Source organism: Candoia aspera, chromosome 3, assembly GCF_035149785.1.
Source record: "Candoia aspera isolate rCanAsp1 chromosome 3, rCanAsp1.hap2, whole genome shotgun sequence".
NCBI classification, from domain to species: domain Eukaryota; kingdom Metazoa; phylum Chordata; class Lepidosauria; order Squamata; family Boidae; genus Candoia; species Candoia aspera.
In genome coordinates, this window is record NC_086155.1 from 131,057,282 (window position 1) to 131,201,460 (window position 144,179).

Consider the following 144,179-nt stretch of genomic DNA (forward strand, 5'->3'; position numbering starts at 1 on the left):
TGCCTCAATTTGAAAAATATATTTTTAAATAAATCATGATCTCCCATGGAACCCCTGGTGAACTCTTGCAGAACCCTAGGGTTCCACAGAACCCTGGTTGAGAAACCCTGGTCTAGAGCAAGGTAATATGATACAAAGAAGCAACTTGTTGTAATTAAATTTGAGGCCACTTTGTCCAGTAGCATCTTAAAGACTAACACAATGATTATAGCCCAATCTTTTGCAGAGGATAATGGAGGATTATATGAACATAGGTCTTGCTGGGAGGTGGGGGAGATATGATAAATGGTGAAGTCAGAAACCATGAACCTCAGTAACCATCAGCAAAGTAGTAGTTGGGTGGGACCTATATAAACTCTTTCTTTACCTCCAGTGCGGTGACACTTCCTTGGTTTACCTTTGATCACATAACACTGATCTTATCTTGTTCTCAGCCCAGAGATTAAAGAGATTAGTACTGTTCCTGTGAGTTCTGGAAAATAACCAGCAATTCCTTCTTAATCTTCATAGAACCAAAGTGTACTAAAAACTTTATTTTGCTTCTCTCATCTTTTGGGAAAAAGTATGTTTATATGAATATATAAAGTATATTTATATGAATAACCTCAAATCTCCCATTTTAGATTCCCTGAATGGGATACATGTATTTTAAAAATAGGGCAGCAAATATGATAGGTAGAACCATATAGCAAGTGCTGAGTTACACTAGAGATATCTACTGAGGAAAGTCTCATATTCTTGCACTGAATAGCTAAGTAATCTATGCAGTGTGATAAGAAACTCTTGCCTTTGTTTAATCCCTAGGTGTGATGTTACATCTTTGTAAGAGTCTTAATTCTGCTGTTGTATGCCAACATTGGCCTTTATAATTCATTTTGTTATTTTACCTTGACATCAGTGATAGAAAGTCCTCAGCAACTGAACTGTGTCCCAATGTTTTGTTCTGATTTTTAGGATCACTGTTTCTGACGCCAGGTTTTCACTGATGTATTTATTTATTTATTGGGCAATGTAAAGTGTAGTGGGTTACTACTGACAGGTAATAGCATATTCCACATTTGAAGGATGAGCAAGCGTACAGACTCCTGACATAGTGAGTGGCATTATTAGATCCTGTAACAGTGTGGCCACAGATATGTGGAGAAAGCCAACACTGAACTTTTCCTCAACTTTTGGTTCCTATGTCTGTGCCATTGTATCATCATCTGTTGCTCATTATTACTACCTGTTCTATGTTGAGTGGCTGTTTTAAGCAACTACAGGCCTGCTGTTCAGTGGAAGTGTAATTGTCCAAGATAATGTTCAGATTCTTTTTTTTTGTATATAGAACTTTATTATTTTCTTTTCAAAGTGTAATTAAGATACAAAAAGAAAGTATAGAATAGATAGAAAACAGAACTAAAGAAAAAAAGAAAAAAGAACTATAAAAGTGTCAATAGAGAGAAAACAGAAATGAAAAGTGACTTCCAACTTTCTCCAATACAGATATAGATAAATTTACAAATCTAGTCTCTTACCATTAATTAAACTAGCATAACGTTATTTCTATTAAAACAAACCATTTAATCACTAAAACCCAAAGTCAAAACTTCATTTTTTTTCTATTATAAGCAAGTACTCTAAAAGTGGTTGCCAAGTAGATATAAATCCAGAAACAGTGTTCTCTTATTAGTACTGATAATTTAGCCATTTGAGCCAAGTCCATTAATTTAGCAATCCAATCTTCAACCATAGGTACTGTATTTGTGGATCTTTCCATCATTGTGCATATAAAAGTCTTGCAGCTGTACTCATGTATAACAGCAAAAGTCCATGTTGTTTCTCTAACTCCTTTTCCATCCTTTTCCAACCCCAGAACCCAGTTTTGAATAGTAATACATATTTGGTACTAGAACGCTTAGCCTTCTCACAAGTCCACCACAGATGATAAAAGGTTCTTTCACCCTGTAAACTTCAGTATCAGTATTTGAAACATGAGCTTTTCAGTATCAGTATTTTGAAACAGTGTCCAATCACTGCTTAAAAAACTAGCCACCACAAAACTTTCTTACACAGTCTAAAAATAATTCCAATCTCAAATGCAACAAAATCTCTTGCTTAACTAAAAAGTCTTTTCTGCTAAAACAAAAAAAAGAGAGTAAGAAACAGAGAACAATTTTATTCCATTAAAGAAAAAAAAAATTCAATAAAGCAGTATATTTTTTTTAGATTTCTTGCTTGACTTATAATCCATTAAAGTAAACAAAGCACATTTAAAAAATAAATCCCAAAAAATAATGAAAAATCCACCAAAATAAAATATTTCTGTATCGGAGATAGCCTCTTAAAATCCAACAGTTAAAGCGGGAAAAAAAAAAGTGAATTAAGTAATGGGGTGGCTGGAATTAATGTCCCTTTAAGGGCTTCAGATGTGGTTTGGACAAGATGGTTCTCCCACTTCTCAGCTGTTCCACTCACCATTCGACTGTCGATTTCACGACCCTCTGGCAAGCTGCAGCTGTCCAGAAGACCCAAGGAGTGATTCCTGAATTCTCTCCTTCCTGGAGAGTATTCCGGGGCTCAGAATCTCACCTGAGTTGCCAATTAAATGCTGCACTGTCATTCTAACCTTGGAACTGGCTAAGATTGTGGTTCCACCATGAAATCCCCACTGGAAATCGATAATGTTCAAATTCTTGATTATGTTTTTGACCCTTTGATAGTCTGTTAGGTACCACCAATTTCTCCATTATTTTTGCTGCAAAGAAATACTGAAATGTGGTGCCACTTTGGAAACAGTTTTATGGTTTGATATTTAGAGTCCTTTCTCATATACGACTGTGTACTTGTATCCTTAAGAGCAAGAGCCTAGCATTATTTCATATCTCCATCAACCTAAACTTAATGCATTGACTTAATTGATGTAGAGGCTTCATGGACAGGTAATTGGGCTGATGCTGCCTTGGCTTCATAGACTGCATTCTCTGACCCAGGCCGAGCCTTGAAAATATTGGAAAGATGGTGATATTTGGTCTGATCTCTCTTCCATTGCACCACAGGTTTTTCAAGCTTGCTTTCTTGTCTAGGCCACCGCAGACTCCAGTTTTACGCATCTGGCCAACAGGACAATAGTTTCCATATAATCCTTTACTTTGTTTCGTTTAGCTTAGACCCCCAACTAGAGTAGTTCTGTCCGCCATACAATAAAATAAACTGGAACAGTTTCAAGGATGTTTAGGGACTAAAAACCCAGGCCTATTTTTTTTTCCTTTTCTTTTTAAAGGAAAACATTCACCTGACAATGCCTATGTTAAGGATAGTTTCCTTCTTCTGTGGCTCCATTTGGAGTGAGATAGAGTGTGATGGTTCTTATTTGCTTGCTTTGGTATTTATGGCTTTAGAGGCTTTTATGAATGTGGTACTTTCTGGTCAGTGTTATAAGCATTTTGAGGGTTCTTGGGCAAAGACAAAGTGGAATATAAATGGTTTATATAATTAAATATAACACCAAGACCACAATTTATCTTAGAGGGAAAAAAAGTCCCATGATATGCTGCAGTAATCTTTTTGGTTGTCCCAGCAGAAGAAAACATCAGATAATTGTAAACCAATTTGATATGGCTATATATCAGGATTCTTTAAGAGGTAATAAACAGTTTTTATGCTCCTGGATAATGTGCAGTCCCATATTTTATCTTCTGTTCAAACCTAATGCATAACCAAGTCCACAATTTCTCTTTGTTACAATTTTTATTGGATCTCTTAGTATGAATCTTAAAAGAGAAAAAAACTACTGAAGAACAGGTTCATCTTTCAGCATACAGTATTTACTCCTTTGCTAATAAATCAGCCTTTAATTATCCTGTTGTCAGAGGCTGCTTTATGATCTGTTCCTCTCATAGACAGATGTTCTTCATTATGCTTGCTAATTCATTTCATAACAGAATGTCAATTTCCAATCAGGGTATTTGCCATCCTTTCTGTATAGATACTATACAAATCATCTGCACAACAGTAAAACATTAACCACCAGAAAATGTTATTGAATGAAGCTTTTTGTGTGTATGTTTATTAAGGATTAATGACCTCCGCATCTCAAAGGCATCAACCAAAGACGTAATCCCTTGGAATTCTGTGAGCTCTATGAATAGATTCAAAGTACTATCCCAGCAATTAGATAATATGCTAAATTCTCCTCTCACCAACAAAGTTAATGGATTCTTATGGAGTGAAGAGTTCCTGGAAATTATTAGTAAGTGCACTGAGGATAGCATTTGTATCTATGCTTCTAATGATGTTCCTGTTGATGAGTTAAATAACATCCACATTGCAAAACCTTCTTCAGACATTTTGGCCAACAATTTCCTTTTAAGACATTAATAGCCTTATCTGATCAGCTAACAACCCATTCTGTAAAAATTGATGACCTGAAGAAAATATTTAACACCCATATAGGATCTGCCCCAAAGGTACAGAACATAGTATCCTTAGTAAGCTACTATGCTGAATACTTTACTAATTGACAGACAATCTAAATATAGTAAAGCTTACACTCCTTCAAGCCCAGTTAACAAAACAGGAGTCTGATCTCCAGAAAAAACTGAAATAATTAGTTTTGTCTATCTTTAATAACAGCATTAATTCAGGAAGACAGGCTCCATTCATGTTTTCCTTAAGCCACCTATTTCACTGCAAGTCTCATGCTGTTGACTTTATTCATGTCATCTAAGTTGTCACAAAAAAATGGCAGAAAAAGAATGTGATTTTTTTAGCAACTCAATAAGACCATCAGTGCTCCTAAAAGTGACGACTTTCATAAAACCTTTTGGAATCATGCATATTCAGGTGTTTATTGATTAAAATGTGGGAACTCTCCTAAACAATATTACATTAGCTCATACATTTCCCCAAACTGGGTTTTAGCTGTCAAGTTTCTCCTATATTATCTCCATTCCTGCCAGCAGAGAATGTAGCTAAATATCCCACCAGCACAAGAAAACAAAACAAAACACTCTAAAATGTAGTCCTGTCAAAAGTGAATTGAATAACTCTTACAGTATGATGGTGAAAGATGAACAGAGATATTGCCCAAAACTGAAGTGCTTACACTAGCAATGAAACTAATTCAAGCCATAGCAAAGTCCCTTTCTGCTTTGGTGCACCTAAACAAAGACTTCAGTCTTAGCCTTAAAATGACAATTAAGGTCACAAGGAAAATGCCTTCAACCCAAAGCACTGTCTCTCCATCAACTGAAAATCATTTTTATCTTTTGACAGACACTAAGTATACCAGGGAAGAAACTCAAATGGATATGTAACAATGTTCATAAGCTGCCTGCCTTTCCTCAACTGCTCTTCTTGAAATACAAGATGTATTACCCACTATGCCAAGAACTGGCACAAGTGAGCTTTCCTGTGAGCATATTTCATCACTTGTTGCAGCCAGGAAAGGCAGCTAGGGTACCAGATGTGGTATCATAAATGACCCACCACTCTGGCCTGACAGATACTTCTCCTCTGTCTCATGCACTCAGACATATTTCATCAATCAGCTCAAATCTTAGACATTCAAAGACAGGCATTTCCTTCTCATGCATTCCCTTTGACCATGAATTCTAGCTCCAGACAAACTGACAGTGGTCACAGAAGTCAAGGTGATTCACTGAGGATGCCACAGGAAACATTCACCATCTGTCTTAGTCCAATAATTTCATTTCATCAGGCTTTGACTTCCATGGATATATTGCAGGCTTCTCACTTCCACTCCACTCTAAACAGTTCCAAAAAAGACCCCAACCTCTTGTTCTATTAAAAAGAATCACTAGTCCTCAAATTCCATCTACAGTAGACCACACTGTCCATTTGACAGATTTATCCCAAGCAGAATCATCTTCAACAGAAGTGCAGGGCCAGTTTTGCAGCCAATCTTCAGACTGACTCAGTAAGAGACAATGGGGAACATCTCTCATTTCTTAAAATATTGCTTTTTGGAAGGCCTAAAAAGGATGATCCCTACTTCCGGGACTTAATTCAGAAATATGATTTTCTTTTTTTTAAAGGAAACCTGGCCTCCACCACGCTCAATATTAAAAAGTTGCACTGTGTGCTCCCTTAATGCTGTTTCCAGTATTACAAGGGGTTGTGCCCAAGAAGGTGCTTGTACACTGATATCAAATTACCTGTTGTTCCCAATTATACAATCTGAGTCACATTAGCACATGGCCAGCTCTTAGGGCCAATTTAACTAGATGTAGATGTAACTTTTTAATTATAAATGTTTACCTTCCTCCTTGCAGGTTGATTTTTTAAAAACTGAATGCTAGATGGGATAAATTGGAGAACTATCTGTCTCAACTTAACTGGGAACATCCAAATGCTGGTTTATATTGGCAGGAGACTTTAACACCTGACTTAATGCTATCAAAAAGGTTATTTCCTCTTATTTTAGTAGCCATATTTATCACACCACCAGGCCATTCTGGAGGTCAATTGTGCTACTCTAAGGATCAGCACACTGGGATCTCTTGCACATTGCCAGAAGATATAGACTTTTTATACTAAATGGGGTTACAAATGGTGACCTTAAGGATGAAATCATTTGCTGGAGGTGATGGTGGAGAGTCTAGTACAAAAGATCATATTTTAACATAATACAACCTTTTTAATCTGATAGTTTCATATAAAGTTTGTACTATGGCCAGATAGTGGCCAATTACTGCTATTGCATTATCTGGGTCTCAGCCAGGACAACTTCACCTGGGTCAGAGATTATGACAGACAATACTATAATTAGAAGTTCTGAAAAAAAAAATCTGTAAGAATGATATATTGCTTTAGAGCAGCCCCTTGAGCTATTTGAGTTCTTGATTGAAAGTTCAAATTCTGCAGAGGCTTTAGCTACACATAATGCTTTCAGAAATCTCTATCAACTTATCAGCATCCCATGAGCAAATCCCCCTGTCTTAGGTAGAACCCTGGTTTGACCAGGACTACACATAAGCCAGCATAGATGTAATGACAGTTTTGAAATGTTACAAATCCAGCAATTGTCCCACTATTAGGACTCAACTATTAGATTTCAAAAGAAGCTACAAAAATCTAATAGAAAGACACAAAGATTTACACAATATTCAAAGTCAACTGAGATTCTTCCAAACTGTAAGGGATAGAAATGCATTATCATTATTGTTGGTCACCCAGATGTTTAGACTGGATTTGGCATTTGCCTTCCCAAGGACCTGGGATAGGCTGATGTTCTTGTTTAGTAATATTAAAGGTATCATTGCAGGATGTAAGCTGTTCCAAGTAAAGCTGCCTTTTGCAATTGACTGATGGTGATTTTGTCAATGCTGATGGTGTTCAAGTGGTGCTGCAGATGTTTTGGACTTGCATCCAGGGTGTCTATTACTAGGACTATCTTTGCTTTCTTTTGCCACAGTTGTTCTACTTCTATTTGCAAGTCTTTATATTTTGTCACTGTTTCCAGTTCTTTCTCTTTTATTCTGCTGTCTCCAGATATTGCAATATCCACTAGCCAGACTTTTTTTTATCTTTCTTATCAACAATTGTTAAGTCTGGGGTGTTGTGTGGCAGATGCTTATCTGTTTGAATTTCAAATTCAAAATGAAGAGCACTTTAGCTGCTTTATTTTCTATTACTTTGTCTATTTGGTGGTCTCTTTTCTTGCTTGCTGGCAAGTGGTATTTCTTGCAGATATTCCAATGCACCATTGTTGCTACTTTGTCATGTCGTTGTTTGTAATCAGTCTGTGTGATCTTCTTGCAACAGCTAACTAGGTGTTTCACCACTTCTTCAGCTTCTTTGCAGAGGTCGGCATTTGCTGTCTGTTACTGTCTTCTCAATTCTGGCTTTATATGCATTTCTTCTTAAGGCTTGGTCTTGTGCAGCCAGAATTAGCCCTTTTGTCTCTTTCTTCAACTTTTCTGCTCTTAGCCATTGCCAGGTCTTGTTATCTGTTTTGCCTGCTAGTTTTTTTTTTTTTTTATGTGACTGGCCATGTAATACTTTGCCTTCTCATGTCTCTTTTCTGTTCTTCATTTAGTCTTTCTTATAGGCCAGTTTGGTCTCTTTGGTATTCAGTAAGCCTTCATGGTGTACCAGCTTCAGTGCATCTTCTTCACTGTCCTTCAGATATTCTTCCAATGCCTTGTGTTCTTCTTCAACTGTCTGGTGTACTTGCAATATTCCACACCCACCTATGCTCCTTGGTAAATAGAGTCTGATAACATCGCTATGTTGATGATGATGATGATGATGATGATGATCATGATGATGATCATGATGATCATGATGGAGGAGGAGGAGGAGGAGGAGAAGCAGCAGCAGCAGCAGCAGAAGAAGAAGAAGCAGAAGAAGCAGAAGCAGAGGAAGAGGAAGAGGAAGAGGAAGAGGAAGAAGCAGAAGCAGAAGAAGCAGAAGAAGCAGAAGAAGCAGAAGAAGCAGAAGCAGAAGCAGAAGCAGAAGCAGAAGCAGAAGCAGAAGCAGAAGCAGAAGCAGAAGCAGAAGCAGAAGCAGAAGAAGAAGAAGAAGAAGAAGAAGAAGAAGAAGAAGAAGAAGAAGAAGAAAAAGAAGAAGAAGAAGAAGATTATTTTGCAGGCTCCTCACCTGATAGATAATCTGGTCAGATTCCTTCCATCAAAGAGGGGGAGGAGTTTTAAAGCAAGCTATACAAGTCCTTCCCTACTAGCCTTTTGCCATAACCTACACAATTAAAGAGAATTCCCCCTGGCCATCAGTTCCAATCTGGGCATTGTTAAATTAATCAATCAGTTAAACAACTGGAAGCTTCTAATAGTGATGTGCCAAACTGCTAAAAAGTAATACTGATTAATAGGTTCCCCCTTAGCCTTCCTATTCCCATATATTTATAATACATTTCAAGTGCCTAAAGACTTGAATTGTTCTAATACTATTCCACTTTTTAGGAAAGGCAAGAGCATGGAATCTTCCAATTATCATCTATAAATCTCCTTCACATACTCAGCAAATTATATGCATGCTTTCTATTTTATAAGTTTCAGGATTTGCTAGACCAGGAGAAATCTCTAGCCAATGAACAAATAGACTTTAGAGAGGGTAGGTCAACTATAGATCAGTGGCCATTTTTAAAATATTCCACTGTGTAATTTATAGTGTTTACCCATCTGAATCATTTTATTTACCTCTACTGACCTTTTATATCATGTTTATATATTTTAATTTGAGCTTTGTAACTTATAAAAATTATATAAAATTCTGGTCAGTGATTGCAATAAGGAAAAATACTACAGAAAAATGGATTTAAGTTGTAGAAAGGCTGATTCTGATTTGAAGAAGAAGAAAAAATTCCATCAGTAAGATAAGAGAACAAATTAACAAGGTATAATTAGTGGACTTGTTAGCTGACTTGTCTTTTGTAATAACTCATGGTTCTTCCACAAATATTCCCATAATCTATCAGCCTTTATTTGGCCCAGATCTGATTAATTAGGGACTCACTTCCACTGGATGTGTTCAGCTGGAGGCTAGACAGATATACTGTATGTTGGAGATGGTTTCATCTGGATTCCTGCATGGAACAGAGAGTTGGAGTAGATGATTCAATTCTAACAGCAGTATGAAATTTAGTCTCTGCAAAGATACAGGGATCTGGGCTTCTGCTTGGACAATACTACTGCTCAGCCATTAACCTCACTAAAGAGCACTGAGCCAATTATTTAAAAAACAACAACAGGGGAGGAGGCTTTAAGTCATCTGGAATTGGATTCCATAAATTGAATATTTAAACAGCAATCCTATGAGTTCTAAGTAATAATCTCCAGGACCTTAAAATATTCCAACCTCTTTCCTTTCTGAGAGGAAGATTTGTGTGCAGAAGAAAAAGGTCTTCTCCCAGAGAAAGAGGTCCTCTCCTTGTTTTAGCAGTGAAACTTGTCATGGCTCCTCCACTTTTAGTACCTGATGATGATAGGAGACAAACAGGAGATTTTAATCAAGAAGCTTCTCATTGCTCCCATGTGCATTTATTGATATTTGGGTTAATTTCCCCTGATTAAGATACATAGAAATAGAAATAGAAATAGAAATAGAAATAGAAATAGAAATAGAAATAGAAAGATAGAAAGATAGAAAGACAGAAAGTAAGTTGAAAACGTATTTTTAACAAATTCAGGAACTTGCTTGGATTTTTTTTCCTTACTGAATATCTACAACTGTTTGAAACACTCAAACACTTGAAATATATGATTACTAGTTACTTTGATGGCAGTAATATGATGTTCCTTGTTTAGGCAATGAGACAGTGTGTTTTGCTTCAATGAGCCAGTTTATAAATACTGTACTAGCTTTGTACTCATCAAATCTTCTGCCCATACCTGCATCTTAAGGCAATTGGAGTAGGCAAAGAAAAGCAATGGAGCTTCTTTGTTTTCAGAAGCAAAGAGGCAGCTTGAAGGTCTGTGTAGCCCTATTAACTAGTTTTATGAAGGAACGTATTTTTAGAAATAGAAAATCTCCCAGCTTCCATCCCACATCACTGCTTAATTGACAGGATTAATTAATCCCCACCCACCCTTTTATGAGCTTTCTGACAAGTTTTGGAAATTCGATGTGTATGGGAAACATATACATATATAAACAGATTTCATAAATACAGTATATGTTTCTGTCCCCCACTCCCATTTTGAAATAACTGTTCAAATGTGATTATCATTGGCTAATTATATTTGAATTATAAAGCCCTCTTTTCTTTTCTGAGGGTGTGCAGCATAGACCACGCCCCATAGAATTCACCCAGCTGCTTCTCAAGGTAATGCACAGCACATTTAGCACAACCATTTTTTTTTGGGAGAGTAACATGGTGACACTAATTTGTCTTATATTACTTCTGTTTAATTATCTGCAACCAGGCCTTGTGGGGACCTATGTGTTCAAGTTAGCAGGCATAGACATTTTATAGACAAATACATTTCATGGAGGGCTGAATATATTTTTAGATGGAAAATCCCAGCCATCCATGAAATTAATGGAAAAGAGCTGCTTATAAAGAAAAGGTTTGTATTTCCAGTTCCTGTCCATTTTCTTCTGTATGAGATTTCTATAGGTGTTTTGTTCTCTTAAAAGGCTGCATTTTCTTGTGTTGTTTTTGTTGTGACCTCTCTTGTTCTGAATGTGAAAAAAAGATATTTGTATTAGTAGTGTCTGATTCAGAAGCTATTAGGTGCATTGTAATCCAAATAAAACCATGTGAAAGCATGCAGCAATCCATACTAGTGTTTTCAGTATCTATTTTACCAGGGCCTTAATGCACTGCATGTGAGACTTAGACTTGAAAAGATGACAAGGGACTCTTCATTTGTCATCCATACCTTAGGAGCATTCCTCAGCAACACTTATTTTCAACCTTATCACAATGTCCTGAAGTTCACATTACTTGTTATATTGAACACTTTGATTTACTTCACACGTCACTTTAAAGCAGTATCATTGCATATCTTTGGTTTTGATTTAAGTATATTGTGTGAATAATTACTGTAAACATGAGGACACAGGAAATATACTGTATAGGGTTAGTTATAAAGAATGTCATCATATAGGGATCAAGGAATGGATGAAAAGAGGTAGAGAAAACAGAACAATTTTGATGGAATTAAAAAAAAAAGCTGTTTAGGAAGTGGGTAAAAAAGATTAAACAAGGATCCTCCAGAAAAGTGAATATAATTTTTGCAAAGAAAAGTGATTAAATGAAACTGAGGGAAAGAATGCTGGAAGGAAGTTTTTAAAGATTTATATGGGAATGATAGTAATATGTTGAAGACTGCAGTTAAAACTATGTCTGTAGATGTTAGTGTCCAAGGGAAAAAAAAACATGAAAAGGAAATCAAAAATGCTGTGTGAAATGCTGTGTTGAAAACCGGTAAGACCGCAGATGTAGATGGTGTAACTGGAAAAAAAAAGTATGAGTGTGGTTTGCTTATGGAGTGGTTGTACAACTTACTTAATCTGTGCTTGAAGACTACATCTGTCCCTGGTGATTAGACAAATATGGTTATTGTTTCCTTATACAAAGGCACAGATAGCAAGAACAAATGCAAAAATGATAGGGGGAGTGGTTTGTTAAGCTTGCCTTGGAACATATTTAGCAGAATTTTGATCATAATGGTATAAGAAGTGACGATGAGCAAAATTTGGGAAGTTCAGTATGGCTTTATGCTGGGCAGGAGATGTGCAGACCAGATTTCTGCTCTTCAGAGGGTCGTTCATGAATGTATGATTATGAGAAGAAAGTTTATCAAGTGTTTGATTTAGAGAAAAAAATATGGAACAATTTGCTTGACTATAGAGTTGAAGGTTCTAACTAAAAGTAGTAAGAGCTGGATATGATAAAAGTAGAACATGCATGAGAATAAACTGAATACTTAGAGAATAGTTCAGCATCAAGCAGGGAGTAAGACAAAGATGTATGATATCCCCTTGTCTTGCTTGATTTCTCAGCACCGTTCACTTCCATTGATCATGGCATCCTTTTGAGCCATCTACAATAGTTGGGAGCACTGTAATACACTGATCCTCCTCCTTCCTGAAGAGATAGTTTCAGTCAGCAGTGGTGGTGGGAAAAAGTTGAGCCCTAAATCACTTAAGTGGAGAGGTGGATGCTCCAGGTTTCACTGTTCTCCCCACTCCTATTAAACATCTATATGAAGCCGCTGGGCAAGATCATCTGGTGGCACAGGACCATTTTTCATCACTATGCTGATGATTCTCAACTATACATATTGACTGTTGACACCTGCTGTTGAAATGCTATCCGCCTACCTGGAGGCTGTCTGGATCCAGATGGGGACTCAATCTGTTAAAGAGTCAACCCCAACAAAACAGAGTAGCTTTGGATCCAAAGGCCTATCAATTCTAGGAACATTCCATCATTAACTCTAACAAAACATACATTTCAAATGGGCAAAGCCCAGATTTCAGTCCTTAATATTGCCTCAGTTAAGATCAGTGGTGGGCTAGATATCAGAGTTACATACTGCATGGAATATACTCCATTACCCTTTATCTAGTTCTATACACTTAATCTTTAATTACGTGCAGGGCTGGCCATGGGTGGGGTCACAAACGTCAAGATGGAACCAAGTGTATGTGTGACAAACATAAAAAAGGGGCAGGGCTGCAATCATGCATTCACAGTGGCCATCTAGACTCTTTTTTCATCCCATTTCTTACCTTTGATTACATGCAGCAGATAAACACACAAGGGTAATGTGTGGCTTTCATATATAAAGCCCAATATCTTGAATTGGTGGTCGGCAAGCTAGGGCTTATGAGCTTTATGAGGCCCCTAGCCATAATATGATACTGAGGAGATGGCCAAAAATGCTCGCTATACAAGTTGGAGGCAAAACGAAAAACAGGTTAAAGTTGAAAAAAAGGAGACAGCCCCCCCACCACCACAACCTACACCGGAGCTTTCCCAGGCCTCCTCTAAACCATCATATAAAATGTACTCTGCCTTTTAAAATGACAGCTGCTAGTCAGAAGTAGAATCTTTGATTAGTTTCCCTAAAAGCCTCACAAGCCTGTTCTATGCTACATTTAAAGAAGCAGGAAACGATTGTACTGTTTAGATTAGCTGCTGAAGTTTTGTTTGTTTGCCTCTTTAAAAAATGGAATTGTGGACCTTGTTTTGCATTTAATTTATTTGTAAAGCATTGTTGGCCATCATGCAGTATACAGGTAATAATAAATAACAATAACAACAACAACAACCATAATTATAACTACTAACCACCCACCCTCATATGAAAGCCTAGCCAGGAAACTCAACATTCAAAGAAGGTTGTGCATCATATAACAGCTTTACTACAATTATGATTAATTAAATAGTGGCAGCTGTCTCTGACAAGTGATTTTGGTTAACATGAATGTGCAGTAAACAGTTATAATTAAATTAAACTAAATTAAATTAAGAGTCATATTTTATTTACTTACTTATTTAAGCTTTGATAGAGGAGGATCTGAGTGAGATTTCTTTTTCCCCTGCTTCAGGTATAATCCTGGATACTATAATTTTTGAGAATGTGCAGATACTATTCTAAATGTACACATACTACTCTAAAAGAGATTCAACGTAAGACTCCACTGGAGAAAATGCAATTTCCTCCAGTGGAGTCTTAGGTTAAATCTCTTTTAGAGTAGTACCTAAAGTATCCAGAGTAGTATTTTAAGTGTACTGGAGTTCTCCTTCCTTTTCTTTTCTTTGTCACTGGAGATTTTCATTTTGCTTCATATTTATAGGGTTTACATTTGTATATCAGTAGAGAATTGTTTTCTCAGTAATTCCTACATGAAACACAGCTTCAGCAGAAAATTAGAAATACTATTTAGAACAAGTGCCACTATGAGAAGGAAGGGCTAAGGACAAATTCCCATTGGAGGTGTTTTGCAAATACCCCCTGAAGGAGTGAAGGAGTTTTGTTTATACCTTCGGGGCAATAAGCAAAAAACAAATACACACACACAGACATACACACCATTTAAATAATGTCATCTGGTGGAAGAAAGGGACATTAATTGGGTACTGGATGTTTAGAGGACATAAAGTGACAATGAAATGGCCATGTTGAAAGCCAGTAATGAACTGATTCCAACATTTTGCTGCCAGCAATAATTTGGAAGGGAAATACAATATTAGAAATAAGCAGTAGCTGAAAAGAAAGTTCACCAGGAGATTTGGAGCCAGTTACTAGAGGACTGCCAAGGAAGGAAAAACAGCCTGAAAGAAAATAACTGTCCTCAGGATGTCAGTGGAAAACACTATGTCTTGAACAGCATGGCTGAAGTCACAAAAAAGCAAATCAGGCTATCTTCTAAGAAGGCAATGTAGAAAATCCTTTGCTGAGGAGTAGTAGAAAAGAAGGCAGATATTGTAGGCCAGTACTATTTTCCGGGGTTATGGGGTGGATTTTCTCTACCCAGAAATTATATCTTCTCTCAGTTAGTGAGTATAGTTAAGGAAAAGACTAGGTCTGACATGAGGACACAAATAAGAAAGAAGTAATAACAGTAGACATTCCCAAGATATTTCATTATATATTTCAAAGTACCTACTCCGGAACAAAGAAATTTCACCAGCGTAATCAAGTGACACATTGTGGAGCTCACATATATTGAAAGGTTTTCAGGCTGCCTCAGAAAGTCTTAATAAACAGAATGGGGTTTTAACCCATTACATCTGTTAATTGATAAAGTACTTGTAATATGTCCCATGTATCACCTGCACCTGCAGAACCACCCTATCTTCCCCTTTGTCTTTCTCTCATTCCAATTTAAATCTTACATAGGTTTAGCTACCCTATGCATCTGATGAAATGAGCTGTAATTCACAAAAGCTTATACCTTTTAATAAAATATGTTACACGCAGCCTTTCTCAACTTTTTGACCCTGGAGAAACCCTTGAAATATTTCTCAGGCCTCGGGGAACCCTGCACATTCAGGCTCAAATATAGGCCAGAAGTTACAAAATCATTATATTTGTTTCATGTATAGTCCTGTATATACGCATTAATGGTGTCATGAGTAAGGATGGCAAGCAGGGGGCTCTCATCCAGGCTGTAAAGCACATGCGTAGTACTGAGGAATTAAGCAGCCATTCAAAGAGACACAGATCAGACTCGCCTTAACTTTGGGGTTTATATGTCTGGGTTTTTCCCACGCTTATTCAGTTTGTTAGGATTCTGTTTATGTGGCAGTAATAAACATTAGAGAACTACTCCTCGTCTCAGCGTGTGTCTCACTGTTAGGAAATCAATCCTGACAAACTCCTACTCCCATCGAAAGAGGGAGGAACAAGGAATTTAAAGGAGAGACATTTGGAAAATGTCTTCAGAAAACCAAGAAATTCGGCTCGCCATCCAACAAATGGCAGCAGCCCTGCAACAACAAGTAGATCTCCAAATCAACACATTACAAGCTGCCATGCTACAGCAGTTACAACAACCAGCTTCAATTAACCCACAACCGGTGCCTGCAGCAGCAGCAGCAGCTCCGCCAGTAGTCTTGAGATCCCAGGGCAGTCTACCAGAGAAGTTTGGAGGAGAAGCAGGACAGTTGAGAACCTTTCTCACACAGTGCACAATGTTTTTTGACAGCAGACCGGCAGAGTTCCCCACAGACAGAACCAGAGTCACTTTCATCCTAAGTCTGCTAAAGGGACCAGCAGCCAAATGGGCTATTCCCATGGTGGAGAACAACGACCCAATTCTCAACGACTACCAGAACTTTTTGGCAGGGTTCCGAGCACACTTTGACGACCCGATCAGAGAGGTCACTGCCAGCTGGGAAATTTGGAAGCTCAAGCAAGGTAACAAGAGGGTGGGAATCTACATTGCTGATTTCAAGTTGTTAGCAGGAGATCTGGACTGGAATGAGAGTGCATTAAAAGACCAATTCAAACAGGGGCTGGATGAAGAAATTAAGAATGAATTAGTGCACCAGGGAACACCAGCTAACCTAGAAGCCTTATATCAGTTGTCTGTGGTCATAGATGCCAGGCTAGAAGAGCTCAGACAGATGCAGCCAGGGAGAGGCAGGGGCCTCAGGACGCTTCCAGGATTTCCAGCTCTCTCCGTAGCATCTCCTCACTCAGGATCAGAGGAGCCAATGCAGATCAGGGTGAGCAGGAGGCTTATTTCCGAGGCTGAGAGGCAGAGAAGGAGAGAGAGAGCCCTCTGTTTCTACTGTGGAGCCCAGGGGCACATGGTGAGAGCTTGCCCAGTGAGAATCCAAGCAACTTCTGTAAGAGCCCCAGGGCAAGCAGCTGAGCCATCTCCACCTCTGCTTCCAACCAGGGAAACTCTGTCGGTCTCCCTCCACAGAGCTCAGCAGGGAGACCATCAATCAATTAAGGAGGGCTCATTCTGAGGATTCCAGGCAATCCTTTTACTACTTACCAGTCATAATGCATGTAAACCCAGAGCACCAGATCAAGCTGGAGGTCCTCGTGGATTCCGGAGCTTCCACCAATTTTATTGATGTACAGACTGTACAAGACCTCAACATCCCGACCATAGAATTGCCATGTCCCATAGAAGTGGAGACCATTGATGGCCAGCCCCTCAAGGCAGGGCCAATTAGAAGGTTCACAGAACCGGTGCAACTGACAACGGGAGACCACACTGAGTGGATCCAGCTTTATGTTACTGCATCGCTTAATGTGCCTGTAATCCTAGGCATGCCTTGGCTGAGGATCCACAACCCATTGCTGAACTGGACTATGGGAGCAATCTCCTTCCCAGCTAAGGAATGCCAGCACCATAAGATTCAAGCCACTCTCCGCTCTCCAGCAACCAACGCAGTCACAGAAGCAGGGGCGGTCCAGTTGCCAGCCAAGTATACAGATTTCGTAGACGTTTTCAGCGAACAAGAGGCCACAGCACTACCCCCCAATAGGGACTGTGATTGCACCATTGAGTTGATACCAGGAGCCAGGGTTCCAGCAAGGAAACAATATCCCATATCTCCCAAGGAACTAGCCACCTTAAAGGATTACTTGGATTCTAATCTCCAAAAGGGTTTCATCTGACCATCTACTTCCCCAGCGTCTGCTCCTACCTTCTTCATACCAAAGAAGCCTGACCCATTGGCACCAGCAAACCAGGAGACACCCATGAGAGTGGTCCACGATTTCAGTTTTTTAAATAAACTCACAAAAAAAGAAACTTATCCACTGCCCCTAATATCTGATCTGCTGGATCACTTACAGAAAGCACACATTTTTACCAGGTTGGATCTCAGGAATGTGTACAATCTGATCCAGATGAAAGAGGGGCACGAATATCTAACTCCCTTCGACACCAGGTTTGGTAAATTTGAGTACCTTGTTTTGCCCTTTGGCTTGTCTAATGCAGGAGCCATATTTTCCTGATTTATGAATCAAATTTTCTCTGATTTACTAGATAAGTATCTGGTCATTTATCTAGATGACATATTAATTTTCTCTGAGGATGCTACAACTCATGTAACCCATGTATGTAATGTCTTACAAAGACTGAGAGAGAACAAGCTATTCGCCAAGCTAGAGAAGTGTGCCTTTGATTTGTCTGAATTACATTTCCTGGGCTATAAAGTATCAACAAAAGGCATATCCATGGTTCCTTCTAAGGTCCAGGCAATTCTCTCTTGGCAACCTCCCCAAAATGTGAAAGATGTACAAAGATTTCTAGGATTCTCCAATTTCTATAGGCGGTTCATAAAGAATTTTAGTGACAGGGCTAGACCCCTCACACAGCATTTGAAGAAAGGATCAAAATTCATTTGGGGGGAGAGAGAGCAAGCAGCCTTCCAAGAATTTAAGCAACTCTTTGCATCCCAGCCGCTGTTAAGACACCCTGATCCCACGAAGCAATTCATAATGCATTCAGATGCTTCCGATATTGCCATTGGGGCGGTGTTATTGCAATATACAAACAAAACCGAGAATACATTGCTTCCGTGTGCCTTTTTTTCACGCATGCTCTCACCAGCAGAGAGAAACTATGATGTTTTTAACAAGGAGTTGCTGGCAATTAAAGCAGCATTTCAAGAGTGGAGGCACTGGCTAGAAGGTGCAACCTTTCCTGTGAAAGTTTGCACCAATCACAAGAATTTACAGCTTCTACAAAACACCAGATCCATCACCCCACGCCAAATCAGATGGAGCCAGTTTTTCTCCCATTTCAAATTTGTTTTTTCTTATGTTCCCGGGGCACAGAACGGTTTGGCAGATGCCTTGTCTTGATCCATTCAGGCAACCCCCACTACTCACCAGGAGGTCCAGGCTACTATATTACAACTTCACAACTTTGAGCAGTCTATGAGGGGGAACCAGACAGAAACTTTAGCAGCAGGCAGACAAGCAGAGGAACTATTTACAAGAGTCAGAACTCAGCAGCAACAGGACCCATATGCCAGGGCCAGGATGGATGACCTCCAGAGGGGCCCGCAAAACACTGCCCCCCCCATTCAATGTGGAGGCAGGAATCCTCTGGCATAGCGGGCGATTATATATTCCCCCTTCATTGAGGGAAGAAGTACTGAGACTTTGCCATGACCATCAAACGGCAGGCCACGGAGGTATTTTCAAAACTCTCCATAGAGCTCTGAGAGACTACTGGTGGCCTAAGATGACTGCAGACATAAAGGGCTACGTTGCTTCTTGTCACACCTGCAGATGACAAGACGCCTCTCCCAGGGAAGCCCACAGGACTCTTGCAACCCCTACCCACCCCCAGTAGGCCTTGGGATACAATCTCCATGGATTTCATCACTGATTTACCCCCGGTCCAGGGGCTGACTTCCATACTAGTGGTGGTGGACCTTTTCACAAAAATGGCACATTTTATTCCTTGCAAGGGCCTCCCATCTGCACAAGCCACAGCGCAGTTGTTCATTGACCATGTTTTTAGGTATAGAGGCATGGTGAATCACTTGGTGAGTGACAGAGGCCCACAGTTCACTTCCAGGTTCTGGAGGGCCCTTTTCCAGTCATTAGGGGTCCAGATCCACCTGTCATCATCGCATCATCCTGCTAGTAATGGGCAAGCCGAGAAAATTAAGCAATGGTTACAGCAGTATCTCAGGTGTTACACCACTTATCAGCAAGACAATTGGCCAGCCTTGCTCCCCATGGCAGAATTTACTTATAACAACTCTGTGCAATCCTCTACCAAGATGTCCCCCTTCCAGGCACTCTACAGGGTTAACCCTCGGGTGTTGCCCACCTCCTCCCAGCAGGGAGCTGTTCCAGCTGCGGCTGATTTTCTTAAAGAGCAACAAGCCACACAGAAGTTGTTAAAGGAGCAGCTGAACAGGGCAAAGAGTGCTTACAAGAGGGCGGCAGATGCTCACAGACAAGAGGGACCAGCGATTGCAGTAGGAGACAGAGTGTGGCTCTCTACCAAGTTTTTGAACTCTACCAGACCCTCCAAGAAGTTGGACTCTAGGTTTGTGGGCCCTTTCACTGTGGTACAGCAGATAAATCCAGTGGCTTATTGCTTAAAGCTGCCAGCATCCATGAAAATCCATCCAGTCTTTCACAGAGCCTTGCTAGCCAAAGACCCTCCCCCAAGTGCCTTACGATCACAACTGCCCCCCCACCTCCAGTAATTGTGGAGGGGGAGGAGGAATACGAAGTCAAGGAAATTCTGGACTCTAGGAGGAGGGGAAGGGACATCCAATATTTCATACACTGGAAAGGGTACCCTGAGGAAGAGCGCACGTGGGAGAATGCCAGAGATGTACATGCTCCAGCGCTGGTTCATCGATTCCATCAGCTTTTCCCTCACAAACCCAAGCCTCGCACTCTACCAGAGATTCTTCACTTGGATGAGCAGGCAGAGGAATTCGTAAGTTTGCACCTTCCACCCCCTCCTGAAGCCTTGGCTCCAGTTACAGAAGGGGGCGGGCACAGCCCTCCACCTCAGGCATGCATTTCCCAGGGGGGAGGGGGGATGACTCTTCTAATTATCTAGCTATGTTCCAGCAGCGGCCACCTGGGCCAGAAGTGTTATCAGACCTGGAGAGCAGCACTGATTCGTCCTTGGAGGAGTTTTCCTTTGAAGACTTTCCATCGTTGCCCAGTTCCCATGGGACCTTAGAAGGAGACATAGACTCTTATCAAGCCTCCAGAAGGGAGGGGGCTGAAATGGAATGTGAATCTGGAGGGGAGGGTGATGTCATGAGTAAGGATGGCGAGCAGGGGGCTCCCATCCAGGCTGTAAAGCTCATGCGTAGTACTGAGGAATTAAGCAGCCATTCAAAGAGACACAGATCAGGCCCACCTTAGCCTTTGGGGTTTATATGTCTGGGTTTTTCCCACACTTATTCAGTTTGTTAGGATTCTGTTTATGTAGCGGTAATAAACATTAGAGAACTACTCCTCGTCTCAGCGTGTGTCTCACTGTTAGGACAAATGGTGTTCTTAAACTAAAAATAAAGAATGAAACTTACCTCTTTAATGTGAAGTTGCCTGAATTTGATTTTAAAAAAATAAATAAATTGTGATCTTCCAAGGAACTCCTAGTGACCTCTCATGGAACCCTAGGGTTCCACAGAACCCTGGTTGAGAAACCCTGCTAAGGGGAGTGAGTGTAAGTTCTGGTTCTTCTTTCCTGAGGGTAAAGTTGGTGATAGTGATTTTTTTAATTTTAAACCAAAAAATGCTTAGGACAAAAAAGGAGGAAAAGTTTTGGAGGCTAGAGGGGTATCACTTGAGTCTCCACAAGGCTTTCTTGCTTCTTTCTTAAAAAGAAATCCCTTTATGGGGCTGTTTTTCTCTTATGCCTCAGGCAGTACAATGTTTGGGGCCGGGATTAATCAAACTGAAGTGTGCAGTGTGTAAAAACAGACATAATTTTAGATAGAAAGTCTCATGCAATCACCTTGTCAAGTTAATCTCTAAAGGTTTTCAGCCACTTCTATAGCCTTGAGGGTTTTATAAAATTTGAGTTCTGGGTTGGTAATCAGCATCCCATAGCTCAGCCTGCCTACCTCATGCTTACAGAAATTGCTTTATGCTATTAATGCCCCTATTTACAGTTTGCTCAAAACAATGCTACCTGTAGCTTCTAACAATTCACGTTAACTCCTGTTAATCAACAGTCAGCATGCTTATATCCCTGTGGCCAAGCGCAAAGATTGAGGTATGTTTTACTATACTTTTAAAATCATTTCTAAACTAATTTAAAGGGAAAAATCTGTGTCAGCTAAAGAGCTGGTATAGATTAGGAACTGGTTTGAGTTCCTGTTGTGCAGCCAGGAAGGCTTTGGACCAAGCAAATTTATGAATTTTCCTGACACACCAGCTGGTCTGGGTCTACCTCCAGCCTGCCTCTTTCTAGCATATGAATTCCAGTGATGAAAGAAATGACTCTTCAGGCTTCTCTGAGGAACTAGGAGATGGTTTCTGTGATCCAATTTCCCTGTCATACATTAGAGTTCTCTCTCTGCTTCCAGAGGAGAAAAAATAATGAATCACACCAAAGATGGCACTCTAATTATTATGAGAACTGAACATTTAATAATCTTAAATCAGAGGACAGACCATCTTAAAACTCTTCAAACATTCTTCCAAGTGAATACACATGATTGCAAGGGTAAAATAAGACAGCATGTTAACCTACAATTGTGCATTCTTTCCCTTTCAAAACAATTGGGTACTATGAACATCCTGGTTTCCTGATCATGTAGAAGGCCTATGTACATAAAGATATGAATGAGTATAAGTGTTTCTTTGCAGACAGCCAATGCTTTAATCTATTAAAGAGAATTAAAGGCAATCTGTCCTCTGTTTATGTAAATTCTTTTGATCTGGGCTGCACAAGTTTAATTTCAAATAATGTGATGGTTTAATATATTTAACAAGATATATATTTAAGAAGAAACTTCAAGTCTTTTGTACTTGCAACAATTGTATGAACCTGCGTGCTGTTACAAACTTGTGAAATGTTGATGCATAAATTATGGATTAACTAAAATAACAAAAAATCTAACCAGTTTCAGGCATATAAAAGTCCAGATTATTCCAATGGGAGACTTATGCACATACAATTCACTTCTTTTGAAAGAGACTTAAAAGAATTTTAAGTGGACTGTGCAGAATAATATTTCAATGTTACTGTAAATGTCTAGTGTTGGTCATTGTATTGTATACTCTGTCATTCTCATTTGTCTTTTTTTGCACATACTACCACTTGTTTTGATCAACTATTCACTTTGAAGACATATCAACCTGAAATGGTACCCAGCATGCAATACAATCTGTGCAACCTTGCATTATGAATTAAAATATATATTTTAAACATCATCATATGGACTCAAGAAGTTGATTGATTTCATCAACAACCTTATCTCTTGAGGACTCCATTGGAGAGAATTTTTCATTTTGGAAGTTCCTTTCGCAGTGTATTCCAGAAAGTTTAAACTACAGATAAAGCTTCAGAGTGAACTTCCATATCTTAAAAGACAAAGTAACTGCAGCATCTAGAATTAAATCAGGGACTCTTAAACGAGTACAGAGTGGCCAAAAAGATTTGAAATATAAGTTGGCATCTTGTACAGCAATCTCAATGTTGTATGATTTGGTATTAAATATACTAACAGGTAAAGAACATGAAGAACAGTGGTGTTTTTTGCCTCCAAATATTTTTATTTTATATCAGAATATCAACCTTTTTAAGACTGAGCTATAATTTGAATAAAGAGTTTTTTGTCAAAAACAATAGATTCAAAATAGAAAGGTTGAAGTATCATTTTTCTTCAAGGATAAACATTAATTTCATTTGCTGATTAAAAATGCATATTTTCAGATAGTGGATTAGATCAAGGCTGTTTACGGTTCATTTTGTTTACAATTCGTGGGGCTTAAGTTAGCTAAATTATTTACATATTATCATCACTGGAATCTAAGCATGACTTACAGTCTACTCCTATGCCTGCAATGTTATTTCACTTGAGTAGTTTAGGGGCTGAACTGCATATTATACTTACCATAGAGATGCTACCAAAAATGACATATCCATGTGGAGTCCTCAGGGCTCTCTGAGATGACTCCATATGGAGAGCACCAAGGACTCCACAGTTCAACCCTGAGCTACAAATATCCTCTTCGATTGGTGACATCTCCATGATGATCATGATCCTTCGGAGAAGCCCTGATCCAAAGATGATGCACAATACAATTCTGTGAAAACATTGACTGAATCTGTACATGAAACAATTTTGTGAAATGAAGAGTGAACATGCTTTCAAGCAATATATCAAACTGGGTGATTTCAAAATACTTTGGAGCTTTGGAAGCACTTTGAAGATTTGATGGATATTCTGCTGCTTCTGGAGTTTTATAAACAAAATACAGTGGTACAATTTCAATTCCATTTATGCAGAATGCTGGGGAGAAGGTGAATGGTGTGAATGGCTCTCTGATGGACATGTCTGAGTAGTTGGCTGATGGGATTTAACTTCGTTGAATTCTTTACCTATAAGAACTCTTAGGTTGGCAAGGTTAACCTCGTTTGGGCCTTCATTTACTTTCCTTACTCTCAGCTTCTCTAATGAGGCCATCTATAAGCCCCAACTTTGCAATTCTTTGTAGCAATACAGTATTATACTTCTATGCTGATCCTGCCAATCCAGCAGAGAGCTTAATTGTGTTCTCAGTCTCTATATATGAATTTTAGGCTGCCCTTATTTTTAAATTCTCCATGAGTGGAACAGTGAATATATGGTTGGCTGGCTAACACTTACTGTCACTGGACCAAACTTTTACTTTATTCTGGAAGATGTGGGAGAGGAGGGGTATGAATGCCATTTGTTTTGTGCTAGCTTCTTTCTCTGTGGTTTGCCTATCTCTGTAGCATTGTATTTCACTGTCATTCCGCTTCTCTTACTTCTGCTAACCAATACAGAATATTCCTGGCAAGCCATAATCCTGATACAACCAGTGTCAGACAAGCTCCTTTTCAGAAGAGGTTAAGAGATCAATTGCCACCCAGCTATACCAATTCCAAAGGCCCTCAGAAAACCCAGTCTTTAGAGTCGGCAAAGTTGAACCACCCTACAAGGCCAAATTTGAAGGTTCCTCCTTATAGCCTATAAAGAAATCTTTTTTTTTTTTTCTCAAATCAAATCTGAACTGTGAAAGTAACTCAATCAAGTCAGGACTGATCTGATGGCATGGGAGGAATGACACAGGCACAAAGTGTTGCTTACATCCACCCATCTGGGCAAATAATGACACACTAGGTTCAGATTTGCATCAGAGCTGAAAGTAATAATTTTGTTTGCCAGCACTGCATACAGTTTCAGTGTGTTTTTCTTTTCTTCTTCCCCATTTTTTTTAAAGCAGGTAAAGAGGAGTGGAAAATCTCTATTATATAACTGATGGATCAATCCTCAGCGGGCCAGCATTAAATCTGTTTTGGTGGAATGAGGCGGTGAGCCTTTTTATTTCTTATATTGATCTGACAGCTCTAATGGGACATTGGCATTGCACTCTGCTGTTTCACAGGTTTTATTTTGATTTGTTTCTGAGGATAACTTCAGGCTGCTTAGTCAATGACTATATTTTGTCCCCAACATTGCCGTCTATTCTGCAGTTGCAGGGGTCATACAGTTAATAGCTTTATTGTATGTTTGTCACAGATAGTTATCTTTATTTTTTGTTAATAATGCAGCACACAGAAAATGTCACTGTATGAGCCTGAGCAGTAGAACAAGATAGCTAGTTTTCAGTTCTGTATCTGGCACAACTAGTGCAAACTATGTGAAGTTTGGACTAGATGCCATTCAGTCAATATATGAAAAGACAAGCAAGAACATATTTCTTTTTTCCTTTTGGAAGTAGCAAAAGGATATTTTACAAGAGCAGACAGGAACTGCTGCTGAGGTTGTTGCCTTAATATCAACTCCATGATAGGAAGAGCCTTTCAATTTCCTTAGACTGATTTGGATGTATTTTTATTATACTTCGATATTTCTGAGTTGTCTTTCAGCCCAGAAAGGGTTCCTGTTTTTCAAACAGCAGAATATATATATATATATATATATATATATATATATAAGATTCTATCCTTTAATCAATATTTTTTTTTTCAGTTAACCAGCATTGTCCAGCTGTGGTTTTGTTCGCAACTTGACAGCTCCAGAGGTATTAGAACTATGGAAAGTCTTAAGCATTGAAAATATGGCTCTTGTGCCCCTTTTGCCCACCACTAGGGATAAAATCTTATGTCCAAAAGGTTTTTGCCCAATGCCAGATAAATTTGCACAGGCAGGTTCTGCAAACTCAGTTACATGAATATTGCACAAGCATATCATGTAGAATGCATTTAAAGATATCCACATAAATTTGTTGTTGTTTATTCATTTAGTCGCTTCCGACTCTTCGTGATTTCATGGACCAGCCCATGCCAGAGCTTCCTGTCAGTCGTCAACACCCCCAGCACCCCGAGGGATGAATTCCTCACCTCTAGAATATCATCCATCCATCTTGCCCTTGGTCGGCCCCTCTTCCTTTTACCTTCCACTCTCCCTAGCATCAGCATCTTCTCAAGGGTGTCCTGTCTTCACATTATGTGGCCAAAGTACTTCAGTTTTGCCTTTACTATCATTCCCTCAAGTGAGCAGTCTGGCTTTATTTCCTGGAGGATGGACTGGTTGGATCTTCTTGCAGTCCAAGGCACTCTCAGAATTTTCCTCCAACACCACAGTTCAAAAGCATCGATCTTCCTTCGCTCAGCCTTCCTTATGGTCCAGCTCTCGCAGCCATATGTTACTACAGAGAACACCATTGCTTTAACTATGCGGACCTTTGTTGTCAGTGTGATGTCTCTGCTCTTAACTATTTTATCGAGATTGGTCATTGCTCTTCTCCCAAGGATTAAGCGTCTTCTGATTTCCTGACTGCAGTCAGCATCTGCAGTAATCTTCGCACCTAGAAATACAAAGTCTTTCACTGCTTCTACATTTTCTCCCTCTATTTGCCAGTTATCAATCAAGCTGGTTGCCATAATCTTGGTTTTTTTGAGGTTTAGCTGCAAACCAGTTTTTGCACTTTCTTCTTTCACCTTCATCATAAGGCTCCTCAGTTCCTCTTTGCTTTCAGCCATCAAAGTGGTATCATCTGCAAATCTGAGGTTGTTGATGTTTCTTCCAGTGATTTTAACTCCAGCCTTGGATTCCTCAAGCACAGCACATCACATGATGTGTTCTGCGTACAAGTTGAATAGGTAGGGTGAGAGTATACAGCCCTGCCGTACTCCTTTCCCAATCTTAAACCAGTCCATTGTTCCGTGGTCTGTTCTTACTGTTGCTACTTGGTCGTTATACAGATTCTTCAGGAGGAATACAAGATGACTTGGTATCCCCAATACCACTAAGAACTTGCCACAATTTGTTATGGTCCACACAGTCAAAGGCTTTAGAATAGTCATTAAAACATAAATAGATGTTTTTCTGAAACTCCCTGGCTTTTTCCATTATCCAGCGGATATTGGCAACTTGGTCCCTCGTTCCTCTGCCTTTTCTAAACCCAGCTTGTACATCCGGCAATTCTCGCTCCATGAATAGCTGAAGTCTACCATGCAGGATCTTGAGCATTACCTTACTGGCATGTGAAATGAGTGCCACTGTTCGATAGTTTGAACATTCTTTAGTGTTTCCCTTTTTTGGTATGGGGATATAAGTTGATTTTTCCCAATCTGATGGCCATTCTTGTGTTTTCCAAATTTGCTGGCATAACGCACGCATTACCTTGACAGCATCATCTTGCAAGATTTTGAACAGTTCAGCTGGGATGCTGTCATCTCCTGTTGCCTTGTTATTAGCAATGCTTCTTAAGGCCCATTCAACATCACTCTTCAGGATGTCTGGCTCTACCTAACTGACCACACCGTCAAAGCTATCCCTGATATTGTTATCCTTCCTATACAGGTCTTCTGTATATTCTTGCCACCTTTTCTTGATCTCTTCTTCTTCTGTTAGGTCCTTGCCATCTTTGTTTTTGACCATAACCATTTTGGCCTGGAATTTACCTCTGATGTTTCTAATTTTCTGGAAGAGGTCTCTTGTCCTTCCTATTCTATTGTCTTCTTCCACTTCCATGCATTGCTTGTTTAAAAACAATTCCTTTTCTCTTCTGGCTAACCTCTGGAATTTTGCATTTAATGGGGCATATCTCCCCCTATCACTGTTGCCTTTTGCTTTCCTTCTTTCTTGGGCTACTTCTAGTGTCTCAGCAGACAGCCATTTTGCCTTCTTGGTTTTCTCTTTCTTTGGGATGTATTTTGTTGCTGCCTCCTGAACAATGTTGCGAACTTCTGTCCATAGTTCTTCCAGGACCCTATCTACTAAGTCCAGTCCCTTAAATCTATTCTTCAGCTCCACTGCATATTCCTTAGGAATATTAGTGAGCTCATATCTTGCTGATCTGTGGGTCTTCCCTAATCTCTTTAGTCTGATCCTAAATTGTGCAAGAAGAAGTTCGTGATCTGAACTACAGTCAGCTCCAGGTCTTGTTTTTACCAACTGTATAGATGTCCGCCACCTTTGGCTGCAAAGGATGTAGTCAATCTGATTTCGGTGTTGTCCATCTGGTGAAGTCCATGTATAAAGCCATCTCTTAGGTTGTTGGAAGAGAGTGTTTTTTATGCAGAGTGAATTGTCTTGGCAAAACTCTATCAGCCTATGTCCTGCTTCATTTTGTTCTCCCAGGCCATGCTTATCTATAATTCCAGGTGTCATTTGACTGCCCACCTTGGCATTCCAGTCTCCTGTGATGGAAATAACATCTCTTTTAGGCATGTTGTCCAGTAGGTGCTGCAGATCCTCATAGAACTGCTCTACTTCAGCTTCTTCAGCATCTGTGGTTGGGGTGTATATTTGGATCACTGTGATGTTAGATGGCTTGCCCTGAATTCAAATTGAGATCATTCTATTGTTTTTTGGATTGTATCCATGCACTGATTTAGCCACTTTACTATTAATTATGAAGGCTACTCCATTTCTTCTGTGGTCCTCTTGTCCACAGTAGTAGATCTGGTGGTCATTTGGTGTGAAGTGGCCCATTCCAGTCCATTTCAGTTCACTGATGCCCAGAATGTCTATATTTAATCTTGACATCTCACCAATAACTACATCAAATTTGCCCTGGCTCATGGATCTTATATTCCAGGTTCCAATGGTGTGTTGATCCTTAGAACATCAGATTCGCCATTCACCACCAGCACCGTCAGCTGCTAGCCGTCTTTTCGGCTTTGAGCTAGCTGCGTCATCACGTCTGGGGCTAGTTGAGCTCATCTTCTGTTCCTCCCCAGTAGCATTTTGACCATCTTCCGACCTGGGGGTCTCATCTTCCGATGGTATACCGACATATCTCTGGTTGTACTGATCCATTTAGTTTTCACAGCAAGAATACTGGGTTGGGTTGCCATTACCTTCCCCAGGGATCGCATTTAGTCTGACCTCTCTGTCATGACCTTCCCATCTTGGGTGGCCCTTCACGGTTTAGCTCATGGCATCATTGATGTGCTCAAGCTCCAGCACCATGGCAAGGTAATGGTCCTTTGCTGAAGCACATAATTTTACTGGCAGGCAAAATCTTTTGGTGGGCAAAAGGGGAACAAGAGGTGAAAATACTGAGAGCAAACCTAGACAAACTTACCTGGATATAGGTCACCGGGGGATTTACTTCTGAGTAGACATGCATTGGACTATTGCCCAAAGGAGTGGGAATATTAACCTCTACTTCAAGTGTTGCCAAAATCCAGTCAGCTGAGAAATCTGTTGCCTTTTGTCTTCTCTCAGAATGGTTTGTTAGGCAGGGACCTCCAAATTCACCCTGAATTTTTGCCTTAGGCAAAACCTCAATAGCAGGGCATAGATAATGTCCTGCTCAGGAGGTTCTTCTGACCAAAAGTTTCTGACTGTGGCACTGAATGATAAAAACCTGCCCATCCACAGGCAGAAGTCCAAGAAGGTCACTACAGTGCATTTTAAGCTGCCATTGTAGAAGATTCTCCTTAAGTTAAGAATAATGCATCACTCAGTGGAAAAGCACATTGTATGACTGCAAAATGTCTTAGCTTCAATCTTGGGCAATGCAGGCACCACAATCTATGCCAGTTTCGCATACTAGCTCACTAACTAGCTCACCAGCTGAGCCATGGGGAAAGCCTGCAATATACATAAGGCACAAAACTATGAGTGTTATTAGATAAATGGTCAGTCTGTTTTGCCACAAGATGGATCCCCTAGTAATAAAATGATGTTATGACCATGCACAACACATAGTCCTGCTGTTTTCATGGATGGAGAACTTCCATTTCATAGGAACTGCTCTCCCCAGAATTGGCAACCATCTCCCAAAGCCAAACAGCGTGTGCTTTGTTAATAGCTCATCTATTTCTAATTAACACTGAGCAGGTTCACATTTGCTCACTTTGCCAGCTACTATACACAGGGGAAGAACAGCAAGAAAGTGAAGGCAGGGAATCGATTCTCAAACCACCAAAACAGCTCAGATCAGTTTCAGGTGTCTTTTATACTAGAAAGCTGAACTTTTGGAAACATCTCTGTTCCATAGTCATCATATTAGTCTATTCCATCACGTATCATTATGTCTAGGTTTTTTTTTTTTTTTTTTCTTTTTGTCCCGATGGGCAATACTACATTTAATATGATGACCACTATGATTTCCAGCAAAACTTCAGTGGATTGATGGATTAAAAAAAAAAAAAAAAAACTGAGAAGGAAAAAAGTAGTTGCAGAATTACAGTACCCTGAATCCTCTTGCAGATATCTTACTGGCTATTTTCTGATCATCCATCCATATCTAATTTTAATAACTTCACATTATTTCTTAGGAAAAGGTTCCTCATAATCTTAGAGAACGCTCTATGGACAGTGGAGTGGTATCTATAATAGATACTTTGAAGTGGCAAGGAAGGAATATAATAAGGGTCTAGAATTCTAATGAAACCTAAACTATTCATGAGCAGACAGAAAATGTATGCAACTTTTGCGTTATGTTCATTTTGAACTATGGAAATATTCACTTAGAATTGCACATTTTTTTCTGGAATTGGCATTTGCCTTAGTTGCACAAGGAAACAAACCAAAATAACAAGCAGCCCTGGACTCCTCACTGGCAATAATTCAATATGACATAATTAGGTAATATGATTATGTGTATAGAAAACTACATAGTTTTCATCCACCAGACATATCCTGTGGCCTGTTAGGTGTTGGAGACAGACAAATAGATGGCTTTGCTTTTCTGCTGTCTCTAGGGGAAGCAATATTGTTGGTTCCCTGACAATTAGTTATAATGTCTGATTTGTAAGATGTACTTAGGTTAATGGAATATAAACTGTGCAGGCTTAATCTACATTCAGGCTTTATCAAGCATATTGTCCAACACCTTCCTTGTGCGTCTTCTATTTTTGTGGCTTATGCCTCCAACAATAGCAAGAAAGGAATGCTAATCTTCCTCAGTGCCAGTTTTATTAATACATCTGGAATCTTGACTAATTAGCAAATAATCATTATAACAGAAAAAGAAGATTCATTTTAACCCAGTAATTGAGAGCACTTCTTTGTGTTCTGAAAATAAAATGATTTCCAAATTTATAGAAAAGCCAATTACAGAATTTGATAAACATGCCTTTCCTTTATTTCAATTTTTTCACTAGGCCCCTCTTCTTTAAGAATACTGGGGATGAATATGTTATACTTGACAGCTGTGTTGGGGTTGTTTGCTCAGCTAATTATTTCTTCTATAGTTATCATCTGCAAATAATGCAATGATACAAAATAAATAAATCTGCTTTCTTTCTTTTTCATTCAAACATCTAAAAAATGCATTTTTCATTACACTTCTAAACTCTTTGAGTCTTTATGGTTATAAAAGGGATAAACACTTTACAGTAGGATGGATTCTGTACTCTTAGTACTTCTGAAGTTCAAAGGATATCATTGGTGGCAGCTTTTCAAACTAGTAATGTGCTGAGCAACACCTGCTCTGGTCCAATGCTGTATAGTGATTCAAAAGTCTGGAGGGCATTTGGGGGCTGCTTCCGAGAGCACAGCTAAATGTGACACCATGCATGCAATTAGTAATTCCATGTTTTGAAAAGGAAACAGAAGGTGTCTCAGTTCCTGGTCCAGTATAGAAGCTGGGAGGTGAGTAGATAACTTCAACCAGCATAGAAAAAAATAACATATTTCTTCCCTGTGCAAATAGCAGAAGCACATAATTCCCATTGCTATTAAATTTTATGAGAGGAAATTTTATTAAAGCATCCTTTCTCACCAGGGTTCACCTCTTCCACATGGCTGATACGTATTATAAAATATGTATTCAGCTAGTTGCTAGCTGAATGAATGGGGTGTCAGTTGTAGAGGGTTCCCTCTGCCAAATTTGGAGGGTTCCATATAATCTAACCCAGGCATTATGATGCCCTTTTCATCCACCAAAATTGGGAAATAGACACATTTTTGTTCTTTTATATGCAGATGATGCCGTGTTGCTTTCTCACACACAAATCGGCCTGAAATGGGCTCTTTATATACTTGCTCAGCACTGCCGAGAAGAACGACTAGAAATTAATTACTCCAAAACCAAGGTTATGGTTTTTGCCAAATGCTCTAAGACACATATCTGGTGGCTAAATAATCACTCAATAGAGCAAGTTAAGACCTTTAAATATCTGGGCATTGTTTTTCATGCAATCATAAGTCCCACGCCAATTATGTCACATTACATGCACAAAAAACAGCATTGGCCTTACAATCTTTCTATCTCTCCAAAGGAGCTCAGTATATATCTGCAGCGATTACAGTTTTCTCAGCAAAAACCCAAGACCAGCTCCTTTTTGGAGTTCACTTGGGCCCCTGTAGGTCATTTCTTTCTCTTGAAAGAGTTCAATCCAAGTTTCTGAGATCTATTTTTCAAGTACCTCACTGCTTTCTGAATGTGGTGCTTCATTGAGAAGCCAGTCTACTTAAAATAGAAACCTCTCCTTGGATCTACATCTTCTCCTATTGGATTAAGTTCTCTCTCTTTCCAATCAGATTGGCTCTTTTAATTATGACTGATAGCTTTCAGTCTCCCTGGTGCCAGGCAATACATGCCAAATTGCAATCTTATGGCTTTACATGGGCAGCCATTACCATGATAAGCTATGAATGTGCACTAGCTGACTTCAAACAACAGGCCATCAATTTACAGCTGCAATCAGATTTATCCGTTCTACCTAGAAACATCTTTTTGAGCCATTCTGAATATTTTCTTCAACCAGCCAGATACCTAAACTACATAACAGTTCCAAAATTTAGAAGGGCTTTATCTATCCCTGACTGAATTTAATGCCCTCCCAACTGCTGCTGTTACAGAAGGAAGATACCAAAATATCCCTTTTGAACAGAGACTGTGTCCATGTGGTAGAGGAATAATTGAAATGATGGAACATGTTATATCATATTGCTCCCTCTACACAGGTACTTGCCAGGAATTACTATCCCCATTCTTCACTAAACATCCTGGTTGTTCTGACTCATTTTATCTTAAGTTGTTACTATCTGATCAATCCGATTTTATTTTGTTGACCACAGCCAAGTACTGTTCCATAGTTTGCGCAATATGCCATAGCATCTCCTCTAATTTTTCTTAGATATTTTAGAATTGTATGTGTTTCTTTTTTTATCCTAATTATTTATGATTTTATTTGCTGGTCTATGACCAAATAAGATTGATTGATTGATATGATCCCTTTTAATGGGGATCATATGATCTCTGAGGCCTAAAATTGCTAATGCTCATCCTTTTCTACCATAACTCTAAGTTAGTGAGAAAGGGCTTTTCTCTCAAAGGTTTCTATCACTGAGAATATCTATGCTGTGAGGCATCCCATTGCCACTGTTCAGCAGTTCACTTGAGTTCCAAAGATCACATCAGGCTGCCTGGACATAAAAATGTTTAGCCTTAAACAAAATGGTATATACTGAATTTAATATATATCTAGATGCAATAGGACCAGTATTCCTAATATAATTATGATGTACATGCAAATTGTCACTAAGCTCAAACATATAAACGGCACATGGGACTTCCCATCTTTTACTGTTTTAGATTGTGGAAAACTATGTTCCTGATATGCTACCTTCTAGCATAATTTGATACCAGTGCCCTACACTACTTTGTCTAATCTTTCTCTACTTTGAAGCTTTCTAGGGAAATGAGAGGAATGACTTTGAGGATCAGTGCAATATTACAGAAAGATCTGCTTTGCTAGAGGCCTCAGAAAAAGTACATTCTCTTTCTGAACTTGTGCTAAATTTGGATGCACTCAAAGAGCAGAAGGACAAATTGAGGGGTTTTCAAATCATATTCACCAGATTAAATAATGGAGTCACCAGCGACTAGCTGGATAACACATATTTGAATTGAATGCAGGTGTGTGTGCAAACATATAAATACCGACCACTCTCCTTGCTTTTTGTGAATATTTAACATGATGCATAAAGCAAAATCCAAGTGTCTAATTGCATTCTTGTCATCTAGATAATATGGATTGAACCAAGGTTTTTAAATATAAATCCATCAAGCATCTGTATGCCCCATTTTCTAGTATGCAACAAGATAATATGTGGCTTTGATCAGTATATAAATTCAACTATCTTCTCTTATAATCAGTCCTGAGAGCTAGTTGAGTAGTAGAGGATTAATTTGCTGAGAATTATCATGGAGCTTGTTTTCTTCATCCTCCTCGTCCTCCCCTCCCCCCACAGAAATACTGGAAACTGTTGTTGGGAAAAGCATAGGACTCCCAACAGCCTCTGATGAAAGTTTGAAATTACAGGAAGCTGATAGAAATCCAAGGATTTTGGAACAGGATCATTTTGCTTCAGGAACACTTATTTCTCTCTAGAAATAAGTAAAACATTTAGCCAGGAAATTGTGCCAGTTCTTGATTTACATTTCTCTGTTGTGCTAAATTCTATTGTTCTCATTTCTCTGTGCACATTATGCAAATGAGTGTGTAACCTCAGCCTTTTATCCATCTATCAAGCTATGTATGAGGACATCACATTTTCACAATCAATTTGTGATTGGTAATATTAATTTGGCACATTTGACCAGCCCCTCACCCCCTTTTTTTACAAGACTTTGGGCAAAGAATAAAGTATTTGGAGCGGACTATCACCATCTTTTGAATCTGCCTAGAACACTATGTTTTCTTTTATAATTTATTCTAAACATTTTTTTTCATGATCTGGAGAGCTCATGAATTATCCTCATCAGCTTTCAGTGTTTGCTTTGGTACCTAAAGAAAGGGGGTTATATTTTATCTTTATTTAAAGAAGTCTGATTTGGTTATCTCTGGTGACATTGGTCTGTCTCCCAAGAGAGTAAGAAAAGGCTGAATCACCTAGTCACATACCTCTGCACTATATAACCAAGAAGTTGGACTATTGAAATGATTTCATTTTTTTCTGTTTTTATCTTTTAATCATCAGAAAGGCAGCACAGGTTGTGAAAACCCTATGTCTCTCTAACCCTATGGAGTTAGGGAGTGAATACCAGATTAGGTGTGCCTGGAAGATAGGTGGTGGCAGTGGGAATGACCAAATCACAGCCTTAAAGTAAAAGGCAGGGTCAGGGTGTGAAGACCCAGAGAGATTCTAGAACAGGAATTTTGAAACCTTCAGCCTCTCACCCTATTGGTCCAATGGTCCACTGTAATGCATCATCATCATCATCACCACCACCACCACCTACCTCATTGCCATTCTTTTAGACTTGAGAACAGTCTCTGGTAGCAGCGTTGATGCACCTGGCAGCATTACTTTGAGATTCTGATAATTCTAACATCACCAATAACTTGACAGAAAGGCAATAATATAGCATCCACTTCCTCCATACATAAATTGAGGATTTTTGGCCCATATAACATGAAACTGTTGTAGAACATTCCAGACACTTGAGCAGTACATATGTCTGAGTACCAGTCAAGGGGAAGTGATATACAGCACAATTCAGTGTAGGGCTATTCAGATGGAAACCCTTTCATGAGAAATCCAATTATCTTTTGATAGAGGACAAGTAATTCAAAATTAGGGTTATTGTGTTACTTCAACTTTGATGTTATTTACACTCAGCTGTTTATATGCCAAGGATCCAAATGAACCTTCATCAAGACATGATAGCAAAAAAATCACCACACAGAGAGCAGATTTGAATCCTAACATGTATGGAGTTGGTAAGTATTTAGCAGAGCTCCACATACCAAATCAGGTTCAAAGGTCTTTGGATTTATTTTCTCCATTTGCACAGCACTAACCCTTGTTTACTGCTGGATCATACACAGCCACATATGCCCTCCTGACCACAAATACTGATAATTATAATTTTCTCTGAGTAGAGACACCAACAAGCTCTGTCATTTGCAATTGTTCCTGAATGCATAATTACACTTGCTTTGTATCACTGACATTGTCTCTGTGCAATGGACTGAGTTTCAGCAAGAACAGTTTGGCTTTCCCAGAAGAGCAAGGTTTCTGTGGGTGAAAGGCACTATTTACTCTTTGGGTCATACAGATCACATATCAGTCCCATGACCTACTTAAAAAGTAAAAAAGAAGAATGTGGTAATCCTTGTGGTATTTTTCTTTCTTTTTTTTTTAATGTTGAAATTTTGAGCATAAGGCAGCAAATATGGGAGCATATGAGATTGGCAAGACCAAAACGTTTCTTTTTTGGGACATATTTGGATACATTAAGTTTTTAAAAATGTTCTTTAAATCATGTTTCAGGCAGAAAATTCACGGGACAGGTGGGGTTTGGTGTTTTGTTCTGCATTTTTGTTTGTTTAGATTTCTTTCAGTATGTATGGAGAAAAAATAATGTGAGGTTAAGATGAAGCACATCTCCTAATATTCTGACTTAAACCTGGTAACCCTTCTGAGTGCAGAGAAAGGAAGGAAATGTTGAGGAAGCATGTTCAGAATTGCAGCTAGAAATATGTTTAGGTTCGTGCCTCCCAGGAAAAAGAAAACTAGCTTGCAGGATGTTTTATGAATACTCTCTGACTTCTTTTATGTGGGAAATCATCTGCTTTTTCAACAGCTTTTGAACAGCCACAATTTTCCCAATCTTGGCTAGTGGGTCTCTTTGCACTGCAATTCCAAAGAATGATAGCACTGTTGAGAAAGCTAATGGGAATAGCCAACCCCATTTTCAGGAGTTTTGTCTCCTTTGTGAAATTTAGGAGCAGTATAGGATAGCCTTCCCCAGGCTGAGTGCACTCCAGATGTGTAATTCTCAGCTTCTTGAATTCTCAGAAATAGGGTGAGGTTTATCTATGAAAATATTACTATTTTGGAGCAGAGGCAACCCTTTTAACGAGATGACACAAGTTGCTCATAACAGGATAGTTATATATTTAAGCTTGTAATTCTTGTAGGCATGGTCTGTGCAAACCTGTAGTAGGCCTTTTCAAATGACTATCTGTGATTTCTCTGGCAACTGAGAGGAAGGGTGCTTTTTGTCTAAGTACATCTGGTGTACCAAAGAATCTTTCTCTATGCCTTAAGAGAGACTAAAATGGTGGAATTTGCTTCAGCAATTTTGTAATATTTACACTATATTATGCACTTAACCCACTTTCATGCATCTGAGATATACACCTTCATTTTATACCTTTTATGGAGTGCTATGAAAATAAACCTAGGCCACTTTATTTTCACAGCAGCACTATCTTCTCACTTTCATAATGCTTCCACTTCCCTGTCAGCCTCAAGATGGATGTTATGTAACATCTCCATTTTTACCTTAAAACAACAAGAAAATTTTGTAAATCCTTCACATCTGTTTGTATGTCAGGCAGCAAGGTGCAAAGTCTAGAAGAAAGCCATTTTTGAACAACATTAATTGAAACTGATAATATGGTAGATCAAGGCTTGCCACAAGGCAGCAAAGACACCAGACTCGGGAGATCATTAAACAAATCTTGTCAGAACCATTTAAAAGCTTTCTATAGCAAACTTCAGTCTGGTGTAGTGGTTAAGGCATCAGGCTAGAAAACAGGACACCGTGAGTTCTAGCCCCGCCTTAGACACAAACCCAGCTGGGTGACCTTTGGCCGGTCACTCTCTGTCAGCCTTAGGGAGGAGGCAATGGCAAACCACTTCTGAAAAACCTTACCAAGAGAACTGGAGGGATTAGTCCAGACAATTGCCAGGAGTCAACACTGACTCAAAAGCACACACATACACAAACACACAAAAAGGCATACTTGCCCTTCTCATTTCAAGTTACTCTGAATCTGGCAAACCAAAAACCATTTCAGATGAAGGGCTTCTGTTTAGACAAAGCTGAGGCCACATACTTAGTAGGACTGTAGCAAAGTTGGTAATTTGATATGGTTATTTTACTGACATCAAAATTGGTTGCTTCATTTTGGGTATATTTTAAGTAAGGAAAACTCCATAGAGAAGAAAAGAAAATCTGGGTGGTGATGTATCCCCCCCCCCCCCGCCCCAAGTGCTACATTCTTAGATGACCCATGGATTTTTTTGGAAATTCCAAACAACTATTACCACTTTTTTAAAGCCTTCTTTGTCATTCACAGAGGGATAACTTTAGAATAGACATAAACATGGGGAATATATTTTATAGAATGGATTAGTTGTTTCTTTACCTGTTCATTATATTTCAGAGGTATAATATAATATTTAACTCAAAGAAGAAGTTGTTGTTTTGTTGAAACACGCATGTTAAAAGTAAAGTCACAGCATGCCAGGACTTATTTAAAAAAACTAAATTGATACAAAAATGTTCTCTTCATTATAATGAGAACATCTTGAAAAAAAATGCTTATTGAAAATAGCATCAGAGGTTGAAAAGGTATCATTTGCCATATTTATTCCTCATGTGTCCAAAGATATATTTAATAATTTCTGGGCTTCTCCTATGGAATAAATACATTTCAATCACCAGGCAGTTTCAAACTACTTTAGCAGTGATACAATATGACTGAATCATAATGTTTTTGATTAAAAATGAAAAACATTATGCTGTCATAACAGTTTTCTCAAAAAAGGAAATATTCATGCATGATTGAATAACTTGGTCAGGTTTGCCATGCAGACAAATGTCAGGTTTAGTGCAATAAAATATGCATCAATTGTTCACTAATGCAGAATTTTAAAAACAGTCCATGGTGGTAACACACCAGACATTGCATACTCTATGTGTAATATCCTATCGTGATGGATCAGACACTTCATTATTCAACATTAGAGAGCTATTAAAGGCCTTTAAATGGTATCCCAATACTCTATTGGGAATCTATGATTAGCAGTCAATATTTACTGGAAAATCAATCTGCAGCAAATGTGTACTTTCCAGGAAATAGTACTGAATATTAGCTAGTATTGATGAAAAAAGTGTTAAATGGCTTTAACAGACATTTTAATTTACACATATGTTCATGTGCTTCTCTTCTGGTTCTTGTACCTAATATCTTGTATCTAATTTGGGTAGATGGATAAGCCATTGCAGAGTTAAAAGGTATTCATATTGACTAAATGTAAGTAAATAAATATTGTTGTTAGGATCTATTTGATGAACCAGAGTGCTTTGAACATGGTACTCCAATATCCTAGTACATCATCCATTCAGGTAGTGCTTTTAAAAAATAAAATAAAATAAATAAATCAAGCCAGTAATAGGTTTAGAAATATATTTGTGCATATCCTAGGCTACACACACACACACACACACACATATAAATACATACATATATATATATTTGGTTTATTGCTTTTTTTTCTTGGTCTATATCTCTTATGGGTCATAGTATTGTTAGTATTATTACTTACAGAATCTTGATATTGTCAGCTTGTTTAATTCATTTAGTTAGCCTGTTATATTACTTATTACTGAAGTTTTATCGGTCAGAGATTGTTTTAGACATGTCCACATGCTGGCCATTTTCATAACTTTTTTGACATGCAGGCAATCTATCAGATTGGAAACTCATATCAACTGATCATATTGGGTGCTCGGGTAGATCAGTCATCCCAAAAGAAATTACTTAAATCCATTTCTGGGGTTATTTTCACATCACTAAGTTAGTCACAGTCCACTTTTCAACAGCCAGAAAAGCAGAGTGAAATATTAAACTTCAAGGCACTTTGTGGGGAAAGTATTTCTTTTTCAAAATCTGTAAGGGGAGTTTACTTATATTATGAAGGGGAATTTCTTGCAGAGGTCAGGTATAGATGTTGGGTTTATATGAGCATGTGACAGAGCTAGCTTAGTATTTTTTGTCTTACTAGTGACCTCTTTCCATACCTTTCTAAGAAATCAGTTGGAAATAAACAGAAACAGCCCAGATTTTGCATTACAGGTGGAATAATTTACTTGAAGGATTTTTGATTTCTATGCTGAAGTGTGGAAAAGGAAAAGATAGTGGTTTATGTTAAGTGAAAAGTTACATAATCAATTTAGATTAGTTACCTTGGATCAGGAAAGATCCTTGTTAGGGAAATTCAGTATAGGTTTATGATTCTAGTCCTTTGCAGAAGAATTGGCCTAGAGAAAATGAATTATATATGAAATGTACTCAAGATAGCTATGAGTCTCTTTCATTTTGATTGTGAGATCTATCTATCTATCTATCTATCAATCTATCTACCTACCTACCTACCTACCTACCTACCTACCTACCTACCTATCTATTTCAGCTTTAGACTGATTTCAAACTATGGAAAAGTGGTCCTGTGGCTTTGTTCTGCTCAGCAAATGCATATTTCTGCAATGTAGACTGACAGAACATTCCATTTGTTTCTCTTGTCATCCATCCTTTAAAATATTTTGCTGTCATATGAATCTTTCAGGAATATTTATACGGTGACATCTAGTGGCACTAAGTAATGTTGGAATGTTTATTACAAATAGCTAGTGGACCCCATTTGCTTCTCGAAGTTCATAGCAGCCTGAAAAAATGGATTACTTAGGGAAAGGTATCACATATCCTTTTGTCATTGGGAATGTAATCTTCAAAATTACACTGTACTTTGTTAAGCCCAATTAAAAACAGAGGCAGTGGCATTCTGTACAAAGTCCTGATCTTATTTAGGGAATTCAGATAAGTTGGTGTCCTTATGTGGTTCATTGTATTTAGTTATTTATTTGTAAAAAAAATCATCCCACCTTTCTTTCAAAAGCTGACTAACATAGTATTCCTTCCTACAATTTCCCCCCAATTTTCCTGTAAGGCAGATTGGGCTAAAATAGAGAGCACAAGCTGGGTAACATAGTATTCCTTCCTACAATTTTCCCCAATTTGCATATAAGGCAAATTGGGCTAAAATAGAGAGACTGATCAAAAGTGACCCAGTAAACTTTTGTGATTGAGGGTGGACTGGAACCTGGGTCTCCCCAGTGCCAGGCCAACACCTTAACTACTACAGCACACTGCTAAAAATAATAATAATACCTTTTCTTCTTGAAACTCCTTTAAAATAAAAATATGTCCTTCTATAATAGGTAATTCACCTATGGTTTTGGTATTATTGAAACTTGTTTAAATAAATCAATTAATTAGTTAAGCATTGGATGATTAATTAGTGAGAAAACCTTGATCAGAATAAGTTCTACCTTAAACTGATGTCTTCATCCAATAGGAGAAGAAGCCTAATTTTGTTGATTTATGAGCCAATTCCCCAAAATGCTGTGCTAAAAGCAAACTTAATTGAAGTGAATGGTTTGTGGATCATAGACTTAATTTCCTAAAGGGAATGTAATGTACCAGATTAAATGAAATTTAAGAGCCAGTAATACCCAGCCTATTAGATTTAATGTTAAATGTAGTACAGCAAACTTTGGATCAGGTCCTTAGCCAATATTTTGTTACTTGACATTAGATGCACAAAATGATGGAGTACAGAAATCAATTAGATTAAGTACAGAGCCTTTCATAATATCAAGAATTGTCTCCAGAATATAAATGGTCTCAATTACCAAATAGGTTTTCTGAACAGAACTAAACTAGTTAGAAAGGAAGGGAAAATATAGGAAAAAGTAACACCCATGCAAATATAATATTTTGTAAGTATTTCAGTTTCTATTGGGACAAATAGAACTGGATCCTCAATTTTTCTATTTTCAAAATTCTACATAATTTGTTTTTTCTGCCTATGTATCCTACAACATTCCATTTATTCTGATTTAAGTATGTGAGCTTTGACTTCTGCACTCAAGTCAGGAAAATTTTGCTGTGGCATCCAAAACCATTGTATACATTAAGGCAGACAGAGTAATAAATGCATGTAAAGCCTACCCCATATTATTCATGTTCCCAGCTGTCCCATATTGAGCAGGAAGCTTCAAGAGCCTTACACTTACATTTACATGAACATAAATAGAAGTCATTTAATTAAATGGTGTTTGGTGGAAGCAAGGAAGATTTGCAAGGGCAGAATTAAATAGTGTTGGCATAAACTAGATCTGTTTAGATTTTCTTTTCCTTATTTCCTACCTCTGATTTTTATGTTGCTTACTACTTCTTACCTGTTTTCTGTACTTGGCATAATGTTTAACGCAAAAGGAAATTCTGTATGTATCTATGTAAATAGTCATTTGAACAAGACTCTGCTTTATCAGGCTCCTAATAACAGAAGATTTTAGGAAAGGAAAGTAGAAACTACCTTCAGCTGTTCAGCATATGAAAATTGTCCATAATCATCAGCCCATAAGCTCTATATAGAAAGGGTACTTATAATTCCAGTATAGGCATAGAACTGCACCACCTTTAAAACTACTAAAAATTGTAGTCATATTATTCATACTGTACATACATACATTTTTTACATTCCCATCACACTGTGCTAACAGCAATGTTAGTATACCACTTCATAAATTTGCTTTGGTTTTCTAAACTCACTACTTTTTTTTCCCCTACTTTTTTTGAGCTTCTCAGCTCCATCCAACTACAAATTTATTGGTCTTTCCCTTTTTCTTGATCCATATGATCTGCTTTGAATATATTTGCAGTTCCATTCTCATTCATCCTCTGTGTGTGACCAAATCATTTCATGCTGATTCAGCACCCATTTATTCTTGGCCCCATCTCTCTCTTCTGTTGTTTAATTTCTCCACATTCAGTACCTATACATTTGTCTTGATATACTCAGCTCTCACTTCCATAGAACAAAATGGACAGAGCCATTTGCAGTCATTTTGATAAACATTCCTTTCTCACAATAGACCTCATGTTACCCCTTTTCTTTTATCAGTATTTGCATGTCCTAAAATTTCTACATCATTGGAACTTTCTTTCTATCTATCATCTAGCTAGCTAGCTAGCTAGCTATAGCTATAGCTATATCATCTATATTTTCATTCCATCCATCCATCCATCCATCCATCCATCGGATTTACACAGCCTGAGGAGAAACCAGTGTGTTAAAACAACAAGAACAACAAAAATATGTTTTGATGAAAGATAGATAGAAAGGAGGGAGGCAGGAAAATCTTGCGGGGGTGGGGGGAGGATTTCCTGAAAACACTGTTCATCACGCACACTTATGACTGGATAGAACTTGGTGAGCTGAACTGAACTAGAGAGAAGGCATATTTTGCTTTACAACAGCCTTTTTTCAGTCTTTTAATCTAGGGGAACACTGTAAATGCTTTTCAGGTCTTAGGGAACCCCTATGTAAAAATTACAAAAAAATAGGAAAACTTCACCATACAGTTCACTTTGAACCTACACAACCCATGTTTTCCAATGTTTACAACAACAGAAAAGCTGCAGCTAGCAGTTGAGGCATGGTGCCTAAAAATTCCCATCGCTGTGCAGCATGCAAGGTTCAAAACCTTTTTTTTCTCCCCAATTACAATCTCCTGTGGAACCCATACCAACCTCTTGCAGAACAGGCTGCTCTAGAGGCTTGACAGTATATAATTTTATGCATATCCAGAACTGTGGACAATAAGCTGGTGGAGCATGGTAAAAAGCAAAATTAACCGGCTTAGACTACATGGCTCCCATCACTAATATTACCCTATTATGCCCACTTATAGATTGGGACCATTTGTTTTTCTTCTTTACTAAGCAGTGAAGCAAGAACAGAAATCCATTTTATCCAAATGACCTGCTGAAGGCAATAGTAGAGCTGCTTTCTGAGTTGTTTGAGTATGAATGACACAGAGCGATAATATTTGTAAAATCAGTTGAAATGCATCCTTGGATTGAAGATAAAAATAAATTATTTATAACAATGCCATCAGCATCTAATACCCTTGCAAAGCTTCAATTAAAAACCAATTATCAAGCCATATTTTTAATCTTTGATGAATGAATCAGTCATTTAATCACACCAATAAATCAATGCATGTTGTCAGCCCAGCATTTTGCATATATACTACTCCTTATTGGTCTGAGACACTGTTGTGCATGTAATTTTGTGCTGTTTATGAAGAAATAGTTCATCATTGTGTTACTTGCCTGTCTTTTCTTGCCTGGTGGATTTCCATGCTTTATCAATACTATTAAAACTGTTCCAACAGGTGGCAGCATCTGGCCAACCTTGACTGGCTTGGAGGTTAAGCATGGTCAGACCTGGTCATTGTTTAGTCAAAAGACCTCCAAAAAATAGCCAGACTGTAAACTAGAATGGGAAGTTGGAAAACAGAAGGCAGTTGCAAACCATTTCTATATCATTGCCAAGAAACATTTGCATCCTTCAAATAAACAGTAGTTAAGCTTAACTTGAAGGAGTTTTAAATATTTAGCATTTCAGATGCTGAGCTGGCTTCACAATTCGGTACTTAAAAGAGCCTCATATTATTTTGCAGGCAAGAGGTTGAGGTTCAGTATACTTTGGCTTACCAAAGGTCAGTTGGGGAGTTTGCAGATGAAGTAGAATTTGGTTATCATAACTTATAGCTGAAAGCCTAATGTGCATGTGATCCTATTCATGCTATTATGTGTGTGTGTGAGAGAGAGAGAGAAAGAGAGAAGATACAATCTAAATTAGTATCTTAGCAGGAGATAAGTGAGCTTTAACTCCTTGCCCTTTCCTGCTGTACAACTCCCCACTATCACACTGGAAAGGAGCATTACTTGCCATAATGATTGAAAGCAAAGCTCCCATTCACACTAATTAAAGTGTGAATTTAGTGCTGGGACACATATAATGGTATAACTGTACAAACACATTCAGTGCCAAAATAGCTTCTGCAGGTGTGGTCAATAAATTTCAGTTAGTGGCAGATTTAGACAAATCAGTAATTGATGGCATTTTGTTCCCAGAAACATTAAGTATATTAAAGGGGAAGAAGGAATAAAATCTAGCAGTAAAAATTCTAGGCAGTGTACAGTTTGCACAAAAGTTATAGCTTTTATTCTCAACTTTGGTTAAAACAACCAAAATCAAATTAAGGAAGCATTGTTTTGTATTATTAAATAAAACTAATAAGTATTTAAAAGTGTTTATATGCCCAATTACTGTATAAATATTATGAGACATTCATATAATCAGTAGCTACTACTACTATGCTATTTTTTAAAAAGCATGGTCCATATATTCATTGAATTGTGAAACATAGTAAAGAATAAGGGGGGAAATGTAAAGTTTTTTTAAAGAAAAAAATTCCAACAAAAGTACTATTGATTGCATCAAATAAATCGGTATTACTTTTAATATTAGTAAAGCACACTTGAATTAATATTGCTAAGAAGATCTATGACTGTACAGTCTTGGTGAAAACAGCATCTTTGCAAATGCAGATAGCTATCTTAAATAGCCTACAATTATTATCATGAAATCTGCCAACAAGAACAATGAAAATTAAAAAAACAGCAAATTAATTTTCAAGTGAATATAATTAAACTAATAGCACTTCTCTGCAACTGTGATTCAGATCTACATTGTTTATCATCAGAACTATGCACTGGAAAGGGGAATATGATGTATAATTTAGCCAACTGAGAATAATAATACACATAAAGTGCAGACCTATGATTTATTTCTGCATTGTAAAACTGCCATCACCATTGTTGGAGATAGGTGTCACAAACACGTGATTCCACTGTGTGGGAAGTGTTTGGCTGTTGCTGCTCTATTTTATATAAGATTGAAAATCACTTTTTAAATTGTATATAATTATACATCTTGAAAGAAAGCTTTTCACATTGTGTTATATGCTTGACTAAGATACCAAACAAAATATAGGACAACAATAGAAGTTTTTTAATGCTTTTCTTTAAAATGCACAGAAGTGTTTTCTCAACTTACCCCATCACTGTTTCTATGCATCGTAAGGGAAAGGGTTGATATCCATACATGGTTATTTAATTTTTGATGTAGCGTATGTCAGTTATGTGTTCAAAATATTTGAATTTATGTAAAATACATGGTACAAAAGAAGCCATGAGGGTATGCAATACATGATGTTTTAAAATTTCTATAGGAAAAAAATACCTATTAGTTCTTGATTTCTGCTTGGTGTTCATTCAACAAAAAATGTTGTTTTGTTCTTGCACTATATTTAAATATTTGAAATGGTGATTGATTTGCTAGTTTACATATCTTGGGAAAAGAAGATTATAGAAGCAATGAGAAAAGAATGAAATTAAATTATACCTTGTTTTGTAAGTCACTGAGCCAAACTTTTAGAAGCAAGCCATTTCTGTAACATATTTGGAGTATGTTGCAGATCATTTTGTTATTCTAACTGGCTAGCTAACTGCTATATCTGAGGTGGAAAGCATTATAAAATTGTTTAATGGCAACAGATGCAACTGACACCACTTGACCGCATATGATGGATTAGAGAAGCTGGTGCTTATGTGATATTTTATGATCTCTGATGATAAAATAATTGGAAACATAACACATCACATTGTCAGCCCACTGTACCTCATATTGCTCATTTGAACAATTAGAGGCAACTTAATATTGTGAAATATATGGGATTGGTGATTCTTCTTATTCAGCCTTTGAAAAGAACTTTTTGACAGACAACTATTTATTTATTCTGACTAAAGAGAAACTGACTAATGTATTATTATTATATTATTATTATTATTATTATTATTATTATTATTATTATTATTATTATTATTAATTCAAACTTTTGCCACCACCCATCTCCCCCCACAAGAGGGACTCTGGGTGATTTACAATAAAAACAATCAATTAAAACAGCAATCATAAAATATAAATACAAATGTATAAAATATACATACAATCATCACATATAAATATAAAATAAAAATAAAATCCAAAACTCAGTACTGTGAGCAATGGACTAAAACTTTTGGGTTTGAATCTCTGGATACAATTTAGCCAATATTTGCGGTGTTCATTTGAGTTGCACTCTTGCTTCTGATAGGCTTCTCCTCTTCTGATAGGCTCCTGCTCTTTAATAGCTACATGTCAGAGAGGCACAACATGATTCTCCTTATGCTGCCAATATATGTATCTTTCAATGACTACACACCATAGGATTCTTCAGTAGGAGATGGGGAGGGAAGAGGGAGAAAATATGTGTCATGGTGTCACAATGCAAACTTTATGACTGATGTACTTGCATCTGATGTTGGAACACAAATCCAAAAGGGCAGGTTTTGCACTGTGAATATCACAACATACATTCTGTTGTTTTTCTTAGGCAGTGGATGCCTATGCCATCTGCATTTGCAAAAAAGCTTTCTTTTAGGTAGTTCACCAAGCTCCTGGGAGTGATACACCCATATCTAGTAGTGCATATACAGTAGAGGATTATTTTAAAATTCAGTGGATTTTGATAATTGAACATGAGAAACTATCCACAGAAATATGCCCTTTGATTGTCTTGTTTTTATACAATTTGAAATTGTTGGAGCTCATTGACTGAAATGAGACACTTATGAGGGCTCATGACACTTAGATGCAAATGATGTGTGGAGCTGTGGCATTCAAGAGACTTAAAGGACTATATTTCATGGATTAAGGCAATAAGAAGCAACAGCTGTGATAAAAAAGGAAGGATATTCATAGTTAATACAACTAGAGAGTAATATTCAGTGTGAGAGAAGTGGAACAATGCTGAGTATTGATAGAATCCATTGGCAGGTCTTCGGAGCATATGCAGCTCTCTGGCCCTGTAGTAACACAAATGCCATTAATATAACATATAATTTTCCCCATCATGGCTCCATGTTTTCATAATTCAGTATTGAGGTATTAGATATGGTAAACTTTTGAGCTCAGTATAATACCCCTAATAATGTTGCTAAACTTGTGTAACTTTCTCCATCTGATTATGACACTAGCACACTATTTACAAGAGATCTCCTTACACACTGAGGAAGGAAGGAAGATAACCTTGATGGAAATATTATTACCTAGGCCAAAGTGGCTGAAACACTTTTGAAGACTAGAACAGTGGGATAACATTCAGAAATGGCTCAGGCAGAAACCTTCATAATTCACTGAAGTGTGAGAAGGAGCTGGAGGTACAGTGCAAAGAGACTTGCAAGATTCTATTGTTATAGCCAATCTCAAAAGTAGTTCCTGTGAAGTTGATTTCCCACTTTCATTAATAGTGGGCTGACATTGCTTCAGGCCAGCTTCTCTTACATTATGTTGACTCTTTTTTTCCCATAGGACCTCCTCTATGAACACTGGTATTCTTCCAGGCTGGGTGGCTTCAATGAATTCTTCAGGAACAGGCCCAAGGTGGTTCAAGGTCACCCAGGTTGCCTTGTTGATGTGAATCAGGGTGCCCTCTTTCCTTTGGCAAAATAAATCATATCATCTCCATGCTCTGAATTGTTTCACTGAAGCTGATCTATGGAACTTCACATAAATGCTGTTTCCATCATAACTTAAGTGTTGCATGGTTAAGTATAAAGCAGAAGGTAAAAATCTTTACATTTAAAAAATAAAATGATATTGCAGTTACAGCTTTAGAAGTTCCTGACTTTTTTTTTTTCATAGATTATTTTCTCTGAGTTTATGTCAAGGGTTGCTACACCCAGCAAGAAATTCAAGTCTGACAAGGAGAATCCGAGTGTGTCTGCTCTCTCAAAATGGTATAACGGAAATGTTTCTTTGTATGTTACCTAGAGAGGAGAAGAAAAAAAAGAACTACATATGTGCTGATCATGTATAGCCTATCTACCCACTTGAAAATCACTCACGATAAGCTTGTGAGGTCATTTTTCAGATCTCTCAGGTGGTTTTACATGAGTGCTTGGAGTCTTTCCACAATATAAAAAGAATGATCAATCAATCAGTCAAGGATTTCTAAAGTTTTCTGTCAATATAAGATATGGTACTTTGCTTGCATACCACAGTTGTTGGTATGGTAATTCCCTCCTCTCAATGAAGAGAGATTATACTCTTGATGCCTGGTCCATCCTAGCTCAGGTGCCATTCCCACATATCTCCATATGTGTCCTGTGCCTGACCCATTTGTTTGTTTTTCCCTGTTCACAGAGCAAAGCAATTGTTTAAAAACACTATATTTTCCTGAGCTGCTTTTCTCTGCCAGGTAGCACTTCCCTAAAAAGTGCTAGCTGCAAGTTAACAAGCCCAGCTCGTGACCTTAATCAGTCGATCAGAACCCTGCAGCTGGCTCCCACTGCTGCCTGAAGCTGACCAGACCCTAATCAGTTTCACACTAAAGGCATTTGTTTGCCTTTTAAGCTGCTCCTGTGGCTCACAGTTGTGAGCATACTAGGCAAACAGCCAGAGCCAGCACATTCCTCTTGATGTGTATTCCCAATTGTGTGCCTGCTTACTCTCTTGTAATCCCTTCCTCTCCAATGAATGTAAATACAAACATCAATTCTCTTCTAGCTAATTATCTCAATTGGGGTGAGCATTCCAAAGAGTGGGGGGTGGGGAAAAAGGGCTATAAAATTCTTTGTGAGCTTAATTCTGGAAACCTTCCCCACTGTTTAGGCTCCCCTGGCTGTTGGGGTCATACCCCTCTGATGTAAGTATATTCAGGGATAATTTCTTAAACCTTTTTTTGAGATTTATTACCATCCTGGTGTCTCCCCTACTATTCTCATTCTTTGGTATCTGTCCTGCAAGTTCTGAATTAAGTGTTGATGCACAGATTAACAGCAACAATGGGTCACAGTAAGACTCAGTACAGCCAAGTCATCCCATCCCATTTGCTACATCCACAGATGTTACATGTGATAGCAAATTTCAAATCACTGCAAATATTCTGAATTCATATGAAAACTAGTAACTATTGTTTTCTAGCTAGTGCTCATTAGATAGATAAACTAAAATACTGAAGTCAGGTACTTGAGTACTCAGCTACATGGCTCTTTTCTGTCACAGTGCTTTTTGCATCATGACAATGGGATAGGAATTCCAGTAATCTATTGTCATTTCATGATCTGAAAACATCTTCCATTCCAGGCTGTGTTTCTGAAGCTTAAATTATCTCCCTGACTCCTAAAGGAGATAAATATAAAAGTAAGGGGATTCCTTGAAAGAAAGAATAACAGTCCAAAAAAGAAAGAAAGAAAGAAAGAAAGAAAGAAAGAAAGAAAGAAAGAAAGAAAGAAAGAAAGAAAGAAAGAAATTTGTGCTGTGGTTGCATTTGCCTTTAAATCAGATGGGCTTCAGTGCAGCCATGTCCCAGTGTCACTGTTTGGCTGAACTCTTTAAGTGGTAGCTTGGTACAAGCTTTAGCTGAAGGAAATGAGGAGGGAGAGAACAGGTGTTCAGAAAGATTTTACATGGATTCTGTTGCTAGGGTAACCATTCTTTTTGGCTGCTGAAATAAGCCATGTCTGTCAAACTGGCAAAAGCAAGCAAGACAAGAGGGAAAACATATATGTACATTAAAGACATACATTTCCCTGAATACACAACAGCTTTTGAAGTAGGAAAAAAAAAATGAATATGGAAATATTCTGTATTTTGAAGGATTTTTTTTTTTAAAAAGCCATGATTTTTTTAAAAAGAATTCCAGATCTTTGACATTAAAAATTAGCTGTCTCTAAAATTTTACAAAATGAGAGTCATTTAAATGTTGTACAATTGCCTTAGCCTAAACAATGACTGAGATCCACTGCAAATTATTTGCAACTGTAATCTTAAGCAATGCAAAAATGACAAAATATTTTAATACAACAGTAATCTATGAATCAAACAAACCACCCATATGTTAAAGTTTAACAAATAATGAGATTAGAGTAAGATTTTAAAGATGAATATTGCTTTTGCCTAGCACTCTAGGAAATATATTCAGAAATGAAAATAATTAGAAACCACTTCCCAGACATAAAGAAATTGGTCCCACATTCCGATGGGAACAGTTTGACTTGACAATGGCACTAAGTAGATTCAGATAGCATTCTTCTTTCTTTGGAAGAAAAAAGCCATATGTTTGTGAGAGATGTATCGAAATTAGAATATATATATATCTGTTTCAGTTTAAAGGGAATGCTTACATTGAGAAAATGTAAAGTCTGTCTCAGGAAATTAAAAATATCCAGTTTCTCAGGAAATTTATATCAAAAGCCATGTACACTTGTGTAAATTCTACATGTTATGTAAGTTGCAGAACCAAAGAGGTACTTATTATTTCATAAATACATACATACATATATACATACATACATACAGTCAAAGAATGTCAGATCAGCATACTGTAACAAAATGCACAGATTTATATTGATCTGTAAGTCCCAAGCTTGTTCCTTTAGGAGAAGCCATTAGCACAAGGACTTTCAGTCTCTCCTTTACAGGAAAGCTGATAGATCAGTACCCTTGCTAAATTAGGATGCTCACACAACTGCAGTTGCAGCAAATCTGGTAAGGAGAGAAGAAATAAAAAAGAGGACAGTGTTTATTACTATAACATATTATCTGGCATAAGGTTAATGAATATCCTGCTATGATAGGAACTTTAATTATGCTAGAAAAATTAGAGAAGAGGGATGAAAAGTTTGTAGCAGCGGTGACACCCCCATGAGTGCTGCTGGCAGGTAAGTTCACCTGGGAGAGACGGCATTTTATCAATGCAAAGGGTACTGGAGGAACATTAGGAGGTTGACAGCATCATCTTGCAAGATTTTGAACAGTTCAGCTGGGATACCATCGTCCCCTGCTGCCTTGTTATTAGCAATGCTTCTTAAGGCCCACTCAACCTCACTCTTCAGGATGTCTGGCTCTAGCTCACTGACCACACCATCAAAGCTATCCCCGATATCGTTATCCTTCCTATAGAGGTCTTCCGTATATTCTTGCCACCTTTTCTTGATCTCTTCTTCTTCTGTTAGGTCCTTGCCATCTTTGGTTTTGATCATACCCATTTTGGCCTGGAATTTACCTCCGATGTTTCTAATTTTCTGGAAGAGGTCTCTTGTCCTTCCTATTCTATTGTCTTCTTCCACTTCCGCGCATTGCTCATTTAAAAATAATTCCTTATCTCTTCTGGCTAACCTCTGGAATTTTGCATTTAATTGGGCATATCTCCCCCTATCACTGTTGCCTTTTGCTTTCCTTCTTTCTTGGGCTACTTCTAGTGTCTCAGCAGACAGCCATTTTGCCTTCTTGGTTTTCTCTTTCTTTGGGATGTATTTTGTCGCCGCCTCCTGAACAATGTTGCGGACTTCTGTCCAGAGTTCTTCCGGGACCCTGTCTACTAAGTCCAGTCCCTTAAATCAATTCTTCACCTCCACTGCATATTCCTTAGGAATATTAGTGAGCTCATATCTAGCTGATCTGTGGGTCTTCCCTAATCTCTTTAGTCTGATACTAAATTGTGGAATAAGAAGTTCGTGATCTGAACTACAGTCAGCTCCAGGCCTTGTTTTTACCAACTGTATAGATGTCCACCACCTTTGGCTGCAAAGGATGTAGTCAATCTGGTTTCGGTGTTGTCGATCTGGGGAAGTCCATGTATAAAGCCATCTCTTAGGTTGCTGGAAGAGAGTGTTTCTTATGCTCATTGAATTGAGTTGTCTTGGCAAAATTCTATCAGCCTATGTCCTGCTTCATTTTGTTCTCCCAGGCCATGCTCACCTGGAATTCCAGGTGTCATTTGACTGCCCACCTTGGCATTCCAGTCTCCTGTGATGAAAATAACATCTCTTTTAGGCGTGTTATCCAGTAGGTGCTGCAGATCGTCATAGAACTGCTCTACTTCAGCTTCTTCAGCATCTGTGGTTGGGGTGTATATTTGGATCACTGTGATGTTAGATGGCTTGCCCTGAATTCGAATTGAGATCATTCTATCATTTTTTGGATTGTATCCAAGCACTGCTTTAGCCACTTTACTATTAATTATGAAGGCTACTCCATTTCTTCTGTGGTCCTCTTGTCCACAGTAGTAGATCTGGTGGTCATTTGAAGTGCAGTGGCCCATTCCAGTCCATTTCAGTTCACTGACACCCAAAATGTCTATCTTTAATCTTGACATCTCACTAATAATCACATCCAATTTGCCCTGGCTCATAGATGTTACATTCCAGGTTCCAATGGTGTGTTGATCCTTAGAACATAAGATTCGCCGTTCAGCACCAGCACCGTCGGCCGCTAGCCATCCTTTCGGCTTTGAGCTAGCTGCGTCATCACGTCTGGGTCTAGTTGAACTCATCCTCTGTTCCTCCCCAGTAGCATTTTGACCATCTTCTGACCTGGGGGTCTCATCTTCCGATGGTATACCGACATATCTCTGGTTGTACTGATCCATTTAGTTTTCACGGCAAGAATACTGGGGTGTGTTGCCATTACCTTCCCCAGGGATCGCATTTAGTCTGACCTCTCTGTCATGACCTTCCCGTCTTGGGTGGCCCTTCACGGTTTAGCTCATGGCATCATCGAGGTGCTCAAGCTCCAGCACCACGACAAGGTAACGATCCTTTGCTGAAGCACATTTTACCTTAGTGAACATTTTACCTTAGTGAAATTCAGTGTGGCTTCAAAGTTCATAGATATTTCTCATGAATGTACTGCTAGGATACTCTTCAGCATGTACATGAGGAATTTTAAAGTAATTATGACTAAAGAAAATTCCCAGGACAATTTTACCCTTTGTGGAACATAGTATCTATATACTCTATGCATTAATAACTAAAATGAAAATATGTCTATGGGGATGGTTGAATAAAAATTGTTCAGTTTCAAATTTCCATTCTATTTATGAAATAATTTATGAATTTTATAAATATTTAATGTTATAAATAAACTGACTAAATTTAGTACGGGGTAATTTCAATTTCTCATCATGGCACAGAATATTGAACCCTGTCCACTAAAGGAGCAGACTGAAGATAATTTTCCTCCATGATGAAAGTCTTTAATAAAATATTTTAGTGGCTACATCCAGAAGCATTCATAGAATTAATTCTCCCTATTTTAATATGTTTTCAAACATCTTGATTAGATGGGGTTCCTCACATGATCTTACTCAAATGGACATTCATTTCAGGGGGAAAAAAAACTAATGTGATTTTATTTTTTCAAGATTCTACGCAGAAAGGAAATCAATGAAAAGGAAAAAAAAGAGGAGGAGGAAGAGAACATACCAATAAGAATATACCTTTCCCATAAATTAATCAAAATTAGTCAGATATGTGTTTGACTGTGTGTTAGATCTTACAACTGATTTATTCACATTTAATTAGTTTACACAATAAGATAAACATATAAACTATTATATGTGATTTCTATATACTAGTCCAATTTTCAAAATAGGATTCCAACTGAGACTCCCAGAAAGTAAAGTATATGCATTTTATGTTATAAATTTAAATCTGGAAATTAAAACCACCTAAATGAAGTGTCCTGAGTAAAAGAAACAAACCAACAAACAAGCAGGATAATTTCTCCAGATAAATTTCTGAAGCAGTGCATTCAATTTCCAGAAATTCATTTTAGCAATATATAGAGGAATACCATATATAATGTGGCATAAATTAGCAATGACAAAATATTCAGTTTTAAAGTATTGATTTTACCTCCTTAATAGAAGCCCAGCAATGTAAATCTACTGCTATTTCCAATAACAGTTTATTTAAATTCAGTTTAATCATCTGAAATACAGTGTTCTCGTTGAATGGTAGCGAACATAATGGTAAGAGTGAGGGAAGTCAGATAATGTCATACAGCTGTCACATCAAAAGCTAGATCAAAAAGAAAAGTTTTCAGAGTGATGAAAAGCTATCAAAGAGAAGTGCCGTATGATATGAGGCTGGCAACTGCAAAAAAAAATGGGTGCTGGTATAGAAAATTCCTTCTTACACTTTCATCAAGTCACAACATGGGTGAAGGCAGGATCATAAATGAGAAGATAGTCCTTTAGATATCCTGCCCCCACCATTATCCTAAAGATAACATAAACCATGACCCAAAATTAATTGACAGCTGGTAAGGTAGCTATAAAAAAGAAGTTATATGTTCCATAATTATGCTGTAGTCAAATTCTAGATAAGAGTACACAAACTGGAATATCTAGTCAAGCTCATGTCCATGTATTACATGTCACCATAATCCTGATGTGATACATCCATGATCAGGCACAGTTAGCACAGTAGTTGCAGGTGGGCAAACAATCTTTTGGCTATAGGTGATATAAGAAGTATAGGAGCAAGACTGGCTCTAAGAGCACTTCCAAACTGTAAACATGCCACCTAATAATAATACTTTAATACTTATTTATAAATTTTATACTTACTTATAAATCTACTTTAATACTTATTTATAAATTTGTCAACCAGTTTTCAGGCAATACAAAATAATTATCTATCTACCTTCTATCAAACAAATCCACAGGTGAAAATCAATAAAAAATATAATGATTTGAGAGAATATCTCATTCAGAAGATCATCTGAAGAGATCTTCCTATGGTTGTCACACAGTGTAATGGGCTGTGAGAATAACCTTGGGAGACAGGAGGAAGAGCTGCAGCCAGGGCAATGGTCAGACAAGAGATATCTCAGCCCATAGAAGGAATGGGAGTGGAGAAAGCATCTCAGAAGGGGCCCTCCTTAGTTCTCTGGAAATTAAAGGCAAGGGAGGGGGGAAAGTGCTTTCAGATTTGCAAGATTCTGTTGCTGTAAGCATACAATAAAGGTAGCATTAGTTCTCATGGTTTTGGTTTCTGTCTGGGCTACTTCAAAGGGCTGACACATAGCTTTGTCTTAAAGCAACTCAGGCTCAAGCCTTTACTGTGACCATTCCAGTTCTTTGGAACCCACCCATAAGCTTCTGAAGCTCCATGAAAACATGGCTCTTCCAGCAACCATTTAGGGATGGAATGAAAGATCTTTCTTCCACCGGGATGTCAATACACTGATCTGGATTTTATTAGCTGTTTTGCTACAGTTTTAACCCCACTTTGTATTTGGTTGTTGTTGTTGGATACATCATCCCCATATACCAAATTGTTCCCTTTATGGTACAAAAAGGAGGGATTACCTGGTATCCCTACTTTCCATCTCTATTCTGCTGCCATTATATACATGAAAGGGTTAAAACTAGAACAACAAATGGCTGTTCCCGTTGGGACTGTCCCTGCTAATTATGCGCAGTTTTGTTTCCAGTGGCTCTGGAAAGCTCTGCATCTTTTGATATACATATAGACTGAAATCAATAATGTAAATTCTTGCAAGACTCTCTTTCTCTCTGGCCTTTTGCTTGCCTTTTATCCCAGTTAACTGCTTGGGGGGTTGCTGATGGTTAATAAATAAATAATATACAATATTTTTGCTAGCTGAACTGAGTGACGTGAGCGCTTGCTCTGATCTGGATATATGGATGGTCTGGGAGCATGCTTGGTGCAAACTAAACTGGAAATTACTTGCAAACTGCTCAGAGTCCCAGGATTGGAGCAGCATATAAACTGCAGTAAATAAAAGAAAATAAATACTCACTGTTGAGTTGAGGGAACAAATCTCTTAAAAAATCCTAAAAACAGGTTTTCATTGTTGACTTCATTTTTCTTAATTGCACTTTTTAATTATTTTTCTCTGATTTTAATTTGTTTTTTTTTGTTTTATTGTAAGCTCCTGAGAAAGCTTGGCTGTTGGCAGTATAATAATGCGTTAATAAATATATAAGGACACCCCAAGTAGCAAAGGGTTTGAATCAGACTGTTTTTGTAAGTAACCAAAAACGGTACCAAGTTTTCCAGTAAATTAAATATATGGCCACTATGCGGGTTAAACTGCTGAGCTGCCGATCGGAAGGTCAGTGGTTTGAAACCGCGCGGCGGGGTGAGCTCCCATTGCTCGTCCCAGCTCCTGCTCACCTAGCAGTTCGAAAACATGCCAATGTGAGTAGATCAATAGGTACCGCTTCGGCGGGAAGGTAACGGCGTTCCGTGTCATCATGCTGGCCACATGACCCGGAAGTGTCTACGGACAACACTGGCTCTAAGGCTTAGAAACGGAGATGAGCACCACCCCCTAGAGTTGGACACGACTGGACTTTATGTCGAGGGAAACCTTTACCTTTACCTATCAACACAACTTCACTCCTAATATCCATCAGGCTATTATTAGTGGTTAAAAGAGTAGAACATCAAAGGTGAATCACATAGTAGAGGCAAGTTATCCTTCTGACAACCTGGTCTGAAAAAGTTGAGATTTTTTAAAGTCAGAATCATCTGTCTTAATTGGGGTGGAAATATATAGGCAGCTATTTGCACCAGGAAAAAAAGGTAAAGGGTGCTTCAACTTTGTCTACATAAGTGTGTTTGCTGTTGTAATACCAAATCAAAATGAAGTTTCCAAGGCAGCTTTAAAAACAATCCCACATAAAATACATTGTGATTATTTGGCCTGGATATAACCTGCTCATGTGTCTCTAAGACAAGAGCTACTACTTTCAAATCTGTTTCTATACTTCATCTGTCAGGCATCTGAATTTCATTACTATTCTTAATATAATTAAAGTGTGGCTATGGTGTTCAATAAGAAGAAAATGTCACTAGTTATCATCCCTTGGATTACACTTAAATTAGAGTACCAAAGATAGCTATTATAATACAAATTTCAAAGGTTATCTCTAAGCTGATAATAATTTCCAGAACCTGTATGAGTGATACTAACTCTGAATTCCTCTTTAAAGTATAATAATTACATGACAATTTATATTACAAGCTGGCATTTAGTAGATACAATGAGTATAAAAACTACACTCTATTTCTGGGTCTGATTAATTTTTTTTCTAAAAAATGCTTCCTTCTTAATACTACATTCCATAATTGATCAGAATTATCAGTACAATAACATTTCAAGGCAGTTGTGATCTTATCCTCTTCATGTAATAGTCAATTAATAATAGCATCAGAAGTGAATTTCACCTTAAGGGATGTTTGAGTCCATCCTGGAGTGCACCGTTTGAGGCACATTATTGGTATGCATAAGAATAACAATCAAATAATTTGTAGGAAAGGATGAAATAATCTCAAAAGGATTTGCATGCAAGAATTCATACTACAACATTATCAGTGGGAATTATGACATGGAAAATGTATAAAAGAATTTCAAGAAAGGTCCCACAGGTTCCTCTAAAATATAAGTTTAGCTACCTACAGCCTGGACCCATGCCCCTCTTGAATCTCATGGGAGCCATGGGGAATATGTGTTTGGATCAGAGACATGATTAATGCTTCTTTGGGAGATGGTATGATGCCAATTGCCTTGAAGGATATAGTGGTACACGCATTCCTGAAGAAACCTTTCTCAATCCAACCATATTTGATAATGTCTTTCCAGTCTTTCCTTTTTCAGGGAAGAGTTTTTAGAGAAAGTGGAAGTTGCAGAGACATCTATAAAAAGCAAGAAGCAGGATCCTTTCAGTTAAGGACTGAAGCTATGTTAATCACTCTAATGGACCTGGATGGCTAATGTATGTCTCTCTTGATCTTATTAGATTTCTCAGTGGCTCTCTTGGTCCAATTTTTCAGCAGAAATTACAGAGGTTTATGGTTGAAAAGAATTCTACTCTGCACACATGTTATGTCATAACTCATTTCTTAGTCTTCAAGATGTTATAAGGCCAATCATTGTTTCAAAGGCTAAGATGGCTGCTTCTCCAAGCTTCCCAATGAAAGGCTGCCAGCAAAATTTGATGTGAACCCAGAGGCTAGAAGTGAAACATTTGACAAAATTTAAATTGAGTTGTTTCAATAAAGCAAACTAAGTTTCACAAGGCATAGCACACATTCTAAAGGTCTGCCTAACTTTGAATGCACCAAAAAAAGTTGATCCCTGACATTGCAAAAGCAAGGACAATGACAGCAAGTTCCCTGTTTTTCAGGGAGTCAAAGCTGACATTTTTCAACATGTACATGATAAAAGGCATCAGTATTAAATCTTGAAAGTGTTATTCTTTCAGAGCTAGGATGAAACATGCTCAAAGAAATAATATTAAAATACAGGGTTCATAGACAATATAGTACATGATACTTCTGTGGTTCCACTGAATGCACACTCATGTGTTCATACCAAACTTAATTATATAATTATAATTATAATTTTATATGTAATTATAAATAATATAAATTTAATTCATACCAAAATTATATGGTACCAACCCAGATATAGGAAAAAGTCAGATATAGGTATTTTAAGTTACTCAATTAAATTTATTAGCATGGTATTTGAAAGGGACATGAAACAACTTTTGGCAAAGATTAGATATTAATATATCCACTATTAAGGCACACTGCAGTACCTTTCAAAGCATATAGGAATATCTGTAAAATTGTGATGGACTTCAGTAACACTGTTGGTTTTCAGGAAGGAGAGAGCACATTCCAAGAAGGGGAGCAAGATAAAACACAGTCCAGAGCTGGAACGTGGGAAGACTAAGAGGTTTAGCCCCACCCTAGAGCCTTCCAAGGTTATTTCCCCTTAGGTCACATACAGTAGCTTTAGTCTGGCAAGATTCTTTCTATACAATGTGAGCAAATAAAGAACTGAAGTTTGGCTGGATTGATTGTTGGTCATTGTTGGGTTGGGCCTGGCATAAACAGACCTCTAAAGTACATTGATTTTCTGTTTTAATTACTTCTTTTTATGTTTAAATGAGCATGAAGATCATGCCTACATAGTTTTACCTGTATATTTAAACTATCAAGGCACCAGGCTAGAATCCAGGAGATGGTATGTTCTAGTCTTGCCTTAGGCATGAAAGCTGGCTGGGTGACTTTGGGCCAGACACTGTCTCTCAGCCCAACTCATTTCACAGGGTTGTTGTTGTGGGGAAATAGGAGGAGGAAGGAGTATTAGGTATGTTCCCCACCTTGAGTTTTTTTAAAAAGTAATCAAGGTAGGATAAAAAAAAATCTTTAAAAAAACCCCACATTCTTAATCTGCTATACAGGGTACGTAACAATGCAGTGAGTAGTAAGCATCAAGAGCTTAATGGGAGTGATTAAAGCCCTTGAGTATTGCCGTTGAATTCTGTGGAATTACTCTGCTGATGTATTTGTTATTTATTAATCTATTTTCTAATCATCTTCCTATGCTGTTTAAATTAAAATCAAATATATTTATTTATGGGGTCATTCCTTGGAGTAAGAATAGGAAATATGCTTTGTTTCCAGCTAGAAGATGATTACAGATTCCTCCTGTTTGTACCCTTTGTCATTCCATGGTACTGTAAACTACTGGTATAATAGTGCCTATTCTGGGGATATTGATACCCATACTGAAGGGGATGGTGAAAAAAAATTTTTAACCCCAGAACCAAGACTTGGTTGCTCTGTGCTATTCATTGTTCTGTCCATCAGCCACAGGTTTCCCTGTAGCACAGCAATATTCTCATGGTGACAGCCATGCATCAGTGACAAAGTGCATACTTTGCACTAAATGATTTTAATTTCAAACCAGGTAAACTCTAAGTAGTACTGGAAATGAATATCTGAAATCCTAGAGAGGAGAAAACCAGTCAGTATGTACTGGACCAATAGCCTAACCTGATATAAGCAGCTTATATGATCTTTACTGATTTACTACAAAAAAATAATAGAGCCAGTAATTAAGATGCCAGAGTAGAAACTAGGAGACTTAGTTAGAGTTCCAGCCCTTCCTTAGTAATAGAAGCCAGCTGGATGACTTTGGACTCTTCACTTTTTTTTCTCTCTCAGCCTAACTTACTTCACAATATTGAATCACTAATATTGAATCTAGTAACATATGGCTGCAAGAGCTGGACCATAAGGAAGGCTGAGAGAAGGAAGATAGATACTTTTGAACTGTGGTGTTGGAGGAAAATTCTGAGAGTGCCTTGGACTGCAAGAAGATCAAACCAGTCCATCCTCCAGGAAATAAAGTCAGACTGCTCACTTGAGGGAATGATATTAAAGGCAAAACTGAAATACTCTGGCCACATAATGAGAAGACAGGACACCCTGGAGAAGATGCTGATGCTAGGGAGAGTGGAAGGCAAAAGGAAGAGGGGCCGACCAAGGGCAAGGTGGATGGATGATATTCTAGAGGTGATGGACTTGTCCCTGGGGAGCTGGGGGTGTTGACGACCGACAGGAAGCTCTGGCGTGGGCTGGTCCATGAAGTCACAAAGAGTCGGGAGTGACTAAACAAATAAACAACAACAATATTGAATCAAGCTATCATTTATGATTGTACATGTTTCTTAATTCATTACATAAAGTTCTACGACATTCCATTAGTCAAGGAAAAAAAAAAAAGATGAGCAGTTTAGTTCTTGGATGGAGGACACCAGGGAAGACCAAACTGTAGGCTACACTGGGAATTTGGAAAAAAATATATTCCACAAAACGTCAATGGCAAACCACTTACTGCTGCCAAGAAGATTGCATGAAGGTGGTAATGTAGTCACCAAACACTGACCTTGTAGAAGATTTTATTTTTTATATCCTATTCTCCCCAAATCACTGAAATCATTTATAGTTCTCCATAGTTGACAATAAACTGCAAAATGTAAATTAAATTTGGAGATTGCTTATTGCAAAGAATGGCTACCCTTTCAAACCCAATTAAGGCTAGAACATAATAAGGTAAAGGTAAAGGTTTCCCTTGACGTAAAGTCCAGTCGAGTCCGACTCTAGGGGGCGGTGCTCATCTCCGTTTCAAAGCCTTGGAGCCGGCGTTGTCCATAGGACACTTCCGGGTCATGTGGCCAGCATGACTCACGGAACGCCGTTACCTTCCCGCCGAAGCGGTACCAATTAATCTACTCACATTTGCATGTTTTCGAACTGCTTGGTGTGCAGAAGCTGGGACGAGCAACGGGAGCTCACCCCGCCGCGCATAATAGTTACCCTATTAATAACTATAACTACTAATGGTACATATATATATATATTTATTACTTAGAAGCACTGGAATTGTCATTTAGAAGTATGAATACATTAGAGGCAGAAAATAAAAAGCAGAAAGAAAGAAACACAACAGTCTGAACAACAACAAAAAGCCAATGACAGAATGAGGGAAGAAAAGGAGAGAAAACACAAACACTGATTGTCACTAGCTGTGGGAATAACCTCCCATTGGACAATACAGAACATAAAGCTTCACATGAGTACAGATAAAGTGCTTCGACTAACAGTTGTAAATTTATATGTTTACATTTGAACCCAATTACATAGAAATTGGATTGTGGTTAAAGCACAAGAATCAAGGAAAGTGCTATATATTTTGATAGGCATATTAGTTGTTTGATTTCTCACCTCGTCCAGGATTTCAGGGTAGGATTCACAGCCATTCTTCCTTCATTTTTTCCAACAACTCCAATCCCACAATGTAGATTGGACTGAGAGATAATGACTGGTCCCAAATCATCCAGTGAAGTTCTGTGGCTAAATATAGACTTGATCTTGATCTCCTTGGTCCCAGTTAGATAATACACTACACAATGTACAACAGACTAGAGACTTAGATTTAAAACCGACTACTGAAATTAATGGAACAGAGTTATGACTTCCCTAACTCTGATTATAGGGGGTCAGCAATAAATTTGATGTTTATTCTTTCTACAACAGTGGCAACAAATACAAAAAGAAAAAAGAAAATTCATTTCACACACAATTTATTTCTAAAAATAGATAATTAGGCAAGTGATTTGATGATATGCCAATGTTTCCAGAAAAGGTGTTGAAAGGTTGCTACAACCTAAAATGTAGTTAGTATTCCTTAGAAAATAGAAAATGTGCTTCTTCAGGAAACTGGATTTTTAATTACAAGGCCCCCATTCCTAGTAGTAGTTGTGATCATTTGCATTTCAGCATCAAATTGTAAACTTTATTTGGGAATCACCATAACTCAGAAACAGATATGGCATGTGTGAATTGAAGAGCAAATAGTTAATATTGGAAACAAGAAACTTCTGGTCAGTAGCATCTATTCTTCTAACTAACTTCAGTGATACCAAAATGACAACATGTGCACAATGTCATCATGTATATGCCACCATTATGTACTGATGTATTATACTCTCATTTATCAATGGTAATTAGGACTGGGAACTCCATCGCTAAGTGATGCGGTCATAAAGCATGACAGGTGACTGCACAACTTACAGGGGCAGTTGTGGCAGTCCCAGTTGCCATTGTTAGGTGAATCCCACACAATCATAGTGTCCCACAGTCACATGATCACCATTTGTGACTTCCTGCCAGCTTCCCCATTGACTTTGCTTGCCAGAAGCAAAGGGAACGGCATGGCCCTGATCCCTTGCCAATAATCAACACTTCTGACCCAGACTGGTTAGGAACACATGGAAGGATTTTATTGAGCAGTGATCCAAAGCAACTTAAAGATCTGAATGATCCCTGTTTCTAATTGTCATCCTAAATACGTTTGTTTCCCCCTCCTCCCCAAGAGGTCCTTTCATCTGATGGCGCCTCTCGTCTTGCACCTCTCCTGTTTGACTTCACTCTTCAGTGCCCTGTTTGTCCAAGGTGCTGAATTGTCATTGGCTCCTCTCCGTCTGCATGTCCACTGGTTCTTGCTGTTTATGGGTTGTTTAACGATCATCCTCCACTGGCGTCATGTCAGAATAGCATCTGGCCAGGGGCTATTAATGACAGGGACACTGTGACATTGTAATTGCAAGCCAGTTGCCAAGCACCCAAATCATGATCTTGTGACTGCAGAGATGCTGTGACAGCTGCAACTACAAGGAACAGTCATAAGTCCCCCTTGTTTAGCACCATCATAACTTCAAATGGTCACTGAACCAGTGGTTGTTAAATGAGGACTGCCTGTATAAGCTTTTGCATGATGATTTTATCATGCATGTGTCATTGTATTAAATGGTTTCTAATTTGAAGATGTATCTTCTAAAGTATATTGTCAGTCATTTTTTTCATAATAGGGAGCAATGACCTTATTACCCATGACTGCTGAACAGAATAGACCACTCGTAAATACAGTCAAGATTGATATCTGATTCAAATAAGGGAAGGACTGCTTTGTAAACTTTAGTTTTGTTTAGTTCCTTCTCAAATGAAAATTTGAATTTTTTATGCCTGTCTTCTAGCATACATGTTTTTTATGAGCACTTAAAACTAACACACCGACTTTCCAAGAAATTTTCCTAATATCCATATATCGTTGTATGCACCCGCTCAAACAATACACATCTTAAGTGCATTTTTATCTATTAAACCCATGTTTTTTATTTGCAAGCAGCATTACAAAATGTACAGCATTTCAAAATGTACAGCATTTCATTCCAGTAAAATTTAATGGCCATGAAATGTTTCCAGTGGAATAAAAATTGTGTGTGTTATACTGTGAGGTAAAATAGAAGTTCTGTCTGTGATGTGTAACTGCCAGAACTTCTTTATATATGTATTTTTTAAATCAAACTACAGACAGCTTGTGGCAGCAGATACTGATCTGTTCAATTTTTCCCCCTCAGAACAAATCCTATGGGTTAGTACTAGCTGAAACAGAGCACCCTTTACAGAACAATGTGCATACTTCCAATATGTTTAGCACTTTCTTTAAAATGAACTTGAAATGTACACATTTTCAATGGACAAGACCAAGAGGCATATTCTTTATCAATTATTATCAATAAAGTTAGCAATTTTTAGACTGCTACCTTCTAAGCTTTGGGGTAACAGATTATTGTGATTTTAGATTTTGCTCCTAGATTCCTCTCATTTTACTAATGCATATTTCATGCAAAAAAAAAAAAAGGATAAAGCAATCTGTGCACATATTTTCTTAATACTACATTCATTGACATAAAGTGAAAAAAGCAAATCAGGCAAACAGATTTAAAAAAAAACTCACTTGGAATTATGAACATCTGTTCACACTTTAACATGTGAATTCTATCCTTTGCATCCATGAAAAAAGAGTGCCTGAGGAAATGTTTGCATAGTTCCTTGCAAATATAACAGATATGAATGAAATTTATGGGCTTTTTTGCCTCGTTAGAGCATTAAAATATAAGCAACATTGATTCCTTGTAGCAGTATTTCACATTCAAGCTGAGTAGAGCTGAAGGGGCAGCTTGAGGCTTTCAGGAACAGGTGAGTTCTCCAATGAAAATTAGAAGTTATCTTTATCAAGAGAATTTTTAGTGTTTTGAAATACAGTCTACAGTCCCTAAATTTTGAATATTAAAAACTAAAAAGCATAAAGAACAGTTAAAGAGCAGCCCACTAATTTCTAGTGTTGAGCAAAATCCTCCCACTTCAAAATTACTTCAGATCGTCCACTCTTGCAGAACTCTCAGGAAAAAAAAAATACTTAAATATACATATATATATATATATATATATATATATATATATATATATATATATATATTCAGATTCATAATACTGTATTGAATAACCAAAGTGAGTTTTCTGCTAGGCTTTCACATTTATTTATATACCTTTGCAAGGAAGATAGGGAGGAGAAATTAACAAGATATATATATATTAAGATATAAATACTTCATCTTTGAACATGTTCAGGAACCACTGAAAACCAAATAAATGGAAGTCTTACTTTGTGAATTATTAAATGCAGCAGACATGAAGTTTTCCCTAAATGGGAAAGAAGAATCTGACAGACCTTTCTATATGCTTCACAGCTGTGAGATGTTACTGTTATTCATGGACTGAGGAAACACTCCAATAGACTTTAAGCCAAGATTGGGCAGCATTTTGATTTACACTAAACATTGGAGAGAGAACTGCATAACAAAATCCTAGGAAGTGGGGGCAGATTTTCCCCATTCTGGATTTTAAGATTGCCTGATTTTAAAAAAGTAGTTTAAGCATATTATAGGATTTACAATGCAGCAATTTGTTTTGTTTTCCTGTCTTAAAATGGCAGATACCAGGCTGCTGATTTTGGGGAGGGAAAAAGGGGATCAATTGTCTTCATGAACAGGGATGTAAGGGGCATATGTGCCTCACTGGTTCTGGTTGCTCATCCCAAGAAATCAGCTTGCAATATTAGCGGTATTCATTTTGGAAGCTAATACACACCCCTTACATTTTTTTTTTTAAAGCCGTCTTTGGCTTTGCTTAGCCCAGATTGCTAGTTCAGCACAGAGTTATAAGAAACCAGTGTTCAAAGAAAAGGCAAAAAGCTGTTTTCCATTTATGCTGTGTGAGAATATGAGGTGTGTTTTTTTGTTTTTTTTTAAGTTAGGGATCGTGAGGAAGGAAACATATTTTGGAAATGTAAAAATAGAATGAGAATATGCCTTCCTCCCTCATTAACTTTTTATTGGTCTTCCTCCACTAGACTGTGGCAAAATGTTATGGAAAGAAGAAACAGTAACTTAAATGCCTCCTTAGTCACTGAGGAACTATGATTATCTGTTCAGTTTCATCACCTCAGAGAACCAGCCTTGAATTAAATCTTCTTTCAGATTTAGTTTTCCTCTTGCTAGAAACCTCAGGTGCCAAAATACTACAAAAAAATGTTACCATTGGTTTAGTAAAGGGAGGAAAGGATACCAGAGCACTAACATATATGCCTTATTAAGTGCAAAAGAACTGCTGGAAAATAACTTTACATTAGATTATATCTGGAGTTTATATGAAAACAACAAAAATGAACAGGTTCACACTAACTGAACAAGTAACACATTTATTATAGCATAAGCTTATGCAAGAATAATGTGTTAGGCTTTAAGGCACCTTATGACTCTTTGCTATTTTTGCGGGGGGCGGGGGGCGGTGGAAAGGAAGAAGATAAATACTTGCCTAGAAGTTAATGAACAGAAAACCTGCTGGAGCTGGAAAATATTTTCTGTCTTTTGGGATAAGCAATACATTTATTATTTGGTTGGTGGTTGGTTTTAGGATCAAAAACAAATTTATCGAAAACCAGGAAAACCCACTATACAGAAATGCTTATATGAAAAGGTATCAGAGTTAGCAAAATTGCTACAGAGGTGAATGTCTGATGGTGATAGTGCTGGTAATTGCAACAAATTTAGCAACAGGAGATACCCTATCAGCTAAAAGGAGGAAGCTGAGCTAGCAAGAGAGTGGATTGGGAAAGGCATTATTAGGTGAATTTGCTGTACCTCATAAGGGACTCATGGAAGCACCTGAGAACAGTTTCTGCTTATTCCAACAAGCAGAGACAAAGTTTCTTTTGTACTAGGATGCTACAGAATCTTTCTTCAAATAGCAAATGGGGAAAATGTTCGAACAGGCATGAGAGAAAGTGTTCTGGGGAAATGCAGTGAATGTCCAATAAATACGTAGAATATGAGAGCAGCCCCCTGAACAAACCTGTTTCAGGTTTGGAGAAATGGGGGAGGGGTGCTTAGGTCATGCTGGATATTAGGGTTGAGAGCCTTTATTTCAACTGAGACTGGGCTTGTTCAGGGCCAAGCAAAGTCAGCAGGTGAGCTGATAGCTCCAATACTTTAAACTTCTTAGGCTTTGGAAACACCAGAAGTCTCCATAAATTGCATATTTGGGCCACTGATTTTCAAATCAGTCTAAATCTGGCTGCCAGCCTCTCAGCAGGTGATGTCTTTTCAAATGGGCATATGCCAGCCTCTTATCTCTCATGTATCACAGTCCTGAAATTTCACTGGGCCTTCACGTTGGCCAGGCTGCAATGACTTCTGCTGTCCTGTTGGGACACTAGAGAAATACTCCCTTACATCAATGAATATGTCCTTGTGGGAACAGCTCATACGCTCTTTCATTGCTCTCTCTGCATGTCATCTACCCATTTCCTGGCAAAAAAGCATGACTTCTCTTTTATATTCTAAATATATCTAAACATAATTAAATATATATAATTAAATATATTTTCATTTGAACCTGTTTTGCTTGTATGTGACTACTGACCTTGTGGCCATAATAAAGGTTTGATTTGATTTCAACCTGTGAAGATGCCTATCTTCCATGAAGGCATAATGGTCTCCTTAAAGTAACTTGATCCATTATTTTAAATAACAAGGCTGCATGTGGGCCTCCATGCTATTGGGCCACATTCCAGTCTCAGCAGGAAATTCAATACACAACAAAGATCTCAAACATTTAGGTTGAACTACCTCTGTATAGCTTATGTCTGCCCACTGTATAACAGGTTTGCTAGTGACCTTGATTCTGGAAATTTTTATTGCAGCTGGGAAATGTAGTAGTAGTAGTAAAGTCAAATACCAAAAATATATAAGTCACAACATTAATACATTACTAAAACTGATGTCAATATTAGACAGTCAACACTGTATGAACTCTGTAAACAATGTAGCAAATTTAGAAACATTTAGATAAATTAGGCTAGTCTGGCCTGATACCACAAGTCCCAGTGCCCTGGAAAATTAACTAGCAATATAAAATGTGTGGATACGTGGATGTTGTTACAGAGAATACATAACACAAGAAAATGGTCTATGGTTTCACTCCCACATGGGCAGAGACTGACTTCATAAGATAATTTCTTATATTTCCTTTCCAGTACAGCTGTTGGTAACACATTAATATACATTGTTATCTATTGTACTGGAATACAGTTATCCCCGTTATGATTAGCAAAAAGGACACTTGCTTTTAAAAGTTCATGAACTCTAGCAGAGACATCCCTTTGTTGTTGATTCCAGGTCAACAAAGTTTGGAAGGATTTGCCCAAATATGTAAATACCTTCATTTGTTCAGTACTAAAACCAAGAGTGGCAGTGAATAACCAGCCTTTTACTAAATAAGATTATTTTATTTTTATTGTAGTTGACAACTATTTTCTGTTGACTGCACTAATGGTTCAAGAGCATAGAGACTACTTCTCAATTCCAATTGTATTAAGGGAAGGATTGCTGCTTTTGCAGCATGTAGAAGGACAGAATCAGGTCTACTGCTTAGCATGTGAGAGCTGAAACTTTGGTTTGGTCAAAATTTGAACCAGTGAGTTAATATAACCATTAAAAAGGAGAGGCATCAAAATACAACCTGGCTTCACTCTTTTGTAATTGTAGATTTTGGGTAAAAAATACCCTGGAGTATTATGGCAAATCTGTATTAGACTGTTGTAATGTAATTTCAAAATCAGCAGCAAAAGGTTTTGGCTGATAGAAGAAGCTAGTTTCTTACAGAGCCTGGATCTATTTGCTTTTAAATCAATAAAGCAGTTTAGAGGATCCCATGTGGGTGATTGGTGTGTTTTTCTATTATAAGGTGAATGATAAAGAATTGATTGAACATTGAACAGCCTTCCCTGAAGCAGGCTTATTCCTCCACCAGAATGTTACCTGTATCATCCAGTCCATGAGTTTTCTCATAGGTTTTTCTCAGTTGCTTATTACATTCAACAGGCTGAGGAGGCAGAAATCAGCCAGATCCTTCTTATCTCCTTTTTTGTATCTTGGGATTATGATGGATCTATTCCAGTCTTCAGGGATCTGGAAAGAGAGATTTATATATGTGAACAAGGATGCCAATACTCGGATCCACCAATCCATGTTTGCCTGCTAGAATCAAATGGCTGCTTTGCCATTTTTGATTTGTGAGATAAGCTTAACCATCTGAAGATGATAGATTGGGAAGCTAGTTTGTTTTGGCATCAGGAGAGTGATCATATGTCATATGAAATTCTGGCATCTGGGACACTGCTAAACATTCAGCCCACTCCTGTACAACATTTTCCCTTTCCCCATCACCAACCAATTTATGTTTCTAAACTAGGAACATGTCAGAACAAACTAATTCCAGGCCAATGAGAGCTTTTTCTGGAGCACATTGCAGGTTCAGGCAAAGCCCTAATCTCTCTGTTACCTGAAAAGAGTGCTGCCTCCTGGAGTGCAGTCAGGGCCACAACTGGGGGTGGGGGGCAAGCGGGGCATGTGCCCCAGGTGCCATGCTGGGGGCGGCACCAAAATGAGCCCTACTAGGTAGACCATACCATGACATCAACTCAGCCACAAAGTTATTGCACTCAGGGTGGCAACTAGGGTCTGTGTCACCTGGGACAAACATGGATTCCACACCCATTTTGGCACCCCCCCAGCACTCATTTTGGTGCCGCCCCCAGCATGGCACCTGGGGCACATGCCCCGCTTGCCCCCCACCCCCAGTTGTGGCCCTGACTGCACTCCAGGAGGCAGCACTCTTTTCAGGTAACAGAGAGATTAGGGCTTTGCCTGAACCTGCAATGTGCTCCAGAAAAAGCTCTCATTGGCCTGGAATTAGTTTGTTCTGACATGTTCCTAGTTTAGAAACATAAATTGGTTGGTGATGGGGAAAGGGAAAATGTTGTACAGAGGCTCATAAAGAAGGTCATAATTATACCTTCTGTGCTATTTGTTGTCCTTATCTACCCAGAAACTCAGGCCCTATGGAAACAAAGGGAGGTTTACAACTTTTATTATTCACCTTCTGAGCAAAACAAAAAACTTCAGTCCCCCTCTTTTATGCACAAAGTTCCAGAGCAATTGAAGCAGGAAGACCACCAAATACAGGTAGTCTTCACTTATCAGCCATTCCTTCAGCGATCATCTGAAATTTCAATTATTATTGAAATTATGGCACTGAAGAAAATGGCCTTACAACTTGTGCCCGAAATTACATTGTCGCAGCACCCCTGCAGTCACGTGATCAAAAGTTAGGTGCTTGGCAGCCTGCCCATGTTTACAACTGCAGGGGTACTTCAACTCCACCCACCTATCTCCCCTGCCCCCATCTCTGCCCTTTTGGAAGCCCTGCAACCTGCCTTGTGGGGCAGGAAGACTGCGTGGTGCGAGGCATCCCATCCCACCCGCTTTAAAATTCAGGCTTTAAGAGATTTGAAAAGGGTGGTGGATACAGATCTGGGACTCAGTCTCTTTTATCTAAGCTTTTCTTTTTTATTCTCAGAATATCCACAATATTTTGCTTGACAGAAAGAACAAAACTTGATACTGTAATTCTCAATTGCTCTCCTTAGCTTTCTCTTTTCAATCACAAGCATTTCAGCAGGTCAGGCGTAATGTTGTCTGAATGGATGCCTGTGAAAAATACAACCAGCTGTGCTCTGAAGCTTTTTTTCTGCTAAACTGCTGTTGGAAAGGGCAACTGGGTGAAATTTAAATTCTGGTCATGACATGTAACCCTTTCATATTTACCCTAGAGATTAATTTCAGTGAATTCAATGGAGCTTACTCCCAGTAAAAGTATCTGGGACTGCAGGTTTAAACTGATATACTTGGAAATACGTCAGATTGATTTCTGTAGTATTTTCTTCAAGGCTCAGCATAAGGGCTGAGGCAAATTTTCTTGGATGTTAGTTCTCATTTTAAACCTTATAGTTTTAGAAAGACATGAATATATCTATCTATCTGCATACACACACACAGAGAGAGAGAGAGAGAGAGATGAACACTGTTGAAAATCATATGTATATCTTATTTAAAAAAATAAATTGAGTTTTTTCCTCCATCGGGGAAGATGGAATATAAGATCAACATTGAGCATCATATTAAAGACAAAACATGTTGAAACTGTATGAAAGAATTTGATTCATACACCTCTTCTGTGAGCTATTTAGGAAGCCTTGTTCTGAGCAAGACCATTGTTCTATTTAGCCCATTATAGTTTACACTTATTGGGAAAAATATATCTTGATTCTCTTGCCATCTGAATTAAAACACAGGTTAATATAACTGCATTTGCACAAATTCATCTCTGGGTACCCTTGTTGCTTCTGTTTTTCTTCAGTGTTTCTCATCTAAGAATGGCCAACCTGTGGACAATGAGATGAATGTAAGAACCATCCACCATTTTATTCCTACTAGAGCGTAGGACTACTAGACCTGGGCTGCAGATGACCACTAGATGGCATCAAAGAGATACAGACAACAACAAATCTTGTTGTTGTCTAGTGGACATCCAGAGTTTTGCAAGCCAGGACTTTTAGTCCTATCAGAGAATCCTCAATACATGTTCTTCTTGTTTTTTGACTAAAATAAGGAATGCTTTGTTACCTAATTTAAGGCTGAAACCAAAAAGAATGGTCCAAACATTTTGGCCACTCCCTGATGCCATCATCATATCACCAAATGTACTCCATGCTATCACCAGATGGAAAGGGAAGATGGAATAGCCTTGAAGGACAGGAGGAAGAACCATGGTCAGTTAAAAGGGACCCGAACCCAGGCTAAAGTTAACTTGAGAAAATGTCTCAGAGAAGCTTATGTCCCCAGTTCACATGAAGATAAAGGGAAGGAGGGGGAAGAACATTCAGACTTTCAAGACTTTATTACTGTAGTTGTTACAATAAAAGTTACATTGAGCTTCATGGCATTGGTTTCTTAGTCTACTCTACCTTGTAGGGATGACACTAGAGGTGTAAAATAACAGATGCTGTACTGGAAGAATGTCTTTGTCCCTGTTTTAATACCCTCAAGATGTCTTCATTCACTTATTGCAATCTTTCCTTACCACTGACTTACCCACGTGTGGGTTTACAACATATCCATACTATCATAAAATCATTAAAAAAAACAGAAAACATTTCATTATAATTATAAACACAATATCCTTTGCATCCAATCTAAGTGGTTATCAGTCCCAACCAATATGCTAATTTCATTGTCCTGCAACTGCTACACATATTTTCCCCTTTGTTCCCATTCTGCATAATAAACTCTACTTTTAAATAATTTCTTAGCTCAAGTCCAAAAAGACATTTTTTTTTCTTTCACTTATTGTTTAGCTACAGTCTTCTAAGTATAGGCAATTACAAAGCACATTATGTGTCATTTTCAGACAGCATGTCTTTGTTTTTCAAGGCCTAACATGCACACCTATTTTGGTTTTAACTAAATATATCTTGTATCACACCATTTTAGATTTAATTACCAGCCAGTTTGTACCATTTGTTCTAGCAACATTCTGAGCAGCAATTGGATACTCAGTGTCAGCTTATTTTAGACTAAAGGGCAGGACAAGATGGATGCCTAACAGATAGATGCCTACCTTGGTTCAGATAGAGCATCGCATAAGAGATGGAGTTTCAAGACAGCTTTTTCCCTATTATAGTTACTTCCAGAACTGTGGATGATTTCACAGCATGGTTAAATCAACAGCTTAAAAAATAAATACAAAATAATCAGGGATATTTCTTGTGATATTTTTTGTACCCTTATGCTAGAATATTTATGTTTTCTACTTAGATTCATTAAATAATATGGAAAATAAGGAATATCAGGAGAGCTTTGTGGGATCAGAATAAAGGCCTACTTATTTTCCACCATAGCCAGTAGATGCCTTGGAAAGGTCTACCCCTGCGGTCTACCCCTGCTTTTTGTACAAGGCAGCTATGGGGCTAATAGTATCTATCAGCTTTGTTCTCAACAGTTGGTGTCCCAAGTCTATTCAACTGCTACTAATACAGAAAGTAATATGTAGCTATCATGCCAAGTTGCTCTATTCTTTATTTTTGATGTTTTCCAAACAATTTGGGATTAATTTTTAATGTTTGTATAACAAAAATCAAGTAGATCTTTTAAAAGGGATGGAGGAAGAGCTCAATGAACATGAAATATACCACAAGCCTTTGAAATAATTACTAGTTTTATTTCAATTCTGAATGTAAATGTGATTTTAACATTCAGTAGCTGTGGGATAGGTAGCAGAATCCTAATCTATCATGAAAAGAAGGAAGGAGAATAATTCTTTCTCCTGCTTTGTTTCATTTTTACCTGTGAGGAAAATGCATGTTATGCTATAACTTTAGAATAAAGGATATATCTTTGCCTCACTTTGTGGGGAGCAAAGGATAGACCAATAAGAAATCTATGCCCTTAGGAAAAGTGTCATGTTCATCGTTCCAATGGTCTGGGTCCATCGTAACATTTTGCATGTCAATTTTCCTGATCCGTGTCTGTCATTTGTGGGGAGGGGAATTTCAGCCCTGCTGGGCTGTAATCTCCTTACTGTTACTGTGGAATGTATGTTTGGGTTATTGGATGTGTTCAAGGTTACTTTCCCAGGCCGATGTGTATGGTTACCAACACCTGGGAGGGGGTGGTTGCTATGCTGGGGTGAGGGGTGGGATCGGGAGTGAAGCGAGGGTTTTTAGTTTGTATTTGGCGTGCTTTTGGTCATTCTCAGCTTTCTTTGTATTTGCACACTATTCTTTCAATAAATCAGTTTTCATTAAGAACCTGCTTGTGAGGCTGAGTATGTCAGAATAGGCAATCATTACATAAAGCTGAGAATTCTTAAAACTCTTACCACTAACATCCTACCAGTGTTACTGTGAGGAAATAAAGTTAGTGATGGCTGAACCTACTTCCCACTCGGGAGAGAGTGAGGATTCCAGCATGGGGGAAACAGATTCCATGGGACAAAGAAGGGAAAGGACCCTCACTCTGGAATCGGAGGAACTGTCAGAGACCTCGGACGCCAGCTCAGCTACTGCGAAAGCGGTAAAGACCAAGGTGGTCAGGAAGGCAGAGGGAACCCTGTCTGGAATGCCCCCGGCCCCTGTGAAGCCAAGGTATCCGCTGTCCCCAAGTGTGGCCATAATGGAGAAGAGTGGGTCGGACGTCTCCGAGGCCACTGAGAAATCACAGAGGTTGGAAGCCAGGGTAAAGTCTTTAGAAGACATGATGGCGAGGATGTCATTTGTGAGGGGCAGCCAGGACAGAGGAAGAAGTGAACATCATTACAGACGGTCGTCTCCATCTGTTTCTCCCTCCCCCCCCCCCGAGTGTGAGGAGGAAAGACCGGAGGAGGTACTGGGGGGGATCGCCGCTGGGTAGTCCCCGGCGGGCGTCTCTATCGTCCAGCAGCGGGCTGAGGACGGAGGGAGGGGATGAAGCAGAGGTCGGAAGAGAAGTCCCAAAGTCAGGGTTGCGAATTCCCCCCCTCCTCGAGAGGAAAGGTCTCCAGAGCCCAGGAGGAGGGCTGGGCGGAAGGAGAGGAAGAGCAGCCCACAAAGGGCCAGGTATAGAGATTTCACTGTCAAGTTTGATGGGGATTCCACGAAGCTGTCATTCTTCCTGACTAATGCAAAAAGCTATATGGAGGAGTTTGGGAGGCTGTTTCCTTCGGAAAGGGCAAAGATAAATGCAGTAGCTACTCAATTGGAGGGGAGGGCAGCTGATTGGTTTGTCCAATTAACCGAGATGGATGCCATGGAGTTGGATGATTTCAGAGACTTTCTCTGGGTGCTAAAAATGCATTTTGCTGACCTGTTAGCAAAGGAGAAAGCCAAGGTGGCTCTGAGGGAACTGATCCAAGGATCAAAGTCCGTGGCCGATTATGCCCTAGAATTCCAAGCCCTAGTGGCAAAGGTCGACGATTGGTCACCAACCACCCTAATAGAGATGTTCAAAGACGGACTGAGACCCGAGGTACTGAGATGGGCATTAGGAAGAGCAGATCCGATCACCCTATATGACTGGATTCAACTAGCGGGGAATGTCGAGCAAGCCCAGGCTAAGTTCGCACAAACCAGGAAGGGCCCCAAGCAAACGGCCATGACGAGGACGGCCAAGCCACCGGGCACCACTGGCAGAGTGGGACGTACAGCCTGGCAGGAGGAGAAGGAGAGCCATTTTGCGAAAGGGCAATGCCTCCGATGTGGGAAGTATGGTCAATGGTCGATTCGGGGTGCTCGCAGTGTTTAATGCACCCTGACGTGGTGGCTGCATTAGAGCTACCCACGTTCCCGTTGAAACGGCCCATGATCTTCACCCAATTGGATGGATCTACAGCGGGGGGGAAACCGGTGACTCACTCCACAGGGATGGTGGCATTGCAAATGGGCAGCCACTGGGAGAAACTGCCTTTCATGGTGGCACCTGTGGGGGGTCCGTTTGTCATTTTGGGGATGCCTTGGTTCATCCAACAGAACCCACAGATAAATTGGGTGCACAGGACTGTGACTTTTGCGGATGGGTTCTACAAAGCCCCCGAGGGGGATGACGTGGACAACGGTGCTGTGGGGAGGGCGGCAGCAGCAACTCCGCATTTCCTCACCGGTCCGCTAGACGGGCTGCCGGAACAATACCAAGACTTTGCAGATGTGTTTGGCAAAAAGGAGGCGGATCAGCTGCCACCGCATCGCAAAACTGACTGTGCCATAGAGTTTATCCCTAATGCAAAATTGCCTAAGCCAAAAATTTATGCTATGACCCAGAAGGAACTGGCAACCCTACAAGAGTTTGTCGACAAAAGTCTGGCTAGGGGCTTTATTGAACCCGCCAATTCCCCGGTAGGTGCTCCTGTTCTCTTCAGACCAAAGAAAGATGGAACTTTGCGACTATGTACAGATTTCCGGGGATTAAATGCAGTATCAATATTAAATAAATATCCCATACCATTAATCAAAGACATGTTAACACATCTGGCGAAGGGGAAAATATTCTCCAAGTTATATCTGCGGGAGGCATATTTCCGTGTTTGCATACGGGAGGGGGATGAATGGAAAACTGTTTTCAATTGCCCTCTGGGCTCTTTCCAGTATAAAGTGTTACCTTTTGGGTTGGCGGGAGCGCCTGGGGTCTTTATGCAATTGATCAATTAGGTCTTGCATGACCATTTATTCAAAGGGGTCTTGGTGTATGGATGATGTGTTGATTTATACTGAAACAATGGAGGAACATAAAAAACTGGTGAGGCAAGAGCTCAGCAAGCTGAGAAAGGCTGAACTGTATGCTAAACTATCTAAATGTGCATTTCATAAATCTCAAATTGACTATCTGGGCTACAGAATTTCGGACAAGGGTATTGAGATGGATCCAGCTAAGATTCAAGCCATCCTGGAACGGGAGCGGCCACATACGCGTAGGCAGCTCCAGAATTTCCTGGGGTTTGCTAACTATTATCGGCAATTTATCCAGGGGTTCGCTGAGATAGTGTTGCCCCTCACTGAGTTACTCAAAACAAAAGGGTTGGGGGATACCCGAAGGGTAAAGAACCCTGGGGCGTTGCTTAAATGGATGCTTGCATGCCAGGTGGCTTTTGAGAAACTTAAACAGCTATTCACTGCTGAACCCATTCTGCAACATCCCGATCCAACCAAACCTTTTGTGGTTCAAGTGGATGCCTCTGACTTTTCCATTGGAGCACTCCTGCTGCAGGCAGATGAGTCGGGGTGTCTAAATCCCTGTGCTTACCTATCCCGTAAATTTTCTGAGACAGAAAGGCGATGGCACATTTGGGAAAAAGAGGCTTCTGCAGTTAAAGCTGCTTTAGACACTTGGCGGCACTTACTGGAGGGGGCTACCTACCCTTTCGAGGTTTGGACTGATCACAAGAACCTTGAAGCGCTCAGTGAGCCTCGGAAGCTCAGCCCAAAGCAAATCAGATGGGCTCAATTCTTCAGCCGTTTTGATTTTAAGTTAAAGTTTATTCCGAGAAAGAAAAACTTTCTAGCCGATGCCCTTTCCCGCTTGCCCCAGGATTCATGCTCTGTTCCTGACATGGTGGGTACGTTGTGTACTGAACCCCAATTGGGCATGGCAGCTGTGACTCACAGCCAGACTCGTGCACAGCAGCCCGACATTTCACTTTCACCCCGTGCAGGAAGTTTGCCAATTCCGTCTAACTTGCAACAACAGTTTCTCTCCAAATTGAAATCTGACACTTGGTTGCAAGCGAATATGAACAATGTTACTTTTGACCGGGTTTTGCTTGGAAGCACAACCATCTCTATGTCCCTGACGATTTGCACAAAGACACTTTGCTCCGTTCCCATGATGATAAAGTAGCTGGTCACTTTGGGTTTGTGAAAACTCTCCACTTGGTTCGGCACCAGTTCTGGTGGCCCACGCTGAGGCATGATGTCAAAAGCTACATTGCCTCCTGCCCAGTGTGTGCCGGGTCCAAAAGGAAGGTTGGTAAGCCCCAAGGGTTATTGCAACCAGTGGCCAGTCCCTCTCACCCCTGGGAGGAAATTTCTATGGATTTTATCATGGATTTACCTCCGAGCCAGAGGAAAACTGTGATTTGGGTTGTAAAAGACTATTTCTCGAAACAAGCCCATTTCATTCCATGCGCTTCTATTCCCTCTGCTCAACAGCTGGCCCACCTCTTCCTTGTACATGTGTACAGGCTCCACGGGAGCCCCACCCATTTGGTGACTGACAGAGGCACACAATTTACTTCCCAGTTTTGGCGGGCTTTTATGAAATTGGTGGGCACTAAACAGGCATTGTCCACTGCATCGCATCCTGAGACTGACGGATCTACAGAGGCACTTAATTCCACACTTGAGCAGTATTTGCGTGCTTTTGTTAATTATCAGCAGGACAATTGGGTCGGTCTCCTTCCCTTTGCTGAGGTCGCCTACAACAATGCAGTGCATCAAAGCACCGGGCAAGTCCCTTTCCGTACTGTCTTTGGCTGGGATTTTGTTCCCATTCCTGAGCTGCCTCAACCAACATCTTCCCCCTTGTCCCCTATGGATTGGGCAACACATCTGGGGGACTCCTGGCCCAAAATCCAACAGGCTCTTGCAGATGCCCAGGCTGCTTACAAACGCCACACTGACACCAAGCGGGCACCACAGCCAGCTTTCAAAGTCGGGGATAAAGTCTATCTCTCCACCAAGTTTATCAAATCCCCTCAGCCCTCTAAGAAGTTGGCACCCTAGTTCGTGGGCCCTTTTCCTATTGTGGGCCGAATCAATCCTGTTACATTTAAGTTGGATTTACCTCATAATCTTAAACGTTTGCACCCCGTTTTTCATTGCAGCCTGCTCAAGCCTTTCCACCAATCAGATCACTGGCACCCACAGCCGTCACCCCCTGCACCCATTATGCTTGATGGTCAGCAGCATTTTGAAGTGAAGGAGATTCTTGATTCTAGACAACTTCATTCTACCCTGCAATACCTTGTCCGTTGGAAACATTTCCCTCATCCAGAGTGGGTTGCTGCCCGCGATGTTCACTCCCCTGTTTTAATTACCCGTTTTCATACTGCCTATCCTGCTAAGCCTGCTCCTTAGTTTAGTTTGTTTAAGGGGGGCGGTATGTCATGTTCATCGTTCCAATGGTCTGGGTCCATTGTAACATTTCGCATGTCAATTTTCCTGATCCGTGTCTGTCATTTGCGGGGAGGGGAATTTCAGCCCTGCCGGGCTGTAATCGCTTTACTGTTACTGTGGAATGTATGTTTGGGTTATTGGATGTGTTCAAGGTTACTTTCCCAGGCCGATGTGTACGGTTACCAACACCTAGGAGGGGGTGGTTGCTATGCTGGGGCGAGGGGCCGGATCGGGAGTGAAGCGAGGGTTTTTAGTTTGTATTTGGCGTGCTTTTGGTCATTCTCAGCTTTCTTTGTATTTGCACACTATTCTTTCAATAAATCAGTTTTCATTAAGAACCTGCTTGTGAGTCTGAGTCTATTAGGATAGGCAATCATTACAAAAAGAATACAATCCAAAGGACTGAAGTTAGAAGATACCCATGTGGTATATCTAAAATCTAAAACATTACACCCAGTATGTATCTAATTCACTGAGATAAGCTGAGATCTTTTTCACTGAAATTAATTTTAGGAAGAACTGAGATTTTCAGCAATATGCTCACTTTGTAGTGGAGAATATAAAGCTAACAGAATGGAGGTTGCACCCTTTTCCTCCCTGTCTTTTAGAAGTAACCAGGGTCAAACCCAGCTGCTGTCTTTGCCTAATCCTATCAGACCCAAACTGACTCTCCCTGTGTCAGCACCTGATCATTCGAGCATTCACACAATCACAGTCAGGAGGCTAGGATTCCTTTAACTGTTTTAATGAAGCATAATGGACGGTACAGAAGGCAAGCTGCGAATAAAGAGTTCCCACTCAAACCTAACTTTAAAAACTGCATTCCCTTAGTTAGTCCCCTTTCCCATGAAACCATGTCACCCCCCCTCCCATCCAGGTGGTGTTCCTGGTATATCTCAACCCCGTGTCCTTGATGTCTGCCATAGCCATAATAAACTACTTCACACTCCAACTTCACACCCATTCCCATCTGGCGACATGGAGTCTATTCCTTGGAGAAGGAAATGATGGTAGATGCTCCAATAAGGGGTTTTGTAAAACCTTTGATCAGGGGGATCTGACACCCTGCCCCAGGCAAAGCCTCCTGACATCCCATCTAGAAAATGAAAGAACAGAAGCCTCCTCACCAGCTCACAGCACAGCCCAAGGGCAGCCCTAACAAGGCAATTGCAACACAGAGAAACCCCAACCTTCCATCCTCAACCAGCCTGATGACCTCATCATTCCTCCTCCTCAACAATGGCTCTGCTGCTGCTTCTGAAAGACAGTTTATGTTAACAATAGAAATAACCCCAGGTATACTGACAAGAACCTGCCTAGCTTCCACAAACTAGCCAACAAATCAGATCCCTAGGATTTCCTACCTTGTAGTCCTCAATATCTATACAAAACTTACTCATTGTTTCTGGGCCCTATTTCTTGTAAAGCAGGCACCCAAAGATCATGGTTCTTTCTCCTCAGTGTTGTCCTCTGTACTACTGAATTTTCCATGGCAACATAATACAAGCAGAAGAGGAGTACAGCATTTAGCTGCTAGACCACCAATCTCTACATACTATTCTTCAGTAAGGTGATCTCTGGGGGCTAAAACAAGATACATGTAGGATACCCTGACCCACTATCTCTTTTCTTCTCCAGAGGAACAGAGAGAAAGAGAAGTAAAGTAATTCCCTCACTTCAACTTTCATTTATAAGCATCATTGACCATATGACTATAATTAATAAATGGCCAGAAGTCTCAAACCAAAAAATTGTATGAATGGAGTAAGGGAAAAACTGAAGCCAGGGCTATAAATCATGATTGCTAGTGGAGAACAGATACCAAGATGTTGAACGATGAGAAAAGGGGGTAATCAGAAACTAGAATTTATGACATTCAAATTCTAGAAATGTGACAGATTTCTTGAGCTGTTCCCTGTCTCATCTGTATTCTATCTTATACTAATGTGGGTAATTTCAGAAAGTCAGATTATTCATCTTTCTCTAAATTGGATCCTAGAATTTCTCCCCTGTCAGTGAATGTAAGTGTTCATTCTCTGGGTTAGGCAGAGGCTAGCCTTCTTCCTGCTCAGCTATTATCAGATTGTATAATGGTATTTCTTCAATATTCAGCTACATTCAGGCCAGGGTAAAGGTTTGAGCTCATCTTCCATTGTTCCTTGAAGCAATGATACTTTTTCTCCATACCCAACACAACTAAATCAGATTAATTCATGCCAGCCTATTATTGCACTTATGAGGTTACAAGTATTGAATTCTTCCACATGAGGTGGGCACTGGTTGTGCTAGAGTCCTTCCTTATGTTGTCAGTATATCCACAGAATTCTTTAGCATCATCCAAAAATGTAGCTGGCCTTGAGATAAAGCCAAAGACATGATCCCTTTCACATGTTCTTTCAGTGTGTTGGTTGAAAGATGTTGGAGGCAGGCTTTGGCATATTTCATTTAATATTTACAGCATCTCCATTTGGTGGGAAACAATAATAATTAAACAAGGGAGAGACAAAAGCTTAGAACTTAGTTCTTTTCACCAGTCCCTTTACACACATCAGTGCCTTGCTATATGATTTTTATACACTTTGTCATTCTGTTCCACTGTGTCTTCGAAGAAACAACCTGTGTGGGAGGAAAAAGAACACAGGAATCCTGTAGTTCAAAGCCAACTGAAAGGAAATGAGGTATGAGTTAGAAGGCTGTCCCAACAACCTTCCTTTTCTTCAGTTTCCTTTCCAGAATGGGGAAAAGAGTCTGTTTATACCACAACTCTTTCATTTGTGATTGATTTAGAATGAAAGGCACTGGGCCAAATTAATGTGAAGAGCATTTCTGAATTCATTAGCAAGATACCTACTGGACACTGACGATTTAGTTTCTTGGAAGTTAGGCTCCTGCTGGAGAACCCTAGAATGTATTTTGGAATTATGTCTCTTTTAATTAGCAAGTTTATGAATTATGTCCTTGGAGTCTATATATATATGTAACTTCGTCAATGCTTGATGCAAATTCTTTGGTCCCTTCATCCAAAAAGAAGAGGGGAAAGATAGGGAGAAGGAGTGTACATATATATGAGAGAGAGAGAGAGAGAGAGAGAGAGAGAGAGAGAGAAGTGGCAAAGTGTAAACTGACAGTATAGGTTAATGGTTTCAAAACAAGTCATCATCTTCATCATAGTCTCATGCGTGAAACAAAAGTATAACCTGTAACACTGAAACAAGGCTGAGCTGAAATGACCTATCCTATTCAGATGCCTCCTTCTTGGCAGTGAAATGGGGATAATTTTGCCATTTGTCAGAGGTTGTAGAAGGTACTTAAACCTTCCATTCCAATCTCTGCTTCTTCTCAGACATTAGATTGTTTCGGGGGACACCTGGGATAAATGATACTTCATCCTCTTCCCAACCAAGAGGTCACTGATATTTATTCGAGATTTTTTTTGTCAATCATTGATGCCATGATTGTAACAAAAAAGCTGGCTGGGTGCCCTTGGGCCAGTGACTCTCTCGCAGCCCAATTCACCTCACAGGATTGCTGTTGTGGGGAAAAAGGAGGAGGAAGGAATATTAGGTAAGTTCACCGCCTTGAGTTATTTATAAAAATAATAAAGGCAAGATTTTGTTGTTTATTCATTCAGTCGCTTCCGACTCTTTGGACGTCATGGACCAGCCCACGCCAGAGCTTCCTGTTGGTCATCTCCACCCCCAGCTCTCCCAAGGACAAGTCCGTCACCTCCAGAATATCATCCATCCACCTTGCCCTTGGTCGGCCCCTCTTCCTTTTGCCCTCCACTCTCCCTAGCATCAGAATCTTCTCCAGGGTGTCCTGTCTTCTCATTAGGTGGCCAAAGTATTTCAGTTTTGCCTTTAATATCATTCCCTCAAGTGAGCAGTCTGGCTTTATTTCCTGGAGGATGGACTGGTTTGATCTCCTTGCAGTCCAAGGCACTCTCAGAATTTTCCTCCAACACCACAGTTCAAAAGCATCGATCTTCCTTCTCTCAGCCTTCCTTATGGTCCAGCTCTCGCAGCCATATGTTACTATGGGGAACACCATTGCTTTAACTATGCGGACCTTTGTTGTCAGTGTGATGTCTCTGCTCTTAACTATTTTATCGAGATTGGTCATTGCTCTTCTCCCAAGGATTAAGCGTCTTCTGATTTCCTGACTGCAGTCAGCATTTGCAGTAATCTTCGCACCTAGAAATACAAAGTCTTTCACTGCTTCTACATTTTCTCCCTCTATTTGCCAGTTATCAATCAAGCTGGTTGCCATAATCTTGGTTTTTTTGAGGTTTAGCTGCAAGCCAGCTTTTGCACTTTCTTCTTTCACCTTCATCATAAGGCTCCTCAGTTCCTCTTCGCTTTCAGCCATCAAAGTGGTATCATCTGCATATGTGAGATCGTTAATGTTTCTTCCAGCGATTTTAACTCCAGCCTTGGATTCCTCAAGCCCAGCACGTCGCATGATGTGTTCTGCGGAGAAGTTGAATAGGTAGGGTGAGAGTATACAGCCCTGCCGTACTCCTTTCCCAATCTTAAACCAGTCCGTTGTTCCGTGGTCTGTTCTTACTGTTGCTACTTGGTCGTTATACAGATTCTTCAGGAGGCAAACAAGATGACTTGGTATCCCCAATACCACTAAGAACTTGCCACAATTTGTTATGGTCCACATAGTCAAAGGCTTTAGAATACTCAATAGAACAGAAATAGATGTTTTTCTGAAACTCCCTGGCTTTTTCCATTATCCAGCAGATATGGGCTATTTGGTCCCTAGTTCCTCTGCCTTTTCTAAACCCAGCTTGTACATCTGGCAAATCTTGCTCCATGAATGGCTGAAGTCTACCTTGCAGGATCTTGAGCATTACCTAACTGGCATGTGAAATGAGTGACACTGTTCGATAGTTTGAACATTCTTTATTGTTTTCCTTTTTTGTATGGGGATATAAGTTGATTTTTTCCAGTCTGATGGCCATTCTTGTGTTTTCCAAATTTGCTGGCATATAGCATGCATTACCTTGACAGCATCATCTTGCAAGATTTGGAACAGTTCAGCTGGGATGCCGTCGTCTCCTGCTGCCTTGTTATTAGCAATGCTTCTTAAGGCCCATTCAACCTCACTCTTCAGGATGTCTGGCTCTAGCTCACTGACCACACTGTCAAAGCTATCCCTGATATTGTTATCCTTCCTATACAGGTCTTCTGTATATTCTTGCCACCTTTTCTTGATCTCTTCTTCTTCTGTTAGGTTCTTGCCATCTTTGGTTTTGATCATAACCATTTTGGCCTGGAATTTACCTCCTATGTTTCTAATTTTCTGGAAGAGGTCTCTTGTCCTTCCTATTCTATTGTCTTCTTCCACTTCCACACATTGCTTGTTTAAAAATAATTCCTTATCTCTTCTGGCTAACCTCTGGAATTTTGCATTTAATTGGGCATATCTCTCCCTATCACTATTTCCTTTCCTTCTTTCTTGGGCTACTTCCAGTGTCTTAGCAGACAGCCATTTTGCCTTCTTGGTTTTCTCTTTCTTTGGGATGTATTTTGTTGCCGCCTCTTGAACAATGTTGTGGACTTCTGTCCATAGTTCTTCCGGGACCCTATCTACTAAGTCCAGTCCCTTAAATCTATTCTTCACCTCCACTGCATATTCCTTAGGAATATTAGTGAGCTCATATCTAGCTGATCTGTGGGTCTTCCCTAATCTCTTTAGTCTGATCCTAAATTGTGCAAGAAGAAGTTCGTGATCTGAACTACAGTCAGCACCAGGTCTTGTTTTTACCGACTGTATAGATGTCCGCCACCTTTGGCTGCAAATGATGTAGTCAATCTGATTTCGGTGTTGTCGATCTGGTGAAGTCCATGTATAAAGCCATCTCTTAGGTTGTTGGAAGAGAGTGTTTGTTATGCAGATTGAGTTGTCTTGGCAAAATTATTTTAGCCTATGTCCTGCTTCATTTTGTTCTCCCAGGCCATGCTTACCTGTAATTACAGGTGTCATCTGACTGCCCACCTTAGCATTCTGGTCTCCTGTGATGAAAATAATGTCTCTTTTTGGTGTATTGTCCAGTAGGTGCTGCAGTCCCTCATAGAATTGCTCTACTTCAGCTTCTTCAGCATCTGTGGTTGGGGCGTATATTTGGATCACTGTGATGTTAGATGGCTTGTCCTGAATTCAAATTGAGATCATTCTATCATTTTTTGGATTGTATCCAAGCACTGCTTTAGCCACTTTACTATTAATTATGAATGCTACTCCATTTCTTTGTGGTCCTTTTGTCCACAGTATTAGATGTGGTGGTCATTTCATGTGAAGTGGCCCATTCCAGTTCATTTCAGTTCACTGACACCCAGAATGTCTATCTTTAATCTTGACATCTCACCAATAACCACATCCAATTTGCCCTGGCTCATAGATCTTACATTCCAGGTTCCAATGGTGTGTTGATCCTTAGAACATCCGATTCGCCGTTCACCACCAGCACCGTCGGCCGCTAGCCATCCTTTTGGCTTTGAGCTAGCTGCGTCATCACATCTCGGGCTAGTTGAACTCATCCTCTGTTCCTCCCCAGTAGCATTTTGACCATCTTCCTACCTGGGAGTCTCATCTTCCGATGGTATACCAACATATCTCTGGTTGTACTGATCCATTTAGTTTTCATGGCAAGAATACTGGGGTGGGTTGCCATTACCTCCCCCAGGGATTTCATTTAGTCTGACCTCTCTGTCATGACCTTCCCATCTTGGGTGGCCCTTCATGGTTTAGCTCATGGCATCATTGAGGTGCTCAAGCTCCAGTACCATGACTAGGTAATGATCCTTTGCTGAAGAAAGGCAGGATAAAAACAAACAAAGAAACAAATAAATACTTGGGAGTTACTGTACAAGTCTGTGTTGAATACTTCCTGATTAATTTTTGAAATTCTACCCAGTTTACCTGGCTCCATATCACTCTCTTTTACCAAGATCTCAAATTAAATAAGGCTTACCAGATCGAGCCTGCAAAACCTTGGATGACCATTACCCGAGACCAGAAGAGATGCAGAAAAATGGCAGGGTTGGAAGACATTTGGCTCCAAGTCTAATCCAACCTCTAAGCTTTCTCTTCTATCTGCAGGAATACTACCTCTGTGCTGGAAAATATGGACCACCACTAGATGGCATCTAAGAGTTAGAGTTTTCTATATCTGTTTGCTGCCATCTAATGGTTCTTTAGAGTTTTGCAGCACTTAGTCTTAATTAAGCTGAGTCTGAAAATCACAGCCTCTCAGTTTGACCTGGCAAAAAATTCTTGTGCAGTGCAGAGAAAAAAACATAAAAACTTTCTAAGGAATTGTGTCTGAACGTCATCTGGAAGAATTCTAAAAAACTTCCAAGGTACTCCAGCATTTTCTGAAACACAGTTTAAAAACTTCTGCCTTGGATAGACTTGCACAATTGTTCTGTAAGGAAACCTCTTTAACAGATTTATTACTTTGAGGAAACTACAGACCTGATTTGTGAACAAGAAAGACCACTCTAAATTATTAAAACACACACACACACAATTATGTGTACTTTTATGTCTAGTTGTATTTAATCTTAAACTCTGAATTCTTGCTTCATGGAACAGTGCTGCAGATGGAAGCTAACAGAGCAAAAATATTCAGTCAAGTTCCCTTGATAATTTTGCGAATGTAGCAAAGAATAGTGCCATAAAGCATAAGTTGAATAGACCGTTTGGAGAAAGAAATTTGTGTTAAATCCAATGTCCATTAAATGCTTATTTACACAATTAACTTAAATGATGCCGTTTTTATAATTACGCAATTGATGGTTTTCAATCAATTTGCATAATAACATCGCAACACAAATGATGTAAATGATAAAAATAACATTAATTGTCTAGACAGATTTCAGAAACAACGGACTCATCTGTTGCTTCAGAAATGAAGTGGAAATCAAATTCGGTCCACTACATCCAAAATCTGTTAAATGGAGGTTCATCAAATTGAGGTTCATGTGTTTCTGAAAATTGTGTTTATCTCAAAAAATCAAGGTATGCAAAGAACATGGATTGTGGATGTATGCTACACTTGACCTAGATCTCTTGTTTATATAAAACTCCACCATATTCTTTCTTACTAATCTGATGTCTTCTTAATGATGTCTTCTATTTTTCTTTTTTCCCCCTCGATATATTATATAAAATCTGCAATCCTCAATTTTGCAACGATCATTCTCTTATATGCAATCATTTTCATCTCTCTCTCTCTCTCTCCCTCCCCCCCCCGTCTCTTTTTTGGCAGGGGGTGTCACTCACAGCCTTATTCCCAATCTGCTCCAAGCAGCTTCCACATCCTCTTTCTTTTTATCTGCTTTCCATCTGTTATATTAGGACATCAAAACTATTTTTATATTTTAATTCTAGTTTCATACTTTTTTGTACAGGACTGATAATTGCTCTTGCTGAAATAATTCAACTTTCACTTCAAGTTCTTTCCCATCTCGCCCTTTCTTTCTTGTCCATTTGTTTCCAAAGATACACTCCTGATACTATTAAATATCTGTCTATGCCGCATTCAGAATATCTCATTACTCTTGTTGCCTTACTAATTCTGTCAGTCTCTGCTTAGTGACCATAATAAACTATCAATCTCTCAATCCTCCTTCAGAAATAATAAAATCACTCATGCTTTTTAATTAGTTCCTTTTCCATGTGTATATATTTAGAAACACGTTTATGCCATGTATTCGAAACAGACCTTTTTCTAAGCAATTCCTCACCAAACCATCACCATTCCTTCATTATTGGTTCTCCAAATGACACAAACACCTTTTTTTTTTTTTTTTGCCTCCTCATCTTGTCCCTATCTTTCATTCATGTCATCAAACTGGGAGAAAAATAAATAAATAAATGTCCCCTGAATTGTATTCATTCAGAACACGGCAAACTTTTTCTCCCAAATGTACTGTGGTTCCTCTGTTATCACCATTTTGGATAGTAACATCAGCTATTACTGACTTCTGGATTCCTAGTTTTATATGCACTCCCAGCATCCTAGATTATATCAAGCCCTACTTTCTGACCTACATTTTAGCTCTTTCTTTCAAAATTCAACAAACATGTCATTTTCCTGTAGGTATTCATTAACACCCCTCCACAAGATTAGGCTACTTTCATTATGTTCTGTTAATCTTTCCACATTCACGTAGTTTCATATACAATGTAACTATTTTTAATTATTTCATTTACTGCTCTACATTCCAAGTTGCAGTCTTCCGTATGCCATGACATCTCTAGATGGGCCCATAGATATTGTTCAATCAAGCCTTTCACATAGCTTTATTTTTATAAGATAGAGAAGGTGTAGGGACGCAGTGGTGCTGCGGGTTAAACCGCTGAGCTGTTGAGCTTGCTGATCGGAAGATCAGCGGTTCGAATCCACATGACGGGGTGAGCTCCCGTTGCTAGTCCCAGCTCCTGCCAACCTAGCAGTTCGAAAACATGCAAATGTGAGTAGATTAATAGGTACCGCTTCGGCGGGCAGGTAATGACATTCTGTGTAGTCATGCTGGCCACATGACCACGGAAGTGTCTACAGACAAACGCTGGCTCTTCAGCTTTGAAACGGAGATGAGCACCGCACCCTAGAGTCGGACACGACTGGACTTAATGTCAAGGGAAACCTTTACCTTTACTTAGAGAAGGTGTAGATTAGGCTACCAACCTTAAATGAAGCTTATGCCACATATACTGTAGCATTCTTCTAACATACACTCAACCTTTTTATCATTTCATCATTTCATTTCATTTCATTTCATTATTTATTTGCCACCCAACTCCCATGAACTCCGTTTTACACCAAACATGCTTATATTGTTCTATGCTTGCCAGAAACTACCTTGTAAACCAGCATACTCTTGCCTGAATCTCACCATCTGGGAAATGCATGTTTGTACTGACATGCACACAGGATAGTTTCCATATGTACATCTATTGCCATACATCTCTTCTTAGAAATATGTCCCTTTGAACTTATTCCCAGCTTTGGTTTTATACAACAACAGCTACTACTGCAGCCCAGCTACTATTAGGTTGGAACTCTCACATGAGAATTGAAGCCAGTTTAAACCAAACACACCACAGAAGATGTATGAAACAATAATCCTACAAATACCTGTCAAATGAAGAGTATGTATGTATGTATGTATGTATGTATGCAATTCTTTTAAAGACTTATAGGGCCACATATAATACATACAATAATCCTGGGTGGCTCAAAGAATATCGATAAAACATAAAATAACAATAAAACATAAAATAAGAACATACCAAAATAAAAACTTCACCTCATGCTACCCCAATAACAACACTCTCACCATACATGGCAGTGTCCACAAATCTAACCACTACAGAATAATTCAACACTATTTGAACAGTATATACTAAAAGTTTCTGAGAGCATAACAAGTACAAAATAGTCTTATTCACCCTACAGCAAAGCTTGTTTCTGTTATTTTAAGGTTAACTTAGGGCTACCAGATGCAAAACTCTAAACTACCACTAGATGGCTAAGAAGAAGCTTTAATTTATCTCTTTGCTGTTGTCTGCGGACCATCCAGATTTTAGCAACTCAGACCTGGTAGCCCTAGAGAAATTCCCAAATGACAGTTATTATTAAAAGCCATAACATAACATTATATGAGTGGCTTGTCTTGAGTACACATCATTGTCTTATTTGGGGGGACTGTCCTAATGGAACTATCACCTGCATAGGGTAAGAAAAAAATATTATAATGCTGTTTTCCCCAGTGATATTTTCTTCTTGCTTCTCATCTACAGAGTTAGATTTTTTAAAAAAATCAACAAATCTCCCCCTGAGCCTGTTTATTGTGGATTGTCAAATTCAACTGATCAAATGGAATTTATATTTTTAATAAGAATTTTATTAAGTTTGAAACGAAGATAAAAACTACAAAAAAAAACAAAAAACAAAAAAAGACAAAGAAAAAATACTAAAAGAGTGTAAAACACAAGAAAAAAAGAATTTTGAAGATTACATAAAGAGGTGACTTCCAGTTTTCGACAAGAATATACAGCAATTTCCATAATCAATCCCTTACTCTATATCAAACCAAGATCACATCATTTCTATAAGTCATTCCATTAGCAGATTATAAAAAAACACTAAACACAATTGCTCCTTCCCCTTATATTAAAAGAAAAAGAAATATATAAACCTCCAAATCAACCCCCCAAAAAACATGTATTTAATTATTTCCTTCCTATATATATCTGTCCACTACAATAAAAATCAAATTATAAAAACATTTAAATTGCCTACTTTTACAATTAATAATACTGTAACAATCTTAACCCTATTAAACCCAAAACCAAACAATTATTATTATATTTTATAAATCTTAAAAATCAAACAAACCTTAAAAAGCAATCCAGTAAATCTTAATCCAAATCATTAAAGAAAAATGGAATCATACAAGCCTTAAGATCAATCCAAATAAACATTCTTAATTCTTTACCCCACCACAAAATATACCAAAACATTTACGTATCTCCATGTTACACACAAGGCATTTTTCACACAGAAATCAAAGAGCCCAACTGCCCCCCCATTAGAACCTCAGACTTCTCAGCAGAAAACCTCCCACAGAACAAAGCCTCTTCTTTCCCATACCATTCCATCAAAAAACAACTCCATTTGTAATTTGCAGCTCAGACTGTCTCTTTAACCCCTTCAACACCAAAATGTAATTGCCGCCTGGCATTTCAACAAATGTTTCAATCTCATTGTCAGTAGAAACATCACTATCTTTGTTAAAATCTTCATCTTCTTCCACAACATCCTCAGCCAGATGACTCATTTTAAAATTGATATTTTCTGCAATATCCTGAATATCTTGCAGAATAGCTTGACAGGTATCTTAAAAGATCTGTTTAAATTCACAGTGAAGCCCACAACAAAACTCTAAGAAAATCTCCTTGAAATCCTCCATGTTTCAGGCAGTAGATTATGGTGCCTCCTAGATACTTGACTAGCGAGAGTAGGAGTTAATGAGTTAATGGAAGATCTCTGAAAGTTGTGGACATGAGAAAGTATTCTAAGAAGCAGCTTCCAGGGAAAGTGGAAACAGAAAGCTGAAGATTCAAAACAGCAGATTCAACATGTAGAAACAATATTAAATCCTTCAAATTCAATACAAAAATAATAACAGGGAGACAATTGTTTATTCTCAGTTCTCCTCAGTATCCATATAGGAAACAAGCCAAAGCTTTAAAATATTTTTAAAAGTTAATCCCAAAAATAACAACAAGCACCAAGAGAGATTGCTTCTCCTTGTCTCTTAAGGTATATAACTCATTCTCATTCGCATTTGCATTTGCATTTGCATTCTCTCTCTCTCTCTCTCTCTCTCTCTCTCTCTCTCTCTCTCTATATATATATATATATATATATATATATATATATATATATATAGTGATTTAGAAATTGGGTGGCTTGACTTAGTTTCCCTTTAAGGTTACAGTGTGGCTTGGAAATGATGATGTCCCTGCCTCTTGGCAGCTCTTACCCAATCGGTGCAAACACTGTTTGCAATTCTCAGGCTACAAGTTGCCGTTCCAGAGGGCAGATGGGATGATTCCAACCATTTTCTTTGTCTTTGAAAATGCTCCAGGCTTTGGGAAAAAGTCTGTCCATGCCCCCCCTGCCAAAAAAAAAAAAAACCACTGCTGTCAGTTCTGTCTGCAGAGCTCATGGAGACAGCTGTTCAGTTGGCCATGTCCCCACCGGAAGTCCAAATGGAATGTATTTATTAATAAAATGCATGGATGGTACACTGTAGCAAGCAGGGCCACCAAAACCATTAATATATTTGATATTTGTGTGAGAGAATCCAGCTTTGATATTTTAAATGCATGTTTAATTGTTACACACATCTTTCTATCCTGTTTTTCAATGCATGATTGATTACTTTTTAATATGGCATTTATCGAATTGTAAAACTATAATTTCTGGTGCCATTTTGTTTTGGAATTTTATATGAATCTGACAGAAGAGTTATTAGCCTCCTAAATTATAGAGAACCTTTCAATCAAACAGATGGCTACTCTCTGTCTTGAGACCCAGTTCTGTTATCAGCTGATCTAATTTGCAAATATTCCATGAAGCTGAAAATCTCTCTTCTCTTATTTAATGTAAATTTATCTTAGACTTAAAACAGTAGCAACCTATAATTATTTGACATGGCAGCAGATAGGGCCAAGTTACATGGGGAAAGGGGGTAAACTGTCATTATGCTTCATTTCTACTCAGTCATTAGAAAGCTCTTCTGTTTGTGCACTTTGCGCTCCTCACTTCTCTGTGCAATTGGAAGTTCCAGGAAGTGCTGAGGGAAACTGTTGGTTTCAGGTTTTCCAACTGGTTTCAGGTTTTCCAACTGGTTTCAGGTTTTCCAATTGGTTTCAGGTTTTCCAATTGGTTTCAGGTTTCCCAACTGGTTTCAGGTTTTCCAATTGGTTTCAGGTTTTCCAATTGGTTTCAGGTTTTCCAATTGGTTTCAGGTTTTACCTAGCTGCCAGCAATCCAGTACCCTCACTGCACCATAGAGACACATAAGTGTCTGTTTAAAGACCAAGCAAATGATTAAGAATAAGGCAGTGGTAACACCATGAAGAGATCCAGTTAAGGCACCAGGCTAGAAACCAGGAGACTGAATTCTAGTCCTGCCTTAGGCACAAAGACAGCTGGGTGACCTTGGACCAGTTATTCTCTCTCAGCCCTAGGAAGCAGGCAATGGCAAACCACTTCTGAAAATCTTGTCAAGAAAACTGCAGGGACTAGTCTAGGCAGTTGCCAGGAGTCAACACTGACTCGAAGGTACCAATATATACTATAAAACACTCTAAAGGAAAAGGAAGTGGAATTCCCAAATCTTGCTCTCTTTCCTCCATAGATAACCTGCTGTACATTTTTGCCTGTCCTTCAAATGTTTTGTGCTTCTTTTCCTATTCTCACGCACCCTTACCTGAATTAGGGGGGGGGGGGGGAAAGATGGGGAAGCACTACAAGTGAATGGCATTATCTTTTCCCTCCCTCAGAACGGTAAAAACAAATGCAGTAGGCCATGGCTGTTTCATAATAAGCATTTGTGTGGGTATGGTCTTTTTGTCTTGCCCTCTGCCACACATACAGCAAAACTAAAACATCATCACACAAAGTATTGGGAAAAAGAAGATACTGAGGGTAATGCATGGAACCCTTATATCTCTGGCCTCACCCAGTATCATCACACATGGCAGCCTCATGAACAGCCCTTGTTTCCTCCTTCAAGAATAGCAACAATTTACCTCTTAGCAGAGAACCTGGATGACTTAAAAAAAAAAATCTTATGCAAAAAATCAGCAAGTGACAGCAAATTCAGCACTTTCAGTTGTGTTTGTTTGGAAGTTCTCTACAACTTCTTCTTGCAGGTCAACCACATGATATCTTGTTTCTCATTCTAAAGTATGAATAGTTTATTTCCATCAGCTAAGCAGGTGGTTCGTAGCTAGCAGCAACCAGTTCTAATTTAAGGTGGTATCTTGTGCTACCAAAGGATCTTTCTAGCTATCAATTAAAACTCCTCCGCTTTGTTAAGCCTAAGTGCTTTTGGTTCTGTAGAGCAAACACAGAGGAGATAATTCCCATCTCATCTTGCAGGGCAAAGAAGGCATATTGTTGTCCCTATGGGACAAAGGGGGGGAGCCATTATTCTCTTTGTTAGCCTGTAAAGAGGACAAAAAAAGTCATGGAGTATCATTCATTTATTAACAGTGTTACTTGCAAGTACAGTTCACATAGCTGGGGAGAGAACTGAGTTTTGAGCTGGACCTCTCTCAAGACTGTTGGGAATGCAAAATCAGGATGAACGAAGCCTGCCTCTTCTGTGACTGCCCCTGTTCTCTGGAACCGTCCCCATCCCCGATATATAACAGGCCCCATGTTTTCTTGCCTTTAGGAAAGCCTTAAGACCCTGGCTCTTCCTCCAGGCATTAGGGTCTAGTTGAGTGGTTGTTTTGTTATGCACTTGATTGCCATTTTATATTTTATTTTTATATGTTGTATTTGTTTATTATTTATTATTCAAATGTTGTTGATTTCCTTTTTGATTTATTGTTTGTTTTTTATGTTGTATGCCACCTGGAGTCACAGTGTTTGAGCTGGACAGCCTTATACCATAAATCTTTTAAACAAATAAATAAATACATGACAGAAACCTAGAACTCATTTCTGCCATCTAGTGGTTTTTGCACCCCAAAGATAGTATCCTACTCAAGACGCCATTGACTTTGTGCAACAGCCTGGAGGACCAAATCAGGCCTGAGGACCAGATGTTCTCCATGCCTGCATTAAACAAAGCCCTAAGTTAAAATAACCATACCTTATTGTTTTACAACCGTGGCTCAATCCAGGTATGGGAAAAAGGGGAGTGTAGGACCCCCAATTTCACTGGCATATTCAGAACCCTTAAGGAATTCAAGTTTTGTTAATTTCCTTTCACTAACCCAAAATACATAATTCTACTTTCAGATTATAGTATTGATAGGATCTCTCTCTCCTCCCCCACCCATCCATTATTGTTTTAATGAAATTGACTGCTGAAGGACCTCAGGCACTGAATGAAAATGTCTGCAACAAGGATGTCTTCACACTAATAGTTGCATATATTGTCCTGACTCCCAGGAACACTCTGAGACAGGGAACTGTTCTCTAATGTTTTATTGCTAATACATAACAGTAATCCTAACAAACTGAACAAGCGTGGGAAAAACCCAGCCATATAAACCCGCAGGTTAAGGCGGTCCCAATCTGTGCCTCTTGGAATGGCTCACCAATTCCTCAGTGCTACACATGCGCTTAACAGTCTGGAAGGGAGCCCCCTGCTCGCCATCCTTACTCATGACATATATTTTGGCTTTCACATGAGGCAGGGTTATGAAATATCAGGATTCTAGCTCACGTGGAAGCTATTGACTCTGAACTCAGGTCTTTGCAGCAGCCAACTTCATTTGAGTGACACTAGCAAGGAGGTGAAAGCTCATCTGGAGCACCTGTGTGTCAAGGGCAATACACCTGAATTGAACTTCTGCCTCTGTGGACCTCAAATGAAACAGAACAATCACAATTTCACTGAAATCAACGACTACAGAAATTACTGATATTCCTTTAAAAATAAAGATATTGCTCTGAAGACAGAGATGTCTGCAGTTGGAACTGCCTTTTTTTGATCCAGGATCTCAAGGATAAAAGCTTGCAGTCTGTTCACTATATCCTTGTTAGAGCAGCAGCTCACTTATATTTACTCTTGGGCTGATCAGTGGTTCTACCTGATGTTGATCTTGACCTGTTTTACTCACTTCTTATCTTGCCCTTGATACTGTGGCTCACTGATTTATCCTCCAGCTTACTGAGCCTTTTTGACTTTCTGCTTTACACCTACTGGTTGTGATCTAAGATAGCCTAACTTTACCTTTACCTAACCCAATTTACATTGTCCCTGAGCTCAATCTTCAGCTGTTTATCTCCTTCGTGACACATCAGCTTACCTAGTCAGTGTCCCTCAGTGACTGTTTACCACAGACCACACTTAATGGGTGGGGTGGGGTAATAACTCTATGTGCCTATAAAGTGTGTCAGAAAGGTGATATCCTTACACAATCCACAATATTATCTGATATAGTAAATATACAGATACGTAAGCAACAAGTTTGACTAGTGCCTGCATGGGAATACTACCAGGGAAATCCTCATATAACAGCCTAAGTTCTGTGATAGAAGAAAAGCAAGATATAAAGGTGCTAAATAAATATATATACATATTAATGCAAATGCAAAGACCATTGTTTGAGCATGATCAATGCAACTTACTTAAAAGTAAGTTTCCTTAAGTACAGTGAACATATCAGTGGCCTCCTCTGTATAAGATTGCAGGCCTTCATATACATTTTATGTAGAGCATTATTAAATGCAGCCAGAATTATGTCACAATACAGCTATGCAGGACTATAAATCTAGTCCATTTTACTGTCTGCGTTGCTTTTAAAAAGTTTTCTTTTAAACAAAGTTTCATTGAAAATATTGACATTTGTTTCTTTCACAGTTTTTCCTAACACATGTAGTTGTTAACATAAATTTCCCAAGAAAACTTTTTTTAATGCAAATTTCCCTCATGTGACTTTTTTTCTACACAAATTTTCCCCATGCAGTGTTTTAAGTTGTAAATTCCCCAGGATAAGATCTCTGCTTCCATCTCTCTTTCTGTAGATATATACACACCATACATACAGACACAGATATAATACCCAGTTTGTGTTCACCTTTCAACAACATGTTTACCTTTTGGATATATGTCTGAAAAATGATGAAAGGGTTTTCTTTTCTTTTACTTTTAAATGGATATCAATGGATTCCACTCTTGGAGATCATCTACCATATGTCAGGGAAAGCCTTGCAAATCTGTTCTTTTGGAAATCCACTGTAGCTTTCTTTTACATTCCTAGTTTTTAATGGATATGTATAGCAGGGGTAGGAGGAAACCTGTCCTGATTACCAGGAAACACACTGAGACAATGACTTGGTCTCTAATATTTATTAGTAGTACTTAACAAGAATCCTAACAAACTGAGGAAGCGTGGGAAAAACCCAGCCATATAAACCCCAAAGGTTAAGGTGGTCCCGATCTGTGTCTCTTTGAATGGCTGAACAGTTCCTCAGTGCTACGCATGCGCTTGACAGTCTGGGTGGGAGCCCCTTGCTCGCCATCCTTACTCATGACAAAACCTGATGCCTGTCTGATATTTCAGAATCCAGCTGCATGTTGTAGGAAAAGCGCTCACTTGAAATAAGGAACCAAAGCATTTGGAGATATATTCAATAAAATATATTTTATTGGCCTGCACAACTATAGTGGTCACTGGTCTCCTCACCAAAGTAATGCAGAAGAGCCCCAGAGCCCACAAGGTTACAGGTTATATACCCTCTGAAATGATACATAGAAATAACAAAGGCAATGTATATTATAGCATGACCTTTGCAGCCGGAATGTAGTATTTGGTAAGAACATAGGGTAGCCCTACTATGGGGAGACCCAGCACTAAATTCCACATTATGACAAAGACTCCAAGCCCACCCTTTTCTACAGATACTAGCACCTTCTAACATAAACAGTGTCCTTTATTATACCCATATATTGATGTCGTTCATACCACAGAAAAAGAACCTGATTTTTATTATCTGTCTCCTTCCCTTCTAGGCTGTATCTGTTCATCTGCTTTAATGTACATTTCAGAACCATAAGGAAAGGGATCATTTGTCCCCCATATCCCATACCTTCTCATCTTTGGCTAAGCTGACTAGGACATACAGTATGGAGTTGCCTACCCCTGATGTGTCAGACTGTACTGTCATGCTTATCTGAAGAACTGCAGCCTTAAATAAAATTTAGCTTAAATGTTTGGGAAACAACACCAGAAACTGAAATAATTGTTGTATATTACATATTTAAATACAGTAATATTTTTGGAGTTTAGTTTGGGTATTTATAGGGTAAAACTGTTTTTATTTTTTATGAAAAAGTCAAGCTTTAAAAAGTCAAGTGATGTCTTTGTAAGCACCCAGTAGCTTTAAAAAGGAGCCATGATTTTATCATCCAAATGTTATTTAAAACAATGTTTCAGAAGGCAATGGAAACTTCAGATAGCCTCTCCCTCTTTTAAAATGATTTCCTACTGAAGGTTATTTTCCCCATAACTTAACAAAAGATTCAGCATACATCTTAAATCCTGCTTAAAAACTTAAAAAAAACTTAAATATGGATGTGAGTCTGGCATTTCTCAACAGTGAAAGAAAATGATGTATAAAAACAGATTGTGCATTAACACAGTGCCCCATGCAATTAGAAAGGCTGACTTCTTGAAGAAACACAAGTTATTTTCTCAATCCTCCTTAAATCAAGTGCCCTTTTCTCAGGATTTTCACAGATTTTGCAATGCAAACACTAGAAAAAACACTACCTCTTTGAGAAGTTGCCAACTGGTGAAACTTGTATGCCTATATCTACTCCAAATCAACTTTTCCTCTTCAGATACATCCCAACCCTAAGCATAAGTTATTAGGAGACAGACTAGGAGACTGAATAATCAAATATCTCATAGAAGGCCTATCAAAACATCCCTAGACTCATCTTTTGAAGGACTACCTGTTCCCATTTGCTAGTCAAAGATAAAGTTGCCTTTAAGATTAGCATGACTCTTGGTGATGCTTGGGTTTTTTTGGCAGCAACATGGAGGTGGTTTGTCATTCCCTGCTTCTTTTTTTACTTCCCACTCTAGTTCCCAGTCTTGGTATTCTCTCATCCCAGGACTAAACATCTCTGTCTCTGGTTGATCCTGCTAAGGTTGACTTTTACAGTATTAGGGCCTTGTTCAAAGGGTCCAGCTACAGATACATGGCAACAATTATAGCCCCTCACTGGTGGATCAAAGAAAATCTAGTTAATTTATGGGCTACTTCAAAATTTGGCAAATTTGTATTCTGACTGTGTAATCGTTTTATTAACCCACTATAAAACTGTCAACTATATTAAGACTGTACATGCTTTGAAAATGATTTGGAAAAAATGTCACAGAATTTACACAAACGCAGTACCTTTCTGTGAATCATCAAAGCTCTTTTTTCAGGCTTCCATGTGAAGCTGAAAAAGCTGCTGCTGCTGCTTTATGTTTAATGAATCAGTTTCTTAACTTAGCTGAATCCTTTTTTGAAATCTTAGGTTGCAGCTCTCTAGTAAAAAAAAGGTTTAATCTCAGAAAAGGAAACTGGATATCAGATGTACCCTTCTACTTCTTACATCTGAGACTGGGTCTTTGTAAAACCAGGAAATGCCAACATCAGAAAATTTCATAAAGGATCATAGTAGAGATTGGGAAGTTGGATCAAGATGGGCCATGAAGCCAGTGTTGATCTTCCAGCATGCTTACAGTGAGAAGAGAAGAAAACATTGCTTCTCCCATCCCAGTTTCTTCTGAACTGCTAGGAGAATCTCAGATGGGCACTGGGTTTGTCAGAACACTCTACCTGGGGCAGTAGAATTCTTGTTAGTCATTCTAATATTAATGGGGCTACTCAGACTATGGTTAAATCTGAATTCAAACCATGGGATCTAAAAAAAGGACAGATTTTGAGAGTTTAAAGTGGATGAACATACATACATGTACATACATACATACAATATTTTTCCTGTGTTTATTAGACTGTTAGGGTGCCATCAGAACCCTTTAAGGTAAAGTTTAAACCTAGTGTTAATAGTTTACTTTTGATTCTTCAGTATCTCTCAACATTATTAAGGATAGTATTTCATTCTTGCTGATGCTTCTGTAGTGGAACTGTACTAAATAATCATCACCTTCTATCATCTGATTTAAAATTAAGAGAAGGCACTATGGCTATTGCCCATTGTGACTGGTATTCTCTGGGTTCATAGGATTTGATTAATTACACAACTCAAAGAAAGCTATTTTGTATTGTTAATTGTTTTATTGAAAAGTATAAAGAAATAAGCACCATCTGTTTTGTTTTGTTAGCTTCCTTGACAAGCAAACTAACTGTATTGCGATCCATTGTGAATTATCTTCTTCTCCCAAGCCTTAATTGAAAGGTAGTTGCAACTGAAAGGCGAGAATATTTTTTTTTTCTGACTCAAGCCTAAAACAGCTCTAAATATATTTGCAGATAATCTATATATCTGCAGATTATGATGAGAATTTATGCCTGCATGACTCTATTTCTAGCCTTATCTATTTCCTAATATTTGAGTTCAAAAAGAGCTTTAAAAGATTGATGGCAATTCAATTTTTCTTTCAGTCAAGCTGGCAGCTAGCTTTTCTCTGAGTAGTAAGATTTTGAACTTCTATTCTCTTTGTTCCCTGGGGGAACATCTGCACAGGTTAAATAACATCCTGAGACACATCCCCTCTTCAACATTCTTCTCTGGATCATATCCAATAATTCTCCTCAGCAAACTTCTCCAAATTTGCCTTCGAACCAATAAACCTTCAGTGTAAAAATACCACTCAGTCTAAGTCAAGTTCACCAGACCATATTGTTCCTTATTAAAACCACAGATTTTCAACCTCCAGAGGTGTCTAAATGCACCTTAGCTGCCAGCTAATACCTCCATTCTAGCTCTCCTCTTTTCTTCTCTCCAGAGACCTAAAATCACGTTGAATCTTTATTGCTATCAAGGGTCACAAAGTATACACAACACACACACACACACAGAAATGTGGGCATAAAATTAGTTGGAGAAATCAGCCATTGTTGTGCCATCCAGAGATGGCAATATTCCATGTTATATCTTGATTTGTATCTGATAGTAGGAGCTTGGTGTAAAACTCATCTGTTTTGTCTAGGAATTGTTGCAAGATGAATGCTAGATGGCCTTTTCAAGACTTCCTGTAGTAGTTACAGTAAAAAAAAAAAAAAAAAAAGATTGTGCTGTCTTTCTCTCCAGAGTTACATGGGCATAAATGTTTGTGTATAGGGATTTCTACCAGTCAGGAGGGAAAATGGTAAGACATTATGCAAAATTCTGAAAAAAAAAATATCTTTAGACTGGAAGAGGTTAAGGTACTCAGGTAATTTTCAAGTTCCCAGGTATTCCTGGTACTGAAGGTTCTAGAACTCTTTGTTAGGGAGCTAATTTCAGTTTGTACTTCCTCATCCTGCAGCCTTTGGTATACCTATCCTTTTAGCTTGGTCAAAGTAAGCAGAAATAAGTGGTTCCTTGGATAAGCCAATGGTGTTTAATTCATTTCCTACTGTTAAAGCCCATAACTTAGACCAACAGTGCTAGGTCTCAAGGGAAGAAATTCAACCAATATGTCAGTACTGTCCTCCAGGCCCTATATTCAATTCTGGACATCCCTACTTCAAGTCTGAGGATTGCATTAGAGATGCTTCTTGGGGTATCATGTATTGGTTTCAGAAATCTGGTTTGTATATGACCCCTATAAAGTTGTTCTTAATAAATAGACCAACCTGTGCCACGTATGTAATCTGAGCCTGAGTTTTGGTCTCAGAAAGTTTAAGGCAGTGGGAACAAACTTTCTTCCTTTGGCAAAAAGAATCTTCTGATGGCTATAGAGGATCTAACTGCAGTTTCATTTATATACTCATAGTAGGCTTTCTAGAGAGCCAGTTTGGTGTAGTGGTTAAGGCATCAGGCTAGAAACTGGGAGACTGTGAGTTCTAGTTCCACCTTAGGCACAAAGCCAGCTGGGTGACCATGGTCCAGTCACTCTCTCTAGGAAGCAGGCAATGGCAAACCATTTCTGAAATCTTGCCAAGAAAACTTCAGGGACTTGTCCAGGCAGTTGCCAGGAGTCAACACCAACACTGACTTGAAGGAACAAACAAACAAAAGTGGGCTTTCTAAAACATTTATGCCATGAATTACTGTATTTAAAGCTGGACAGGCTGGCTTCACCTACCATCCATTGAAACGACTTCTGTTACCAACACAGTACCAACACAATATCCTTCTAACTCTTATAAGAAGCTTTCCTCTAAGAACCAAATTATCTCTACCCTCCTTATCGGTGGCACAAATTAGCAAGTTTATTTCAGTTTCAGCATTAATGTGTGACCAGCCAGCCAACAGAAAGAAATAACTGAATGCAGGCTTTTCTCACCCATTTACAATGAAGGAAAAAAAAAAAATACATGTAGAATTTCTCTACAGAAGCATTTGATCTTCATTAGTACATATGTGCTACTTAACTGAATAACATGGTCAGATATCATCCAGATAGTTAGTCATGGGATATCATTGCTGTAATAATCCAAATATTTACATTTACTGTTTCTGTACAGCTGCATTTATAATTTTTTGAGATTTATCTGTGAGAATATGTGGAATTGTACAAGGACAAATATCATATTTCCCCATTTTTGACTGTTGTTACTGATTAAATGTGTTTGCAATTATATTTGCCTGACATGTGGATAAATATGGTATCTAGTATTTTTATGGAGTATTTGTTTCTATCTAAGCACAGTACAAAATAAGTTTTTCCTACAACAACCATCCTCTGAAGTAGGTTGTGCTAAAGAAAGTGACTGGCCAGAGGCTGGGTACAGACTAGGTCTTCCCATTCCTAATCTGATACCTTAAAAATTACACCTGTTTTCTGCAGCAAGTTTATTGTATGCACAAAGATGAAAAGATTTGGCATTACCTACAGTGGAAGAATGGTGGGTGAAGATAACCAAACTTGCTGAGATGGCCAGATTGACTGCTTTGATCAGAGAAAAGACAGTATCCATATTTATTGCTGACTGGAAACCCCTTATGGACTTTTTGTGAAAAACAGAAAAAAACGAAGTTATGATTTATGGTTTTGATGATCAGACAGGATAGATTATAGAAAGAAGAGAGTTATGTTATAACCATAGAATAAGAGGTAAATTTAGGATTGTACTTACAACTGCTGTAAAAAAGATCTGAAGCTACTTCTTTGTATCTTTTTTCTTTCTTTTCTATTTTTCTTTTACTTTTTCTTTCATTTCTTGCACTTTTAGCTTTCTCTTTTATTTCTTTCTCTTTTATTTTTTTTTACTTTATATTAGTTTGCATTAGTTTTTATCTTCCTTTTTAAAAATTCTTTAATAAAAATTACATATATTTAAAAATTATATGAAAGGTGAAAGGTCCCCTGTGCAAGCACCAGGTCATGTCTGACCCTTTGGGGGGATGCTGCTTTCACCACATTTTCTTGGCAGACTATATTGAGGTGGTTTGCCGTTGCCTTCTCCAGTCGTCATTATTCATATAATTAAAAAAATACAGCTGTATTAATTGTATACTTGTACACAATAATTTGTATACAATAACTTGTATACAATAATAACAACATGTTATTGTTATAACAAAATAACAACAAAAACAATACCAAGTATACAAATAATTATATACTTGTACTAATACATCATATAATTAAACAATTATACTTGTATTAAAAGAGAAAAACACCACTATACTAAGTGACTCCTATACTTGCTATATTCTTAAAATGACAGAAAACCTTTTCAGGAAGATGTTTTACAGATTCTGCTTGCTCTTTATTCATGTCACATTCAATATAATTTGAAAGTGTGGCAGATGGATGGATGGATGGATGAATGGATATATACACAAAAATTACTATATACATACATACATACATACATACATACATACAGTACATGCACACAGACATACTGTATAACTAGATTTAGATCTATACACATCTACTAGAAATATAGACAATCTTTTGAATTCAATAATAACTGCTTCTAGCAAAAGTTCAAATTTGATGTTAATTTTTGGCTTTTTGAGAAGAACTGGTAAAATAAAAGCAAGATACATTTCCCTAGGAAGTAAGAAAATGGTGTGTAATAGAACAGTTTGGCGATGTGTAGTGGCAGTGCAGAAGACCACTGTTGTTTCAATGAGTTAAGTGACATATTTTGATTTTATTCCTCATGCGAAGATTAGAGTTTGAGTTATACTAATGTTTAGCTGGCTTGTTTTGTATCTGTTTGGAATGTGGGAGGGGAGGGAAAATGTTTCCTAAGAGAAAACCTCAGGATTGTTTTTGTTAACCACTAGCTTATCTGTACAGCTCCCCCAACTCTTGGGTTAAACAGGTGCTCCAGACCCTGGGAACTATCCCAGTCAAGGCCAGGTCCTGCAGCCTTGGTACCATGGAAACAGGATCATGAGATTTTAGGGTCAGACTTTGACAAAATCCTTGGGATTGTGTTTAAAAAAAAAAAAAAAAAATGGGAGCTTCTGCAGAGACCTAGTGCTGGGTTCTGTGGAATTAAGCCATCCTGGGGTGTTCCTGCTGCCTTGGTCAGGAGGCTCCTGGCAGCTGAAGGGAATAAGGTTTCACCTTGTTTTGGTATGTTATGATTTCCTTTCTTTATGCTATGTTTTTTATGCTTTTGTTTAATCTGCCTAAACTGTTTCCTGGTTAAACTGTGTTTCTGTTTAAATCTGTTTGCTTAAGCTTATAATAAAGCTTAAAATCTCTTTATCCACTGGCGTGCTTATTGTCCCTGGATCTAAAGGAACCAATTGTCTGAGCACCTGATCACTGCTTGAACATTTGGCTGAACACAATCAAATGAAGAATATATAGGCCCAGTGCATCTTCACAATATCAGCAAAATAAGACCATCATGACTTCTGTAAATTAAGACAATAAATAAATTGTTAACAGCTATAACCCCTTATGAAACCGGGAAGAATATTATTTAGTGAATCTGGCATAAGGCCAGCCAGAGTTAAAAACATTTAGTCATACTGATTTCAATGAAAGTGCTAATGCAGGTACTTAACAGTCCCTCTGGAAAAAAATAAGGTTTTTTTTTTTCATTCTTTAAAAAAGAAAGAAAGAAAAAGTCCCTTGAAATGAAGATTGACTTGTTTTTGGCAGTATTATAGTTTTCTTCCATGATATTTTGAGTTTCCAGTCTAGTCTCCCATTAAAATACTAATCAGGTCAGCCCCAGTTTAGTTTTCTGAGACTAGCCAAGGTTCAGTCACCTGCTAGGACTAATAGGACTTACATATGCCTTAATATTGTTTGGATTATGGGTTTAGAGTGGTGATTGAAATCTGCAAGGGTAGCTTCTTAATTGAGCATTGCTTTTTTGCTGTTTATAATTGTATTCTTGTGTTAGCAGAATGCAAAAAAATTAGGAAGCTATGAGAACCCAGGGTAGTCTTTTATAGTGTTATTCACATTTACATGATCCAGAAGAAGAAGCAGAAGGCATATGGCAAGGGGTGAATGTGTCAGGTAAAGGGTAGTGTAAAAGGAGTCACCTTATAACAATAAAGGAAGTAGATCAAAGGTGACAGCATGCCTAAGGCACCGGGCTCAAGGTCTGGATTTGAGTGATTTTTGTTGATACAGAGTTGGGGACTTTTCCTGTCTATGTAATGTAATTAATTAGTCATGACTGGTAATGTACCTTTTCCTATATGATTCTTTGCAAATCTATATCTGGGGCTCTTGACCTGTTTGGTTGGGAGCTAGTGATCACTGTATTCTAATAAATAAGCTTTGTTTCAGATCTGTATTGCTTTGGTTCATATTTCAATGGATTTTTCTCCCCACAACAATCATCTCTAGGTTCCAGGTTCTTGTAGACTTGGCCCCACATATCCAGAATCAGCTCTATCCTTCCATTCATCTCTGAAAGTCTGATGGCTTTTACATGGATTTTAAAGCTCTTCCTGTTTGATTAGTAGGTTAGTCTAGGGATTGCTTATCTCGCCCTACTCTCATTAACCTCGAAAGTTACTAGGTTAGTATCTCTTTTAATTTACTTATCAATATATACGTGCTCAATTCTATTATAGGATATTGTTTTAAATATTATGGATGTTGTCTTTGGATTGTCTTAGTAATATTTGGTTACTGGTTTGGCTGTTAAGTTATAAACTAATTTTATTGGATGGACTTTTGTAATTTCTGCATTTTTCTGATTTGCATCATGCCTTAGTAAACAGAAAGATGGAGGAGGAAAAGGAGCCACCTTTGAGAATGGGTAACATACAAATAAAATAAATTAATAAGAATTAAGCTGTTGTATCATGAAATCCTAGGATATATTAGAACTAACTCAAGCTGGTTTAAAAGACATTTGCTAAGAATCTCTCTTGCCCATGCAAACCTTGTTTTCATCAGAAATTCAGGTTCTGATAATTGCTTGATTCGGTATTAAGTATGCTTATGAATTACACTCCATGTACCCACATTTTTCTTTGACCTTACACTGATGAATTATCTATATGCCTTCATTGTGTAATAGAAGATCTTCAGGCAATACAGTTCAGATGTTTCATAAGACATTACAAAACCAGGACAATGTGAAGCATTATTGCTGGATATAGATATTCCATCCATTGAATCTGGGTTTATAATTGAACAACAACAAAAACAAAAACAACTAAAATAAATCTATCTGTTTTAGGTAGATTTGGCATGTATATTCATGATTGCAGATAAAACAAACATTGTTCTATCAGTCTGGAATGAGTTAATCTTTCCTAAACCATATCCCATAATTCTCTTTAAATATCATGGTATGTGCATTCATTAATTCCACCAAGTTTAACAATATTATATGAGCTTCATGTTTCCAGAGACTGGAGATAGATATAATAGAAATAAGGATGTTGTTGTCAAAATAATGGCTCAATATTGCTAGGTATGTTTTTCTTCATTTCATAATGAAAGCCAATGAAGTATATATTGTCATTTCATTAAGTTTCTCATCATTTCCCATCACCTGTAGCAATCAATCATGTTTTTAACTGCATAACATTACTATCATGCCATGTATTTTCTCAACTATGTTATTCAATGTGAAAAGGAAGAATTCAATAATGTTGCCATTGGGCTGATACTTTGTGTTTCTTGTTATATTTTGTAGCTTCTATATGAAACATGGTTTTGAAACAATTTACCAGATAGTCAGCAGTAAATGGAAATGAGGCTGCCAAAAAATAGGGTGGCTAAACACCATCAAAGCCGACATCAGCCAGAGCATGAAACAACTGAAAGAAACCATACAAGACTGGAAAATGTGGAGAGAGCTGGTCCATAGAATCACCGAGAATCAGACACTATTGAACAGATAGCATCAGCATCAGCATCATCACCAGAAACAGAAGACCCAGTGTCTAACACTACCAATGTGCAGCACGGATCAGGTTAGTAATACAGTTGATAAAAAAAACCCAACAACCTCAGAATTTCTATTAGCTAGCCTGATGCCCTCTGGAAATCCTGTTGGAGAAGAGCTGTTCAATATAAAATTATGTGTACTTCAAATTCAAGCTGCAATGAGAATGTCTGATGTTTTGATAATTATAAACCATATTAAGCCTTCCTGTTATAAGTGTTAAAGTACCATACAATGAACACTTATTTACAGGTCCATATTTGTTATCACATTCATCCCTTTGGAGACTGTAGATTCTGATGTACATTACTTGAAAAATCTATGTTAAATTTAAAGTATTGATTTCTGCAGAGTATTAGCTTTCTAACTTTTCTTTTTCATATAAGAAAGGCCCGTAACAGAGAGCTACAATAGATAATTGATTATATGGTGTACATGTAATCTTGCAAATTATCCTTCAGTTGAGTAAGCTACCGTATTTATAATTTCTCCACATTTTTTACAGAAACTCAGATTTCAGGAACAAGAAGTTGATTCTACTATTCCCCAATGATTTTTTTAAAAAATATCCCTTCATCTAGACAAGAGATTAGTGACATAGTGCAGGGGTTAGCTATGTTTCCAGATCCTTTACATTATCATATTTGAATGCCTGAGTGGTTCCCCCTCCATTTATTTAAGTTGCCTTAAATGATCATGAGATCATACAGGTTCTCACCTGATCATTAGTAAGATTTGGTGTACTTGTGACATTACAGTTTACAATCCAGTCATCTAGGGAGGATTTACAGAAGTTGCTATCTGTAATGGTTGCCTAATCCCAAATACTCAGTCTCACAAGCTCGGGCTTAAAGATAACTGATTTATTAAAGGAATAGTATGCAAATACAGAGAAAGCTGAGAATGAGCAAAAGTGCGCCAAATACAAACTTAAAAGCCTTGCCTTCAATCCAGTCCCGCCCTAAGCACCCGTCAGCAAGCACCCCCTCCCAGGTGCTAGCAACCGTTACACGCGCCTGGGAAAGTAACCTTGAACAGGATTGCAAACCCAAACATACATTCCAAAGTTCCAAAACAAAGCATAGCGCCTGAATGGAAAATACCAGCAATGAGCAAGCCAGGAATACACGGAAAAACGGCTTGACATGGGAAACGTTACGATGTTAACTGAACATTGAAACGGGGAACATGACACTATCCTTCTGTAAGGGGGAGTAGAGAAAATACACTTGTTTGTAACTGCTGCAAAGAAGATTGGAAGTTGCTTCTTTTTTCTAATTTCTTTTTTCTCTTTCTTTTTTTTCTTTCCTGCACTTTTTCTTTCATCTTTTTTTCTTTGTCCTTAACTTTGTTTTATATGTATGTATGTATGTATGTATGTATGCATGCATGCATGTATGTTTCTTTTATTCATGTAAATGAATTCAGTTTTTCAATAAAAAATTATATAAAAAACCCTTGGAATTTATGTCACATTGAAGCTTTCTTTTGACATTTTTATGCATCATTCCCAGAAGAGGCTAACCTTGCCAAGGAGCCAAGCCAACATGCTGCCATCCAGAAAAGCAAGGGGTTAGAGGATGATGGTGTCTTTGTTCTTTATAAGAACTTTTTAGTTTTTCGAACTTTTTAAAAAAAGTATTTATTTTTCAGATGGAGAAGAAACTTTTTGCACTGGTTCAACTTAACCATAGGCTTTTTGTTGGAGAATTGGGAGGTTGTTGTGCTGTCTTTCTTCATCCTGATATTTCTGCCTAAAAAAGATATTCAGGGGAAAATGTTGCTTAAATTCTGAGGTGATCTGGTTGAAATGTTTTATTTAATCACAAAAATTGAAGCAACTGCAGGCATTTTGTTGCTTCCCTATTAAAGCTGAGGGTTATATATTTTATAATTGAATCAAATTTTGATAATTGAAACCCAATGAATCTCAAACTTAAATCATATTATTTTGATTGATATATGCTATTAATCAAAAATCTTAATTTTATTTAAAACGAAGCAAATTTAGTTTTTCTTCTGACTACATGTGTCCATTTCTTTGTTCTGGCTCTGCTTAAGGTATGAATGTAACAAACCTAGGAATCTTTTACTCCCACTATATTCTTGGACTGATTCCAAGATAAATTGGAAATTAAGAACTTTTTAACATCTACGCCTTGGACTATATTATTTATTTAAGAATGATTTGCTTGTATTTTTAATTAGTGTTTATTCTTGTTTTTATTGTAAACCAGCCAGAGTTGCTCTGTGAGTGAGATGGGTGGTGACTAAATTTGAAATATAAATAAAAATAAATAAATAAATGCATGTGCGTAGGATCAACCAATTAATATTCATTATGTGATAAACATCTACATACTTTCTTGTCTGAGCCCACCATAATTTTCACATTTTTTTTTTTTTTTTTTATAACTAGCTGTCATCCCTTGTTGGCATTATAGGTTTTCTTGTTAATAAATTACTCATCATTCTGAGAACTGATGTGCTCACAATTAGAGTGTGGGGACTAACATTACAGTGGAAAATTGACTTTTGGATTTTATTATTTCTGAGAAATCAATAAAAAGGCAAGTTATGATATTGATATTATGATAATGCTGGCAAATTGATTTTTACAACCTGCCACTGAGTCTTTCTTAGTCCTCTGATAACATTAATTAATAAAGGACTATAAAACACTTCTGACTGCTTTAAGATCATAAAATATACATAAGGCCATTTAATCATTTGATAAACTTTAGATTTTTTTTTTCATTTTACTCCTCTACAAATTTTGTTTTGAGTTAAACTATTGTTAATTAAGCCTTTCCATTAAAACATGTTGGCAGTTTCACCTAGATAAACAAAGTATTTTTCTTATTTTACCATAGTAGTAATGTTTTAATAGTAATAATGTTATAATTACCTAAGAATTTGATCAGAAAACAAGAATATAATTGTATTATATTTTCACTTCCAAACATTTTTGGTATGAAGATATCATTTTCCCTGGAAGCAAAAACCTAAATCTCAGACACCAATGATACCTGTTTCTCCTGCCTTCCTGGATGTTAGCATCCAATATTCACTCTTTATTTTTTCTCCTTTGACACCATTTGGGGAGCATCCCAATTGTTAAGACATATACACCTTTAGTTTAGAAAGGAAGACATCTTTTGGGGGGATTGAGGGTCACAAGTGAACTTTGTGTGGCATGTGTAGCAGAAAATAGGGACAGTAGTAGACAAAACTACTGATATATAGTACATTTAATTAAAATTGAGTGCAATTGATAAAATACAGTTGATATAGTTCTCATCATTTTCCTTGCATTCCAGCAGCAAATTTCAAGGGATTCTGGAAGAGACAGCAAGATTTTCAAGGACCACACACCTCTGCTTTTGGCCTTTTCTGTCAGTAACAGGCCTTTTCTTCTGAGTCATGTGACAAAATCAAAATCAACCTACTTTATTTCAGTCATTGACCAGACTTGAATTACATACCAGAATGAGCTTAATGAAATAAGATTGCTAAAATGGGATTAAAAATATCTGGGATGATGCTGGTCTTTGAATTTAAGTTCTTTTAATTTAGATATCTTTACACAGAACTCCATAGAAGTGTTTTCTTCTTTTCTTTCTCTACTTTCAAAGTTTTTTGATGTGAATATTGAAGAATGTCCAATTGATAAGTCAATCTGCCTCTTCCTCCTCTTGTCTTCTAGGCTCAAGAAAGCCAATAAATCTATCCCTGTCTGATTTTCTTCAAGAGCTCTTTAGATGACATTTTATTTTACTACTCTAAATGTGATGCTAAAAACAGAGTGTAAATACATTGCAAAAATAAAGCAAAATGTCTATGTTTTTGAAGTCAAAGACAAAACTGCTGAAAACTTGGTCTATAGAGCTGACATGTATGTTTCTATAACAAATAGGTTAGGCTTAGGATGAGAAGAGGAAGGACTGATGACATGTTAAAAGACAAAATAAAATTTGATTATTTATCAGAGGTATGCAAAGATCCATTTGGGAGACTGAGTCTAAAGATGATCAATGACTGGAACAGAACTGAAAATTTAAAATTAAGCATCAAGCTGTATCAGATAACAGTGATCTGCACAATTCTCATAATTATAGTACAGATATACTTTTTGTTACCTTGTTGTGGTGCTGGAGCTTGAGCACCTCAATGATGCCATGAGATAAACAATGAAGCGCCACCCAAGATGGGAAGGTCATGTCAGAGAGGTCAGACTAAATGCGATCCCTGGGAAAGGTAATGGCAACCCACCCCAGTATTCTTGCCGTGAAAAGTAAATTGATCAGTACAACCAGAGATATGTCAGTATACCATTGGAAATGAGACCCCCCAGGTCAGAAGATGGACAAAATGCTACTGGGGAGGAACAGAGGATGAGTTCAACTAGCCCCAGATGTGATGACACAGCTAGCTCAAAGCCGAAAGGATGGCTAGCGGCCGACGGTGCTGATGGTGAATGGCGAATCAGATGTTCTGAGGATCAACACACCATTGGAACCTGGAATGTAAAATCTATGAGCCAGGGCAAATTGGATGTGGTTATTGGTGAGATGTCAAGATTAAAGATAGACATTCTGGGCATCAGTGAACTGAAATGGACTGGAATGGGCCACTCCACATCAAATGACCACCAGATCTACTACTGTGGACAAGAGGACCACAGAAGAAATGGAGTAGCCTTCATAATTAATAGTAAAGTGGCTAAAGCAGTGCTCAGATAAAATCCAAAAAACGATAGAATGATCTCAATTTGAATTCAGGGCAAGCCATCTAACATCACAGTGATCCAAATATACACCCCAACCAGAGATGCTGAAGAAGCTGAAGTAGAGCAGTTCTATGAGGATCTGCAGCACCTACTGGACAACACACCTAAAAGAGATGTCATTTTCATCACGGGAGACCAGAATGCTAAGGTGGGCAGTCAAATGACACCTGGAATTACAGGTAAGCATAGCCTGGGAGAACAAAATGAAGCAGGACATAGGCTGATAGAATTTTGCCAAGACAACTCAATGTGCATAACAAACATTCTTTTCCAGCAACCTAAGAGACGGCTTTATACATGGACTTCCCCAGATGGACAACACCGAAACCAGATTGACTACATCCTTTGCAGCCAAAGGTGGCGGACATCTATACAGTCGGTAAAAACAAGACCTGGAGCTGACTGTAGTCAGGATCGCAAACTTCTTATTGCACAATTTAGGATCAGACTAAAGAGATTAGGGAAGACCCACAGATCAGCTAGATATGAGCTCACTAATATTCCTAAGGAATATGCAGTGGAGGTGAAGAATAGATTTAAGGGACTGGACTTAGTAGATAGGGTCCCAGAAGAACTATGGACAGAAGTCTGCAACATTGTTCCAGAGGTGGCAACAAAATACATCCCAAAGAAAGAGAAAACCAAGAAGGCAAAGTGGCTGTCTGCTGAGACACTAGAAGTAGCCCAAGAAAGAAGGAAAGCAAAAGGCAACAGTGATAGGAGGAGATATGCCCAATTAAATGCAAAATTCCAGAGGTTAGCCAGAAGAGATAAGGAATTATTTTTAAACAAGCAATGTGTGGAAGTGGAAGAAGACACTAAAATAGGAAGGACAAGAGACCTCTTCCAGAAAATTAGAAACATAGGAGGTAAATTCCAGGCCAAAATGGTTATGATCAAAAACAAAGATGGCAAGGACCTAACAGAAGAAGATCAAGAAAAGGTGGCAAGAATATACAGAAGACCTGTATAGGAAGGATAACAATATTGGGGATAGCTTTGATCGTGTGGTCAGTGAGCAAGAGCCAGACATCCTGAAGAGTGCGGTTGAATGGGCCGTAAGAAGCATTGCTAATAACAAGGCAACAGGAGATGACTGCATCCCAGCTGAACTGTTCAAAATCTTGCAAGATGATGCTGTCAAGGTAATGCACACTATATCCCAGCAAATTTGGAAAACACAAATGGCCATCAGACTGGAAAAAATCAACTTATATCCCCATACCAAAAAAGGGAAACACTAAAGAATGTTCAAACTATCGAACAGTGGCACTCGTTTCACATGCCAGTAAGGTAATGCCCAAGATCCTGCAAGGTAGACTTCAGCCATTCATGGAGCAAGAATTGCCGGATGTACAAGCTGGGTTTAGAAAAGGCAGAGGAACTAAGGACCAAATTGCCAATATCTGCTGAGTAATGGAAAAAGCCAGGGAGTTTCAGAAAAAAAAAACTATTTCTGTTTTATTGACTATTCTAAACCCTTTGACTGTGTGGACCATAACAAATTGTGGCAAGTTCTTAGTGGTATGGGGATACCAAGTCATCTTGTCTGCCTCCTGTAGAATCTGTATAACGACCAAGTAGCAACAGTAAGAATAGACCACGAAACAACGGACTGGTTTATCTAGTTTATCTAGTTAACAACGGACTAGTTAAGAGCAGAGACGTCACACTGACAACAAAGGTCCGCATAGTTAAAGCAATGGTGTTCCCCATAGTAATATATGGCTGCGAAAGCTGGACCATAAGGAAGGCTGAGAGAAGGAAGATAGATGCTTTTGAACTGTGGTGTTGGAGGAAAATTCTGAGAGTGCCTTGGACTGCAAGAAGATCAAACCAGTCCATCCTCCAGGAAATAAAGTCAGACTGCTCACTTGAGGGAATGATATTAAAGCCAAAACTGAAATACTCTGGCCACATAATGAGAAGACAGGACACCCTGGAGAAGATGCTGATGCTAGGGAGAGTGGAAGTCAAAATGAAGAGGGGCCGACCAAGGGCAAGGTGGATAGATGATATTCTAGAGGTGACGTACTCGTCCCTGGGGCATCTGGGGGTGTTGACGACCAACAGGAAGCTCTGACGTGGGCTGGTTCATGAAGTCATGAAGAGTCGGAAGCGACTAAACGAATAAACAACAACAATAACATTTGTATTTATTTATACATGCTTAATCTGGATGACATGTTATATACTTTATTATATGCTTACTGTATATTGTATACTCTCTGCTACTCATGCACAATGTGCTATAAGTGCAATATAACATACTGATGCAATGTAAGTTGATATTGTACATATTTTACAGATATATCTTCCCTCTCAAAAAAAAAAAAAAAATGAATGATCAAATGTTGTAACCCAGGTCAGAATAGAGATGGAATGGATAAATTCATCTTCTGCACAGCTGAACAGGACTAAAAATAATTAGGACAAGCAAAAACAATCTAGTTAAAAGCATTCTCAGTCCCCAAAGACTTAAGTTCAATCAATCAATCAATAGTTTATTGCGGTCTTAGACCAGTACAAGGATGATCTGTGAAAGTGTATGTGTGTATATGTATATGTATGTGTATGTGTATGTGTGTGTGTGTGTGTGTATGTATATGTATGTGTATTCATTCTATCTTAAAATGATAGCAACTGAAAATAAAATAAAAGTAAAAAGTAAAATAAAGTTAAAATACATTTATAAAACCACCGAGCTAAACTCTATGGGTGCAATCCAAGGTGCAGCCTACTGTATACTAGATGATAATATAGTCACTAAGATTATGTTAAATATAAAATGTAAAATGTAAGTATCTAAAATTACAACTATGTTAATATATTAAAAAAATAAATGAATCACTGTTACAAAAGGTACAGACCCCATCAGGGTCTGACAAATCTTCCCTGCTGCTGCACAAAACCTGGCTACCTACACTATGACAACAGGCTTTTCATCTATAAGCAGCATTTGAGTATAGTCTGAATCTGGGTGGCCAGGATATTTACTAATCAGACGTAAGATGAGTTTGGTTCAGAAATCTCTGTAAAAGGTGCAGCAACGAAGGACATGGTCTGTGGTTTCCACCTCTCTGGAGTCAAAAGGACAGAGCCTTATGGCCAATGGTACTTTTTTTATATTTGCCATTCAGTACTGCAGAGGGGAGAGTCTAGCATCAAGCTATAGCAAAGGCTTTCTGATGGCTGGGTGTTTCAAGCTGTGTGAGATAACTGGCAGCAGTGATGATACAGTATATTTATTATGCACTGGAGACAGGCAGGTTAGAACCTTCCCTAAATCTGCTTGCCACTCTATATCCTTTATCCTTTGTTTCAGATCTTGTTTTGCCTGATTGTATTCCATCTCTAGAACTGAGGATGGGGAGTAGCCAAACTTTAAAAGATTAGAGTCAATGGCCTTAATCCATGTGGACTGAAAGTTATCCTGAAGAATGAGAGGTGCTAGGCCTGTGGGGTAAAAGTGGAGCTTTAGCCAAAGCTTAGAGAGACTAAATACAGATCGTCATCCAGAGGCTGCAGCATACTGATGGTGGGCTTTCTTCGAGCCAGTGGTATGGATAACTACACCTAAATACTTGAAACTTGTCACTTGCTGTATTCTATGGCCCCAAATACTTTATGAATGGAGTTTCAGCCTATTGGCAAAAGCCATGATCTTAGTTTCCTGATAGTTTACTTCCAGTTTATCATTATCATAGTGCTGGGCCAGAGTTTTCAAAACTCTTTTAACGCCTATAGGTGTTCTGGAAAGAACTACATCGTCATCTGCATAGAGTAGCAGGGCAATGCTACAGTCCCCTAGTTTAGGGGGATGGAAATCTGGATTGTTTAAGCAACTCACCATTTCATTGATATAAAAGTTGAAAAGTAGGGAGGGGGCAAAGACTTGAGTTCAAGAATTTTTCAAATTTTCTAAAAACAGAATCTGACATACAAATATGTAGGAATAGAAATAAATTTGTTTGGTTCACATTGTAATCGGAGTGCATTTATCCACAATAGTTGCATGTTCCAAAATTTTCCAGTACAGTTTACTACTTATACGGTAATGTCAGCAGATATGCATACAAATACAAACACACAAAAATGCACACACACACCAGAGAGAGAGAGAGAGAGAGAGAGAGAACTTCTTTTAAAGAAAATTGTGCTCTAAATGAAAAGCACAGGCAGGGGTACACTGGCAAACTTTGAAGAAGGCAGCCATTTTCTGTTAATCTTCCGATAAATATGCAGATTACAGTTATGCTTTGTCCCATATTTTGTTAAGAAAGGCATCTCTAAATAATTTCTGCAGTAAAAATGGGTCAAGCATTTTGCTCAGATTTCAGTTAGCTGTTAACAAGGTAACCCTTTGAGCTCAGTGGGAAATTGACCAAAGCAGGGTTTGAAGGTTTGGTTTCACATTAATAAGATTAATAATTGCTCATCTATTTTACTCTGCAGTAATCTTTCTTCAGCAATGAATAAATCTTCACCTTCACATTTCAACATTAACCTTTAATTCTGTTGGAGAGAAAAGAGGAACCAAATACATAATACCTTTGTCATGATTGCTTATTTACTGGAAGTTTTGCTGTGTTTGGAAAGTTCCCAGGGGAGCTGTTTGCTTTGTGATGTGAGCAGAAGTCATAGGATTTCTTCACTGATGGTCAGGTACTGTATAACAGATGCTGGTGTTTCAGGCAAAACAAAAACAAAACAAAAAATCCCTCCCTCCCTCCCTTCTTTCTGGAACAGTAACACTTGTAAGATGCTGAGGCCCAAGTGACACATCAGAAAGAGACATGAAATTTCTGCTCAGTTGCTTGGTCTCCCATACATATCCAACAATGTGCAATGGAAAACAGGGGTGACTTGTTATCATTGTTTTGCTGTTCTCTGCTTATACCTTAATAAAATATAACCTTTATACCTCAGGCAGGACTGACATCAACAGTCAGGGATATGCTGGATGTGCTGTGAAAGAGAAGGGGTAAGAGTCTTGTCAGTTTCACCCCTGTTCAACATCTGGATCTTGGAGGGGGAACTTCAAAGCCCTCAAGCCAGCATTCCCTTTGCAGGACCTGCTAAAATGACTGAAGATCAAAAGCCAAGAGAAGGAATAAGGAAAAAGCCACCTCCAATAGCTCATATGTCAGAGAGACAGAATGGTGTGGAATCACTTGTGTGGAGCTCATCCTGGAGTGGCAAAATTTCTGGTATGGAAGTGTCCGCTATTTCCTCTTCTGCTGTTTTTTTTCCAAAAAAAAAAAAAAAAATCCCCTTCTATGGAAATGCATCCAGGGGAATATATCTACATCACTTTCAAACTGGCATAAATAATATACCAGCTTATGGCAGTTTGGAGATGCTGAACCTGCAGCACACTTTGTTCCCTCTGATTTTAGGCATCCCAAAATCAAAACAAAAGAAGCACAGTCTGGCAGACAGAAGGGAGTTCCTAATAACAGATGTGCTTCTCTCAGTTAACAGCTCTCTTCCTGGCCTCAGAGGGAGAAATCTGAACAATCCATGATTTCTGTGATGGCCTCCCAGGGCCTATAGGATTCAGCATAAACATATAAAAGGTAAATATTTAAATAAGTTGAAATATTAATTCCTCAATCCCTCCAGGTTTTTATGAGATAAAGCAAATCCTTCTCCATTCAACTGTCAGTTTCATGGCACTAAGCATAAAAACTTTTGCACCTATCATTCTGCAACTGAACATATTCCCTTCAAGGACAAGCAATAGAGAAGACTGGGGAATGGGAAGTTAATATTAGAACATGTTGTATTAAAAAACTGAAGTCTTTCTCTTGTGAAATTTCTGCACCTATCCTTTGAAATTTGGCAGGCTTCAATATCACAGAAAAGGCAGATATATCTGTAAAAGTCATTAATTCTGTCAAGAAACAAACAAAAATTAATAGGCATTTTCCTTTTTCTCAAAACATAAACAATTAAAGAAACATAGAATAAAAACTCTGCAAGTAGTTGCTTGACATTTGTCAAACTCCACTTCCCCACAAGATCAGTTTTCCTTCCTTCCTTCCTTCCTTCCTTCCTTCCTTCCTTCCTTCCTTCCTTCCTTCCTTCCTTCCTTCCTTCCTTCCTTCCTTCCTTCCTTCCTTCCTTCCTTCCTTCCTTCCTTCCTTCCTTCCTGGTATTTTTCAACTTTCCATAATAGTTAAAAAAATACACAAAACTTTGAATCAGTTTTTCAAATCTTTTTTTTGAATTCAGGTTTCCAGTAAAATCACTCCAGCTTAAACTAGGTTTTATATCAAATTGTGAAACTGGGTGTAATGATTGCCTATTCCAATAAAAGGAGTCTCATCAGTAGTTACTAGAGAAAACTAATTTATTGAATGAATAGTATGCAAAGTAGAAGAAAGCTGAGAATGAGCAAAAGCGCGCCAATTACAAACTTAAAAAGCCTTGCTCCCGTTGCAAACCCTCCCCTCAGGCTAGCATAGCAACCACCCACCCCAGATGCTAGCAACCGTTAGAATCGGCCTGAGAAAGTAACCTTGAATAGCAGAGATAACCCAAACATACATTCCAGAAGATCACAAGTCAGCACAAAGGAAATTTACCAGCGTGGCCAGGCAGGCACGCAACTGCAGATATGACATGTGAAACATTACGAGGAACCATAAACATCGGAACGGGAACATGACACTGGGTTCCAATGTCTGTAATCCTGTGATCTGTATATCAGACACTACTCATGTGAGGGATTCTTTCAATCCCTGCATCCACCCTTCCATTTGTGTTCTGAAGACCCTCTGGTAAAAACCTAAGGAGCATGTTGTTGTTGTTTATTTATTTATATAAATGTATTGGCCACCCAACTCCAGTGGACTCTGAATGTGAAGAAGAGAGAAGCTTTAGATCTATTGAGCAATTGGAAGCCCACTTATTAAAGACGAATATAATCCTATCAATATATCTGCACAGCAGTAGAAATTACATACATATGAGTATTACTGATGCCAGCAATAGTGTAACAGTTCACTTGTTTAAATTGTATCTGTTTTTTTTTAATTCAAACTATTGCTGCATACTGCACTAATTGCTTAACATGGGAATTTATATAAGAAATTATTTCCAATTTATTTATTTAAATTCACATAAAGTGTTCATTTCAAAATAAAGGCCACAAAGAATTTTAATACAAGTTATAAGTTAATATAATAATTTGATCTCAAGATAAAAATGTATCTCAGATTGCTCTTTCTTTACAGAATACTGATAATAAGGAAATTGAGTTTTCTACATGAAATAACTTTATTTTAGTATCAATGAAATATTATAAATATGAAGGTTGTGTCCTTGAATTCCTGGCAATATTGCTTCTGTTTCATTATTCATTAGACTGTATTATCATGGAATGTTTCACATTTACATTAGCTAAAACTGTAGCTTCCAGCTTCATAAAACCATATTTCTAAGAATGACTTGATTCAAAATTAAGAAAAGTATATCTGGCAACAACCCAAGATTTTAAAAAGCATTTTTCTCATAAATTTGTTTAGCAGTATTTCTAACTTTTTAATCCAAATCTGTTACAAATCAGAATAGCAAAGCATAAGATCTTAGTTCAGTTTCAGAGAATCATATTCTGGTATGATATATAAGGAAAGGCACTAAGGGATTTCCTATTTCACGTACCAATAATGTAATTGCCTTTCCAAATTTACATTTATCTGTTCAAAATCGTATTTTTAGCCAGAAAGAACTAAACCAGATGTTCTTTGGAGTTTAAGTTTAGGAATCCAGCTCTCTAAAACATGGCAGCACAGCTTTATCAGGACCAATGGCAACACTGTTTAAAATATTTTGGACCTCCGAAGCAATACAGGAAAATGGAGACATGATGATGGTGGAATTGGTTTAGAGGGGAAGTTGGAAGTTTGACTGGTAAAATGGGGTGCCTTCAGGTTTGGGTACCCATTTTGCTCTTAAAAACCACCCAAATGGAGAAAAAAATAATCATCCTGATTTCTGGGTGTGGAGTGTCGATCATGGCTTTTTACGGGGGGAAATTCTTGCTTTATGTAATACACCACTTTAACCCCTTCCCATCTTGCCTTCCCAAGAACAGGCAAACATTATGTCCTACCCACTTTGGGGAATGCTTTGGGAACAAAAAAAAAAGACATGCTGAAAGTCTGTGGGCCATTCTCTGTATACCTATGAACTAAATTATTAATCTCCCATAAAATGCCCTGTCCTAGGAGCTTTTTAGAGAGCTATCTTGGGGTTAAGACACCAGGCTAGAAACTGGGAGACCATGAGTTCTAGTCCTGCCTTAGACATGAAGCCAACTTTGTGACCTTGGGCCAGTCACTCACTCTCAGCTCTAGGAAGGAGGCAATGGCAAGCTGCTTCTGAATTCTTGCCAAGAAAACTGGAGGGACTAGTCCAGGCAGTTGCCAGGAGTCAACAATAACTCAAAGGAACACACACACACACACACACACACACACACAATATTTTTACTCAAAATAAAGCAAATGTCTGGGATTCTATCTCAGGAACGATGAGAGGGAGGGCTGTATGCAAGCACTAGTGGATCAATGAGGAAGAATGAACCACCCTTTTCCTCTCATGTCCCCTATTGCCCATTTTCACTTGTACTATTGTGCTACTTGATGTGGTGGTAGTGATGTATTGTTATTCATTGATCCAGGTTCATAAAAGCTGCATCTCACCCTTTCAGCTTTCTCATATTTATCCAGGTAATGTGAGAAAGGATTTTTACTTTGGTTCATCTGAAACAAAATATGGGTTCCTGCTTTATTAGGCCCCTCCAATGCATCGAATACTTTACTCATATTCAAGACTAAGAATATAGCATATTTACTCAAAACAAATATAACTCTGAATTGAAGATAATCCTCCTAAAAGAAAGAATAGACTGGAAAAAAGTTAGAAACACACACAAATCCAAAACAATGCCTATGTTCCCTCATGTCAGCTTAAGATTGCCAATGCCACCTGAAACCAATACTAGAAATTTCCCCTTCACTGTAAATGTGAGCCTGTGGCCATGTGTTTATCTTGTGTTGTGTTTGTGTGTACGTGCCAGAAGCCATATTTCAAAACATGGTCTGGCCAGGGGAAAAATATAGATGATTATTGATTGTATTTATAACTACTGATTAAAATTAATTGCTTGTAATATAAGGTAGCCCATTTATAAAATTGATCCCCATCTGTTTATATTAGCCATGTGCTCTCATATGCATGAATCACCCTTCTTCCAGCAATCAGCAAAAAAGAAGAAAAGAACCAAGATGGGAATTGCATAAAAGGAAGGAGAAGGTGCACTGTAAAGGGAATGAAAGAAAAAGGAAGAAGGCGAAGAACTAACTGGATAGGGAAGGAAAGAAAAGAGGAAATGTCTTTTCAGCCTTTGAAAGGGTGTGTGTGTGTTAAAATTCAGTTGATGAACAACTTCCCATCTCCAAAGGTATCCATGCCTTCCAGCAAACTTGTTCTGCAGTCATATTCATCTCCCACTCATTTGTTTGTTTTCAATTCATATGTAATTATTGGGGGAGGGGAAGAGACTCAGTTTCCATTGGAAACTATAACTCTCCTTAAGAACTCTAAGGTGAAAGTGGGATGGCTGGGGATTTGAAAGAGTAAGGCCCACATGCAAGAGGAGAGGCTTTTCCTATCTATGGCACACCAATGGAGGGTAAAACTATAGTATTATTTGCTTTAAACAGAAATGTACATTACTTGTATCCAATGAGTAGATTTGCATCTAAACTGAATTATGGACTGTTTGGATTGAAATTTGCAATGGGTACTGGACAAAGACAGAACAAAAGAACAAGAAGCCAGGTATTAGAGATCTCATGCTTGTGTATGAGAGAGATACAGAGAGCGAAAATGAGTAAATGAAATGGAAAGGGGAGAATTATAGTACATACAGATCTGCATTTTCTATTACCTGCATCTCCACCATTATTTTCATGAAGGAGCCTTGAAATGGCCTTCTTTCCCTCAGGAGCTACTCCTAGACTATTGGTGATGGGATAATTATTACCTTTGCTGTTTACAAGTTTTTCTTTCTTGCCTTTCCAGAACCCTTTTGGGTGCTGGCTTTTTTAATTTGATGGGTTGGGGAAGGTGACTTTCTCTTAGAGTCCCTTAGGAGCACCAGCACTACCATGTGTCATAAGCAATACCAGACAAATACAAGGCATGGAACAACTGAACATACATATATCTGGCTAAAAAGGGTGGCAATGACACAAGCTAAGATGGGCAGTTATCAATGGAGCCAGTATAGATGGGAGGGACCACTGCTTGTCTGTGTGTGTGTGTGTGTGTGTCAGAAGCACCTACCAAGGCACTTCTGTATTTTTTTTTTAATATTCTCTTTCCCACTACTCTTTATTAATTTATTTAAATAAACATAAAATTACATACAAACAATAATATCTTACAATACAAAAAAAAAGAAGAAAAGAGAAGAAAAAGAAAAAAAGGGAGGAGGAGAAAAAGAAAAGAGAAAAAATTATATATATATATATATATATATATATATATGTGTGTGTGTGTGTGTGTGTGAATAAAATGAAAAATAAATAAATAAATAGAAAGATTTGGGTTTCCGACTTTCTAGACGGTACAGCTTAACATCCTAGTGTATTATTTTTTGTCTTAATTCTCTAAATTACCTTCATTAATTCTAATAAGAGATTATATAATCAAAATAATTTGCTATTTACATAATATATGTTCGTATTAACTTTTTGAGTCCATTCCACATATTTAAAAAAGGGTGTCCAGTCCTTTTGAAAGTCTTTCATATTTTTATTGATTAGTTGGTCCATTAGTTTTGCCATTTGTGCCAAGTTTAGGGATTTAAGTATCCATTCTTCCACAGATGGGATTAATTCTTCTTTCCACTTTGCAGCATAAGTAATTCGGGCTGAAGTAATCAAATACAGTAGAAGTTTTCCATAGTTTCTTTTCCAAATCTTTGTTCATAAAGCCCAATAAGTAGAATTCCGGTGATTTATCAATGTTTACTGCCAACATTTTACAAATTATATTATGTATAGATGACCAATTTTTTTTGCCTTTTTACAGGTCTACCACTTATGGTATAAAGTTCCAATTTCTTTTTTACATTTCCAACAAAGGTTTGACATATTTCAAAACATTTTCGATAATTTTTCAGGAGTAATATACCACATGTACATCATTTTATGAAAAAAACTATTTTAAATTATAATTTAATGTAAATTTTAATCCCTTAGTCCACATTCTTTCCAAACTTCATATTCAATATTGTATCCAATTTTTTTCTCCCATTTGTTCATACATTGCTTAATTTGTACATTTAATATTCTCATTTGTAATAGCATTTTATATGTTTTAGAGATCACATGGTCATTATTAGCATAGATTTGTTCATCCCACCAAGATAGTTTTTTTGTAAATTTGTAACTTTTGGCATCTATTTTAAATTGTTCTTTTAATTGAATATATGTAAACCATTGACATGAATATCCTTCATTTTCCAGTTCTTCTCTTGCCTTCATTGTAAATTTGGTTCCTTCAAATTTTATTAAATCCGAATATTTTAGCCACTTATGGTTTCCTATGGTTTCTCGCCTTACAAAAGCTTCTTGTGGGGAAATCCATAGTGGTATTGTCTATGTTAAAATAGATGCATATTTTCCCAAATTTTAAGAATGGACCGTCTAATACAATGATTATTAAATGTTTTATTTACTTTCAATTTGTTATACCTTAAGAAGCCGTGCCATCCAAATATTAAATCATGTCCTTCTAAATTTAGCAATTTATAATCTTATAGGGTAATCCATTCTTTTAACCATAATAGACCACATGCCTCATAATATAACCTGAAATCAGGAAGACCCAAGCCTCCTCTTTCCTTATCCTCTTGTAGTAATTTGAATTTAATTCTTGGTCTTTTCCCTTGCCAAATAAATTTTGAAAGATCTTTTTGCCATAATTTTAAATATATATATATATACATACATACATACATACATACATACATACATACCAGGGACGCAGTGGCGCTGCGGGTTAAACCACTGAGCTGTTGATCGGAAGGTCGGCGGTTCGAAACCGCACGGCGGGGTGAGCTCCCGTTGCTTGTCCCAGCTCCTGCTCACCTAGCAGTTCGAAAACATGCAAATGTGAGTAGATCAATAGGTACCGCTTTGGCGGGAAGGTAACGGCGTTCCGAATCATCATGCTGGCCACATGACCCGGAAGTGTCTATGACAACGCCGGCTCCAAGGCTTAGAAACGGAGATGAGCACCGCCCCCTAGAGTCGGATTCGACTGGACTTTACGTCAAGGGAAACCTTTACCTTTTATATATATATATATATATCAGTTATAAATATTGGAATGGTTTGAAATAAAAATAACATCTTCGGCAAAATATTCATCTTAATTATGGAGATTCGTCCCATAAGTGATAAGTTTAATTTTTCCCACCTCAATAACTCTTGTTTAATTTCCTTCCATATTTTAACATAATTATTTTGAAATAAATCACTAGTTTTGGCTGAAATCACTATCCCTAGATATCTAACTTTTTTAACACTATTAAATCCTGATTTAATTTCTAATACATTCTGATTATTTTGTGGCATGTTTAAATTTATCATCTTCGTTTTTTGATTATGTATTTTAAAACCAGCTAATTCTCCATATTCTTGTAGTGTCTTTAATAAGTAATCAATTGATATTAACAGTTTTGTAAAGTGATAACTAAATTGTCCACAAAGGCTCTTAATTTATATGTTTCTTGTTTAATCTTTATCCCTTCAATTTGATGATCCTTTCTGATAGCTTCTGTTAGAACCTCCAATACCCATATAAATAATAAAGGAGATAGCGGACAACCTTGCCTTCTTCCTTTTTCTATTTGACATTCTTGTGTTATCTCTTCATTGATCACAATTCTGGCTTTTTGAAATGTATAAATTGATTTTATTGCTTTTATAAATATATTGCCAAAATCCATCAATTCTAAAGTCTTAAGCATAAAATTCCAATTTCGGTTGTCAAAAGCTTTTTCAGCATCTAAAAATAACAACATAATCTGTTTTTCATTATGAAATTGAGCATACTCTATTATATTTAAAACCATCTTTATATTGCTTTTTATATACCTTTGGGGTAAAAAACCATTTTGGTCATAATTAATTATTTCTTGAAGTATTGTTTTTAGTCCTTCAGTTAGAATTAAGGTAAATATTTTATAGTCATTGTTTAATAATGTTTAAAATTTTATTTGCCAAATTTTTAGATAACCATATCATATCGATCCTGGAGAACGATTTGAATCTGTCTGAATAAAGTGTATAATCTCTAGCCATACCATTTTTATATCTCCAGGCATCTACAATAGCCACATTTTCTGACATATCAAAAAAAGATTGGGGCAATTTTCCTTTATTTTTTATTTTTTTATTTGTTGTTCAGATTTTCTGTCAGTAATTTGTAAGGTGACTCCGTTCCAATCTCCCATCATAATCCAATTGTTATAGGATAATTCGGAAAGTTTATTTGATAAATTTTGATATAATTTATTCTGATTATCATTAGGGGCATATACTCCAACCAATATTGCTTTAGAATTTTGTAGATGGATGGATGATATTCTAGAGGTGACGGACTCGTCCCTGGGGGAGCTGGGGGTGTTGACGACCGACAGGAAGCTCTGGCGTGGGCTGCTCCATGAAGTCACGAAGAGTCGGAAGCGACTAAACGAATAAACAACAACAAACAATTCTATTATTAAATATCTCCCATTTTTATCATCACTTATTAATTTAGGATTTAGATGGGGCTTTACATATATTACAATTCCATTTATTTCATTTTTTTTTCATTTGCTGCTATAAATTCATTTCCTAATTTGTTATTTATCAGATATTTACTATCTTTTTTCGCAATATAAGTTTCTTGAAGACATATAACATCTTGTTTTAATTTGTATAAATAGTGAAAAACTTTTTTTCCTTTTAGCTGGGGTATTGGCTCCATTTATATTCCAGGAATGGCATTTTAGTTCACTCATTGGAGAGGAGTATTGCAAATTCTTTAGAACTTGAAGCTAGTTCCTCTGCACTTTGTTCCTCTGTATTTAAACGTTTCACTTTACTTTCTTTACTTTCTGGCCTTTCCCTTCTATGTTTCTGGTTCTAAATCTTTCTTATATTTTCCGAGAAATTCCTGAGCCTTAAAAATAGTATTCAGTTTATATCTTTGTTGTTGGAATGTGACACTAACTCCTTCCAATACTTCCCACCTAAAGGGGATTTTATTTTGTTTAAGGACTTCAGTGAGAAAGAAATAGTCTCTTCTTCTTCTTTTTTTTTTTTAATATTCTCAGTGGTATGTCTTTCAATATCATAATCTCCTCTCCTTCAATATTATTTTTCCCCCCATAGGAGGCCTGTATTATCAATTCTTTTGTCTTTTTCCTAGCAAATTCAATTATTATATCTCTTGGTTTCCGGTTAATTTTTGCATATTTCGAGTTAACTCTGAATATTTTTTTCTATATCTTCTTCTAGCCTTTCTTCCTCCCATTCAATTAAACTTGCAAGCGTTTGAACCACTATTTCTCTTATTTCTGCCTATTTTTTTTTCAGGTACACCTCTAAGTCTAACACAATGTTCTTTTTCTTTTAACTCTAACACAGTTAATCGGTCTAATTCTATAACATTCTCTACTTCTAATTTCTCCACTCTTTCTCTTACCTCTTGAATGTCTGCTTTTATTCTTTTGTCCATTGTCTATAACTTATTATCTAACCTTTTTTCAAATCCATCTATTTTCTCCTCTAATAATTGCGTTAAATTTTGAGTAATATTTTGGATTGTTTTTTGCATAAAATCTTCAAACATGGCTTTCAGCCATTCTCCTTCCCCGGCGTCTGAGCCTCTCCTATTCTGTCTCCTTGTATTCATTTTGTTCTTATAGAAATCTTTATTTACTTATCTTAATCACTACACCTAATGTTATATTTATCTATATAAGGCAATGTATAATATTTATATCAAAACATACAGAGCATACAATTCAAAATAATCTTATAAACATCTACAATATAGTCCAATATGGCATTAGAAATTAATTAATTAATTCAGTTCCTTTTAAGTGAGGACTGGCAGTAAAGATTTGTCTCCAGAGTATAGAAAAGTTTTTTTTTTTTTTTTCCTGCTTAGAAAGTTTCTTCTTTTTCTCTTCTGTGGTCAAAAGTTGTTGTTTCTTTTAATAGAAATGAAGGGGGCTGCAGAATTGCCTAGCTAGCTAGGGTACTCACACGGGTTCTACAGATATGCCTACAGGCTTCCCGGCTACTTTATTGTTGCGGCGAAAGTGAAAGTGTTGAAAGAGAAAGCAAAGCTTTCCCCCGCCGCTCCAAAGCCACTGGAGTCTTTCGCCGGCAGCGCTCCTTTTCTAGCGCTGCCTAGGAGGTCTGCCCATCTCTCTCCGACTCTGCAGGACTCTCGACCTCCGCGTTGTAGATATTAATTTTTCCGAGCTCTTACAGAGCTCGACCTGCCACCATACTCCTTCACCAGAACCCCACCAAGGTGCTTCTGTATTGAAAGGATTTGCTGGTGTCATCACTGTTGCCCAGGGGATGCCCGAGGTGGGTCCTTTCATGTCCCTGTTATTTTCTCACTGAAGTGGTACCTATTTATCTACTTACATTTGCAAGCTTTCGAACTGCTAGGTTAGCAGGAGCTGGGACAAATTGACGGGATTTTGTCATGTGGCTCACACTCGGGTTTCAAACTGCTGAGCTGCCGACCTTAATTATCTTCTGACTCAGCACCTTGACCACTGAGCCACCATGGCCCCTACCACTGCTTGTAAGGAAGAAAGACAGAAGATAGACTCATTCAATTATATATTTCCAATTATTTTCATAAGAAGAAAAAGAGAAGCTAATAATTCATACTAATGAATAACTGAATGAAGGAGAAAGGCAAGAGCAATAGCACAAATATTGGTTTTGAAAACAAAATGAAAGATCAAAAAATGTTGTGAAGGGAAGAGTGGAAAGAAAGCAATGGAAAAGGAGAAGATGACAAAGTTGGAGGAACAAAAGCTATCAGAATGGTATTTACATTTTGCCTTTCCTTAAGTCCCCAGAGCAGAGAAATCCAGATGATGTTATGTCACCCCCACATACAGGGTTTTACATGGCTTCTACCTTCCTCTTGGAGGGGGGGCGGTTCTCTATTTTTAAACAGCGTATATTCTGTGTGGCCTTTCCAATTACATTGTCTACCAAGAGGCACCACCTGATCAGTCTCATCCTTTGTTGGGATTCTTCAGACATTGGTAGCCAAGAGCAGGCATTGCATATACCATTCTAATACCTTCTAGATACCCCTTCCTGCAACACTGAGCACCAGGACCTGGATAGCTCCTAAAAAATAATGTGCTATTTATAATCACCTAAAGTACAACGGTCTGTGAATTCAATTCCCACTGGAGGGTTTGAAGCCCCTAGAATAACATCTGGCTACTGGCATCTGAAGAGTCCCAATAAAGAATGAAATTAGTCAGGTAGTGCCTCCTGGTGGTAAATGTAATGCATTGAAGCAAAATCAAGCACAACTCCCCCACCCAAAAAAAAAAAAAAAAATGTGGATGAGGATGATAAATTGAAATAACCCTAACCCACTAGTTGGTCCAGGAAAATCTAGGTTCAGCTCTGTATACTGTAATGGAAGCTGACTGACTTTGGATAATTCATTATCTCTCTGCTCAGTTTACATCACAAGGGTATAGAATTCAGGACAAAGTATTATATACATTGTCTTGAGTTCCTGGAAAAATGACTAGAAATACATCTTAATAATTATTGTAATCATTTTAGTTATTCTTTATTATTAGGAGTACTGTTTCAAATAATATAACACAAGCTCTTAATCCTTAGAGTTAAATCTTTGAATTTAATCCAAAGTTTTCCATATCCAGCCTATTAAATTTTGACAAAGTTTTCTTCTTGACATGCCAAATCTTTTAGGCTCATTTTCTACCTGACTAGGAGAGCTCTGCTATCAAGTATGATTTGATGTGGATATATCAGAAAAATGGTTTCTGGACTATCATTAGGGCAAAATAGCATTCTGGATTGTTTACTTTCTCTCCCCCCTGCCCATAGCAGAAGTTCCAAGTATATATTTTGTGATTCATTTTGCATCTGTCTCCAAAGAAAAAGTCCATGTTTTAAAAAAAGCCTGTCATGTTGTAGCTAGATTTGTTTCAAGAAAAGAAAGAGCAGTAAGCTGATTTTATTATAGTCCTGGACAGGCTTTCACAATAGGGTAAAGCTCTAACACAAATTCTAGCCAGGAAACAAAAGGCTTTAAATGTTTCATTAGGATTACTGTTTTCCTTTGTGAAAACATTTTGCTGGATGTCAACTCAGCCACAAACATCATCTAATCTAGTAAATTAAACAGGACTCTAAACTCTGCCACAAACATAATCTAAACTTGTATTTTTTTTAAAAAAAATGCTTATTTGAAGTACTTAACACAGATATTTATCTATCTGTCAGCACATATAAAAGCCATTTACAAGAGTTATATCATGTGTCACATTTCCATAGCTTAGGCAGTATTCAACATGTTTATCATGTAATCATATTTGTTCATGCAGTTTCAGACAGCAGGACACTAAGGTTGTAAAAGTATTTTCCACAAATCCTGCTTGGAATGAATAGATGTTGTATTCCTAACATTTCCATGGTGAAACAATTAGTGAGAATGAAACCTATTAATGTTTGTTTGTTTTTTTCTTATAAAAATAAGATTCCCTTTTGAAAATGTATGATGTGAGCTGGGCTTGTAATCTTTTCAACCTTTTCTTTCTTCTCATAGTAAAAGTGTCCCATGTGTTTATTGCCGCATGGGCTGCCTACAGAGATTTTTTTTAAAAATTATTTTCTGGGGGACCACATAATTATTACAGCATAAAATATTTAGAATTGCCTATAACTTGTCCAGACTACAAGCAAGTCTAGGAGTAAGCTCTTATGAAAGGTTTCATATATCATATGTACTCAGCTATTGGCTGCTTTAATAACTTTTTACAAGGAAATTGAAATAGAGGGCTTAATAAAGAAAGAGTGCCTCTTAAAATATCAGTTTATTGGATGATATAATGGATGCTATGCTCAGGATGGTAGCTGTAGAAATACGTTTGTTTGTTTGTTTTTTTCTTAAAGAAACAATCACAACTTCAAAAGCTCATGGAGAAAGCAATGGGATGAAAATATAAGGTTGTTTTGTTTTCTTTTTAAAGAACATATGGTGGCAAAAACTGACATGTAAGCAAATTGAATAAAAAGGGAGAAATGTTCTATTGGAGCCTCTTTTAAACTGAGGTATATTTTAGGAGTTTGGCTTATCTGGAAAAAAAAAATACCCTAAAACTTCATCTTTTAAAAAACAGACTCTGCCCTTTAAATATATGTTTATTATATTTTATTCTATGGACAACAGATTGAAAAAAGCAATCATGTCAGCATATGGTGTATATGGCATAAGGTAATGCCATAAAGTTAGCAGATAAGCCTAGAAATCCTTTACTTCTAAAATTCATTTACAACATAAGCTCCATAGTTTCCTGGCTCACCTACTTACCCCTATAACACTTAATTACATTGCACTAAAATGTTACATCTAATTTAAACAGCAAAAGAATAAAAACTGTTTTCACCATGCTGTGCTTGATGTTTCCATCAAGGTTAAAAGGAATGTTTTCTTCTTTTTCTTCTTCTTTTAAAGGCACTTCTATTATAGCTGGTAAGCACTTGTCCTAGATTCCTACAGCCATAAAACACTACTCTTATATTACCCATATTTCAAATGGGAATGTGCCATCCTTTCCCCAATTAATGTTGGTAATCACACTAAAGCACTTCTATGCCCTTATTTGCAAATTGATGGAGAAGTTAACTTTCTATTTGCCTTGAAGGGAAGATCACATGAGCAGAACCTACTCATAAAGGTTGGAAGTGAAGCTCAAGTTTGGGATTGCCTCTGATCATTTGTTTAAGCAGAAGTAGTCCTACCTAAGACATATTGATATGAGAAAAGGGTGAAGATGGACCTGTGACAATTGAGCAGGAGGCAGGACACCAAACCTCTGCCTGTGTTATAAAATATGCCTATAAGAGTAAGAATAATTGAGTTTTTTTTTCTCATTCAACTTCAATCTATTTCTTATTCCTATGTTATATTTTATATTTTTCCTATTTATTTCAATATTTACATTATTTTGCTGTACCATGTTGACTCTGGGGAGCATGCAATAAAAGCTTCAATAAACAATAACATTTAATAATAACCCGCACAACACCTACCTTAAAATACCTCAACATAAGAAACCATAACTGAAAGAAAAAAAATATCACTAGGTATTCCTTGCTTGTAGCTGAAAGCCCATTGAAAAAGTGCCATCTTTAACACCTTCCAGAATACTAGAATTGAAAGGCCAGGCACACCTCTGGGAGCCCCACAAGGTAGGAACTACCACTGAGAAGGCCTGCCTTTTCCTTTTCTAACAAATGCAATTTCAGAAGTTTTATATTTCTCTGTTCTGGATTTATGCAACAACTGGTTTCTTGCAGCTGAACATAGTCATCTCAAGCAAGGTTCCTGGGAGGAAGGGAATCCCTGCTCCTTCCTTCCTTCCTTCCTTCCTTCCTTCCTTCCTTCCTTCCTTCCTTCCTTCCTTCCTTCCTTCCTTCCTTCCTTCCTTCCAAAAATGGTGAATGCTTATGTAGCTGCTTGCTCGGCTTTAGGGCTGGATCACCTCAGTGTGTGCTTTAGTTTTTTGAAGCTAGTGCTTTTTTTGGCTGGGGACTCAGACTAATTCAAAGGGTTGGCATTGGGATATTGGGCGGGGTCCAGGAGGTGGGCCTTCTCTGCAGTGGCACCCGCCCTCTGGAATATTCTGCCCCCAGAGCTGAGACAGGCCCATTCACTCCCGGACTTCTGGAAGAACCTAAAAACCTGGTTCTGCCACCTCGCTTGGGGTGGGAGGGGGCACCAGTTCATCTTGGGGGTGGCTATTATAGATCTCTCCCCAACAAACAAGATCTGTGCTGCTGGATTTTATATTTTCTATTCTATATTTATTTTATTTTTACAGAGTTATTTATACTGTAATTCATGTGTTTTAATTTTGATTGTAAACCGCTCAGAGTCCCCTTTTCAGGGGAGATGGGTGGTGATGGAAATTTGAAATATAAATAAATAAATAAATATATTGTTCCTTTGTTTGATTTGCACCCAGCTGATCAGGAAAAATCAGCTGACTCTTTCAGCCTGTAAAACACAACTCAGCAGGGTGCTCCAGGGATCTGGGAAAGTTGTGCATCTGAGGTCTAAGGAGGCAATGTACTGGAAGGACTAAGTTCTGCTCCTGGAAAGCTCAGGAGTTTCCTTGGGGCTCTAATTGTAATTCCAACTCAGTGGAAGACCCTAATAGATAGACTTCTGACATTTTGGTTGCATTGCCTGGGCTTAGGTCCAGCCAGTTAAGGAGATCTGGCTTCAGATAGCTAAAGAAAGCCAGTATGATATAATGGTAAAGGTATTTGGTTTAGGACTGGGAAGGTCCAGATTCAAGTCCACCTCAGGTATGGAAGCTCACTACATCAGTTTTTGGAGCCCATCTTGCCTCACTGGGTATTTATTGTAGGTAAAATTGGTGAGGGAGTGCTCTGTATGCTGTCTTAAATTCCTGGAGAAAGGGCAGGATATAAATCCATACACTTTAAGTTCTTGGGATAACCAAAAGCTTGCAAAAATGGGTAGAGCTTAGAGCTGGCCATTGGCTCTGCAGTTTCTCCCTGAATGGCTTCAGTTAAATCGAGAGAGAACCACTGAAAATCTCTCTTCAATTGGCCAGAAAGGCAGAGCTTTTGTCTGCCCAGTTGGCTTATTGAAAGGAACTGATGAGTCTTCCCTTTGCCCAGGGGGCAAATTCATAAAAGGCTTCCCAGATCTGATTTTCTTTAAAAATGTGCTATCTACTTCTTCTTGCATTCAAAGTAATAAGCACTGATGAGTTGTCTAATCCAAATAACGTTTCAAAAAGATGTCTGCATGTTTTGCTCCATTTTCCTTCTACAGCAGTTTGATCTCTCTAGGCAGTGTTACCATTAAACCTGAGCAAAGGGCACCTTTGCAGGAAAAGGGGATAATTGCCCTGTAATAACTTCATGTTTTCTTACTTGTTTGCTAAATTTTGAAGTATTTTCTCTTAAAAAGCTTAAAATCATGCAATATTTGGGTTTCAGGGGGGAGAGTCAGGACAAGTTGAAAGAGAGGAGCTTCATTAAACTCCCATCTCTGATAAATGGCATGAAAGGAAAGTGGTAGGGAGATTACCATTCATCTTCTAAAAGCTGCAGCAGGATTTTCAGCTATAGGTTCTGTAGTGAAGCAATATTAGAATTTCCATCACAGCCTGTTGAAAATATTCTGAGTCCACTTTGGATTCTTGTCCAAAATGGTTCTTTACAGTGTGCACCACAATGGATTCCTCCCCCCACCCCAACCTCCAGCGTAATAAAGATAGCTTTGAGGATGCTGAGTTCAGCTTTTGAGAAAGCTGAAATTGTATTATGGAGTAGAGTATATAAATGGCTTATCAAAGTAGCTTGTTGCTGACTGGAGGAAAAGCAAATCAAACTGTAATATTGATTGTATGGCATTTCTCATAACTAATGACATGGCCAAGATAATAAGCTTCCAGAAAATCAGGTTGCATTGTAGAACTGTTTAATGAAATCGAAGCATAAATAGAAAAGAGAAAAAAAATAATACAAAAGGTATCTACAGCAGCCACTGACAGGGCTTTTAGACTCTGTGTAGATATGAGGTTTGAATGAAAAGTGATGCCTCCAATGTTATAAGCTGCCAACAGATGACAATGCTGATGTGCTAGAAGCTCTCACATGTTCTTCAGCATCTTTTTCACATCAGCTGGTGGGAAGCTGCTGTGAGAAAAGGATGTATTGCTATTGTTTGTGAAACGGAAGCATGAAGTGAGTGTTTTTCAGTTCACTTTGAGCAATGGACCATGACTGAATTTTTGACTGCCAAAAGATTCCCTCCAATTGAAATTCACAGCTGAACACAGGTTGCATATGGTGATGGCTGTGTTGATATGAGTACTGTGGGTTGCTGGGTGAAAAAAACAACAACATAAAGATGGTGAACCAGGAAGATCTGATTTGTGTGATCAAAAAGAAAGTGGACGACTTGTGACAGCAAGCGACAAATTTCACATGAGAAAGGTTGATGAACTGATTAAGGACAGCAAAAGGAAATTGCTGTCAAGCTTGGTATTTCACAGGAACATGTGGCTTGCATTATTAATGTTCTTAATATTGGAAAGTTTGTGCAAACTATGTTCCTTGCATGCTGATGGCAGAGATGAAAACTTCAAGAGTTGAACTTTGCCAGCAGTTGTTGTCACACTATGAGAATGAAGGTGAGGAAATTCTCCACAGCACTGTGGCAGCTGATGAAACATTGGTTCATCATTACAACCCAGAGAGAAAGTATAGGTCCATGGAATATCATCACAAAACTTCATCTGTCTGTCTGTCTGTCTGTCAGTCAGTCTGTCGGTCAGTCTCTCTCTCTCTAAACCCAGGCTTTGGCATACAAAAAAAAGAACCTCACAGTTACAACTTTTTTGAGAGGCAGATGGTGTTATGCACATGGATTTCCTTGGACCTGGTCCCACTGTCAACTCAGAGCAATGCTGTCAATCCATCAACTTTTTTCATATGAAACTTATTAATTGTTCTCAGACGTCATCCACTTCCTTCTTGATTACACAGATCAGAGCTCTGAGCCCTATATTGCAAGACTTAACACTTTGAAATGACATTTAAGCAGAGTTTGGAAGCACAAGAAGGAAAGGTAATGATTATGTGGAGAAGTAAATATAGGTAATAAAAGAGCTCATTTCAAGGATTATTTTTGTCCTTCATTTAAACCTATTTAAACTAAAGTTACAGAGATGGAGGCATTGCTTTTCATTCAATCCTCATGTAATAAACAAAACTTTAGCAAACTTATCTGTTTCATGATTTCACACATTTCATTTGAACAAATTGTAAAATGTTAGGATTATGTTGTCTACAGAAAATAGTACCTGTTATGAGGGTTACCAACCTCAGTGTATTTAATTATTTCATATTTCCCAATAGATTCCCATTAAAAGAAATTTCAAAGGGATTTACAGTTGAAAATTACAGTTACAGTTAAAAAAACAATATGTTAAAACAATAAAAACACTGCTTTGACAATTCAAAGCACCAGCAACATTAATCCAGGCTGATAAGGAAGCTGCCTGATTCAGCTTGCTGCTGAATCTGAAATTAGAATGAAATTGCTGGTGCGGTACATTTTCCTGAGAGGTTGTGGCCTGCCAAATTTCACAAAAATAAATAAAGGAATATTGATGGCAGGATCTTTTTTTTTTTTTAATTTTAGCAAAGAAAAAAAATCTCATACTGATTTAACAAATCAAAATTGTCCAGGATTATTTCTCCCTTATCTAGGGATGAGTCCTACCAAAATTTGGACTCATGGATACAAGGATTTTGTGGTATGGCAGCCTTAATTTTGGCACATAGAAAATATTTCTTGTCCTATTTCTTGATGGGTAGTTTTTTATGAATCAAGAGTCACAGGGTTAGAAGGGATCATGGAGGTCTTGTTTGTGTTGGAGGTCCCAGCAAATCAGCATGCCTCATTAGCATGTGGATGAGTTTGCTTTAGGATGCAAATTTTCTATGTGTTTCTGGAGGAAGCTGTTTGTTGCCCCTCCCACATTCCTTATCTCGCTTCCTCCTTATTCATCATCTGGGAAGAAGCATGCAGCTCCAGCTTTTTCCATCTTGGACCATTCAATGGGCCTTGAATCAAGGGCTTCCCCCTTCCTCCATGCAGCCTTCAGCAGCAAGGGCTGAGGGTCAATTCAGTTTAGGGACAGAAGAAGAACAAGAATCACATTTTATGAATGGATGTAACTGGACCAAATACAATGAGTAAGACTTCTTTTTACTTACTTCTAAATCTACTTTGTCTAAGTGTGTAATTCTTTATGCTTGGGTGGGCTAAGTGTGTAAGATCAATAACCTATATTTCTCTAATGTGCTGATTAATGCTATTTAAGATAATATTCTTTTCTGTGCTCATCTTTCACTGTGTTAAGCTCTGCTCCATTCAGTGGTCCTAGCTGTCAACTAATGGCTTCAGTTTGACCCACTGTCCAGGACAGGGATCCTTTTACCATTCCAGATGGATGTCTGCCAAGCTTTGCTTGAAGACCTCCAGGGATAGTACACTCCTGATTCCAGGAGGCAGCCTGTTCCATTGCTTGATGGTCCTCACAGTCAGGAAATTCCTCTTTATTTTGAGATTGGATCTTCCCCTAAAAGTCTTCTACCCACTGGTTCTGGTCCTACCTTTGGGGGATATGGGAATAAATCCACACCTCATTCCCTGCAACAGCTCTTCAAGTTTTGGAAGACAGCTATCAAATCTCCCTTAGTCTTTTCTTCTTTAAGTTAAGCATACTCAGTTGCTTTATCTTTTTTCATAAGATTTACCCTCCAAGCCCTTTACCACCTTTGGTACTCTTCTCTGCATTCTTTCCAGTTCATCAGAATCCTTGTATTGTGGACACCAGAAAAGGACGCAGTATTCAAAGTGTGGCCTGAGCAATGCAACATAGAATGGAACTATAACATTCTGTAAGCTAGACACTATGCCTCTATTGGTGCAACTCAAGATTGCATTGGCTTTTTTGGCTGCTGCAGCACACTGCTGGCTCATTCTTAATCTATGGGCTATCAGGATGCCTAGCTCCTTCTCACAAGCACTGCCACTGAGACAAATATCATCTATCTTTTACCTATGCATTTGGCTTTTCCTACTAAGTGCAGATCCTTACACTGTCATTGGACTGCACAATTATTTGATAGAGCCCAATGTTCAAATCTATCAAGATTCTTTTGAACCTTGAACCTGTCTTCTGAAGGCTTGTGTCATCCATGAATTTGATGACTATTTAATCTATCCTATCATCCAAGCTATTTATGAAAATGTTGAAGAGCACTGGGTCCAGGACAAAGCCCTGAGATATCCCACTGCTTAGATCTGTTAAGGTCCACAGATTGGGTACAGTTGTTTAGCCAACTGCAAACCCATCTAGTAGCAGGATCATCCACCCCACAATTTCATGGAACACACTGTTGAATTTCTTCTAATTTTCATAAATCTAGATGAAGACTAGGTTTTTGGCTAAGTAGTATCAAAGTTGTATAGGCTAGGAAAGGAAGGGCACTATAAGAAATGTGCTTCTCTACTCCACTCTGCATTTGGGTGGCAAGTTAAGAAACTATAATCCATGTATAATATGTTTGATTTCAATAAAGTAACCCAAACCTTGAGAAATAGATCCATGAGGAAGGAAAGCAGATGGAGTGTATAAAAACATCTGTTTTTTCTCCATGTAAGATAGAAGCAACTGAGTGCTACCTAGTGCTTCCAGAAGGATAGTATAAAATGATGTGACAGGATTATCATCATGAACTTTTATGTGAAAGAAAGACTTTCAGACCGTGAACCAACCTCTGCATTTTAAGGTTCAGTTTTGAGAATGAGATGAAGAAGGCTACATTCTTAACATAGCTCAGACTCAATACACACAAAGACGTCTTTCAGATTGCACAAAACCTTTTATTTTTTTAAAGTATGAGAGTGAGCAGTGAAGACAGACAGCCTTCAAAATGTGGTTAAGCCTGGCTGTGCACAAAGATGGCCCTTGAGTGCTCTGTGAGTAGCAAAGTGCCTCTCCCAATCTAGCTATCACCGGGTATAATCAAGACTAAAAGAGCAGAAATAAAAATAAATGATCCATATGATAAAGAAGCTTATTCATAAAGGTAGTGGGGGGGAAAGATAATTACAGCAGAAAAAAAAAAGGAAAGATCCAAAGGAGAATATTCCATCACATAATACAAATCTCTTTCTAAGGAAGTTCAATAATATCTTGAATATTGCATAAGAAGTAATATTTGAACAGAGACAATGAATACATACAAATTGGTTTGTATATAGCCCCAAATTGAAATAACCATGTGCTGTCTACTAAACCCATGAAGGATGTCTTGGATTTGCCTCAACACAGTTTTCTACCACACAACCAATGCCATTCTGCTTACTGAGCTAAAGAGGTGATGGGATTTGCCTCAGTGAAATATTCAACTTCACTTTGAAGCCTTGACTAGAAGTCCCAACAACCAAAGATGCATCTTTGCATGTGACAGATATGCACTGAAACTTTTTCTGCTTATTGGAACATTCAGAGGAGGCAGTTTGAGTGGACAAAGTTAAATTATATGGCCATTTCGTTGTGTTCTTCAAAGCAGGGGAGGCATGTTACTTCATGAAGTAGCTTTGAGGACATGTTTTATCTGTCTTCATCAAAGCAAAGTAGCCTCTTTAATATCTGCACAACCCTTTTTCCCTTTAACTTACATGTATCTAATATTCTGCTTCTCAACTAACCTTTGCGGTTCCTTTTGGAGTCAATATATGCCAATGAGGTGGGAAGAAAAAGTCTCCATATTGATTATGTAAGTATTGCACAGGCTTATCAACCACACTTATACTTAAGGCTACTATCATTGTTGGGTAACAGTAGGGGTCTTATTGTTTTATTGGTTTAAAGAGAAACTTTATATTGTATTAAATTTGGGTATAATGTACTCTTCCAGTGGTGATTGAAAAAAAAATGCTTTTACTACCTGATTAAAAAGAAAGATAGCTGCCCAAAGTCTATTACATATGAAACTCTTTCCTGAGAAGAATAATCAAGGAATGGAGTAAAAGCTCTGCCAGAACTCACTAAAATATCTGATCTTAAGAGGTCAATAGAATAATATTTTGTTTTGCCTTGGATTTTACATATATACCTATGTATCAAATTGCACATTCTGTCTAGGTAGTTAATTACAGATAAGCCAGTTCCTTTCATTTTCCTGTCATTGCTACTTATCTTGGCATACTACATTTTCAATAGAAATTTGCCTCTCCTGACTGCTCCGCTCTCCAGTGCCACTAATCTGTTTCTAATAATGCTTGCTGCTGTTTTCATTTCTTGAAAAGTCCTGGCATTAGTGCTTTGTAAATAGAGGGTTGATGTATTGATAATGTTGCAACAGCTGCAAATAAAAACAGAATTCCAGAAAAAAACAATTTATATATTTCAGTGCTCTGCAAAACCTAAAATTATCACAACTCAAACAGAGAAAACATCCTGGTTCTCATATGTATACTCTGCTTCAACTATCCACTCTTCATGAGGAGACCCAAAAGGAACAATTCTTGAAAGTAGGACTTGACCAAGCTCACATGTAGTTTTACTTTTTTTTTTTTAATGTTATATCATTAATACTTCATAAAATCAAGATGAGTTTCCTTCTCAGTATGACATTTGGCAGAATGAATTGGCCTCATTAAGGATGTAATTTGGTCAAATGTGATAAAAATCTATTGGGAAATGATGAAGTTTTGCAAAATGTGTGGGTGCATTGAGATTAAATTATAGGCAAGCCCCATATGTGAGACTATAGAACACAGTCCCATGGCACCACATTAAGACAGGGTTTGACGTGTAAGTAACAGCACAAGTGCTGATTTTCTCTCACAGTCTCACTAGCATTTCTGTATTGGAGTAGATAAACCATAATTCCAATTGTTGGACACAAGACTCCTGCGGAGAGAATATAAAGGTAGAATATTTCACTTAGTTATTGTATGTGAGATGGGCAGTAGAGAAATATGACAAATAAATAAATATTTCACTTACATTATGTCAATGAACCTTATAACATCTAGGTGAGGAGATTCATTTTCATACTTCCCATATTCCTGATATCATGAGTGAAACCAAAGCCTAGACATTCTAACTTTCTTTAGCCAATATTGTGGGGAAATAGTGTTAAAAAATCACAAGAGGGATTGAATAGTCATGCTGCAAAAACTTTAGATCAGGATTCATAGTGGTTGCCATGATGAACAAATAAGCTATCTCAATATGTTATCAGACTAACATGTTTTGCAGGATGCACTTTGGATAGTATTTTCAACCAAAGCAGGCTGGAAATTGGTTTGTATAACTGATTAAGATAATTTTGTAGATGTAGAAATAGATGGTATCTGGAAAAGGTGCTGTGTCTGTGGGAGTTCAGAGATAAGCTGAGTTGTGAGTTTTGGAGTGTGGAATGATTTTGAATAATGTCAAGGAAGATTGAATGTCTACTGAAAAATACTGTAAAAAATCTTACTTCACTTGGAGGTGATCCTGGTGGTGGTGGTGGTGGTGGTCTGTTTTGAGTGAGCAGTGGCTGGAGATGTATACTGCCTGGGAGACCAAGATGCAGGCTGGTGTAGCAAGGCTTGACAGCTAGTGGCATCAGGCTGTGTGTGTGGCTGTGCTGGTTGCTTCATTTAGTCCTGCTAGTTCCTTGGATGGCTCCCAGAGGCAAATATCTGGTCCTTGCACATACGTGGCAGTTGCTATGTGGAAGAAGGATGATCAAAGTTTCTTTTTTCTCTCTCCATCTACACAAATGGGGTAGATTTGGTGGAAGAGCTTGGTGAAATTTCTGACATCCAAGATTTACTGCCTGTCTGGTGAGATGCTTCTGCAGCACAAGGTAACTAGGGGATAAAAGTGGGTTAGATCAAGGGACTGGCTGTTATTGACCAGAGCTCCATAGTCACTCTGACTTTTTACCTTTTATGCCCTAGTTCAGGATGCTGATGCTGCTGCATTTATCCCACTAGATTTTTTTTCCATATTCTTATTGTGTACAGACTGTGAATACCTTGAAATGGACTGACCCCAATGTAATCTGTCATCCTTTCTGGATTGTGCCTGTTTGGAGATCAAAGAGTAGAAGGAGAGAGGGTGGTGGATGAGAATGGATAATTGGTGATCCACAACCATGTACTATCCCCCAGGTCACCAAGTTCCTGACTCAAGAGCACTTGGGCTAGGTTACTGTGGTCTGTCATGGGAGTGAAGGTAAGGGTGATTGGATATGTTCCATGGCCTGGGGTGGGGCTGAGAAGGTTGGTGTGGAATTAGGGTATCTGAGAAGAAAATGCAGGCAGTCTCATAAAGGTAGATACAGGCAGAGGAAAATATGGCCAGATGCTGGGGAGTGGGGGTGGGCAATGATGTGAGTGTCCAGCCTCAGTATTTGCTCTTTGTTGCCTTGGGCTCCGGTTGCTGTTATTGAACTCCAGGTTGCTGTGTAGTCAATCATGTCCTCATCTGTGATTTTATTGTGGATGAGGCAGCTTATCTGGTATGTATAACCAAGCCTTAGGCGGGCCTGGAAGACGGAACTCTCTTCTCAGATGTATGTCTACCAGGATTTCAAGTTTGTGAATTCAGGTCTGGGGTGCAGGGGGTGGAGGAGAGTGCTGAAAATTTCATGGAATTTGGCCAACTCAAAATATTTCAGCTATCATCATTCATATCATGTTGAGGGCTTATGGATAATCCACCAAGAAAATCAGAGGTGGACCTTCTAACAGCAAAATTATGTCTGCAAAGTGTTATTAACAGTTCTCCAACTGTGGATAAATCTTCTGTGAGAAGGACACTCCATATCAAAGTTTCCCTCTTACTTGCTCAAGTATGTTGAGCTTTCAGCCCAGATGTGTACTCTTAATTAATTGAGATCATTTGTGCAGCAGATTTCCATGACATATTTTAGGTTTTCCGCTGATTTTGTCAGTGTCCTCCTGCTATATTTTGGGGTTGGTAATGCAGTGTATGCATGCAAAATTAAAATAATTACCCAAAAAAGGAATAAATGGATTATTGTCCAATTAGAGATTTTGCTGGAGGTCCCTGACCTTTTCTGATTTCATGCCCTCTTATCGTAACACTAGGTTTTATATATGTACTCAGAGGATATGTAAAAAAAAAAAAAAATGTATCAGGAGTGCTCCTGATAGCAGTTACTTAGCTGTGATTCCTACTTTCCTATCTACCTACCTGATTGCTTTTCCAATCTATGCCCCTCATCCTCATACAACCAGCACTTTTTTCCTGAACTCTTAACTTTCTGCTTCCATATGATTTTTTAATACATGGCCTCATGGAGATGAAAATATCTGGACTTGAGTGTCAATTCCATATCCAAATGAATCATTCTAAGGCCAGAAATAGATCTATATGTGAAGAGAGGATTATCTTTTCCTACATCAAATGCTATTATTATTCTTCCCCATGTATAAAGAGCAAATCTATATTAAAGGAGATGAGTAAAGATGCTAAAATGAACTGTTTTTTTCCTTAACACTATTCCCCTAGGTCTAACAGACCATTTTAACATACTTTACCAGTTTTACCTTGTTTGCCTTTCAGGTCTGAGGTAACTGTCAGCAAAATGAGCTTCTAGACAAAATAGAAAAATAGGCTCATAAAAGCAAGAAGAGGAAAAAGAAATAAGCACAAGACTCAAGCTGGTCTAAATAAGTAGCTATTACACATGGGCACAGACAGAGAAATATTATTTTTTTTTACAAAATAAAGAAAACCCATTAATTTTTATGAAAAAATCCCATAAGCCTTTGGGATAGCAAGTTCAATCAATATTTACATAAGCTGGGCAAAACAAAAATTAAAAGTTAAAATGTATCAATCCCTAATAGGAACAAATGTTCAGAAATGCAAAAGAAATATAGCTCAGAGAAATACAATAAAATAACAACCCTACAATGAATCCAGGAGAATATGCCCACTGTAATATCAGAAATATGTGCTTATATTAGTTATCCAGCGATAACTAGGTAATATGATGGTATGTTGTTTTCACCAAATATGGGAATTGTCTCTAGGGAGAAGTACATTGGGACCTTCTCTACTGAGATACTTCTGGCTCACTCATGTTCTTCCGATCTTCCTGTTCGTCTCTTTTGGCTAATAATAAAAATGGCACTAGTCATTTAAATAACTATGACCATCTGGCCATTGCTAGCACTTTCACTTGTGTGTGAAAGCCAGGAGTCAGGAACATTTTTTGCTATACTAAACCAGACATTGCACTTGATTCTAGAGAAGTTCTGGCACTGGACAGTGCTCCTATTTTGGCTACTGTCACAGTTCCAGTGACCTGGCAGTGGAAGGAATAGCCTGGCCAAGTCCACCATTTCAAGGAGGAGTTTGTGGAAGAAGCCTGGTGTTCAACTGTCTCCAAATTAGATTTCCCCTCTCCAGTATGTGAGGAGAAGGAGACTGAGCTAGGAATCACAACGTTCCCAGTTCATGTCTAAATCTCTGCCATGAACTGCCTGGGTAGTCTTAGATAAGCCACTCTCTCTCAACCTCAGTCCCTGTCTGCACTATAAAAGATCACAGCTGCTCAGTTTATTTTGCAGTGGGCTTAGGAACCTGCAGCTTCCACCCCTCTATTTCCAGATCACGGCTGTATCATAGCAAAACTTCAATTTCTGGTGTCACACATGTCCTTGTGGGGAAGGAGAGGCTCAACCAATAGTCAGAAAGGATAAATCAGCACCCTGGATTGCTTTAACATTCATTTCATTGCTTAACCTACTCCAATCAGGCTGAAAATATAAAGCCTGCCTACTGTGAAGATGTCATTGGTCCCACCCCCTGCCGCCTTTGGAGGCTGAAATAAAAGTTAAAAGAGAAGTGCAGCCACAATATAGCTGTCCACCCCTTGCTTCATAGGGTTCAGAATCTACATGTTATATGCTTGAAGGTTTCAAAGGGCTATACAGATGCTACATTCAAGATTAAAAGCCAAACCTGCAAAAGTTGCACTGCAGAGTATTCTTCTTCATTGTTTGAGCCAATCAGCCATGCCTTTCCTGGAGTTATTCTATACCATTTTCCTTCTAGACATGGGCTACTAGATCTGTTCTCCAAAATCCAGATGATCACAATGTGGCAGCAAAGTTCAGAAAACCCAATCCCCTTGCTGCTGTCTAGTGGTTACCTGGAGTGTGGCAGTCAAAGATCTGGTAGACCTGTTTCAGCCAAATTTCCATTCAAATCTTCTCTCCACCACTTTACTCCAAGGAAAGCTGTCATAGAATGGCAGAACCTTCTTGTGCTGCTATGTAATGTAAATTTAAAGTAAATTTAAGTTATTATGACAAAGCACAACTTTATTTTTCTTGGAGATACTAAAAAATGAAGTAAAATGTGGGAGTGGGAAAGTCTCAAATGAAAGGAACAGTATCTGCTGGATTTGTTTCTCTGCTTGAGTGCTGCTCCCAAAGAATGGAAGTTTGAGGCTTAAAGACCAAAACAGATAGCAAAACTCAGTAAACAGAACCTGGTAGGAGTCTTTCATGGCTTGCATGGAAAATGCTGTTGTTAACCATTTCCATGCTTCTGGGAATGAATGTGTGAAAGCCTCAATTCATCTCTTAAACAGAAATCCATTTTACTCCCAGAACTTATATTTCCTAAGCCTGTAATTCTCTACATGTTTTCCAGGAACAAGCACTACTGAACAACTAAGATTCAGCTCTTTGGGAGATATGTTTGT